Source organism: Sminthopsis crassicaudata, chromosome 6, assembly GCF_048593235.1.
Source record: "Sminthopsis crassicaudata isolate SCR6 chromosome 6, ASM4859323v1, whole genome shotgun sequence".
NCBI lineage: Eukaryota > Metazoa > Chordata > Mammalia > Dasyuromorphia > Dasyuridae > Sminthopsis > Sminthopsis crassicaudata.
In genome coordinates, this window is record NC_133622.1 from 37,027,803 (window position 1) to 37,149,698 (window position 121,896).

Below are 121,896 nucleotides of genomic sequence, written 5' to 3' on the forward strand. Positions count from 1 at the left end.
AAAGCCTTTTAAAGGGAAAGAATATTTAAAGAGAAATACATAATATCTAACCCAACAAAATTCCTAGTTTTGCCATGGAATGGAGCCAGGACACAAAAGAACCATTATCAAACCTCTTAACTCATATTTTTTGAATAGATTATCTTTTCTTAGGGACCTAAATTCTGTTTGGGGGGAAAAAAAAAGAACACTCTATTCTGATGTGATAGAATGTTTTAATTATTATTCTCAACTGCAGGTTAGACATAGTACATTTATTTTATGCCTTTACAGAAGGACATGGTATGTGTAATTTAAAGGAAAGGTGGAAATAAGAAAAAAATGCAATTTTACATCACCCTAAAAATGGAATTACCTAAGGTTTTATAAATAGCAATTATTTTGCATCAATAAATATTAGTTTTGTCTTCTACATAATAGATGTCTTTAAGGAAATAACAATGATGTTTTCATAGCTTCAAAGTTTCAATATGTACATCAAGGATGTAAAATATAAAACATATACTTTTTTGTTAGTTATAAGCACATAGAATCTGTGTGGCCAGTCAAATTTTCTATAATTATTATCCAATCTAAGTACTTTAGCATGATACCCAGCAGCAGTCAGTTATACAAATCTGATAACAGCAAACAATTAATCTATCTTCACTGAAGCTAATCATGTATCTTTATTACCATTTAATAAAAATTTCTCGCGCTGCTCAAACCTAGATAAGTCAAAAATCATAATCATCAAATTATTTAGATGAAGTTATCTTTGGTAATAATTACCAATATAAGTATTTAATAAAAATGAAAAACAAAACATTTTCTTTTCCCATAATGAATTTGCTATATTGAATTTTACCTCTGTGGCAGATGGAGGGACACTTATGGTTTCTACACCCTAAAGCTCGTGCACATGGTAGATCACAAGGTGGACAGTTTCCAGGGCAACACTATGGAGAAAAAAGGATACAAAGTCTAAGTAACTTTGAATTATTCTTCCCAGTAAGAATCCCATTACAATTTCTACCAACAATCTATAAGAAGTAGAGGCATAAAAACTGAAGACTAAATATTTTTAAAAAAATTTTTTTCCTTTTATCTTCAGGAGTTATCCCAGTACCAGGCACATGGTGGATGCTTAATAAATTTATCATCTGAATGACTTTATCTGCTTAAGTGAAACTTTAGAAAATCTATCCTTTTAAGCTTACCTAAAAAATAGACCTGTCTACAACTGCATTTCCCCCTTCAGTTAATTCTCTTATGCCTTTAAAACTTTGTTATTCAGTCATTTCAATTATGTCTGACTCTTTGTAATCCCATTAGGGGTTTTCTTGGCAAAGACACTGGAGTACTTCGTTCAAAAGCAGTAGTAAGCATTTTGAGTCCAAGCCAATATCCCAACATTGTCCTAGTTACTTGGAGTTCCGTTAATAAGGGCTACCTCTCTTCTATCAATTCTACAGAATCAGAAATCAATCAATATCTCTCTCCCACCTTCTCTCTCCCTCCCCCTCCTTTTCTCTTCTTCCCTCCCTCTTTTCTCTCTCTCTCCCCCTCTCCTTTTTCTCTCTTTCTCCCCCTTCTCCCCCCATATGCAGAGTCAAGCAATGGATAGGAAATCATTTTTTGACTCTTAAAAGTGATGGCCTGAATAAGTTAGCATTTTTACTATGGAGAAAGTGTTAGATAAGGTAAAAAATGTTAAATGCTTCTTAAAACAATGTTACTTTAATGCTTCTTCAAAAGCAATCAATGTTAACTATAACTCTATTCAATTAATTTATCCATTCTGATCACTCTGCAAGGAACGATGGAAAAATATAGTAACAGTGGGGGTAAGGGAGGGATGGGGGAGTGTGTCATGTTAGGCAATGATGAGAATTGAGGAGAACAGGAAAAAGAGCAGTAACAAAGGGGAAAAGGAAGAAAGCAAGTTTCATTCTAGGTCCATGTGGCCCAGGAAATGTGAAGTCAGTTAAGCCTAAAGTAGCTCTCCAAGCACATGGAGGGTCCTAGAAATAGAAAAAAATCCACCAATCACTATCTCAAAAAAAATCCTTTGTGGAAAATACATACAAATATTATTGCCAAATTTCAAAACCCCCAGGTCGAAGAAAAAATTTTGTAAGAAACAAACAAACAAAAAAAATCAATATGTTGGAGCTACATTAGAATTGTACAGGACTTAATAGCCATAATAAAAAACCACAGGTCCTGAAATCATATCTGCCAGCAATCATGAAATCATTATCTAGACCTGCAGTCAAAAATATCACATCTAGCAAATATTCATAATATTGAATGAAAAAAATAGACTTTCAACAAACATGGAGATTTTCAGGCTTTTCTTTCAACCAAACCCAAATTCAATAGAATATTTAACATATAAGAGTCAATAGCAAAGATCAATTTCAAGAAGCTTAACATGGACAAATCATTTGTTTTTGTTTTTTGTTTTTGTTTTGTTTCTTTTAAACATGGAAATAAATGCTTAACATATATTTAAGAATGACATCTGCAATAGGGTAGCTCAAAAGAAAGAATGAGACAGAGTTGAGTATAATCTGACTTTAAAAAGAAGAACTGCCTAGGAAAAGGTAAAAAAATAATAATTATGTTATGCAAATGAGGTGCAGATTGTTGGTAGAATTGTGAACTAATACGACCATTCCGGAGAACAATCTGGAACTATGCTCAAAGGGCTATAGAACTGTGCATACTCATTAACCCAGCAAAGCCATTACTGGATTCGTATCCCAAGAAAATCATAGAGGAGGGAAAAGGACCCACATGAGCAAAAATGTTTGTAGCAGTTCTTTTTGGTAGCAAAAAATTGGAAAATGAGTAGATGTCCATCAATTGGGGCACGGCTGAACAAGTTGTGGTACATGAAAGTAATAGAATATTATTGTTTTATAAAAATTGATGAACAAGATGATTTTAGAAAGGCCTGGAAAGATGTGCATCAACTGATGCTGAGCAAAACAAACAGAAACCAGGAATACATTGTTCACAGTAACAGCAAGAATGTATGATGACCAACTATGAAAGACTTGGTTTTTCTCAGTGGTTCAGTGATCCAAGGCAATCCCTATAGACTTTGGACAGAAAATTCCATCTGCATCCAGAAAAAAGAACCAAGGAGACTGAATGTAAATCAACACATGCTATGCTCCCTTCTTTTTTCTGTTTTTTCATCTCTCTCATGGTTCCTCCCTTTTGCTCCGATTTTTCTTTCCCAACATGATTCATAAAATAATGTGTATTAAAAATAAATAAATTTACTAGAAAAAAATATGATGTAGAAGAATAGATACAGAGGCATTAGAGGGGAGAGGAGGGCTCATAGTTCTGAAAACTGACTCATATTGGGAATGGATTTAATAGCCAACACTATATATATTCTATGAAGGACATAGCCCCCTCCAAAATCTATAAATAAATAAGGGGGGGAAGGATGGGCAGATGAGAAAACAAAGAGTGAGGGAAGACAAGGGAGGGATCCCTGAGGGAAGAGGTTAAGTAACAGCAAAGCAAGTTAGGAGCACAATTAAAGCAGAAGAATTAGCAGGGATTTTAAAAAGCAGAATTAGCAGGGATAAAAAGAAGAGATATACATAAACACTACAACAAGGATCAAGAGTAAAATTTACTAGGAAAAAAATGTATAGCTAGTAATCATTGATCTTGGACAAAGTCAGACTTAAAAATTATATATAGCCACACAATATTATTTTAGATGCATGTTTACATATGGGTAAATACATGTATGTAGATAGATATATGTGTGGTATACGTATATGTAGAGACATATGGAAGTTACTTTATGTCTGTGTGTATATAGATATACATATATGTGGGGGGGCAACTATGGGGGGATTATATATGTATGTATATATAAATATATCTTTGTTTAACTATAGCCTACTTGTAGGACATGGGAGGAATGAAAGGGGAAAATAAAATGCAAAGCAGAAAACAAAACAATCACTTACAAGGAAGCAAGGAAAAGATGGACACCTATGAATATAATTTCTTCTACTATATATGTTTTTTTGAAGAGATAATCTGTATTGTTACATATTTTGAATGCTCTCTGATGTTCGCTGAGCAACACATGACAATGTTCTGTTCTGTCTTATTTTTCTTTTTTCTTTTTCTTTTTTTTTTTTTAAATAAAAGGGGAGGAAGAGGAAGAATATAAGTACAAAGTTTGATCGTGAGGCTTTTTTATCTATTCCTTCCCCTTGCTTTAGGGCTGTCCCCATCTGACTTAAAACTGAACTTTCTTTCAAGTGTCACCTTGTTCAGCTGTTTCAAGCATGTTTGTCAATATGATCTCATTTGGGGTTTTCTTGCCCAAGATACCAGAGGAATTCACCATTTCCTTCTTCTGGCCAATTTACAGATAAGGAAACTGAAGCCAATGAGGTGAATGACTTGCTCAGATTTGAATTCAGACCTTCTTGGCACTCTATCCACTGTACCTCCTATCTGGCAATTTTGCTTATCAGCAGGTAAAGCAAGCAGGGTATGACCAGCCTTTTCTATTTATATCACTAACTCTTAGCATAGTAAGCCCTTAACTAAATGTTTTTCCCCTGGCTTTCAAATGCCCACAAGATTTTTTAAATAAACTGCTTTGTGAATTATTCATCTACTCATCAAAACAGTTCCTTTAAGTACATAGTAGACAAGATAACAACACAGTTCAAATAACCTCATGTAATTTGAAGTAATAAAACAGAACTTATTTCAATAGTCTAATTTAGAGTTCACCAGCTCAGACTAACATTCAAAAATTTAAATTAATTTAATTTTATTTGTAATGTCCAAATCAAGCATTTAACAAAAAGTTTTTCAAAGTTAATTTTTTTTTTGCATTCTGAAGATTTACCTATAACACTAAGCAATGTGTTTCAATGAAATTAAAATCTTTTTTAAAAAATCTACTCATTTGAAAATCAGATTGTAAAATTCAACAGAAGGAATAACAATGTATGATTAACTATGGATTTTATTTTATTATTTTCCTATCTACCTAAATATATTTAGGAAACAGTAGAAAAAGAATTTTAGGAACCTTTAAACAGAATATATAGTAAATATGAAAGCATGTTAACTTCACTTTTAAGAAAATATATGAAAGATATTATAAAAGATAACTTGGGAAATAATAACCTATAATAATGTTTATTCTGTTAGGAAATTCTGCCTTGCATCTTTTTATAAAAACCTTAGAACATTTATGACAATTTATACATTCAATTTACAAAGCAACATTCAATGAATCTATGTCCCAAAATATTTGGCTCAGGGTTTAGCTATACTGATATATTAGTAATCACAAATCCAAAAGCCAAGGAAGATCAAGAAATATAACTTCTAACAAGAACTAAGTTCTGAGTAGAAGCACCTATCTTACAGTGTAAGGTCAAATATGTTAACTCAGTTTATACATGCTTTTTTGGTGAAGATCTCAATGAATAAAAATCAATCAGTCAACTATCCTAGGCATGCTTGTATTTTTTATAATATGTGATAGGATAATTTCCATAGACATAAAAATTCAGTGAGAGAAGTCAATAATATTTTTAAATTTCATTTCTGAATGAAGAACAAAGATTTTTAGAACAAAACTATAGCTAATATATCAGAAGGCTGAGAGTGAGCATTTGAAAGCTTTAAAAAAAAAATCTCTACATTTCCAACACTATTTTAAAATGTTACCTTTCTCTTACACTGATGCCTCTGGCAGTCACGCATCTTAACACACTTAGTTTCACACAGATAAGGTTTGTGGCAAGGCATTCGTTTGGTATGTTTTCCACAACGACAGTGCTTTTCAACTTCCTGGAAAACAATAAAATGTGTAATTAAATAATTTTACTAGTCTACTAACTTTTTACATTAAAATGTATGCAATAATTAGGAATCAAAAACTCAAAATGGTTAACACTCCCAAATGGTTTTCCCCAATGCCATGAGTTAAAAATTTCATATATGATGTTTTTTGATGCAGAAATCAAAACTATACATAATCATATGAAAAAAGTGCTCTAAATGATTATTGATTAGAAAAATTCAAATTAAAATAACTTTGCAAAATCATCTCACATCATCATGGCTAAAATATTAGTAGCAGACAACAATAAACATTGGAAGGATTGTAAAAAAATTGGGACAACCAATATACTACTGTTAGAATTGTGAAATGATCCAACCATTTTGGAGGCAATTTGGAAGTGTGACCAAAAAGTTATAAAACTGTGTATAATCTCTGACCTAGCAATATTACTATTCGATCTGTTTCCCAAGGTAACAAGGAGAACAGGAAAAGAATTTATATGTTCTCTTTGTGGTGGCAAAGAACTAGAAATTGAGGACATTCTCATCAGGGAATAGCTAAACAAGTTTCAGTATATGTTTGTGATGGAACACTGTTGTGCTATAAGAAATGATGAGCTAGTTGATTTTAGAAAAACATGGAAAGACTTACATGAATTGATACAAAGTGATACAAGAATACTGTATATAGTAACAGCAATATTATTCAGATAACTATGAATAACTAATATTTTGAGTGTTCTAAATACACAAATCAAATACAAAGGACTTAAGAAGAAAGATGCTATCCATTTTCAGATAAAGATCTAATTATGTATAATATGGTTTTACATGTTTACATAAGCACATATGTGTGTTTAATGGTGGCTTTCACTAGTGTGGCAGGAGAAAGAAAAATAAAAATTAAAAAAAGTACAGAGCAGAAAACAAAAGAAAACTTAGAAGGAAGCACAGAAAAGCTGGGGAGTTTTGAAAATGATGTGTAGAAATTATTTTTTAAAATTTTCAAAAAATGTAAAAAGCATGAAATGGAGATTCGTGGTTTCAAATCAAAGTCTCTTGATGTATTCTGCTGTGTGCATGGAATTTTTTTTTTTTGTCTTTCTGTAAATTCAAAATAAATTTAAAAATTTTGAAAGAATTTTAACAGATATCAATTTTTATTTACAAAGAATCTAAAAAGATAACGCTATATGAAATGTGAGTATTAGAGATTTTAAAAAATGATTTATTAAATTTAACCTGGTGATTCCAAAACTGTCCTATGTGGATGCAAGTTCCTTGTCCCCATTAGAAATATTAAGGAAACACTTTACCATTATTCTAATCTGAAGCTTTTGGACTAATATAATTCAAAACAATGTCCTATTCCCCTCTTTCTGGATCAGCTCAGCCAACAATTCCTTCTAAAATTAGAGAGTTGAGTGAATAAAGGCAAGGGGCCCTAGCTTGCTCTACCTCAGAGGGTATAACTGCTTTCTCTCTGAATGGAATTGGAATAATCTGACCAAGAGTTGTAAAAAGTGTCTTTTTCTTTTCTTCAAGTTTCCTTATATTGCCTTTAAATCTGGGTTCTGTGCACATTTGGAACTTACTGGAATATGACATGACATTGGTCATAAACTAATTTCTACTGAACTGATTTCCAGTTCCTCAGTTTTTGTCATTCGGTGAGCCTTTGAATGTATACTTAGGTTTCGCTGGTTTGTAGAACATTATTCTATTTCTGAATCTTCAGTATGTAATCTAACATTCTCATCAATGTTTCTACTTCAGGAGTCCCAAATAATTTAAGAATTCATTCATTTCATTGTCAATTTTGTTCGGCCAAAGTTTTTACAGCATATAAAAATCTTTATAGCAGCTCTTTTTGTAGTGGAAATTGAAGAAATGCTTATCCCTTGAGGAACAGCTGAACAAGGTATGATATATTGAATGTAATGGAAAATTATTGTGCTATAAGAAATGATAAGCAGGTGCATTTCAGAAAAATCTGAAAGATTCATGTGAATTAATGCTGAGTGAAGTGAGCAGAATCAGTAGCACTGCAAATAACTTAGCCAAGATAATTCCAAAAGGCTTATGATGGAAAATGCTCTCCACATCCAGAAAAAGAACTATGTAATCTGAATTCACATTGAAACATACTATTTTCACTTTTTTTTGTTTGTTTTGGGAGTTTGTGGCTTTTCCCTTTTGTTCTATTTTTTCACAACATGACTAATTGAAAAAATGGTTACATGTATAACCTATATCAGATTGCTTGCCATTCTGAAAAGGGGGAGAATAGAAAGGAGGGAGAAAAAAATCTAGAATTCAAAATCTTATAAAAAATGAATGTTGAAAATTACAAATTGTAATTACAATTGTAAAGACAAGTAATTGAAAAAAAAAAAAAAAAATATATATATATATATATAATTTACCAAAAAAAGGTTCTAAAAATTTCTTACACATCCATTCCATTTCTCGAGTTCCCATTTTTTATTTTTTATATTGGCAATGTAGTTTTCCTCTTTAAGAAAAGATTTTAGTTATCAGATTGTGCATTTTATTACCTCTTTTTTAAAAAATGAAAAAAATCATTTTAAATTCAATGGACTGTTTTTTTTTTTTTGTTTCAACTTTATCACTTCAATTCCTAGATTTTCTTTTTGTCTACTTGTTTGTTGGGGTTTCATTTGTTTCATGGGCTTTCTGTTGGCTGCATACCCAATTTATTAATCTCTCTCTTGCTGATCAAAATCCCTAGCAATATAATTTCCTCTACAAACTGCTTTGGCTGTATCTCTCAAAAGTTTGTAAAGTTACCTTATGGTCATTTAAAAAAAACAGGATTATCTAATCGTTTCTTTGATCCACCAAATTTTTAAATTATTTGTGATCCCCTAAGTTTGCTTTCTTCAAATGCCTTTTATTGATTGCAATTTTTGTTACATTTGTGGTCAATAAAATAAAGTTAATATTTCTGAGTTTCTGTATGTGTAAATGAGGACTACCTCTTCTAAAATTCTATGGAGGTCCATAACTTCTTTTCCTTTTTTCTTTTTGGGGAGATGTATTGAGTCTTGAAAACTTATAAAGATCTCCCAACTATTATAATTCAATCAAATTTTCTTTTATATATTTTGATGCATATATATATATGTGTATACACATTAAATACTGATTTTATTTAATTACCCAGAATTTCTTTATGAATAATAATTTATCCTGTCTTATTTAACTATATTGATTTTTTACTGTTTCCTTTTCCAAGATGACTTCAACCTTGCTTTTTAAAATTCATCCAAGTAAAATAACTTCTGCTCTAAACCTTCATTTTAAGTTTTTGAATCTTTATATTTTAAGTCTGTTTCTCATAAACAATGTTGTGTCAGATACTGCTTTCTAATCACCTTTTTTATGGGGGAATTTATCCCATTTACATTCATGATAATCTATTTCTCTAATATATCCTTTAATACATTCTTTTTTTTTTCTCTCCCCGCTCCTACTTTACATAGAAAGTGGGGGTGGGAGGTGGGGAGGAAGAATTAATCTGGCTAATCATTACTAAAGTAGTCTGTTCTTATACCTGTTTCTCTTTACCAAGCCTACTCTCCTTATCTCTCAGGTGTTCATCCCTCTTTTTGAGTGATTTAGAAAAAATAAGGATAAGATAGCCACTTTTCCTACCATGTCACTCCATGTTCCTCTCCTATACCTATATAAGCAAGAGTAAGTTTCTTCTTCACTTCTTCCTCATTTCTTCACAAACCTACACTTTTTTCTTTTAAAGCCAACAAAATTAAATCCAGTCTCTGTATTTGTATTTTTCTTATGTTTCCTTGTGATTGTAAAAGGAGATTCTGAAATTGTTGTAAATAATCACAATGAGTTTCTTCTGATCCTAAGGATCCAGAAGTAGTGTGCTGGCATCAGAGGCCCAGGGCTTGAATTCGAGCTCTGGCACTGAATGAATACTGTGTCCCCTTAGGCAAGTTACTGACTTTTCTGGGTCTCAGTTTTCTCATCCATACAAGGAAGGAATTGGACTCAATGTTATAGTTACTCCCTTCCAGCTCTAAAACTGATGCTAGGATTCAACAGAAACAACTGGTCCATTAGATTAAAGCAGGAAATATTCTAATCTTCATTCTTTTTCCTTTTTTCAAATCATGAATTTACCAGTCACCAATAAAAACAAACATTGCAATTTTCAGAGAACAAGAATGCGAACTATTTTGTACAATGAATTTTTAAAGTATACATTAAACAAAAGTGTTTAAAAAACAAAAAGATTCTGAAAAATTTCTTGTTCCTCTATTGTAATGTAAGCTCTTCATCATCATTTAGTTCCTTCCATGAGCTCAAATATAAATCTTTTTAGATGTCTCTTGAATCCTATTGTTTGCATTCTGAAGTTCCTATTTAGCTCTAATTTTATTTCTTTGCCTTTAGGGATATTTCAAAGTCCTCTATTTCATTAAAGGTTCATTTTTTTCCCCTTGTCTGATTATAATCAGTTTTTTAGGGTAATTCTCATTTGTAAGCCTTTTTCTTTTTTCTTATAAATATCATATTCCAAAATCTTATCTCCCCAGCTTGTAAGGAATAGATATAACTATGTAACTATAGTATAGTTTTTTAGAGATCCTGATTCCTTGATACTTGAAGTCTTATTTCCTGGTTATTTGCAATAAATCTGGAAAACAATGAAATTCTTCTATGAGATTCCTGGGTACATTGTATTTGTGATTTCTTTAAGGAAATTCTAATGGATTCTTTCAATTTCCACTTAGCCCACTGGTTCATAGTTTTTAGGGAATTCAATGATTCTTGATAAACTCTCCTTGAGCACTTTGCAGTTATTTTTGAGAGTAAATATTTTGCATTTTCTTCTATTTTTTCAGTCTTCTGATTTTGCTATTTTGTTATTTCTCATTGTATCATAGAATCATTACGTTCTAATTTTCCACCCTCTTCTTCAGAAAGTTGATTACTTGGGTAAGGATAAAGCTTTCCACCTTCTGTTCTAAATTATTTTATTTTTTTTTTTAAATTCCAAATTCTTAAACATCCCTTAGATCTAGTTACTTTAACATGTGAATTTTTATCAGAACATAGACAAGAGTAAGGACAGAAGAATCATTTCATTATGAGTATGAAACCTAGGTTCTCTTGGCAGGCTATTCACTAACTTTGCACTTTGTTCCATGTCACAATGTGCATGTGTAACAGAGGCCTAAAAATCAAGATTAACCCAGATGAAAGTAACTCATCTCAAAGTTTCTTGAACTATAACTCTGCACTATCCCTTAAAAGAAATAAAAGAGAGGAAGCTAGGTGATACAGTGGATAGAGCATCAGCCTGAAGTCAGAAGGACCTAAGTTCAAATCTGGCCTCAGACACAACACTTCCTAGCTGTGTGACCCTGGGCAAGTCACTTAATAAATTCCATAAATATAAGAGAAGTCTAACCTCAAGGGGAAAAGAATAAAATCAAAATTATTCTCTGATGACATAATCTTTTGAATTCTCATTCTTTAAAAAAAATTGCTTCTTACACTAACTCAAAATTACCATACAAAGTATCTTTTTTTCTTTTTCTCTGATTCTTAAAGTAAGAAAATAGAAATCAGTTTGGAAAAGGGAATATCCAATCCTAAACTTTTGTTAGGTAATATTTCAAAATTATTGGAAAAGAAAATGACCAACCTGTCTACATATTTCACAAGGACCTCGATGACAGCGCTGTGAACACCTATGAATTCCACATTCAAGCACTTTGTCACAACTATCTCCACACGTTGGTACATCTTCCGTACAAGGCAAAGAAAACTCTAAATGTAGGCAAAAATTCAGTGTTAATGACATATCAATTCCCACCAGTAATTACCAAAGTATATATTAATTAGATCACTTTAAATTACCTCAGAATATATTGGTAAATATTTATTTGGAAAATTAAACTGTATATATTCTTTTTTTTAAAAAGTTACATAAACATTAAAGTTATCACAAAAATTGTTAAGAGAAATCTACTATTAATAATCCTTCATATTTCATGATTTTGACACTTTTATGTTTTATATTGTTTCAAAAAATCTATTAGTACTCTAATAAACACAGATAGCCAAATATATAACTCAAAAATAAAGTAAAATGTTATGTGTTAACATAAATTTTCAATTGCTAATGAAAAATTAGGGATTATTTTAGTTGATAACCCTAATCACAGGAGCTCTGCATTAAATCTAGACAATCAGGTTAAAAAAATCATGAAGAGTAATTATGAGACTAATATTATTTATTACATTATATATTATATGTTATATTATGTTATATATTATATAATATATATATATATATTATATTAACTATTCAGAAGAATAGCCAAGTTTCAAAAGTATTAACATGGAAGTATAACTCATTAAATGGATATGAAAGTAGATAGACTCACAAAGTGACAAACCAATTATTTTTAAAATGCCCAAAGCCCCTAAGAGTAGTTAAGTAAATACTCTTTCTGGGTCAACTTTCAAGTTGAATTTCTATTGTAACCATACTAAGAATCTAGATATCAAGTGAAATTTGTTAAAAGTGTTTGCTCTTTCCTAAATACAATTAGAATAGCAGTTATGGATTCACCTCCATATTCACCATCGTAGTTATGGAATCTAAGCAAAAAAAAAAACAAAAAAAAAACAAGATAATATATTGAAAAAACTACCTAAATTAATTTACTTATTCACTACTAATCAAATTCCCCAAAAAATATTTTTTAGTGCTAAAAAAAAAAATTGTAAGGAGAAACAAAAGACTTAAGAATCTTAAGGGTAATAATGGGGGGAAAGAGGAATAGGAAGTGGGGGAGATGGAGGAAGAAAAATCTATTGTGTCATATTTCCAAACTGTACTATAATAAAGCAGTAATCATTAAAATGACTTGGTACTGGCTAAAAAAAAAAAAAAGGTTCATCAGTGAAACACATTAAGTATACCACATACAGAAACAAACACAATACGATAATGTTTTGATAAACCCAAAGACCCTAGTCAATGGGAAAAGGAGTAGTTAATAAAACTACTAGGCAAACTAGACTACAGTCTGGCAGAAATTAGGTTTAGAACAATGTCCCAACATTCAGCAATGTAAGTTTTAAATAGATACATAAACTATAAATAAAGTCACACCCTAAATAAATTTGAAGACAAGGAAGAAATTACCTTTCAAATATATGGATAAGGAAAAAAAATTAGTTTTAAAATGAAAATATCTAAGCTATCAATAATTATATGAAAAAATGCTCTAAATTGCTATTAAGAGAAAAGAAAATTAAAGCAGCTATGACATTCTATGTCACATTTATCAGACTGGTGAAAAGGAAAATGACAAGTCTGAAAAACTATGGGGCAAAAGGACACTATAATGTCCCTACTGGTTAGGCAGCAGATTTATACAATGATCATAGCATTATAGAGAAAGAACAACTTCAAAAGGTTTCTTAACTGTTTAACACAAATGATAAACCATATGTTCCTAAAAGAATGACAATATATACCACTCACTTCCTGACAGAAAGGTAAATTAAAAATTGAAAAAAGAGATATACATTTTGAGGCATAGGTAATGTGGGAATTTAATCTGGTAAACTATATAGATGATGTACTAAGGATTTCATTTTAAGATAAGTGTTATTTTTCTTTTTTTTTTTTTAAACCCCAAAACAAAAACTGTTGTAGCAACAGATTAATTAAAAACTTCTTGTTAAAAATAAATAAATAAATAGAATGGTAACCATAAGAGCAGTCTGTTTTGGGCCCGTTTCTTCTACAGCTAAGTAGCAAACCCTTACTTGATTTCTGACATGGACAGAATCTTTTCCCAGATCGAGGACATTCTCCACAAGCAAGAGGGTGACAAACTTGCTCACACTTATGATAACCACATGGCAATGTTTTTCCACATACCTAGAAGAAATGTTATCAGTATCAATGAAGCATTTAATAGTTTAATCTCGATGACATAAAAATTAATCCTTGTGATACTCACAAAATTAAAACAATTTTATAACTCATTATCTTTTGAAATAACAGAACTTCTCCTTTATATATCTCTGATATTGTGCCATACTACCTATAAATGATACTTTGCAAGCAAAGTACCATACAATCAAGAAAGAAAGCACTAATTTGGAGCTTTCTATCCCTCCTCATCAAAATAATCAACATACTAATTTAGAGAGGTTTTACCATCACAAATCATCATAATTTTTTAGTTTCCCATGAAGTTTCTACTCCAAGGACTCATCACTAGAATACCCCCAGAGGTTTCAAAGGCTGTGCCAAAAGATACAAAACCCTAGTTGGTCCTATTAAGATAGAAAGACACCCCATGTAGCACTGGTAATGAACTATACATCAAACCTAATGCTTCAAAGAGGTTTCTCACAAATTTTTCATAAATGATGAAATAGGCCACATCAATTCACAAAGACCACCTAAAGTACTGATACATTTGCCATCCATAAGGTCACCTATGTGACCTTAAACAAATCATGACTCTCAATAGGTTTCATTCAATCCGAAAATATTATAAGGAAATTTCAAGATTACATGACGACACTCTTCAAGAAAAAGCGAAGTTAAAAATATATATATATATATATGACAACTATTGTTTCTAACTAACTAATGGGCGATATGTTAATGGCCCAGCTTTAATATTTAGAAGTAAAGTTCTCAGCTTATTTAAAAGGGAAGTGCAGCCCTCATCTCGTATACATCACTAAGTGCAGTGGAGTAGAAAACAAACTATTAAAAAGATATATGAAAAGGAAATGACACACTTATCTCAATTGACTTCTAATCAGTTTCCTCAACTCAAAAAATGAAAATTACCCCAGATAACCATAGTCACTTCCACTTCTAAATCTAAGATTCTAAATGACCAATAATGAGGGAATAGTTGAATAAATTGTAGGTTACTAGTGTGATGGAATACTATGATGCAGTTAGGATCATTAGGTATAAAGAATATGAAAAAACTATTACATGACTATGTAAAGCAAAAAAAAGCAAAGGAAGAACCAAAGTACAAAGTACACATTGCTAATGGCAATTTAGAGCAATTAAAAAATTGTGACAATTTATACATTTTTATGTGCATTTATTTATGCATTTAAATGTGAATAATGGGCAAATCTCTGATTAAATTTATTATTAAATTTATAATGAATCATTTAAGAAAAAGACTAAAGCAGGTGCAGGCCTCCACTAGGGCTCACTCTGCTTCTTCAGGAGCTAAGTAAGTGGAAGCTCAAGAAGTGATTGTGCACAATCATGTCTTATAGGACACCTAGGGTGGTACTGATTAACTGAGTAATAGAAATAAACAGAAAGAAGCTGCTTCCCATTAGCTCCCCAGGAGCCAAAAGCTCACAGTTTTAAAGACCCTAACTTACCTGATCGCAGTGCCAGACAGGACTTGCACAAAGTCTTTCAGCTACCCGTTTGCCACAGACACACTTCTGCTTGCTAACTCGTGGACAGGGCTGACAATTTCCTAAAATCATAATGATTACTCAAAGTAGGAATATTACAAATTACTCTGAAAATTCATTCCTCTTAGCCAGAAGTCTCATATTTTGATAGCTGCCTTTACTAACTGCCTCATTCAAAATATCCACATTATTTAAACATTCCCCTCACCTGCATGACAAGGGCTTTCACACTTATGCTGGCCACACAACAACTTCCGACCACATGGCTGCTGACAGGACCACTCCTTGGTACTGCAACGGCGAGACATTGGTTTTGCCTTCTTACAGTAACAAGTGATAGTGACCATCTTTGGACATGGTGGGCACGGACCTAGTGAAATCCAGTGAAAGGAAAAAAGTGAATTTTGAAGTCTGTGATCACATGCTGAACTTTCAACTCATGTTTAAGTTTTTCTTATCAATACTTTAGGGATGACTTCCCATACTTTTAACCAACATTTAGGTTAAATTTTATAATTATTTCTGCATTTCAAAAAAGTAGTTAAGCAATCAAAACAATTAAAATAAAACTAAATTTACCTGGGTGACAGAGTAGTAAACACTTATGTCCACAAGGAGGCTTAAATTCTCTCTCACACACTTGTCCACATGAGTGAGGTACAAGCCATGGATCCAATGGTGGATCTTCCACTTTTCCACAATAGCAATAATACCGAGTAGGTGTTTCAGATCTCTTATATTCAAATCTACATTTTGGACTAAAGGAAGGAAAAAGAACTATTAAGGGGAAAATAATAATTAAGAATCATTATCATAAAAATTATAAAATAATTATTAAGCTGAAATTTAATATACTTTTTCAAGAACATAAGAAGGAAAAAAATGAACATAAAATAATTGCTTTCAACTTATAACATCTGCCCGGTCATATGCATCATTACCATGTAATACCCTAAAACTTTTCAGGATGCCTTTGCATTCTGCAAACAGGACATAAAAAGTTTTTACAGATAAAAAACACGACAGCAGGACTTAGTACACAGAACTAAAATCCATACCCTGTGCCCCAGAGATGACACTGCTGGCATATAGCCAACCATATCATTAACAAAAAGAAAAACCCTACCTATACCAAAATATTTATGGCACTATTTTGTGTTTAGCAATAAATAAAAACAAAACAGTTCTTCCTCAACTAGGGAAAAACTAAATGAACTGTTGCACAATATAACGAAACATCACTCTGCAATAAGCCAATAGGACAAATACAAAAAAGCAAAAAAGAATTTTGAAATGAAATAATGAAATGAAAACAATGTAAATGGAAAAACTAATCATCATAAAGCAAGTGAAAATTGTTACAAAATCAAAGAATAAGCATGGCCTCAAAGAAAAGATGTGAAGATATCTCCACCTGCTCCTTTGTAAGAGCTTGCCTGCATCTACAATTAGATTTTTATTTCAATGTGTTAAGAGAACATACATAATGATCACACTAACGGAGCAGAAAAGAAAACAAAAATAAAAAGCATTAAATTTCAATTATGTAAAAAACAATCTTGATTCCATAAGAATGATAAAAGCAGAAGAGAGAAGACTAAGGTTGTCCATCCATTGCTGTATAGTTTGTCAGATAAAACTGATGTATCTGCTTATTTTCTTAACTATTTCTCTTAATGTATTAAAATAATAAAAAAATTTTCTTAAGACATAAGCTTCATTTACCTACAAAATTCATTTATATGAAATATTTCAACCCTTGCAAAAGCTAGAAAATTAAGTATGAATTTCTTATATCTTTTTTTCTATCATCTCAAGAACTTAATATATTATATTTAGATAATCCTTTGGAATCAGGAGATATGGATCCAAATTTAACTTTCAATATGTACTATTTATGTGAAATTGGATAAGCCTTGTCTATTTACTCAATTCCCTCAAAAAAAATAAAAATAAAAATAAGAGAACTGGATAAAAGTCTCTAAATTTTTTTCAAGTTCAGTTATCACAAAATTGCCCCTCCTGAAAAATAAGTTCCATTTATATTAAATTTTTTCAAATAATTCTCCCTGGCTAGTTAAAAACAAAAAAACCCAAAACTATTGTCATTCCCTCAAGTAATTCAGATAAGAGTGCTCTTAAGACTAGTAGTATTTAGGAGCTAAGCAGCACCTCACCAAACAATCAAATGAATAAAAATGCACCTGACATTATCTATAGAATAACAAGGTTTGAAAAACATATCCTATTTATTGGTTAAAAGTAAACTAACATGGGAAATATGTGTGATGTAAAAACAAACATCAATAAAAATCCATTAAAAAAAAAAAAAAGGTAAGCCTTGAGAACAAAAAACATACAATTTTTCCTCTTTTTTAAATCTAAGTGAAACCCATCTTGTCTCAGAAATAAAAAGTGGCTTAACTCATCATCAGTCAATAAGCATTTCGTTAATCATTTACTATGTTCATGGCACTGTGCTAAGCACTAGGAATACAAAGAGAAGCAAAAACAGTCCTATTCTTAAAAAACTCACATTCTAATGAGGTACACAAAATTATATATGCTATGAAAGTGAACTAAGAAGGGACTACATGCCAGGTGGGATCAAAAAGGCCTCCTGCAGAACATGGGACTGCAAAATGAGTATTGAAGGGAACCAGGAGAAAAGCATTCTAAGTAAGATGGACAGCCACTAGTATAAATGCAGAGACTTGGAAGATAAAAGAGTGGGATGTGGAAAAAAAGACACTTTTACCAATTGTGACCTAAATGGCTTCTCTGCAAGGGCTACTGATCATTAATTAAAAGACTATCAAAATGTAAGATCTGAGATCAAAAAATTCATCGTAAAAATTAATTTGAAATGGACTTAATAATTTTTTATTACTTTCAACTAAGCATTTCCAATAGGACAAATTCCTACCAAGGCCAGGGATAGTCTCTTTTTCCAAAGTCATCATCTGTCAAAGGTGAAGACACAAGGAACAGGCTGTCTTTAGCCCACTTCTGAATACAGGGCATGTGAAATATACAGAAACATCCTGAACAACTCCAAACCTAAGACAAAAATTCACAGAAATTAAAATTAGGCAAAAAAGGTAGATTTTTCCTGGTAAGAGAAACAAAACAATAAAGAATGTTCTACCCATCTCCTAGGGTAACTGGATGAATGTGAAGGGAGAAAGGAACTTAAGAAGCATGAAACAACTGACAAATAACGTATTATTTCACCAAAAGCCAATCAAGAAAACTCAAGTCTTCCTTACTTCTACATTTTTCTTTTATGTTTCAATTCCTATGATTACATAAAGCAAACAGCAAAGTGTCACTGATAATATGGTTGAAATTATAAGCAAAATACATGAAGCATTCTGACAAAAGCACATGTTCACATGAAGATGTCCTTTCACTGGCAGTAAAATGGCAGCAAGCCATTAAGAGGAAAAGCCAGCAGTAAGCCATGCCAGGTGGGCCAGCCACAGAGCTGAGACTAAGATGCTGAGCTAATTGGATTTCTACTTTTATTGGACACAAGAACCTCAGGGCAGGAAGAATTTTATTTTCTCTCCGTCAAACAGCAACTCAAGCCCAAAGGCAAGTCTGAGGGTATGGGGCTCTGTGGCAGCAAAAGGAACAGAGAGAACATAAATCTTAGGGGAGGAATTTTTCTCTTTCTTTACCACCATAAAGAACAAGCCAATCTAGGGCCAGATACCACCAAAGGATACCCTACACTTCCTATTATTAAATCCTGATCCTCTTTACTCCCCAGCCCATTTATAAACTGCCTCACAGACGACAATCTGGGACTAATTACCCTGAAAGATCCTGGTCTCAATCTTAGCAAGTAGAAAGTGTGACAAAGGGGTAAAATGCTTGCTGTTTAGAATAGAGAAATATATACTGGCATCCTAAATTAGAACTCATTCTTCCCATTAGAAACATTGTTAATGGATTTCTATTTTTTTTTAAATCCTGAATTTAACTAACCCTAAATAATAACAATATCATAATACTAATAGTAATTGACATTTTTATAATGCTTATTATGTGCCTTGCAAGCTAATAATCCCTCTTCAATTACTATCTCATTAGATCCTCACAACAATCTGGGCAAACTGGGCTAAATGATTTGCCCAGGGATATACAATATCCCAGATCCTATTTGAGCAGCTCTTCCTGACTCCAAAAACGTATGATTGACCCTCTTTTATTCATTTTGAAATGCTATTACAATTCCAATTTCTTGAACCCTAAATCCCCTCTCAAAATTAAAACAAAATCCTATCACAAATGAAGTCAAATAAGACAAAGCTCCATAGTAGCTATGTCCAAAAATGAATGTTTCATTCTATACCTTGAATAAATGATTCCCACCAATTCCCAATAATCAAATAATTATTGTATTTATTACAGCTCTTAAGTCTTTCAGAACTGTTGGTCAATTCTGAGGTATTATTACACATCTTGCAGATTAACTAAAATGAAAGGAAAGAGGAAAGATAATGATAAATGCTGGAGGAGATGTAGAAAAACTGGAACACTAATGCAATGTTGGTGAAGTTGTGACAACCATTCTGGAGAGCAATTTGGAACTACAGCCAAAGGGCTATCAAACTGTATATTCATTTCCTTTAATCCAGCAGTGTCCCTACTGGGCTTGTATCCCAAAGAGATCATTAAAAAGGGAAAAGGATCCACATGTGCAGAAATGTTTGTGGGTGGCCCTTTTTGTAGTGGCAAGGAAACTGAGTGGATGGATGCTCAGCAGTTGGGGAATAGCTGAATAAGTTATGGTATATATACATCACCTATTCCCCATCTGCTGAGCAGAACCAGGGAATCACTGTACATGGCAACAACAAGATTATGTGATGATCAACTCTGATGGACATGGCTCTTTGTGACGGAGAGAGCCATCTGCACCCAGAGGACTATGAGGACTGAGTGTGGATCCAAGCATAGCAGTTTTACTTTTATTGTTGTTTATTTGCTTGGTTTTTTTTTTTTTCCTTTTTGATCTGATTTTTCTTGTGCAGCACAGTAAATATAGAAATGTGTATAGAATAACTAAGCATGTTTAATCAACATCAGTTTACTTACTGTCTAAGGGAGGGAGGAGGTAAGGAGGGAGAAAAATTTGGAACACAAGCTTCTGTGAAGGTGAATGTTGAAAACTATCTTTACGTGTATTTTGAAAAAAAAAAAAAGCTATTAAAAAAACCAAAAACGGTTTTGTCTACAATGCCACAGCTGCTCTATAAATTGTTCTCCTGGCTCTGCTCACTTTGCTCACTTTTTTTGCTGAGGCAATTGGGGTTAAGAGACATCCCCAGGGTCACACAGCTAGGAATCATTAAATGTCTGAGGCCAGATTTGAACTCAGGTCCTTCTGACTTCAGGGCCAGCACTCTATCTACTGCACCATCCAGCTGCCCCTGCTCACTTCATTCCACATAAATTCAAAGTCTTCCCAGGTTTCTTTAAAATTGTCCCTTTTGTCATTTCTTTAATAATACTCCCTAATTCAGACAACCATAATTTGTCAGCATCCTAACTGATAGGGACCCTCTTAGTTTCCAGTTTTTTTGTCATTACAAGATAGCTGTTATATTTTTTTCATAGTTATTGATAGGCTGGATTTCTTCTGTGAGGAACTGCATTGATCATTTCTCTATTCAAGTATGACTCTTATTCTTTGTTTGAATCATTTTCTTAAATAACTTGGATATCAAGCCCTGTCTCCCTCCCTCCAGTTAACTGTTTCCCTGCTAATTTTATTAGGTTTTTTGGTGCAAAAAAATTATTTAATGCAATCAAAATTGTCCATTTATCTTTTTGATCCTTTCTATACCTTATTAGGTTATGAACTCTTCCTCTAACCAAAGATCAGCTATTGGTATTTTTTTCTTCCTTACATTCAATTGTTTAAGATGTGACATTTTCTTTCTGGGTCACCATATCCATTTAGAACTTATTCTAGGTTACAGTAAGATGTTGACAATCTAATTTTAACCATACTGTTTTCCAGTTTTCCTAGCAATTCATGGTTTTTGCCTCTGAAGAGAGGGTCTCTAGGTTTATGTTATGCAACTGTGTTTATATGCGTCTAAGGTTATGAAGATTGATTTCTCTATTTCTTGACTAATAGAGAATAAATCTGGATGGTAGTTAAGACTATAATAATTAAACTTCTGGTCCATCATTATTATTATTATTAATAATAATGATAATAATCTAGTATTTATATAGTGTTTAAGGCTTGCAAAGCACAATACACGACTTTCCCATCAACTGGGAGAAGTAGGTACTATGGTCATCTCCATTTTATAGTTAAGAAAACTAAAGATGGGAGAGGTTAAATGATTTGCCTGGGTTCACATAGCTCCTAAGTGTCTGAGGCTGGATTTGAACTCAGGTCTTCCTGACACCAAGTACAACACTCTATATACTATACTATCTGGTTCTTCAATATTAAAAGTTAGAAAGCTGACTTGGGGGGAAAAAACTTTTGATTTTCTAAAACAAATGACTTACCTATGGATTTAAGGATCAACTTCCATCCCCCCCAAACATTGAAGACTGTCCATACATTACTAGAAGATTTTGCCTTTTAAGACTCAAGAATATATTCTCTAGAATGGAAAGAGCTCCCTTTGTTATACTCATATAAAGAAAATTCTTTGTTTCTACATTGTAAACTACTTAAGAGAAGGAACCATCTGGCTTCATCTTTGTATTCCCAATGCTTTCCCAAAAGTAGGTACCTAAATGTTTATCATTAAAATTAATGTTAATTGAAAAGAAATTCAAAGCTAAATCCACAAATTCAGATAGGCAATTCAAGGATAATTTTGAATGTTTGTTTCGTTTACCTTTTAAAATATGTTCAACGGAAAACAATTGATCCTATTTTTAAATTTTCCAAGTTCACTGTTATTTTTAACTTTATAAGAAAATAAAAAATAGATATATAAAAAAAAAACTTACTGCTTGGTTTCTCTTTACTGAAGCAATACATATTAAGCATGTCATAGCTCCCGACTGAAAAGCTTCATTTATATACTGTCTAGTTCGTTCCAATTCACGCATATCTCCATCTTAAAATGAAAGAAAATGGAAATTTTTAACTACCCAGAATTTTCTGAAATATAGTACAACTGCCTATTCAATTATTCAGAAACTTATCTAATACATAAAATACTAAGCAAAAAAGACCTGAGATATCTCATAGCATAAGGATTTGACTTGCTAGAGAGGCCCTCAGACCTGGCAGAATCTCTTTATTCTTATCCCAGATATAATTTTAAACAAGCTTTGTTATATAGTTTTTAAACCAGCAAACTTCACATAAAAAGCAAATTTTAAATTATAAAAGAAGCCAATGTTAGGCACTCTACTGGTAGCAAAAAGAGACTGACAGCAAGAAAAGAGAGAGAAAACACAAGAGCTCAAAAAACAGAGCAAACCGGAACCACTGAGAAGCCATCAGGGCCAAACATTTCTTTCATACCAAAGAGCATCATTGTAGGAAGCACAGGACAGTAAATGAAGTTCATTAACAAAAATCCTGATTCAATAGGAAGTCACATGACATTATTCTCTATTTAATAAAGTATGTGATGAAATATTGTATCTTTCTAAAAGATAAATGTCATGTAAATTTTAAAAGTTTGTCCTTATAAAAAAAGCTAAACTCTCAGCGATCTATAATTTATTCCTCAAAAGAAAATTTGCTATATAACCACTGTCAACATTCTATCATGTTTCCACAAATCACAAAAAGATTTTATCAATACATAGTGCAGAATACTAACTTAAAAGTCAAATTTTCCCCCAAAGAGGAGCGATTAAGAGTCTTAAGCGCTAAATATATTCATAAAATCACATAAATGAAAATTTACTCTAAGAACCATAAGGCATCCTTTGTCACAAATACTTTGTTAAAATAAGTATTTAAAAAAAATTTTTTTAACTGTCAGCTAAAGATTTTCTGAAAGTCTCATTAGGATTAAGTTTTTCTCTGATACAACTGTAATCCACCAAAAAGGATTATAATACTTCATAAGAGCAACTTTCTAAGAAGACTAAAAGATACCCAGTTATCTTTTATATGATTTACAAACAACTGCAGATCCCAAGAATTCTAAGTTCCTGCATTCTCACTTTACCACAAATTTTCTATAATCCTGAAGTCACTGAGGCACTTAAGCTAAAGCTTACATTTATTTCAATCACAAAGGAAATAGATTATCATTATGAGTACAGTCATGTATAAAAATATTCTAAATCTTAGTCAAATAAAGCAATATACACTTAAGATAACTATCTGCCACCAAACTAGAGCAATATCAGTGAATATAGAATTTTAGCTTTAGCGCCAAAATAGGTCCTTCACATCCAATCCCTCCTTATTTGGTGCCTATCCTATTAAATGCATGTCACTAAAAGATATTCCTATCACAGAAAATCAAATTGCTTCGCTAGAATATTCATTTCTTTAGAAAAATAACAATTATGATTCTTTTCTGCCTTTCACCTATATCAAGGTGAGCATTCAGAGATTTCTGCCAGTCCTTAAACAGATGTGAAGTGGAAAAAATTTGATTACAATGATATGCAACAGTGATCCTGAAAACAACCTAAGAAAAAATAAGTAAACATCTCAAGACTTTGAAGAATCAACTGGCACTGCCAACTACTTCCCTTTTTGAACTTCTCTTTTAGTTTGGCTTCTCTGATGCACTTTTGTCCTCATTCTCTCTACCTGAGCCTTTTGTCTTCTGTGCTAGTTCTTGTCTTCTGTGGCTCCCTAACTGCAGGCTTGAGATTTGTCTTTGACCCTATTTGCTTCTCACTGTATTCTTTCCCTTAGTTACTACATCTATTTCTAGAGTTTCAATTAACACAAGAATGCACAGATCCAGTCCTGACCTCTGTACTGAATTCCATAGTGCATTTTTAATAACTACTAAATTCAAATTTCAGGTAAGAACTCTCAAGAGCCTATCAAAACTGCAACAATCCTTTTAAGCCAAATACTTGCATACGGAACACATCAATTTATATATAGTATATATCTGAAATGGGACCTCTCCAGCCTTTCCCACAGTGAATAAAAAAGATATTCATGTTATGAGGATGCAAGAGCATCACCCTCAAACCTTAAAATATACTGAGAAGCAAAAAATTTGTAGAAGTTATAAATTAAGGGACAAATAACAATGAGAAATGAATACTAATTTCAACATGCATTGAGCATAAGACATAGAAGGAAATGGCATCAGAACAAAAAAAATCAAAAGGGGCATTCAAAGTCCACAAAAGTCAAGTCAAATGACAAGGAAGAATACCAAAAAAATTCAGAAATCAAAGCAGTGATTGGAGAGAATTAAACTTTGCCTAGTTCACCCTAATATTCTGCTGCAATCTAGTCAAAAGCAAGAGAAAGAATTAATATAAAATATGAGGGAAGTCATAGCTATAATTCTTCTATTTGCTTCATAGCCAGTCCGGGTTCAAATTAAAAAAGAAATGGGGCCAGTTAGAGTACTAACCCTAAAGTCAGGAGGATCTGAGTTCAATCTGGCCTCAAAAACTTAACACTTCCTAGCTGTGTGACCCTGGGCAAGTCACTTAACCCCAATGGAAAAGGAAATGGAAAAGGAAAAGGAAAAGAAGGAAGGAAGGAAGGAAAAGAAAGAAAGAAACAAAAATGATCTGGCCTACCACATTAATGGGAACTAACAGGCTAACTCTTCTGATGTAAACCTCACATATATGTCATGAGTCACCACAAATCAAAAGTTTAGCTTTCAACCACATACAGACATAGAATTTTATTGTTTTTACCTATCTGCTTAGTATAAGTTATGAATGTTTTGTCAACAATTTTGCCCTGCTTTCCTTCAGTATCTTCATCTCCTTCTTCTTCAGAGGAACTAAAGTGATCTTCAACCAGTTTTTTTGCTGCCGCTTGATTAGCCTTCTTGATTTCCTCAAATTTCTTCTGTGAAATTAGCTCTGTTTAAAAGAATAAGGTGATTTTTAATTTCTGTAAAACACTCTCAAGCAGTAAAGCGCAAATTATAAAACAGAAGTTGTCTTCTATCCTTCATAAATTCTCCTTCACCAAAATCCCAGAAGTAACTTCTGCTAGTCTGTCTTTTTATAGCATTTGATTACAAGTGTATTGCTTTTCAACAGAAATTATTTACTTTAGTCAAGCACAAATGTTTCTGTAACAACGTCCTTCAAAAAGAATTACTAGATGTCCTTTTCTCACACACCACACCTCCACCACCAAAACTGGCAAAAGAAAGTTACCTAGAATAATGTTGTAAAAAAAATAAACTGAAACTAGACCAAAAACTATCTTCCCGTTTGTAAAAATGTAGGATAACACTTCTAGTGACTGCTCTCCCTGAAGGAAAACTAAATTTTAAAAATAAAGAAGTTTAACATTACTTCTAAAATTCAAACACAAATTTGTGTATTGTAACAAAACAGGCATGCAACTTCATTTGTGATATGCATGTGTGTATGTATACACACATACACATATATGTAAAATACTAAAAAAAAATGTTTGTTTTGGATCATCAACTTAAGGCTTATTGTTTATATTATTTATTTGGGTACTTAATCATAGTTTCATATAGTTTCATATATGTCTTATCATGCTGACACAGGATTCCTCAAAGGCAAGAACAATATTCTATATTTCTAGCACAAAGATTAAACTTATTTTTTGGTGGATTAGGGCAAATAATTGAGCATTTACTAGTTTAGCATTTAATGTGTGCCGATCATTGCACAAGAGCACCTTTATTTCTCAAAGGCAACGGAAAGGAGTCTTAGAATAAAGCACCAGGGTTTAAGTCCCGCCGCTGATATATACTTGTAGTGATAGGAGCCGCCTGCCGGGGCTGCTGGAGGTCTAACTCCGACCAGGAGAATGGATCTCTTCCTGGGAGAGGATGATGGTGATGAGACAAGGAGACCGAGAGGCAGCTGCTGTTCTCGGACCTCTCCACTGAGAAGCACGTGTGTGGTGTGACCACAGCTCTCGGAGAACTGACCTGCCCCTTCACCTGGGCATGGTCCTTAACACATACTAGAGATGTGGCTAATCTTAATCTTCCCGAATGACCAAGACACCCTAAACACAGTAAGTTTCAAATGAGTGGCTCATCCCTGTCTAAGCGGACAAGGAGTTCCTTATAAAGAGTTATTATGATGGGGGGCAGCTAGGTGGCGCAGTGGATAGAGCACCAGCCCTGAATTCAGGAGGACCCGAGCTCAGACACTTAACACTTCCTAGCTGTGTGACGCTGGGCAAGTCACTTAACCCCAGCCTGAGAAAATAAATAAATAAATGAGGAAGGAAGGAGGGAAAGGAGGGAGAGGAGGAGGGAATGGTGCTCAGGGGATAAAAAATCATTTTAATGACAGATCAGTACGGATCGAGGCATTCTTTCGACATCCTAGCCCGGGATGACAATCCTACATCTTATGATGGGGTCTTCAGGGGTTGCAGTGGCCTAAAAAACTCCCACCATTTTAACGTCATCCTGGGGCTCAGGAGAAGGGCCTTTCCAAGTTGGCAGAGTTTGCTGTGTGCATTACAAAGTCTGGAGAACCAGGTTACCTCGATGCCATGGTTAAGTTATTGGAAAAGATGTTTATTTTGGTAGAGATTTATTATAGACAGATCATAGGAAAAAATGCATTCTAAACCTTGACCCTTGGGTCACAGCACTGGGGCTGAAGCTGCAGGGGCGGCCTGCGGGACATGCAGACCCCAGCCCACCGCCACGGCAGTTCTCCCCGTTCTAGAAGGGGTTCCGTCCCATCCCGCTCCCTCCGTGACCCGCTTGGGGTCTCATTGGTAAGGACACAGCTCGGCCCTTTCCTCTCCTTCCGTCTCACACACGCGGGGAAAGACCCAGGGGGAGGAGTCTTCGGGGCTCCCGCGGCCACCTGGCCGGCCGACTTAAGGAGTAAAGCCCGACGCCCGTTCGCTCCCGGAAGTCTAAAATACTGGGGGGGTCTCCCGGCTGAGCGCTGCGGGTTCTCGGGGGTCGGACGCGCCCCACGCTGCCGCCGCCGCGGCTCAGCCCGAGTCCTTCCACATTCCGACAACGACGTCCCCAGGGCGGGTTAGTTACCCCTGCCTTTTGTTTCAGGCGTGGCCAGAAATAAAGGCTCCGGCGGAATGCCCCCCGGGTCTCCCGGCACAAAAAAGGTGAAGCCTCCTCACCACCACCCCCTTCCCCGGCCTGGCCTGGCGAGGCTGGACCCGGACAAGTGGGTAACGCCAAAAATGCCCACAGACTGGGGGCGTGGAACTGGGGGAGGGGAGGGGGGCAGAGGAGAAGGGGAGGGAGGAACGAGAAAAGGGGAAAGCAAGGGAGAAGGCAGACCTGCCCCGCCCCCCTCACCTTCTCCCCCTCCCCCTCTCCACCTAGGGACCGCGCGAGGAGCTCACCCGGGGCCGCCGGGGCCTGAAGCGCCGCTGTAGCCACCGCTCCCGGGAGGCCGCCGGGCGAGCTCCGGGCCGGGGAAGGAGTCGCGGTGCCGCCGGCCCCTCGGCCGGTCCCAGGCCGGCTGCCGGTCCCTGGGGCTCCGCTACCCCGGCCGCCTCCGCGCGGCTGGACTCCGTTCCCCGGCACCGGGGCTGCGGACGCCCGGCCTCTGGCGCGGCCTCTGCCGGCCGCCACCTGGCGCCAAGCCGCTTCCATGGCGGGCGAGGAATAGAGGCGAGGAGCGAGGGCGGGGGAGGCCGGCGGAGACCCCCACGCCCCGGGGGCGGAGGGCCGAGAAACGGGGTGGCCACGTCGCCCTCCGGAGCCGGGTTGGGGGGCACTGGGCTCTGCAGAGCGACAGGATGCCGCCGCGTAGGTGACGGATAGAAGAAAGGCCGCTTCGGGGCTCTGACAGGACCCGCGCACTGGAAGGCCACGAAGCCGCCGCCCAGGCCAGGCCAACCGAGGGACCGGCTCCGAGCGGCCGCTCAGCCAGCCTGCTTCGTTCGATGGGCTACCGAAGCACACCCCCTACGGAGAGCTACGTCTCCTTACTGGCAGCGCCCGCCCCTGACCCCGCCCCCGCTGCCGACTACAACTCCCAGAGGACACTGGGCCTGGGCACGTGGCAAAAAAGGTCCCCTTCCTTTCCACCATGGCCTTTCAAAAAGCGCTTAAACGAATGGAAACGCCGAGGACTGCGCCGCCCCCGAACTGTACGTCCCAGAGTGCCTTGGGGGCTCACGGCGTCGCTTAGCCAGGACTGGAGTCCAAACGCTAGGAAGGCGGGGCGGGGCGGGGCGGGAAAGGAAAGAGAAATCCCAACGTCCGCGAGGTTCCCCGAAGCCTCTGCGTCAGACGGAGCTGGCGGTGCTTTTGAAAGGTGTTTCTCTGCCTAGCGCGCAGGCTTCCGGCCTGGGGCTGGGAGAGCGATTTCCAAATGAGTGAAGCCCAAGCTACGGAAGCGCTCGCTTCTACCATCCGAGGGGACCGAAGAAAGCTCGCGAGGCTTGAGGAGGGCGTCCCCGAGAGGGCAAAGTGGGTGGATGAGTGCAAAGCGTGGCCCCTGCTGAGCGTCCCCCACCTCCTTTAACCATTTCTGCGCACCTGCAGACTGTAAGACAGGCTCCATAAAACCCCAGGCCCTGTTCTCCAGGAGGTCGCCGTGTGGGGGATTGCCGTTTGTCCTTCATTCTCGAAGGGGACTGGCCGCCACTGCACCCCTAAGAGGTGGCCACCCCCCCCCCCATCGGTGAAAAGGAGATTGTCGGGGTTGGGCTCTAGTGCGGCCGCCTGCGAGCAGCTGCAAAGAAGCTTTTTGGTGTTTGGAAAGCCAAGGTGTCCCCAGGAGCCGCCCTGCATCCCTCTCGGATCCCCGAGCCTATCACTAATCTTTCCAAAGCGTGGGTCCGACCGCCCTACTCCGGTAAACCCCGGGGACTCCCGGTCTTCTCCAGGACCGCGTGTGAGCCCTCCCTTCCTAACTCGGCCCTTAACTTCTTAGTCCTTGTTCATGGGGTCTCCAAAACGAACGGGCAGGTCACGGGGTGATGCGTGGTCTGCCAGTGTTTGCTCCGTATGCCTACTTTATACCCCTAGACGCCCGAGCCCTGAAAACTTGTGGGCGGGAAAAGTGTAGGGAGCGGCGTCTTTCCCCTCAGCCCTTGCCTCTTCCCTGCGCTAATCTTGGACTCTCTGTTCGTCCCACCCGACACGGCGGTCCCGCTTGCTAGTCTCCTGCTCTGCTCTGCCTTCCGGCCAACTTCTGGTCCCTCCCTAAGTGAGCCTGGGGGAGAAGCTTTTATACACATGTGTGTACATGTATGTGTAGTTGTATGTACATGTTACACTCATACGGTAAGAGTGCTTACTTTTTTCTACAAGAGCCCGCCAAAAGAGAGAAATTTCAGCGGAGCAGTCAGTGCAGAATCCATCAGAGAAACTAAAGTGGATAGGAACCGCAAGGGATCCGTGAAGCAGCAGTGTGATCCAGCCGCTGAGAAAGAAAATACTAAAGTCTGACTTTTCCCTACTCAAGAAACTCCAGAAACTATGACCTCTCGATGAAATATTCCTTTGTTGGTGCTTAAAACCCTCATGGCCTAGTCCCTTTCTAGCTTTCTTGCACTTTGTTTCCATGCACATAGTGTGCATCTTGCTATTATTCATCACGGGACACACCTGTGCAATTGCATTTGCACTTGCTGTCTCGCCTGGCCTGCAGTGCTCTTCCTCTTAGCTTCTCTAGCCTCCTCCTAGTTCAAACCCCTTCTTTACAAAATATCTTCCCAGGGACCACCTACCTTAGTGAGCCTGCTCCTGGAACTTCCTACAACTTTGGAATTGTTTCAACTTTGCTTATTGCATAGAAATGGCCTTTTAAATGGCTGTTGAAATTAATACATGCAAAAAGGCACTTCCCAGCCAAATCAGTCTTTCTCTTCCGTGGTGGCAATCAGACAAAAACGGAGCAAAAGCTCCACAAGGGCCATGTGTTCACAAGCCACATGGCTGTCACCTGAGGAAGACCTGACCCCATCTTTCCTAGGAGGGCCATAGTTGTTCAGTCAATAAGTATTTATTTAGCTCTTCTAGGAGGTAGGCACTTCATTGAGCACTGTGGAATACAAGTACAAAGAATGAAGCAGTCATTAATCAGATGGAAGCCACAATCTAATGGGAAGGCAGCAAAATAACAGGCAGCACAGGTATAAAGAACAAATATAAATATTTACAAAATCGTTTGGGAGGGAGGATACTAGCAGTTGGGGGCATTTGAAAAGGCTTCAAGCAGAAAATAGTACTTGATCTTCATCCTACAGAAAGGGATTCTCTGAGGTAAAATTAAGTAGGGAATATACCCCAGAGTTAGGAAAAATGGGATTGTATGTGTTTTGTTCTTTGTTCTCAAAAACGACCATGACATGAAAGTAAATTGAAATGAGAGAGGGCTGTGCTTAGTCACCAGTCACACTTTCTCCTCCAAAACCATCTGACTTCTGGATCTAGTGGCCAGATGTACATCAGGATAAATGGAGATGTCCAAAATACATGTGAACAACAGAGAGCCTTTTCCATTGAATACAAAACATAGGAAAGAGAATGATGTCCAATGGGGCTGGAAAATATAAATTGGGATGAAATTATGTAGCAATGTAAAAGCTCACCAGAGGAGTATATGTTTTATTCTAAAGGCAATAGAAAGTTGGTTGAGTAGGAAAGGAATATGGTAAGAACTGAGCCTAGGACAGAATCTTGGTGAATCTCTACTGTTAGAGGGCATATAAGGATGATGAGTCAGCAAAGGATACTGAAAAAGAGCAGTCTGGCAGGCAAGAAAGAATACCATCAGGGAAACCTAGGAGGGAAAAAGTATCTAGGAGGAAAGAGTTGTCAATAGTGTCAAATCCAGTACATATGTTAAGGTTTAGAATTGAGAAAAAAATTTAAAAGATCATTACTAACTTTGGACAAAATAACTTCAGTGGAATTCTGAGGGTAAAAAGATATTGCAAAGCATTGAAGTGTAGAAAAGAGAAAACATGAAGGAAGCAACAAATTTTTCAAGAAGGAGCAGATAAAAATGGAGGAGAGATATAAGATCGTAGTTTGATAGGATAGTATCATCTTCTATGATAGGCTCTAAGAATTTTTAAGGATAGGAGAGTCAGTAGCAAAAAAGAAAATAAAGAAGATATCCCTTGATAGGAGTAGTTTGAAATTTTAAAGAGAAGGGAGAAGGGGGAATGATTGCAGATGCAGTCTGCTGAAGAAGGAAAGGAATGGAATCAAATACACACGTAGAGAGCATTGGCTTTGGCCATCTCTGTCAGAAACTGGAGAAGAGAATAGAGTGGGAGATGATGTCAAAGGATTGTGAAATGAAAACAGGAGAAAGGAGGCTCATGTTGAATGGACATAATTTTCTCAGTAAAGTAAAATGGAAGGTCCTCAGCTGAAAGAGACAAGAGATGGAGGTACTGGAAGATGAGAAAGGAAGAAAATGTTTGGAATACCTTCTGAGGGAGAGTGTTAAGAGGATTCAATATAGTAGAGTAAAAAAATTGTTTTGCCCTAATGTGGATCCATTTGAGGTTGACCAATATAAATCTGCAGTGCACCCAGATAGCAGAATTGTGAAATTTCCTGTAACTTCAATGGCTAGTGAATAGGAAGGAGCAAAGGAGGTATTTAGTGGGAGTTCACCTAGGTTAAGGTTTTACAAGAGAATAGTAGCAATAGAAAAAGGGTTAGGGGATTTAAAAGCAAGAAACATAATTGAAATGGCTAACCATTGGGTTGAAGTTGGAGAAAGGAAAGTGAAGTATTATACTGCTGGAGAAAGTACTGAGGACTGGAGAGGGGGGGGAGAAGGGTTAAAGGTCTCAGTAAAGGCAAAGAATAAGAATGAAACATGAACAAGTGTAATGATGAGAGAATATGGTCAGGGAGGGTCAATATCCAAATTTCTCAATAAGGAAATGGTCAGGTAAAATAAAATGATATAATAGTTAAATAAAATAAGGAGTGTATAAGTAAAGAGAAAGTCTAGAAGTAGCCATAGGGAGCAAGAATATTCTGCTTTCCCTTTCAAAACCAATCGCCCTCTGAGATCCAGAGTAAGGGAAATGGATGAAAACACTTTATTTGAAAATATAACTAAAAAAAGTAATTTTCAGGTGTGAATATTAGGAACATTTATTTCTATAATTGTTTGAGTTAATCTAACATGAATCTTCTATGAAGCAATATTCTACTAAGCCAATCATTTTTAATAATAATTTTTTTTGTGAGACATTTATGTGTATTGCCCAGGGTCATACAGATAGGAGTGTTGAGTATCTTAGGTCAGATTTGAACTCAGGTCCTCCTGATTCCAGTACCAATAGTCTTAAACCAATAATTTACATCTGGGCTCCTAAAGTTTCTTGTTTGTCCCAGGTCTCCATTTATAATCAAAGACTAAAAAATCTAACAGTTAATGACAAAAATAATAGCGTTTAATGGTATTAGTGAGAAATGGCAAATATCAGCTAGAGGTATTGTTAATACAGATTATAGGGAGGTATGTATTTTATCAAGGACCCTGTATTCCATGATAGAAATGATTAAAACTTTCTAATGGTGGTGGTTGCTAGATGGTATTGGGATGAATTATTCAATGAAGTGATGAAATCTTTTTCCCTGGGAATCTTTTAGATGGGTTAGAAAGCAATTTGTCTAGTATGTCATAGGTTCACCTTGGCCTAAGGATAATTAAGATGACTTCTTAATGTCATCCCTTCCAACCACTTTGTATTTGGAGGACTTTCCCCCCCCCCCCAGTGTTTGTATTATAAGCACAATAATCAGGAAATGATAGTTCCTAATATAAACTGGCAGTGCCTTAGGCAGGCACAGCTAAAGCTATTAGTTAGATACATTTCACAGAATATATGTCCTCCTATTGAATGACAACTGATCTGAGAATCCAATTCTAAATTAATGCATCCTGAAAAAAAAAAAAAAGCCTTATTCCTCCTCTACAGAAATAAAGAAAAACTTTATTGTTTCTCTGAATGTAACCCAAAAAAAATGCCTGTAAGTAAACCAGAAAATGAGAATGCTCTTGATAAAGATTAACAGTGAGATATTATCTAAAAAAGGAAACATAGAAGACCCAGCTGGGATCAGGAAAATTAAATAGGATCTATTAGCTTATGAACTAAAAAGAAGAGCAATAGTTATGTATTTCATTTCTTGGCAGGAACTCCATTTGTATCTATGTCTTAATTATCTTCCCCTTTGAGAGTCAAAGGGAATATCATATCTTGAGTATTCTAGGTTCTCATAGATCTAAAGGTGTTTCTCTTCCAAGGACAAGTGGATTTTGAATTACGGAGGTCCTACTCTATTACTAACAGAATGTGATAGTTATAAAATGTCATGTTGAGTTTTCCTTAGTAATTAACCTTGACAGTATTATTAAACTGACACAGAGTTATGGAGGCTATAATTACTCCTCTCCTATTTAGTGGATATGCCAAAACTTCTCTCAAGCTCCCAACTCCATTCCATATTCCTTTATTATCAGAAAGTGACCACCTCTCTTTACTGAGAAAATTGAGGCAATCCAATGTGAAATCCTTAAGTGAGATAGCGACTCAGAAGCAGACCTGTGTCTGAATGTTTCCTCAGAGTTTTATTGCAGGCTTCAATTGCTTTCCCTGTAAAATGAGAGTGATTGTCTCTAAGACTCCACCCAGCTTTAAATCTCTAATTTTATGAACTCCTTCCCCTTCTCTGACTCTTCTTAAACTCTCATTATCTTCCCATCCTCCCTCTCTTCAAGTCTCAATGAGAAAGGTGACCTTCTTTACTTCCAGAGTTCTTCCTTTTGTCCCCTTTTATCTAATTTTCTCTCATCATCTCTGTAATACGAATTATTCTTCCTCTCATATCTTCAATGTTTTTCTCTCTACCAGTTCCTTTGATCTTCCCAATCTTAAAAATTAAAATAAATACAATTTTTCCTTGTCTCAGCCACCCCCCTTCCCAAGCTAACATCTTTTTTTTTTTATAATATTATCCCTTGTATTCATTTTTCCAAATTATCCTCCCCCTCCCTCCACTCCCTCTCCCCGATGACAGGCAATCCCATACATTTTACATGTGTTACAATATAACCTAGATACAATATATGTGTGTAAATACCATTTTCTTGTTGCACATTAAGTATTAGATTCGGAAGGTATAAGTAACCTGGGTAGATAAACAGTAGTGCTAACAATTTACATTCGCTTCCCAGTGTTCCTTCTCTGGGTGTAGTTATTTCTGTCCATTGATCAACTGGAAGTGAGTTGGATCTTCTTTATGTTGAAGATTTCCACCAAGCTAACATCTTTTCTCCTACCTTTGCTTGCCAGTTCCACTTACTTACCACTCAGTCTTCCAATCAGATCTGCCTTCATTATCCTACTGAATAGGTTCTATAGGATCTGGAATATCTATTAATCATTAAATTCAATGGCTGTCTTTTATTTTTATAGTTACATTCATAATCCTCATATTTTTCTATATGAAATTTCATACTATACATCTTTGTTTTTATGCCATCTCCTCCTTTGTTTCCATGACATTAGATTCCCATTATTACTTTTCCAGTTAAACTTTTTTTGGTGGGGCAGATTACTACTATAGCACCATTAGAGAGAAAAGAGATATTAGAGGCCATCTAGTTTAATCTCCCTCATTTTATAGATGATGAAACTGGCATATTTAGCAAATGGGAGGGTATTTGAACCCATGACTGCAAATCCAGCATCACTTCCTATCTTTCTGAACCCCCTTTGATTCTTTTGGACCCTATCCTTTTTGCACCCATTAAGCATCAGTAGTAGTCAAGGCTCTCTGCCTTTGGCTTTCTTCTCTCTCTTTCTCTACAATCTTTTCCTTGTGTAGCTTCAATTCTCACTTCTGATGACTTCCAAATCTATACCATCATCTCCAACTACCTTGCATCATTCTAGTGCTACAGTTCCAGCTATCTGAGATAAATAGATATAGATATAGATATAGATATTATTCTTTTCTTCCCCGAATTATTTTGGATTTTTTGTAGACATACAGTCTCTGGTCTTACCCTCTAACTCACATCCCATCAAGCAAGACAGATATTCCTTAGAGTTTAGGAATAACCCTGAAGATTAAGGGGTATCTTCTAATACTATGTTTATAAGTCCTCATCTACTATCATTATTCTCATATCTTTGCTTTTAATATCTTCCCAATATCATCTAACCAGTGATTATTGCTTCAATATCAATTAACCAATTCATACTAATTCATTCTTTAAAAGATATATTTATTGAAAAGTATAGCAAGGAAAAAAGTGCAGATATTTCTTGAGCCAGAAACTATACTTTCCTCTACATAACCACATAATCACTCAATCCCTGGGAGGATGGCCTCAAACTTAAAATGTTTGCTAAAGGGAAGGAGGAAAATTGTGTGTGTGTATGTGTGTGTGTGTTTCAAACCGAATAACACGAGTAATCACTGTCAATTCTTAGTTTCCCAGGATAATAATATCTGTAGAAATATTCTTTGTTCCAGCCCATCTCTGTCAATATCAGGCTGTCTGACCTTGCAAACATTTGTTTCTTCTTTACACAATGAATTGGAAAGCTATACAACAGATCCTTACAGATTCTTTGAATATCTTCTTCAAGTATTATTCTAATTTATTGTGGAAAAGAAGAGCACTGAGAGAACTTGTTGTATATTCTGCCAGATTTTGTTTTAGGAATTGCAAAAGGACTTTACATAATTTCTTTAAATGCATTTTAATCCTGGGAACAATTTATCTTCAGAAGTGTTCATTTAGGTCTTCTGTCTTCATACTAACCAAGACTTGTGGTTATCTGGGTTAAGAGACTTAGCCTTTTATGGAAAGAACAATAGGTTCTTTAGAAAAATCCAGCCAGTTGACTTCTCAGGTTCCTTATTCTCTCTTCCTTCTTTCTTCTATTCTTCCTTCTCTTCTCTTCCTTCCCTCCCTCTCTTCCTTGTTTCCTTCCTTTCTCTTTCATTTTCCCTTCTTCTCCTCTTTCCTTTCTCCCTTCCCCTCTTCCTCCATCTCTTTCTTTCTTTCTTTCTCTCTCCCTCCCTCCCTCCTTTCCTCCTTATCTTCCTTCTTCCCTTCCTTCTTCCCTCCTTTTCTTCCCTCCCTTACTCCTTCCCTTCTTTCCTTCCTCCCTTCCTTCCCTAACTGCCCTGAATTTATTTATACACATTTGTATATGAATATAAAATTATATACATACCCCATGTCATGTCCCCATTCAGATATATTGAATACCCACAAGAGAAACACTTTTGTATATTTTGGGAATGTCTTTCACAAGCATTCTAGTGAGATACTTAATAGCATAATCTAAATACGGTATCTCTGCATATAACTGATTGAAACGGGTGAACTTATAGAAGATATTTCTATATCCTTCCCAGCTAATATGAATTCACTTAAATTTCAGGTTTTAAATCATAGTAGAGCTAAGCCATTTTGAGAAGCAACTTTGTCCCATAACTTTACACTTCTTTGCATTCTCCAGTGCTACAGAATAAATGAAGTTCAGAAACTGTGTAAAAAGAAGCTACTGAACACCTGAGATGAAGAACATCTGAGAAAGCAAAAAGCTGAGCCATTTGGTCGAGATTGGGAGTTTGGCATCGAGTTCCCAGGAACTTCTGGGGAAGAAAGGAAGCATTTATTTTAGCCTGCATCAATACAATTTAATTTGGAAGCTTTTCCTTTACAGCATTTCAATAAAGACAACTAGATTTTCTACTAAGAAAGGAATAGTGCACCTTGTTTTTAGTTCACATATTTCAAAAGTTCAGTTATTTTAGTGGTTAAAAAATAAATGGAAAGCAATTTTCACATTACTTAAATGCAGAAACATTTGTCCTGGTAATTTAAGGTTTTCATTTGCTTTGGGAGTTCTCACACTTGTGAAGAGCATTGAAAACATCTGGAATTTAGACCTTTGTAAACCAAGAAATTAGGAGCTTGTCTTACTTTACTTAAATTTTAAAACCCTGATGATTTAAAAAAATTAATTCTATTTTTAAAAATTCTCTTGATAGTAGAGATACTACAGTATCCTTAACTGCAAAGTTCTAGTTGTCATCTCTTCTATACAAAATGCACAATGACATTATCAGGCAAGATCACAAGACACTGTAAACTTCTTTGCCACAAACATGTAGGTGATAGCCAGCTTCAGGTATTCTATGTGACAAATGCAGGAAACAACTTCCCTTCATCCTTAAAAACTACTCCAAGTAAAATCTTGGATGGAGTCCAACCAGTAAAAGCTCAGCTCAGATAAAATGATGCTAACTGAAAGGAGGAAAATTGGAGACCTAACAAGAAATCCAATATTGCTCTTGATTTAGGGCCAAACATTGTCAGACTGGTAATTTTGTAGTACACTGTTATTCTCAGAATTCTGGGGAAGAATTGGTATTTAAAGAAAAAAAAAAAAAAAGCTTTCTTCCTCTATTAGTCAGGAAACCAAGAGTCAAACTCCAAAGGTAACTCTATAGAGTATCATCTAGAATTTATTCAACATGCTTTCATGAATATATAAAAAAATTTTAAAAATGAGAAATCCCTGAATTATTACTTTCAGCTTAGCACTCAGCCTGTCCAGAAAGCACCATGGCACAATAAAACTTATTGTTTCCAATAGTGTTTCAGATCCTCTTATTAACTAGAACTACTTAAAGATACAGATTCCACATTCATAATGGAAGAATAGTTCCTTTTCAATTAATTGACCGTGTCCCAGCATTTCCTATTTCTCAAACTACTGGAATATCATGCCCCAGGTGAGGGAAGAGCTGGGTGATTCCAAAAAAAAGCAGCTGAGGAGTGGTAAAGTACAAGCCCTTAAGCAAAATGATTAGAAAAATGACAAGACCTCTATGCCACATACATAGGAAAATAAAGATTTTAACCTCTTCACTTTTTTCCCCACTTATTTTCCCACAATACATTTCTTATACTTTGGTTTCTTAAGAAAAAAAAAAAGTTCACATTTAAATAGTACCTTAAAGTTAGTTTTTCAAGTTAAGCTTCAAGCTTTTAGACTTTCCTTTTTTACACTTACCAAAAGGCTTCTTAATTCTTTTTTTTTTTTTTTTTTTTTTGTAGGGGGTGAGAGATAAATCTTTTTTTTTTTTTAAACTTTAAGCTTAAATACAAAAAAGAGAAAAGAAAAAAAATTGCCATGTACACAGGAGATTATGAGAGAGGATTCAGTATAAAACAATAAATTTCCATTTCAGGAAAACCTACATCATAAATACTACACATTGTTTTGAAAGGTGTTCACTTTTTCTTTGTTTCCTTGTTAGTTTTCCTTTGTTCTCTACTGTGGACTTTATTTTAATTTTTTCCATTTCCTCCCCCACCCACCCTGAATGTAAAATTAAGCATGATAATGTAGATTTAGGTATATGCACATATGCTATACATAAATATCTATAAATATACACATCTATACATGTATACACTCATACACATAACTGTAAAACTGTATTATGCTTATTTCCATCTTTCATCTGTTTCTCTGAAAGTCAATAGCATCTTCCTTCACATGTGCAAGTCTTTCTATGTTTTTTCTAAATAAGACAACTTATTTCTTACACCACACCAATATTTCTTTCTGGATTCAAATACATTTTCCTTTATAGGGTCTTTGAGGTCAGTTTGAATATTTATAATAGGATGACTTGGTTGCTCAAAATTGTTTTTAAAACAATACTGCTGTTACTGTATACAATGTTTTCTTGGTTCTGCTCATTTTGCTCTTATTATTGTATGGAACTTTCTCCATATTTTTCTAAAATCATTGAGTTCATCATTTCTTATAGCAGAGTAATATGCTATGAACCTATACCACAATGTGTTTAGTCTTTCCTAATTGACAGGTATCCCTACAACATCCAGTTTTTTGCCACCACAAAGAGAACAGCTAAATATATTTTAGAACATGTAGGTTCTTTTCCATTTTCCTTAATCATCTTGGGAAACACACCTAATAGTGGTACTGCTGGGTCAAAAGATATGTGTAGGCAGTTTAATAACTCTTTGGACATGATTCCAAATCTCTTTCCAAAATGGTTGAGATTATACCTTAAAATTTACAAAGTTCTTAAAGTAACTATGTATCAGGCATTATACTAGACACTATGTACACAGATACAAAAACAAAATAGTGTCCCCATCATTAGAATGTAAGTTCTAAATAGCAAGCCTTTAATGAATGTTTATTAATGACTGATATATTCTGTATGAAGAGGAAGAGTAGAAAGAACTTGTACACAAATAAATTAATATGAAATATAAAATCAAAATGACTGATGAAAATGAACAAATCATTAATACTTAAGGACATGAGGAAGGTGGTTCATGAACTGAGTCTTGAAGAGACCTGGGGATTTCCAGGGAGGCCAGTTTGTGTTCTAGGCATGAGAGGCAGATTTTGTAAAAACACTGAAGTGAGAAATAGTCTTATATATACAGATATATATACAGCAAGTAAACTAGCTTGACTGGAATATAGGGTGCATGATTGGAAGCAGTATGAACTTGTTATAGAATATAATTTCATTTTAAACTTTCTTTCCTGAAAACAATTGAAATTACAAGTTTCTAGATAATTCCTAATGGTTTTTATTTGTTTGTTTGTTTTGTTTTTTTGAAAAATTATATTTTTCTATTTAAAAAAAAAAAAGTAATTTTGAAGCTTTGAATTTAATTTTTGGTTTTTTCTTTTTTTGCCAAGGTTCTTACTTGGTGGATGGATATTGCCATCAAGTGGTATAATACTGAATTACATATTTGGTCAATAATTTCTATAGCAGCAATTATGTTTGAGAAAAAAATCAATCACAAAGAATCTCTCAAGCACTGATTATGTGCTAAGCATAGGGGATGCAAATACAATGAATGAAATACTCTGCTCTTTAAGAGCTTGTTTTAATAGTGGAGACAAATATATGTAAATATATATAGTATATTGTACATATACACATACATATATATCCACATATACAGCATACAATTAATATATGTAAATATATACAAAGTAGTTAAATATTAGATAATTTGATAGGAAGGCACTAGCAAATGGGGGCAGGTTGAGACAAAGAAAGTCTTCATAGGGAAAATGAAGCTTGATTTGCATCTTAAGGTAAGAGAATGATTCTATATGTGTGTCTGACTCTGTCTCTGTCTCTGTCTCTCCTCTCTCCTCAGTTTCTCTCTCTCTCATTTATATATATATATATTTACACATATTTTATATACATACATATATGTACACACACATCTATGTATATGCTCTATCTGATGATCCCAAACCATTAATATATTAATAGTTTCATAAGACTGACATGCTTTAGGCTCATTTTCAATTTGGATAATCTAACCATAACCTAGGTCCTACTTTCCAGACTCCCTGCAATCCCTGTATTACTATAATCCCTAAAGCCTTCCTGGGTCAGATACTAGCATACTTTTTTGACCTTTCAGAATTTTACTAAGAATGACTCTAAAGCTTAATTGACAAATTTTTATAATACCTTTTCAGAGAGGAGTTTAGGATGAATTGAACACAAAAAATAAATTAATTTACTCTAGACATTTTAGACAGTTTTTTTATAAATCTGAAAGATAAAAACATACAAAAAAGCTGATTTATTCAAATCAATACATGTTTATTAAGTAGCTATTACGTGCATAGCACACAGATACAAAATTTAGACTGCCCTTGTGGAGCTTATAGTCTAGTAAGGGAATAAGACACAAACAAAGATAACTATTACATGCAATATTATACATTAAATATGTTAGAGAGTTGTAAAACAAAGTACTATTCATCAGATAGTCCCTCAATCAGAAATCTCTACTACTCAATACTTCTATAATTCTCCAATACAGGGTTAATTGATATTTATTACAATGGCCCCGAGGTTCTGTAGGATCTTAAAGTGCCTTTTGAATCATGAAAAAAGATTAAATCATGTTCAGTGTTTTCATTAAGTGTATTCATTATATTCTAAGTCCTTTGTAAAACAGGTAATCCATGATGGTGACTTTCTATTGCCAGAATATTTAATTAGTCCTTAATAGCCCTTTACCCAATAATGCCAGATAACATAAAACTTACTATAATCCATGCAGAGGGTGGTATATAGAAATAATCAGAAGATATGTGTGCTGATAAATTAATCAGCTTATATCTTTACACAGTATCCAGCAAGAAAACCTCATGACACAGTGACTACATTCAGAATACTCCATAATTGTATTTCCATTTCAGTGATGAATATTTTAGCATTCATCAAAGCATATTTTCTTTCCTGAATCCATGTCATTTTCTCATTGTTTCACAGAAATATACTTTTCTAATATGAAAAGATAATTTTGTAGAACTGCTGAATAGATATTTCGCATTTGCCTTGGATCTGTACTGTCCAAGCAATTCACAAAGTCAAGTTAATGGTTCTTCTCATCTCATCTCATTTCATTCCTGTGTAGACTCTGTTTCTAGTGCTTCGATATCTGAGAACTCTGTTTCAATTAATGGTTTCAAGAATTTCTCAACTTTAGTTAGCCTTTGCTTCAACTTCCCCTGCATTGATTCATATTCAGCCAGAATCCTGGCAAATCTTGTATGCAAACGGTCTACTGATCCCTCTATTTGTGTGACCTTCTCTTCCAGGTCCTTAGGATCACTTCCTGCATTTGCAATATTTATGTCCAACAGTCCATCCTTCATTAAGATTTGTCTGCCTTTCTCTTCTAGAATACATTTAGCATCTGGGTATTCAGTTAGAGCTTCCATGAGATCATCTTTTGATAGACAGAAGAGATCTGAGTAGCCAATACTTTTAATATTGGCTGTTCTTCGGTTCCCAGCTTTGCTGCCTTTAATGTTGAGAATGCTAATCTCTCCAAAGTAACTACCATCACTCAAGACCACAAACTGTGTGATCCCATCATCTGCTACCACAGCCAGTTTTCCTTCTTTAATAATGTACATCTCCCGTCCAATGTCTCCTTTTTTGCAAATGTAATCACCAGGACTATAGACTTGAGGCTGTAACTTCAAGACCAGTTCCACCAATAGTCCAGCTTCACAATCAGCAAAAATGCGTACTTTCTTTAATGTATCTAGGTGAACATTGATGGCAATCTCTGCCTTTAGTTTATCTGGTAGGTATCTTAAGACTTCCCTTTCATCTACTGTTTTTTCATTTGTCCATAAGTAGTCAAACCACTTGATAACCCTCTTTTCCATATCTTTGCTCACATTTCGAAAATGCATATATTGTTTCACAGCATCAATTTTTCCTTGAAATTCTGCTCTGGCTGCATTCATATTAGAAATCATGGAGCCGATATTACCAACGATGGTAGCAAAAATTAACACTCCAATCAAGAAGTCAACCACCACGAAGACATACTCGGAGTCCAAAACAGGAGGTGGAGTTTCGCCAATGGTGGTTAAGGTCAGCGTTGACCAGTAGAGACTATAAACATACTTTCTAGCCAGACGACCAAATTCAGGGTCATTAATGTCAGGATAGACCCATGTATCATTCCCAAATCCAATGGCTTTAGAGATAGAGTAGTATACACATGCATTCCAGTGGATGATAATCACAATATACATGCAAAGATTAGAAATCCTAAAGATATTTGGATAGTTGGTCCTGGTTTCTGTCCGTTGGAAGAATTCAAACATACGTGATATCCTGAGTAGTCTGTTTAATCTTATCTCTGGATAGCTCCATCCCAATTTAAAAAACAGCAGATCAGTTGGTATCACTGAGAGAACATCAAGTTTAAATTGCAAATGTGACTTATATTTATTCATGAGCTTAGTCTTTTCTTTCACAATTAATCCTTGTTCCAGGTAACCTAAAATACAATACCAAATCAATTCATTGTTTCTCCTTCTATAATGGAATGCTACTATGGTATGGTCAAAGGCAAAATTGAATTTATAATAAATACACACTTATTAGTGTAAAATATTTCAGAGATTAATGGACAGGTAATAATGTAATTATCTTATTACTGGAATTTTTTAAAATTTAATTTTTGCTTAATGATACTTTTTATTTGTTTTTAATAAAATTTCTTTTTTATTTTTCCAAATATATGCAAAGATAGCTTTCAACCTTCACTTCTGTAAAACCTTGTGTTCCAAATTTTTCTCCCTCCCTTTCTCTCACCCCCTCCTCAAGATATGTTTGCTATCCAAGATAGATTAAACATGCACAATTCTTCTAAATATATTTCCATATTGGTCATGCTGTATAAGAAAAATGAATGATATTTTTAAAAGAAAAAAATAAATATAAAAGATACATAAAGAAGGAAAAGTAAGAAGAAATTACTAAGAAGTGGGACAATCAAAACAGAAGTACTGGAAAGAAAGGTAACAGAAAACAAGATCGAATAGGCCAAATATGATAAGCCTTGGTCATATTGATGTGCTTTTTAAAAATAAGCAATTGCTGGTTTTTTCCCATATTATATACAGTGAATTCATTTCTATACATTCCACCAAGATGAAATTAGATGCCTTCAAAAAAAAAAGCAGAACTATTCTCACTTAAAAAAAAAAAAAAGAATAGGAAATTTTGCCCTCAGGTCTAACACAGAGGATTGTAGGGGAAATACAGAAGAAAATCATTTCTGCATTCTACACAGCAGCAAATTGCCTGAGTCTAAACAAAAGAAATAAGCCCATGGCTCTATATAGTATGATTATGCCTTTGGTTGTGCTTTCCTTCCCTTAACTATTGGTTTATAAACCAATTTTATGTTATTTGTCTTATGTGACTTTATATTCCATGTCTTATGTTATTTCGCATTATAGTATCATGTGAACCCAACATATTTACCTGTCCTTGTTCGTACAATCATGTCAAGAATATAGATTAAATCTGAGAAGTAGTCCAAAATAATCCAATATCCTAAGTAATCAGACTGAAGTTCCTCAAAACATGCTCTGTAACAGAATAGTTTTTGTAAGTAAAATAATATAGATGCTAAGATGAGAACAGAGAAAAAACTTTATTAACTTGTACCAATATTAGTACAATTGTTAATTGTACTAATTACAATGTAATTGTAATTTACATTGTAAATATAAATTTACAATTTGCTAGTCTAAGTAGATGAAGTCTGAATCAAAACCTATTGAAATTGAGGCATACTTTAATGAGATGATGAGGTGGTATGGTAGAGAAAGGAGGCAGGAAGATCTGATTCAAAAGTGGCCTCAGACATTTACAAGCTGGATATAACCTCAGGCAGTTTCTCTGCCTGCCTCAGTTTCCTGATTTGTAAAATAGGGATAATAATAGTAATAATATTTACCTCTCAGAGTTGCTATGATGACTTTGTAAATCTTAAAGCTTTATAAAATTTCTAGGTATTATTACTATTGTTATTGTTATTATAAGCAGAAGCAGAATGTTAGAATAGGAAGGAATCTTAGAAATCATCAATTCTCTTCCTTTATCAATGACATCTTATTAGAAGACCTAGAACTTAAAGAGACCTTAGATATCATCCAGTCCAACACCTTCACTTTACAGATAAAGAAACTGAGGCTCAGAGAGAATAAATGGCTTAAAAATCACACAGGTAGAAACTATCAGGGCGAGAAGTGAACTTTTTCTCATTGTTTCATATGCACCCAATGAATCTCTTGCAGTAAATTTGTGGTTCAATAGCTGTTGGGAAGCACATTATGCCGCTTCAGATGGGAAACACTAAATATGAAGAAATCTTAAATTAAAGTGTAAGAGATTTTTAGTTAAATATGAGAGAGAACATCTTCATCATCAGATTGATATAATCCTGAAATAGACTGTCAGTGGAATGTGAGGGTCTCTCTCCCTGAAAAGCTTCACACACACACAAAAAAAAAAAATAATAATAATAGACAGTCCTCTGCTTAGAGGCTTTAAATATTGTCAACTATCTTCCAATTTTTTTTCCTCTGAGGCAAATGGGGTTAAGTGACTTGCCCAGGGTCACACAGCTAGGAAATAGTAAGTGTCTGAGGCTGGTTTTGAACTCCCATCCTTCTGACTTCAGGGATGGCACTCTATCCACTATACCATCTAGCTGCCTCAGATTTTCTTATTCTTTAAGTCTATGACAAATTATCCTAGATACTTTAATTTATATTTTGTCATTCTTCCCAGCATTATTGGGATACTTTTCCAGTATCCAAAAAAGTGCAACATTTTAAAAATTTGGCACCAATAATTAATGTTAATTATATGCATGAATGATTATATTTTTATAAAAGAAACTCTGTGTCAGTGTTAAAGTAGGTCTAAATGCTGAAGTGCATACCTTTGACATTAAAAAAAAGTATGGGATAGAAAATTTTCAGTCTTTCTTTTGAGCTGGGAAAAAAAAAAGAAAGGATCTTCTGAAAAACTCTAGATATTGGGACTTAGTATATTATGAGAGAAGGTAGAAGAGATTGAGATCTATCATAGTAACTAGGCACCTTGCAATGATCATGGTCCAGTTGTACATCACAGGTAAAGCTATACAAAACAGCCAGTTGTAATACATGTTCCCCGCTGGATCAATAACCGTAACTTCTTTCGTCTCACTAAATGGTAATGAGAAATAGAGGGAATATTAGTGAGAATAAATATATTTTACAAAGTAAACACAATTATTCATAACTATTTAAAATGGATAGTTGAGATTTAGGCAGTTCAGCTAAGAAATTTTGCAACAAGTTAAATTAACTGTGTAATGAATGGCAGGATCATGGTCTGGTGCTCTTAAAGTAGACAGTCAAAATAAAACAAACATGTTCACCCCCATTTGGGGGACATCAACACCTACTGACTCTCTGAATTGGGCTGCTCATTTTTGGCCTTACCTTGGCAGGTCTGGGTTCCCATCACCACAAAGTAAAGTCTCCCCAAGATCTCAGAGGTAACTATTGAGGGAATATGCAATCTCCCTTTGCCCATGCGCCTCTAACTATGTGCTTCCTTTTATACAAATCAGATTCACTATAGCACTCATGTGATTAATTACTCAACCAAACACAATAATTAAAATTAAATTTAATTAATTGATTTAATTTAATTTTAAAATTAAAACACAATTTTAAGCTTTAAATAATTTACTTAGCAGTAAAATAAAAGAAATATAATATAATAGATACATATTAAAGTAAATATATCAATAACACTACAGAACACAATCCTTATGGAAACTGGGTCATAATCTCACAAATATCACTTGGTATCTGTGGGAACGAATGAGCACTCACTTCCAAAAACATGCGGGAAGAAAACCCATATGTTTTTGCCAGGTAACTCATAATTCTTTTTTTTTTTTTTTAATTATTATAGCTTCTTATTTATAAAAGATGCGTGGGTAATTTTTCAACATTGACTCTTGCAAAATCTTCTGTTCCAACTTTTCTCTTCCTTATCCCCCCCCAGATGGCAGGTAGTCCCATTCATGTTAAATAACTCATAATTCTTTGATGTCATTGGTCCATTCAGATACATCTGTCCCAGGGGAAATTAACTTTCTGTTTACTGGTCATCTGTTGATTCTAACACATTTTAGCTAAGCAAATTCTCTTTTTCCATACTCAAACATAAGCTTTTAAAAACTTTGTAATCACCCTTAAGAAGACATTTAGAAAATGTTACTTCTTTCAAAAAAAAAAAAACCTATTCATTTTAATTTTTGAAAGTTACTTCTTAATAGGAACAGAATTTCCCTTTAAGTCAGATAACTTCAAAGGTCAGACTAGCCATCTCTGATCCATACCAACCACTCAGCCAGTCATTCACTGCCCCAGTTGCCCCGGTGTCCAATAAGAACAGAGCTCACAAAAACATAGTGCCAGCTGATTTTTTTTAAATTAAGCAAATAAAACTAGCTACTATAAGATACAAGTAACTAGATTGTTTCCTGCTGCTTTTTCTTCTCAAACTGCAGATGGCAGCAGAGAGCAAAGGGCACTTAATAAATTGCTTCACTACTGCTGGAGGCAGTTCCCTCCCATCAATCGGAATTCACTTAGCTCAAGACACTAAATCTGACAGAGCAGCTCTTTAGTTCCTTGTAGTATCTAGATGTTTTCCCCTTAGATTTTTACATTAGGTTCCTCCTTAGTTTTTTCTCCCTTCAGTGACTTAAATAAGAATCTTTTAATTCAGTCATTTACCTTTCACTTACAGCACCCCAAATTTCCCCAGGTGATTGTCATTTTAAAAACATACTTGTTTCCAAATATGTATATATGATCTCTCTCTCTCTCTCTCTCTCTCTCTCTCTCTCTCTCTCTCTCTCTCTCTCTCTCTCTCTCTCTCTCTCTCTCTCTATCTCTTTCTCTCTCTCTCTCTTCTCTCTCTCTCTCTCTCTCTCTCTCTCTCTCTTTCTCTCTCTTCTCTCTCTCTCTCTTTCTCTCTCTTCTCTCTCTCTCTTTCTCTCTCTTCTCTCTCTCTTTCTCTCTCTCTTTCTCTCTCTTCTCTCTCTCTCTTCTCTCTCTCTCTCCTTCTCTCTCTCTCCCTTCTCTCTCTCTCTTCTCTCTCTCTCTCTGTCTCTCTCTCTCTCTCTCTCTCTGTCTCTCTCTCTGTCTCTCCTCTCTGTCTCTGTCTCTGTCTCTCATTTTCCCTCTTTAGTCACAAAACAGTTATGTGCAAATAAGTTGAGTAGCATAGGCTCCTGCAGGTATAAGTTCTCAATATAATCCAACATCTCGTTTTGTAACTTCTTAAATAAATTATCTATAAATAAGCAATGCATCATTCTACATCATCATTTGAGTCTTTATATTTATACTATGCTAAATATTTGTGCCCTAAACTGCTCAAACTCCTTCTGAAAGCTATGGAGTTTTGTATGTGTGTGTGTGTGTTTAATGTTTATTAAACAAATTTTCCCCTACTTCTCTTAGGCATCAAAATGATCCTCAGTAATACTAGCAATATCTTAATCCTTTGATAGTTAATACCCTTTTCTTACTCACAAAGTACTTTTTTCTGCATTTTTCATCAGTCATCTGTTCTATGTGAATGGAGAAGTCCCCTATAGGGATGATGTGCCTTACCCATAGGCAGCTAGGTCACTCAAGCACAGAATGCTGGGTTTATAGTTAAGAAGACCTGAGTTGAAATCCAACCTCAGACACTTACTAGCTAGGTGACCCTTGACAACTCACTTAATATCTGTCTTAATCCACTGAAGAAGAAAATAGCAAACTATTCCAATATCTCTGCCAAGAAAACCCCATGGAGAATATTGTCATGTTATGGTCCACGGGGTCATGAACATCAATAATAACATTGTACACTTGCCTAAAGGAAAAGAGAATAAACAGATTAATGAGGAATGAGAAACTAAAATTACAATCTATTAAAGCCACAAAAATAAACTGAATTACTCCAATACTTTGTGATCCAATGAAATGACATATTCAAGGTACTATCAATTCTACAATTAATAAAGAAAATCTTTATCATCCAGGGAAATGAAGCAGAAGAGCTCTCAGATTTAATTCATTTCAACATTCATTTAATACTTTAAAAGCATAGCACAGGGCAGCTAGGTGTCTCAGTGAATAGAGCACCAACCCTGAAATCAGGAGTACCCGAGTTCAAATTTTACCTCAGACACTTAACACTTCTTAGCTGTGTGATCCTGGGCAAGTCACTTAACCCCAATTGCCTCAACAAAAAAAAAAAACCAAAACAAAACAACAACAAAAAAAACAAAAACATTACACTTAAGTGCTGGAAAATGTAAAATGGTAGATAGTCCATAGTTTCCCTTCATTAATGTAATCAGTAGGAAAAATGGGACTTGACAAAATAAGAAAGTGAACAGAGGACAGAGCTCCACATGGGTGCATCTTGGTGGAGGGGACTGCTTATGTTTAGTGGATTGAGAGTAGATGTAAGATGAATTAAAGAGTAATTCCCCCTCCCCCCCAAAAAAACCTGATGTAACCAGAATAAAAAATTAGTTTATTTCAACTGTTTTATGATAAACAATTTAGATCTTAAGTACTTTTACATGGCCTTTTTTCTCATATAAAATGCTATAAAGTTGATCATTTTAGTTGTTCATTCAAGTAACTATGTCCACCATATTTGTATTTGTAATTCTAATTCTTTTGATGTCCACAGAACATACATTATCATTAGGAAAGAAAGGAGGAAGGAAGGGAGGGAGAGAGGAGGGAGAGAAAGGGAGAGAGAGAGAAGAAATGAAAGAAAGGAAAGAGAAAAGTAGAGAGAGAAAAAGAAAGACAAGGAAGGAAGAAAAAAGAAAATAGACATTAGGCATTTTTGGAAATGAAATCTTCATATTCTGTGATTTTGTTTGAATTATAGCTTTCAAATGCACAGTTACAAGGAGAGGGAAATAAGCATTTATATAGTACCTATTATATAATAGGTATTTTAAATAAATACTATCTCATTTAATCCTCATAACAACCCTGTAAAGTAGATATTATTTTTTCCTGTTTTGTAGCTGAGAACCCAAAGCAAACAGAGATAAACTCTAGGCCCATGCTAGACTAGCCAGTGTATCATACAAGCTGGCTCTTTAGAAAAGGGCACTTCTGGGAGTTCTTAATATCATGTCATATGTCCCACTGTCCAAAATTAGGGAAAGTACATGGAACTAGCTGTGTTTTATTTCAAATATTTTCTAGAAAGTACCTTGTGGATTCTCAAGAAATATTAATGAAATGAATAAATAATTATGTCACATCAAAAGAAGCTACAGTAGGATGCTGTTTGATTCTCCTCAGGACCAAGATTTCTTCCAGTTAAGAAGATCGGTTATGATATTATCTCCACTCAGGAACTGTTAATGCTTAAAGGAAATAAATCTCTATAACAGTTAAGACTGCTTGTTTCAAAGGTAGAAAAACAAGAGTAAAGATATTTAAAATATTGTAGCTGAGTTTAACTTCAATTCACATTTGATTTAATGTTTTTTACAATAGTAGGATTCTTTAACCCATAGCGTTGGCCTATGTCATATCTGGTTAGGCCCCACAGATACAAAGACAATGATAAAATGGTCTTTGTTCAATATTATTATCCTTATAGTACAGATCAGGAAATTAAGTGAATGACTAGATCAAGGTCAATAAGTAAGTAAATTCAAATCTTCTAACTTCAAGTCCAGTGTTCTTCGAATTATAGACACTGCCACTTCTAATAGGCATCCATCACAATTTCCAAGAATATTCTGGAGAGCAATCTGGAATTATGCCCAAAAAGTTATCAAAATGTGCATACCCTTTGACCCAGCCATACTACTACTGGGCTTATACCCCAAGGAACTACTAAAGAAGGGAAAGGGACCTGTATGTGCCAAAATGTTTGTGGCAGCCCTTTTCATAGTGGCTAGAAACTGGAAGATGAATGGATGTCCATCAATTGGAGAATGGTTGGGTAAACTATGGTATATGAATGTTTTGGAATATTATTGTTCTATAAGAAATGACCAACAGGAGAAATACAGAGAGGCTTGGAGAGACTTACATCAACTGATGCTGAGTGAAACGAGCAGAACCAGAAGATCATTATACACTTCAACAATGATACTGTAAGAGGATGTATGCTGATGGAAATGGATTTCTTCAACATAGAGAAGAACTAATCCAATTCCAATTGATTAATGATGGACAGAACCAGCTACATCCAGAAAAGGAACACTGGGAAATGAGTGTAAACTGTTATTTTTACCTTCTGAATCCAATTCTTCCTGTGCAACAAAAAATTCGGTTCTACACACATATATTGTATCTAGAATATACTGTAATATATTTAACATATATAAGACTGCTTGCCATCTGGGGGAGGGGGTTGGGAGAGGAAGGGAAAAAATCTGAATAGAAGTAAGTGCAAGGGATAATGTTGTTAAAAAAAATTACCTATGCATATGTACTGTCAAAAAATGTTATAATTATAAAATAAAATAAAAATTAAAAAAAAAAACAACAATTTCCAAGAATAGAGTATCACTGGTATCCATATTAATAAAGCATACTTACTTTTCTTTCTTATCTTTCTTCTGTTCCTCGTTCTTTTTCTTCTCTTTCTCTTTCTTTTTTTCCTTATTCTTTTTCTTTTCTGAATCCTTTTTCTTCTCCTTTTTATCACCAGATTTGCTGGAAAACAGATCACATTATGTCATAGCATTAAAATGCAAGAAATTCTGTGTGCTAGAAAACTTCATATCATATATTTTGGTCAAGGTCAAGACTTACTCTTTCTTTTCTTTTTTCTTTTTCTTTTCCTCTCCCTCTTTCACCTCTCTAAAAAAGAAATAATATATCTATCATATGTTCAAATCACAGTCAGTCCTAAATCATTTTAACTTTTTTCCTCATCAGCCTATTCCCATTCCCAAAGACTTTGGAAAGGTGTTCTCTCAAACAGTTCAACCAAGAATCAACACACATTTCGGGAGAAAAATAAAACCTATAAGTCATAGATATGTGTGATTGGGAGGAAATGAATAAGGAAGGCATAAAAATGTGGCAAAAAGTCAACAGTTCTAAAGCCAGTTAATATTATAAACCTAAATAAAGGACATACTGATTTAAAATATAAACTCAATATAAATTAAACCAATCCTTGAAGAAAAAATAATTTTAAGCAAGGTTATTTTTATTATTCAAAGATAAGGAGTCTCTACAAATGTCTTCCTCCAATGCTTCATCATGGAGGTGACCCTGAGTCACATGAGTAAAGATGTAGCAAGTTGAGGAAAGGCCTATTGCAAGTGTAATGGGGTTTACATTCAGCTTTTGATCCCAAAGACAGGATGACGATATCTCAAATGACGAGGCAGAGAAATTGTGTGTGCAAACCTACATATTTGCCTTAATCTTGTAGTCCATCTTCACAGCCCTTTGGTTTTTTTGTTTTGTTTTGTTTTGTTTTTTACAGTCCTTTGTTTGAAAAAGGACATCAAGGCAGTCATTACACTTCATTCCTTCCATAGTACTAGGAGTAGAAAAGCTAGATATCCTGGTCTATACAGTGAAATGAAGAGAAACTGGGAGTCCTGGTGGAACAAGGTGATTCTATGGCTGCCCCTTAGCACTGACACTACAGCAGGAGTAAAAAGGCTATAACTGATCCCAGAGAACTGTGAAGGCTGCATCAGGGATTCAAAGGTGGGAACCGACAAGAACAGGGAATGGAGCTATGACTGGACCACAGGAAATGTTCGGAACCTCCTAACAGTCATTAATTCTGCAGTAGGCAATAAACATTGCATCTTCCCTACTAAAAACCAAGTACTTGCTAAGCCAATCTCAGTATTTCAGACCTGAAAATGTTCTTCTATTTCTTTCCACCACGACTCAGGACAAGAATATGGAATTCAGGAGAGTCTACTGCTCATTTCCAATAGCTACCTTCCTCACTGTGTATCAACAAATTATAGTACTCCTATAAAATAAATCACCTAAATCCTATCAACGAGTTTAGGTACAAGAGACTTCCCTAAGGTTAGGTGGGAAGCCTGGGCAAAGATGAGAGATTTTTCTATTTTTGTAATTTTTAAACATATTCCAAGTTGTACCTCTAGATTTATATAGAAATTGGGGTAAAAAGAGCATACAAGGATGGAGAGCTCCAGAAGGTCAGAAGGAAGAATATTCTCCTCTTGTGATTTGAAGTTCCTTTCTCAGTAAGCCTTGGAAAATACAGCCATTGGAAAATCCCATGCAAATACACCGAATAGTCTCTGTCATAAACTTTGGATCCTTGACTAAAGTGGGCTGTCTAGGTAATCCCAATATGATTTCAGGGATACCGGAAAGCTCTACTTCAGAACAAATTGCTATACACTAGCTTGTTGATGAGGCCTGAAATTATTTCTTTAGGGTTAAAAAAATTTTAAATACAAATATTGCCTGGGAGAGGCAAAGTATTCAGTTGGTTACTAATTATTTAGTTCTATTCTGTCTGAATGCACAGAGTATTTAGCATTGATAAGATGGAATTCCAGATAAAATGAGGTTTTCTTTATTCTCTAGCTGAGAGATGACCCACCCATCAAACTTTTGATGCTATAACCAAGAAAAGCTTTTCTTTCTTTCTTTCTCTCTCTTTTTTTTTTTTTTTTTTTTTTTTTTTTGCTGAGGCAATTGGGGTTAAGTGACTTGCCAAGGGTCACACAACTAGGGAGTATTTAAGGTCTCTTGACTTAGGGCTGGTGCTCTATCCACTATACCACCTAGCTACCCCCAAGAAAAGACTTGAAGGACTAGAGTAGAAAGACGGCTATGGGGAAATCCTATTCCCTACAAATAATAATATAGGGAAGAACAGGACAGTAGCCAGATCAGAATAATTAGTGGACCAGATAGGAGTTGAATTCAAGTTGCTGATTATTGCTATCGAGGATATGGAGACTTGCCAAGATACTCCAGAAGTCTGAATCCTAGATCTGGACTTGGTTCTTAAGGGAGATTGTAAAAACAGTATTGTTGGTTAGCTCAGGTCATTGGAGAAATCTGCTAGCTCCTGATGAAGGCTGACAACAAGAATTTCTCTACTATTGCTAAGAGCATTATCAGCTTCCAAACTCCTGATACATAACAAGTGATTAATAAATGCTTGTTTATTAATTGATTAATTATCTCAATTATGTTCAGGAACTCAGGTTTGAAGTATGTCCAAAGACTAGTTAAGCTTTACAACCCATGCAGTGATTGTTTTAACCTATTTTGTTTTATTTCTATATGAGTAATAACTTAGGTTACTCACTCCCTTATGGTGTGTCAAAATGATTAGGGCACACTGAAATGAGGCAAGAAGAGAAGTCACGTTATCTGGCTGGTAGTAACAGAGCCAAGATTTTGATTGGATAAATCCACATTGACTACACCCTTAGATCAAGGAGATTAGCACTGACACTTCACCCAGATGAATTACATAACAGAGAGATGAGAGGTAGAGTTTTCTTTGAAAAAGAACTTAGACTTTGCCCCCCAGTGCAGTGCCCTTCCATGCGGAACAGATATAATGTATGACCACTAGACTATCATAGATTTGCCAGCACCCGAGTCATCCTTCAAGTGGACAGTGTAGAGGGTACTAGACTTGAAGTCAGGAAGACCTGAATTCATAAGACACTGTGTGGTCCAAAGCAAGTCACTTAACCTCTTACCCTCAGTGTTATTAGCTATAAATCTAGGATTTTATGATGCCCAAGAAGGTCTCCTCCACCTTCCTAAATGGTTAAAGGCACAATAGTTGAAGGGGAAAGTTTCTGAACTTGGGACGTTTCCCAGGCTGAAAGGACCTTCCCAGACTTGGGACAACATGGTGCCAGAGATGGGAATGGAAAGAGTCAAAAGGGAGAATCAGACTTGAACAGAGTGAAAATAATTTTAGCATATTCTAGTTTTTCCTAGTTCTATTCTTCATGTTAAGCAAAGGACCCAAGCAAAACCATCAGGAGATCAAACACAAGCCACAGAATTCTCAAAGTTCTTAATTCAGCAGACAGTTTCATAAGGGGCTCCCATTTGTATAGAATTCTCTTTTCCTAGGAGAGATTTTAGGAGACTTTGTTGAATATGTCAAAATAAATAAATACAATTTTTTAAAGAGCTACAGGGTCATAAACAACCACAGGGGAAATCCTGTTACTTGGGCTGTACTTTCAAAGACAAAACAGCCCCAGCTTGTTCCCCAGTCACCCCAGGTCTTGCTAATCTAAGATAGATCAGTCACACCCACATATGTTGATTTGAATCATCTTTAGGAATGTTATCCTCCCAAACAAAGTACAATTTTATAGAAAATGTAAAAATTGGGGCAGCCCAGTGGCGCAGTGGATAGAGCACCAGCCCTGAAGTCAGGAGGACCCGAGTTCAAATGTGGTCTCAGACACGTAACACTTCCTAGCTGTGTGACCCTGGGCAAGTCACTTAACCCCAATTACCTAAAAAAAAGAAAATGTAAAAATCACGTGGGTTTTTCCATGGTAGATCTAAACTGATGACTATTCATTAGACCCTCACTGTGTATGATGGGAAATCAAAAATAAATATGTTCCTGTTCTTATTCAAAATTTATATTCATGTTTTCCTGAAGGTCCCCCATACCTGACTGGTTCCGATGTAAATTTAATGAAGGCATCTCTTCAAAGGATAGCTGTTATTTTTCTGTGGTGAAAGCAAAATACTTACTGCTCTTTATTGCTGCTGTTGTTAACATTGAAGAGTGCGATGGGACCAGGAAGGTACTGACTCCTAGAAACATGAAAGTATGATGAATATACAAGAGTGACCAGTAATTTCAGAGAAGACGGTGACTTTTATAAATCCTAATTACAAGAATTATAATTGTGCAAATTATACTTAGAGTAAATTCTGTAGAGTAGGGTTGGTGGGAGTAGGGCTGGCCCACAAGGGCTAGAGGGTCCTTCATCTTTCCCCCTCAAAGGTTTGGGGGGAAAAGATGGCTGTCTTAGAATATGGCTCAAGGAATGCAAGGGCAGTCACTGCTAAAAGGAAGTGCAACTCCTCCTACTTCTGATGTCCCTCCTGGGCAAAGCCCCTTCTTAGTTAAGACTCTGGTTATTACTGTTATTTTTCCACAAAATTACACACTGGTGGAATTATGAATTAGTCCATATATTCTGGAAACAGCAACTTAGAATTACCCTCCCAAAGTCAGTCAACTGCATTCCTTTTGACTTAAGTTGCCACTAAAAGAGAAAATATATATATCCTAACGAGACAAAAGACCAATATGTATAAAAAATATTAATAGAAACAAAGATTAGGAAACAAAGTGAATATCCATCAACTGGAAAGTAAGGGGCTAAATTATGGGATATGATATGAATAGAATAACATTTGCTAGTTGTCAACCTTCTAAAAATCTTAAAGCTCAGATGATGCGTGAGCTGAGAAGAAAAAGAGAACCTTTTGTAGAAGTAATTTAATATTCCTTGACTAATTAACACAATGAGGCTCAACATCTCTATGGGTGGGTTTTCTGCAGTTCTATCTAGGTGGACACCAATGCCACCAACAAGGAGAAGCAATTTATGAATGTCATTGTGTCCTACTGTCAGATTAAAGTCATGAATAGGCAGGAGAGAGAAAAAGAAAAAAAAAAAAAAGAGGAAATAAAGGAAATGAGAACAAATGAAGAGAAAAGAGATGGAGAGAGAAAAATAACCATAACTTATAAAGGCATTTATATATTTTATTTAATTTTATCCCTAAAACAGGAACTGATGCTCATAAAAATCTTTTTTGGGTCTTGGTTCAAATCTCAACTATGTCACTATCTCTATGACTACAGAAAAACCACAACCTCTTTTTGTCTCAGTTTCCTCCCTTATAAAATAGGAAGTTTCTATTTGATAATTGATCTAGTCCATAGCTGTACAACTAATAGTCAGAGGACATGTTTATCAATCAATCAATCAATCAACATTTTATTAAGCACCTATTACTTGCCAGACACTGTGCTAAGTATGGAGGATACCTTTAAGGTGCGTACAATCTAAGGGGTGAGACAACATAAAAATAAATATATAGAGAGCAAACTATATACAAGGTAAGTAGGCATTAATTAACAGAGGAAAGCCTTCCTGTAGACAGCAGGATTTTAATTGTGACTTAAAGGAAGCCTGAGAGGTTAAAAGTTAGAGTAGAGGAGGGAGAATATTCTAGACATAGGAGACAGCTAGAGAGAGCACCCAGACTGAATGGAGTATCTCTATTTCTGAAATAATTAGTGTTATTGAATCAAAGAATAAATCTGAGGAAATAATGGATAAGAAAACTAGAAAGATAGGAGGGAAGTAGATTTTGAAAGCTTTGAACCCGAGTCTCTCTAGGTCTTTATTAGCTATATCATGCTATTCTAGACTTCCTAATCACATTGTATTCTCACAATGTAAGAAATCCTGGATATTCACTGAAGAGTGCCTTAGCCACAACTCTATCACCCATGGGTAATACTATCTACCTCTCTATATAATCTTCTTGCCTTCAATCCTGGATATTTTTCATTAACTCACATAGAGCCTCCATTGTAACTCCCTTGGACAGGTAAGTGGCACAGTAGATAGGGCACTGGAGTCACAAAAACTTGAGGTCAAATGACCTCAGACACTTAGTAGCTATGTGATTCTGGGCTAGTCACTTAATTTCTATTTGCCTCAGTGTCCTGGGCTGTAAAATGGTGAGAATAAAAGTACCTAAGTCACAGGATGGTTGAGGATCAAATGAGCTAATATTTGTAAAGCACTTAGCACAGTGCCTAGCACATAATAAGTAGGTACTTATTTCCTTTCTTCCTTGAAGTATTTCTGATCATGCTCTATTGCAACATAAACAACTATGGCTTCCAACTATCATTCATTAACAGGTTCTATTTCCTAGACAGTAAGGTGTGTTTGGGAAACAGCTAGGATTTAAGGGAAAATAACATTTCTTCTCTAATGCCACGATTCCTTTAGGACTCTGAAAGTCAAAAACAAGAAGTCTTCAAGTTCTTGGATAAAATGGCTACTCAATAAAGTTCCTATAACATCAGGGAATTAGACCTTAACAATTTTCCAGGACCCTCACAGAGGGAACAGCAGGAAAACATTCTACCATGGTGATTCTGCATAATGGCCCATGCCACTGGTTTGGTGAGAACTAGTTTGGTGCAGGCTATGCTGTGTAAAGTGATTCATCCTTTAAGAGATACACGTAAAGTGCATTGCTTACCTCTGTGAAGTTCTTTCTATTTCATCGGAGTTATTTCTGAAAACATCCCCTTCTTGGTGGTTTCCATGCTCCATCCCAGAGACACTATCATCATCATCATCATCATCATCAGAGAGTGAACTACATTCCAACAGCATACAGAGATAAATTAGCCTAATGCATTAACGCATTATATATATGGGGTAACAACTCTTTGTGGATTTCCTCTCTTCCTTATTCTTTGATTCCTATCCTACCATTCCCACACTCTAACATAAGCCAACAATTTCCATTAATGTTTAGTGCTATTTATATACACGTATAAATGCACATAGATAATGGTATATGAATAAAAATACATATACACATGTTATATATAGGTGAAGAGTTTTTGCCCTATAACATGCCAGCAAAAACCATAAAAAAGGGAATTATAAGACTAGATTTTTTAGTAGATCATTGTTTTGGATAAAATACTAATGTTTATCCATCAAAAAATATGATAACTGGGCTGTCGTGTCTTGACTCATGCTGCTGAGTAGCACAACGTATCTAGATATAAAATGGAGTATATCTTCAATCCACTTACTGCTAAAAGGGACTCCATAGCATGTTTAAAAAAAAAAAAAAAAAAGGTGCACTATTAGTTCACATGATGCTTCTTATCAATGCAGCCCTAAACTTCAATAATACAGATTATAATCCATCAACCCAGACATCTATGTCCTCCCCTAAATCTTCCATGGGGATCACTCCAATATACTGTAGCCCTTCTACATCATTTGACATTGCATGCATGACAATAGATAATGGCTATCCATTGAATGTCCTTTTTATTTTCAAGTCATATTTCTCTTGGATGACATCCTTCTTTAACTATTTACTATATCTGCTTCAATGTCCAGGACTGTGTCCTCTCAGAAATATATCTATGTCATTGCAGTATGTGTAAATCATAAATAATTTTCTAGAGGAGAAAAAACTTGCCTATTGACTGGAAAGGGGCTGAAACAGATAGGCTTATAAAGTGCAAAAAAAAAAAAAAATCATCCATTTGGAACAATGAAAAAGTACCAAGATTAAACTGAACAAATTTAAGGTAAAGAGCATTGTTAAACATGATTAGCTTTTAGTTACCTGTAACCACCATTTTCTATCCTTCTTAGTTCCTTTGAGGCGTCTTGTACAATCACTTCGGGGATGTTCACATATGAATGCTGAGTGCTGACTCTATTTCTCTTCATGATTAACATTTTAGTACCTGATGAAAGAAGAGTCACCAGTGACCAAATTGTTTTTATATCTCTTCAGATAGATATAGGATAGCCAGCAACTCATACAATTTTTTGGTCCGTGTAGGAAATTATTTTGCTTTGCTATGCATATATGTTACAAATTTTCTGTTTCTTTTATTTTTAATTAGGGAGAGGAGGAGATAGAGAAAATAAATGCTTGTTAATTAAAAAATATATTGTGATGTTGGAGGGGATGTGGGAAAACTGGGACACTGATGCATTGTTGGTGGAGTTGTGAAAGAATCCAGCCATTCTGGAGAGCAATTTGGAACTATGCCCAAAAAGTTATCAAACTGTGCATACCCTTTAACCCAGCATTGCTACTACTGGGCTTATATCCCAAAGAAATACTAAAGAGGGGAAAGGGACCTGTATGTGCCAAACTGTTTGTGCCAGCTCTTTTTATTGTAGCTAGAAACTGGAAGATGAATGGATGTCCATCAGTTGGAGAATGGTTGGGTAAATTATGGTATATGAAGGTTATGGAATATTATTGCTCTGTAAGAAATGACCAGCAGGAGGAATACAGAGAGGCTTGGAGAGACTTAAATCAACTGATGCTGAGTGAAATGAGCAGAACCAGAAGATCACTGTACACTTCAACAACAATACTGTATGAGGATGTATTCTGATGGAAGTGGAAATCTTCAACATAAAGAAGATCCAACTCACTTCCAGTTGATCAATGATGGACAGAGGTAGCTACACCCAGAGAAGAAACACTGGGAAGTGAATGTAAATTGTTAGCACTAATATCTGTCTGCCCAGGTTACATGTACCTTCGGAATCTAAAGCTTATTGTGCAACAAGAAAATGGTATTTACACACATATATTGTATCTAGGTTATACTGTAACACATGTAAAATGTATGGGATTGCCTGTCATGGGGGGAGGGAGTAGAGGGAGGGGGGGATAATTTGGAAAAATGAATACAAGGGATAATATTATAAAAATATATATAATAATAAAATATATATATATATATATATATATTTTGCAAAGCATCAGTAACTAAAGAGAATTGGAGAATTTCCATTTTTCATGGACATTATTTATAATCTACCCATTACTATATCATATCTGAATATTTAATACTTTTAACTTCTAAAATGTAAATGACGATTTCTCTGGAACAAATATTTCAAAGATATGAATAAATTAAATTCAGTTATAGACTACTTTCATCATAAAAACTTTTATTCTACTATTGTTCTAAATAAAAGTAGTCACAAAGAAGCTTTTCTTTTCTTTTTTTCCCCTGAGGCAATTGAGGTTTAGTGATTTGCCCACAGTCACACAGCTAGGAAGTGTTAAGTGTCTGAGGCAGATTTGAACTCAGGTCCTCTTGACTTCAGGGTTGGTGATCTATCCACTGCACCACCTAACTGCCTCCACAATGGAGTTTTTCAAATAAATCAAACCAAAGTCCCAAGAACCTTCTTTTATAAATACCATTATAGTTGGCTATTCCCAAATAGTTTTCCTAGGCAGATACTAAAGATAGCCTAGGATTGCCCAATAACAAGATGGAGTAGTTCTTCAGGAAGCCATGTTGTCACATTTCTGAGATTCAATTTGGCTTTTCATCTCCATCCAAAAAATTTCATAATTATAAGGCACTTTGTAAGTTACAAATAATTTCTATGTATTTAATCTTGTTTGATCCTCCCAACAACCTCTGACATAGGCAGTGCAAAAATCAATGTTGATATTTAATGGATGAAGAAAAAGAAATTCAGAAAAGTTTAATGAATTGAAGGACATATAGATTTTCTAAATCCAAATTTATTGGATTTTTAAAAAATTTTTATATTGCCTTTCTATGTGATGATGTATAAAATAAGCTAATTAGGAAAAGATTCTACTTTCAAAATCCTTTTTAATGAAAATGAACAATATCCATACAGCTAAATAATAATCTTTCCTGAAATATTCTAGGCAGATGGTCAACCAATTTCTCCTTGAATATTACTAGTAATGGAGAACTTACTATCTCAAGATATGACGTCTATTGTTGGGCAGCTTTAGTTGATAGAAAATGTTCTCTTATATTGACTTAAAACTTGCTTTTTTGAATTTTCTACCTGTTGCATCTAGTTTGAGAGAGCCTCATTGAACAAATCTATTTCCATAGGTCCTGTTTCCTCCATGTACAATTCTATGTAACTCATGTCCCTCGAGCCTCAACTTCCCTCCAAAATAATTTCAACTTTCTCTTCTCTGATAGTTACTTAGTCAATAAGCATTTACTAACCACTTACTATGTCTCAAACACTGTCATAAATGCTGGGAACATGAAAAACAAAAACATTCTCTGCCTTGGGGAGTTTACATTCTGATGGAAAAGTAAAACAACTAAGTATATACAGAGTATGTACATTCAGAATTTGTGAAAGATAATCTGAGAGAGAAGGTCACTAGCAAATGGGGGGACAAGGAAAGGCCTCTGAGAGAAGGCAGGATTTGAGCAGAATCGTTTTTTTTTTTTTACAAAACTCCAAAAGTATTCATTAAGAATTTAAAAATACTGTAAAGAAGCCATTTAGTTTATTTCACAGATAAATAAACAAACATCTGAAGTTACTCCAAATGGGGGGAAAACAAAATGTCTTTAAGTGACAATATAGATCATTAGGAACTGGGCAGCTCAGGAATGGGGAAAGAGCAAACAATGATATGAAATACAGTGCATACTTCCCCCCACCCACCCACCCCTGCACTTACAGAGAGGAATCTACTATTAGCAGATGTCCATGAATATTATTTTAAAAAACTTTTTTAAAAGTAGGTTATGGACATTGGGGCTGTATACCTGAAGGGATAACCTATTCCACTGTACTTTGAGGAGAATCTGTTGATTTAAAAATATATATATATATATTTTTTCCAGTTACATGTAGAAACAATGGGGGGGGGGTTTAATACATGTATATTCAATTTTTTTTTACATATTTCCTTATGAATCATGTTGGGAGAAAAAAATCAGAACAAAATAAGAAAACCACTAGAGAAAAAAAAAACAGAAGAAAAAGGAAATGAACATAGTATATATTAATTCACATTCAGTCTCCATAGTTCTCTCTCTGTATTTGGATGCCATTTTCCATCCAAAGTTTATTGGGATTGTCTTGGATCACTTAACCACTGAGAAAGCAAGTCCTTCATAATTGATCATCACATAATCTTGCTATTGCTGTATACAGTGTTTTCCTGATTCTACTTGTTTCACTCTGTAATGGTACATGTGAATCTTTCCAGGCCTTTCTAAAATCAGTCTCATATTATTATATATCACATAGTATTATATATTATTATAGAACAATAATATTTCTTAACTTTCAAGTACCATAACTTATTCAACCATTCCCCAATTGATGGGTATCTACTCACTTTCCAAGCTTTTGCCATCACAAAAAGATCTGCTTTTGAGCAGAACCTTGATGGAAACTAAGGAAGCTAAAAAGCAGAAGTGAAGGAGCATAGCATTCCAGGCAAAGGCATACAAATAGGAGATGGAATATCACATTTAAGAAGCACAAGTAGACAAATAGAACTTTTTGAAAATTTTTAATAGTTTTTATTACCAGATCCTCTCCTTCCCCCCCCCCCAGATGGCAGGCTGACCAATACATGTTAAATATGTTAAAGTATAAGTTAAATACAATATATGTATACATGTCCAAACAGTTGTTTTGCTGTACAAAAAAGAATAGGACTTTGAAATAGTGTAAAATTAGCCTGTGAAGGAAATAAAAATGCAGGCGGACAAAATTAGAGGGATTGGGAATTCTATGTAGTAGTTCTTCGTCATCTCCCAGAGTCCTTTCGCTGGGTGTAGCTGGTTCAGTTCATTACTGCTCTATTGGAACTGATTTGGTTCATCTCATTGTTGAAGAGGGTCACGTCCATCAGAATTGATCATCATACAGTATTGTTGCTGAAGTATATAATGATCTCTTGGTACTGCTCATTTCATTCAGCATCAGATCCTGTAAGTCTCTCCAGGCCTTTCTGAAATCAGCTTGTTGGTCATTTCTTACAGAACAATAATATTCCATAATATCCATATACCACAATTTACTCAGCCTTTCTCCAATTAATGGGCATCCACTTCATTTCCAGTTTCTGGCTACCACAAAGAGGGCTGCCACAAACATTCTTGCACATACAGGTCCCTTTCCCTTCTTTAAGATCTCTTTGGGACATAAGTCCAGTAATAGCAATGTTGGGTCAAAGGGTATGCACAGTTTGACAACTTTTTGAGCATAGTTCCAAATTGCTCTCCAGAATGGCTGGATGTATTCACAATTCCACCACCACCACCACCACCAACAATGTATCAGTGTACCTGTTTTCCTACATTCCCTCCAATATTGCACATTATCTTTCCCTGTCATTCTAGCCAATCTTACAGGTATTTAGTGATATCTCAGAGGTGTTTTAATTTGCATTTCTCTGATTAATAATGACTTGGAGCATCTTTTCAGATGGCTAGAAATAGTTTCAATTTCTTCATCTGAGAATTTTCTGTTCATATCCTTTGACCATTTATCTATTAGAGAATGGTTTGATTTCTTATAAATTAGAGTCAATTCTCTACATATTTTGGAAATGAGGCCTTTATCAGAACCTTTGACTGTAAAAATGTTTTCCCAGTTTATTGTTTCCCTTCTAATCTTATCTGCATTAGTTTTGTTTGTACAAAAACTTTTCAATTTGATATAATCAAAGTTTTCTATTTTGTGATCAATAATGATCTTTAATTCTTCTTTGGACATAAATTCATTCCTCTTCCACAATCTGAGAGGTAAACTATCCTATGTTCCTCTAATTTATGTATAATCTCATTCTTTATGCCTAGGTCATGAACCCATTTTGACCTGATTTTGGTGTACGGTGTTAAGTGTGGGTCAATGCCTAGTTTCTGCCATATTAATTTCCAATTTTCCCAGCAATTTTTGTCAAACATTGAGTTCTTATTTCAAAAGCTGGGGTCCTTGGGTTTGTCAAACACTAGATTATTAAAGTTATTGATTATTTTGACAAATAGAACTTTAGAGTGTGGATTTAAAATCCAGTGTGAGTTTTAAACCATATAAAGAAGACTTGAAAGTAGCAAAGGATCAGATTATGAAGAGCTTAAAATGCCAAATATAGGTGAGAGGGAGTTATCAGAGATAGATGAGCAGGGAAATGACATGGTCAGACTGAAATCTGAGAAAAATAACTTTGGAAACTAAACAGATGCTGAATTGTATGGTTGGATGATGGGGAGAGATCTAAGACAGGAATACTGATATGGTTTTATTTCAACCCATGTCAAATAACTATTAGGTAGTCACAAAATACAAATTCGTTATTCTCCTAGAAAAAAATGGGAGGGGATGAGGAAGATGGGAAATCTACCCTTCCTCAAAGAGAAAGGTTTTTTTTGTTTGTTTGTTTGTTTTTTTAAGAATGGAAGTTTTTGAGTGGATGCCCATCAATTGGAGAATGGCTGAATAAATTGTGGGATATGAATATTATGGAATATTATTGTTCTGTAAGAAATGACCAGCAGGAGGAATACAGAGAGGCCTGGAGAGACTTACATGAACCGATGCTGAGTGAAATGAGCAGGACCGAGATCATTATATACTTCAGCAACAATACTACATGATGATCAATTCTGATGGACGTGACCCTCTTCAACAAAGAGATAAACCAAATCAGTGGTGACTATGAACCACTACATAGAATTCCCAATCGCTCTATTTTTGTCTGCCTGTATTTTGGATTTCCTTCACAGGCTAATGGTACACTATTTCAAAGTCCGATTCTTTTTTGTACAGCAAAATAACTGTTTGGACATGTATACATATATTGTATTTAATTTATACTTTAACATATTTAACATGTCAACCTGCCATCGGGGGGGAAGGGAAAAATTAGAACAAAAGGTTTGGCAATTGTCAATGCTGTAAAGTTATCCATGCATATATTTGGTAAATAAAAATTATAATTAAAAAAAAAAGAATGGAAGTTTTTTCAAGGAAAAAACAAAGAAGAAAAAAAATTGAAATAGAGAAGTGTTAAGAATGTTGTGCCACAGTTCCCTTTTATTGTCCTGACTCAATTTCCCTAATTATCCTGACTCAGTTTCCCTAAATTTTCCTGCCTCAATATCCCTGAATTGTTCTGCCTGGTTGCAACATCCCCCCTCCTAATCATCATGATCCAGATAAAGAAAAAGACCTTCAATCTTAGACATCATGACCCCAGACCTTCCCTACTTATCAGAATGTCCAGTGCCTCCCCCCAGAACCAAATTGATAGTCCATTCCCATTCTCAGGGCTCTGATTCCACCTCTGCCTTGGTCTACCCCCAGGTAGCTTGGAGCCACGTGTATATATATTTTATGAGAAGCACACATTACCTGCCGGATGCTTTGGACATCAGCCAGATATTCAATGTCCAGATGCAATTATTAAAAACTCTCTAATCTTGCCTCAGTTTCTCTGGCATTACAAGAAAATGTAGGGTCAAAGAATGGGAAACGAATGAGGAAGAGTAAAAAGTACTATTCCAACCTGAAGGCAAAGGCTGTTTCTAGAAGTTAAGGATTTTAGAGATTCAAAGGAATAAAGAATCTAGATAAAATGTACCACCAAAATGGTAACTCTGCTTTACTTTTTTTTTTAATGTCAGGGTATGGGGAAGGAATAGAATACAAAGCACATTCCTTCAATTCCTCCATGTTTCTTCATTCACTCATTATTTACTAAAAGCCTGCTATTCATAATCCACAAGACAACAAATCTATGGAGGAGTTGATGAGTTAACAGTCATCTTTCAGAGAACCTGAAGAGATATTTTGAAAGGATTATGTTTAATCTTATTTTGTGGAGAAGACATTTTGAAGAGAATTCCTAAGGAAAACTGAGTCTTTATACCCCTAAAGAAATGAATTGTTAGCTATGGTTCCAGTATTTTGGAAAAGTCAGAAGTCATTTTTGCATACTAGCTATGACTTTTCTCTTAGATGATACATTTTGTTTATATGTTGATATCTTTATATTATTTGTTATATGTACGATCAGTAGAATGGATGTTTGATTTAAATCAGTTATTTTTATTATTATTAAACCTATTATTATTCTGAGTCTGAAAAAGGAGAGAAATTTTAACAAAAAATAATCCCTCACCCATATGTGCAAAAATATTTGTGGCAGCCCTTTTTGTAGTGACTAGGAACTGGAAATTGAAAAGATGCCCCCACCAATTGAAGAATGGCTGAATAAATTGTGATATATGAATATTATGGAATATTCTTTTTCTGTAAGAAATGACCAGCAGGAATATTTCAGAAAGGCCTGGAGAGACTTACATGAACTGATGCTGAGGGAAATGAGCAGGACCAGGAGATCATTATATACTTCAACAGCAATACTATATGATGATCAATTCTGATGGACATGGCTCTCTTCAATAATGGGAGGATCCAAATCAGTTCCAATAGAACAGTAAACAACTACACCCAGAGAAAGAACATTGGGAAATGAGTATGGATACAACATAACATTTCCACTTTTTCTGTTACTGTTTGCTTGCATTTCTGTTTTTTCTTCTCAGGTTATTTTTACCTTCTTTCTAAATCTGATCTTTCTTGTGCAACAAGATAACTGTATAAATATGTGTGTATACATATATATATAAATATATATAAACATATATATTTATATATATATGTGTATATATATATGTGTATATATATATATATATATATATATAAAATGTTTAACATATGTAACATGTATGGGACTGTCTGCCATCTAGGGGAGGGGGTGAGGGAAGGAGGGGAAAACTTGAAACAGAAGTTTTTGCAACGGTCAATGTTGAAAAATTACCAAAGCATATGTTTTATACATACAAAGCTATAATAAAAAATAAAATTAAAAATAAAAAAGTAGTCCCTCTCATTTCCTTTTTTAAAACATCATTTCTTATAAAGGGGGGAAACTTGGAGCTAATTAAATAGTTGCTGAGAAAGATTTTGCATTTTAAATACTTTCTGTATTCCCTTTCATACTTCAAACTTCCTTTTCACCCAGTGAGACAATTAAAACAATGAGTCAACTGGCAGGCTGAGGGGGTAGGGCTTTGGTCTGTTTGTCACTGCCACCACCCAGAGATATACTGTCCACACCCTACATCATGTACTCACTCTCTCATCTATGTCATTGCAGTATATGAGTTAGCATAAAGTTATATAACATATCAGAGTTTCCATCTGAAATTTTTAAATTTTATTTTATTCTTGTTCCTTTTTAAAATTATTCCCATATGCTCCCTCTCTCATTTTCCATTTTCTCATTTCTTTTGCTAGAGAGGATGATACATACAAAACACATAACAGCACTGCTACAGATGGATGTATTACAGAGTAGAGTGCAAAGATGATGATCTTGGTCATGGATGTTATCTTCATGTGACTCTGTGCATGATATTACTTTGAAAATCAGTCTTATCTTACAAGAACTAAAAGAGCTAAGTGAAGTGAATAGAACCAAGAGAACACTATACACAACAACAAGAAGATTATTTGATTATCAAGTCTGATGGTTCTTTTAAACAATGAGGTGATTCAGGCCAGTTCAAATGGTCTTGTGATGGAGAGAGCCGTCTGCATCCAGAGAGAGAACTGTGGGAACTGAGTGTGGATACAACATAGCATTTTCACCCTTTTTGTTGTTATTTGCTTGCTTGTTTTTTCTTTCTCATTTTTTTTCCTTTTTGATCTGATTTTTCTTGTGCAGGATGATAATTGTGGAAATTTGTATAGAAGAATTGTACATTTTTAACAAAAGTTAATTTACTTCTCATCTAGGGAAGGAGGCTAGAGGAAGGGAGGGAGAAAAAATGGAAAACACAAGGTTTTGCAGGAGTAAATGCTGAAAACTATCTTTGCATGTGTTTTGAAAAAAAAAAAGCTATTTTTAAAAAAGACAATCAGTCTTATGTTTTGATATATATTAATTGCATTCAAGCATGGTATCCTTGTTTATTCAGGTATAAACTGCATGTTTACTTGTAGATTAGTACACTGGTATGCTGAAAGCAATTTTCACATTGAGAAGCAGAGTGATGTGGCAGACAGAAGATCAGTCTTAAAGGCAAGGTTCAGCCTCTCATCCATCCTGCCTGGAGCAATCTAGGCAAGGTCCTCAACCTCTTAGCAGCCTAGGAAACTCCCCAGGACCATAAGATGCAAAATAATGGAGGAAGTTCCACAAGAGCATAGTCTTGGAACTAGAAAGAACTTTAGAGGTCCTCTCCTTCTCTCTCCTTACAGATGAGGAAAACTGAGACTCAGAGAGATTTAGTGATCTGTCTATGATTACATAACTAACAAGTATCAGAGGTTGGATTTAAACCTTTGTCTAAAAGACTCCAAGTCTAGCATGTTGTGTGTGTGTGTGTGTGTGTGTGTGTGTGTTTAAAATATGTAAAGAAGACATGAATGCAGGAATGGGCCAGGTTATATGCCAACTACAGGACTCATCTACATCAAGGAAATCACAGCTCCAATCTCCATTTCTATTCTTAAGAAGCAGGTAGGTAGAGCAATGAAGAGAGTGCTGAACTCAGAATTAAAAAGACTTGAGTTCAGTTCTGTTATCAGACACTTCCTAGTTGTGTGACCTTGATAATCTTTGTTTGCCTCATTTTCCTCAACTGTAAAATTAGGATAACAATAGTACCTACCTCCCAGGATTGTTGTGAAGATCAAATGAAATTAAATTTGTAAAATGCTTAGCACAGTGCCTGGCACATGATAGGGCCATAAATGCTTATTCTCTCCTCACAATCTAATTTTCATGTTATGATTTAGCGAGTCATTGTTTTCATCATGTCCAACTCTTCATGATCCCATTTGGGGTTTTCTTAGCAATGATACAGGAATGGTTTGCCATTTTCTTCTCTAGCCCATTTTACAGATCAGGAAACTGAGGCAAATAGGGTTAAATGACTTATCCAGAGTCACATGCCAGTAAGCCTCTGAAGTCAGATTTGAACTCAAGAAGATGAATCTTCCTGACTCCAGGCTTGGTGCTCTATCTACTGCAGCACCCAGCTGCCCTCATGTTATGATTACTGGATAGCTAATATTGATATTAGACTTCAATTATAGATAAAGGACTTGGATCACAAAGAGAAAATACAAGCTATTTTTACCTCTGCCATCTTTGTCAACATAAAATATATTTCTAAATCTCCCACTCCCATCTTCCTAGAGATTCATTAAAATTGCAGGACTAAATCAAATAACCTGTCATCATCATGAAATATCAATTCATCTGTCAACAAGCAGTTATCAAGAAAGTAATTGTAAGAATAACTCTGGTTTCTAATATCTTAAAGTTTACCGAGTCTCCTTCCCTACTCCTGCAGCAGCAGCCATTCCTCTCTTTTATATCTTGCCTTCTTCCCCTTCCACCTCTCCTCCCACTAATGCTATTATTCATGGCCCTTTCTGACCTCTTACCTCTCCTGACTCTATTCCAGCTCTCACTTGCAGTTTTAAATAGGATGCATTACTCTAATCCTATCTAATCCTGCCCTCCTGCCACCCTAATTTCTGTGAGTTCCAGAGGAAAAACAAACCGGGAAGGCAATTTCAGAGTTCAGAGAAAGTTGGAGCAGAGCTGAGATGCAATCCCATGATCCTCAGTACTCTTTCCCCTACCTACATGTCTCTCTGATATGATACTGTTTCTCATAAATAAATAAGTACTTTACACATAATACACTGTCCCAACCTTATATAGATGCATATGAATATATGTCCATATATAATTATAGAGACCTATGTATATGTATATATGTATGTATATACAAACATACATACATATATAAATCTGTACTTAACTGTAGCCTCTTTGAGGGAAGTGGGATGGAGAAAAGGAAAAAAAAGAATAAAGTAAAAACAGAGAAGTAACATAAATAATATAAACAAATAATAAAACAAAAAATAAAGTAGCAGCAGACAAGGGAAAAAACCTACAGGAAAGCAAAGACAAGATGGACAGCTCTGAACATAATGGATAGTAAATATTATATAGTTTTCTTGAAATGGAAATTTATTATTTCATATTATGAATCCTCTCATGTTCTGCTATGCGTATGACAATTTTTTTCTCTTTTCCTGTTTTTTTTTTTTCTATTTTGTATATGTCTGAAATAAATACATTAAAAAAAAAGACACTGTTCTTATGCAACATATACTTAGGTGATAAGACAAAGCAGTTTCTTCAATATAACTTTATGAAATTGATGGTAAGTTTTTGTTTATTTTGCTGTGATTTCATTGGTATGGGAAGATCCTAGTAAAAGGTTGGTAACTTCTCAGCAAGTTATGATCTTACAGAGTAGCCTAGATCATTGAAAGTCCAAGTGACTTGGCCAGGATCACAAAGACAATTTGTGTCACGACTTGAAGTCAGGTCTTCCTGATTCAGAAGCTGGCTCTCAAATCCAATGTACCCAGCTACTTCTCCTGGGGAGAATCTTAGAAACTTGGGGCAATTAAATGATTTTCTTAGAGTGATACTTTCAATAAATTTAAGACCTGGTATTCAAACCCAGATCTATTGATCCCCAAATCATCACTTTTCCTAATATAGCATGCTGCTTCTCATAAACCACATCGTTGTAAATGCGTAATTTAAGTGGGTCAGATGAGATCTATACATGTGAAAAAAAAATCAATACAAGGTAGTCAAAGGCCAGTAACAAGCCACTGGTATGCTGAAAGCAATTGTCACAATGAAAAGCAGAGTGATGATGGCAAGAAAATGTTGCAGGAATTCAAAAAAGAGGGAAAGAGAGATAGAGTCACACAAAGAGAAACAGAGAATTCCATCTATGATAGTCAGAAAAGGTTCACAATGAAATGAGATAGAATTTACATCCTAAAAGATAAACAGATAACAACAGATGAAGAGGAGAAATAAAGGTTTTTTGAGAAGAATGGCTGAACAAACACAGAGGTAAGAAAGTTCCCAAAGGAAGTAAAATGGTGGACCAGAAAGGGGGATTCACGTAGGGTTGATTGCAACTGGATGTAATATAGGTCTGGAAAGTTTCACTGGGGCTAGATTGTAGAGAGCTTTCAGAGCCAGGCAGGAGCTGAACTTTGTCCCACAAGGAATAGAGAACAAATGGTGGGTTTTATAAAGAGTGACAATGAATCTATCTATTATTTTAGGGAAGTTCACTTTCAAAGTCAAATGCTGAAAGTTTAAATTAAATACCATAAATTGTTGTTTTTAAATTAACAAATTATAAACGAACAAATTTTTTAAAATTATGTTTTTACCTAGAGAAAGACTAACATTTGGTCCTCTTTAAAATATTAGGAAAATATATTTTTTCTTTTTGATCTGATTTTAATTGTGCAAGTATGATAATTGTGGAAATATGTATAGAAGAATCACACATGTTTAACATATATTGGATCATTTGCTATTTGAGAGAGGGAGTTGGGGGAAAAAATTAGAGCATAAGGTTCTGTAAGGCTGAATGTTAAAAATCATCCATGTATATATTTTGAAAAGAAAAAGCTTTAATTAAAAAAAAAAAAAAAAAACTAAAAAAAAAATTAGGAGACATCCTGTTTTCCAGAGCTAAGACTCAACAAGCGAACTTGGCATAACAATAATCCTTTGCTCTCCCATTCTGGAACTAATGGTTTCTGGACTTGGGCAAGCACCAACAGGCCCAGACACAAAACCCTGCTATGAACAGACCTTTTGTCACCAGACAACCTTGCCACACTGTTGCTGCTTGCCTCGCTATTATTGCTACACTATACTCTGTCTAGCTACAAGTATATAAATAAAGGTTTAGCCCTACTGCCTCAAGTTCCCCCACTAGGGATGCAGTGCCAGGGCTCATTTTGAAATTAAAATTCTAGGGGCAGCTAGGTGGCGCAGTGGATAGAGCACCAGCCTTGAATTCAGGAGGACCCGAGTTCAAATCTGGTCTCAGACACTTAACACTTCCTAGCAGTGTGACCCTGGGCAAGTCACTTAACCCCAGCCTCAGGGGGAAAAAAAAGAAATTAAAATTCTATTTGATTCTTGACTCTCCTACCTCTAGCCTGCTCTATTCCACTTCAAGTTAGAGGATGATTCAGTCTGATTAACTGAAGGTTAACATAAGGTCTCAGAAAGTTACTGGATCATTGAGAGGTCCTCTTGTAGAGTCCTATAATTAGTAGAATCTGAATCCAGATCTTCCTGAAATAGCCATGCTAAATTCAAATTAATCAATAACTAATTCATTACTCATTCATTCATATTAATTCTCTGCATCTACAACATTCATTCTTTTTGACAGGAAGTAATGAGAGTCTGTGTGACACTGCCATGTTGCACAAAACACAAGCAGGAACTTGTCCATGTCTAATACTGTTGGTTCCCACACTGAGCACTATGCACTGAGGACATACTTTTCATTCTCTTCTGCATTTTTGCAGCAATCTCTTCCACATAGTAATTTTCTTTCAAAATTTAGCTCACTGTATGTGAAGGACAACAAGCTAGAAAAAGAATTGATATCTATTTGTCCTGAATTTATATTTACTGAATATAACGTCTGTCTACGTTAGGAAGCATCTCTTATCAAGATCACATCTTGCTGGCACTGTTCACTGGAATGGAACCCCTTCAAGTTTATGGTATTTGGGGTCAGTCTTTCAATGGGACCTGATCTTACTCTACTCTGGGTCTGGGAATATTTCTTTAACAAAACACAAACACGCGTTGGCTCTGTTTTCCTTTCCATGTTCTCTGATTTATTTCTTGCTGGGGTTGGCAGGCCTGTCAACCAGAGTTTATCACAATACACAAATGTTCGGGATTTGCAGGTGCAGATTTTAAGTAATCCAAGTGGCTCTCAAAGATACCACATCAACAGGGATCCTGCACCTGTCTTCTAGGTTTCCTTCCTGTTCCAGAGATTGTCTCTCCTATTTGCTGAATAGCAATTTCAGTTTCAAGCCCTGGTTCAACATTCCAACTTTTGCTCAGCTCATGGGTGGTCTGTGCTATGTTACCTCTCCTGAGTTTGACAGAAATATCCTGAAATTTTTGACTCATATACATATCTGTTTTTCTTCCAGGGTCCAGAGAGGTTATACTATTAATAGAGGTGATACTGGGAGCAGGAGACTAGAAGGACCCATGACTGTACTTTTTCTTACACCAAGAGGAGAAGAGCAATATGGCTATGATCATAAATCTAAAGAAATTCTCTCGGAAATGGAGTAGACTTGGGAAATCTGCCAGGAAAGTTTCTTGAGTATTGGAACTAAGCTCTGGTACTGACAATTCTTGTTGGTGTGAGGGCATATGGAGTTTATGTGTCAAAGGCAATAAGAATAGGAGAGGAAGACTAATTAAAGTGCTTTAATTTCATCTGCTTCCTATCCTACTTTTGACATGTTCAAACTTTTGGGCTCAAGACTTTAAGATCAGGCATTCAAAATATTTTGGTTCCATTCGACTCATACAACCTTATTTCCCACTGTCCCCCTCAATGAGAAACTCATCTCTTCAATCAAGACTATTTCCTCACTGATCTTTCAATACTCCATGATTACTGAAGACTTCATGATCTTTTACTACATTACTCCCACATCCCAGAATGCCTTTCTTCTTTTTTTTCCCATTCAGAAATTTATTATCTCCAATGGTCTTGTGATAGAGAGAGCAATCTGCATCTGAGAGAGAACTGTGGGGACTGAGTGTGGATCATAACATAGCATTTTCACTTTTCTGGTTGTTTTCTTTCTCATTTTTTTCCCTTTTGATATAATTTGTCTTGTGCAGTGTGGTAATTGTGGAAATACATATAGAAGAATTGCACATATTTTACATATATTGGATTGCTTGCTATCTGGGGGAGGGAGTAGGGGAAAGAGAGGGAGAAAAATTTGGAACACAAAGTTTTACAAGGGTGAATGCTGAAAATTATCTATGCATTTGTTTTGAAAATAAAAAGGTTTACACCCAGAGAAGGAATACTGGGAAGTGAATGTAAATTGTTAGCACTATTGTCTATCTACCCAGGTTACTTATACCTTCGGAATCTAATACTTAATGTGCAACAAGAAAATGGTATTTACACACATATATTGTATCTAGGTAATACTGTAACACATGTAAAATGTATGGGATTGCCTGTCATCAAGGGGAAGGAGTAGAGGGAGGGAGGGGATAATTTGGAAAAATGAATACAAGGGATAATGTTATAAAAAAATTACTCATGCATATATACTGTCAAAAAAATTATAAATAAAAAAAAAAGAAAATAAAAAGTTTTAATTAAAATAAGGGGGGAAAAACAAAAATTAACTGTCCTTTAAGCTTAATTTTCACCCCTTCATGAGACTTTTATGGTACTTATTTCAGTTCTTGTAAATGTTACTATGTCTAAACTCTTAAAGCATTAAGCTTTATTCATTTTAGCATTCATCACTGAATACTTTTCTGTTGTGATTATGGGAGCCACCTGCCAGTGGCTGCTGCAGGTCTAACTCAGACCTGTAGAATGGATCTCTTCATGTGAGAGGATGATGACGATGATACAAGAAGACTGAGAGGCAGTTGCTTCATCTGACTTCTCTCCTCTTCCCTCTTACCTTCAATTTATTTCATTCACAATCCACAAACACCATCTGTATTAGTAAAGGCTGCTTTGTAATTCCTTCAAGTGTTATGATTCACAGCAGTGGAGGCTCTCAGAGAATTGACCTGCCCCTTCACTTAGGCATGGTCCTTAACAATTTCCCATTTTTTGTTTTATGAGACTGTGATTATTTTGCCCCCACAACATGGTCAGTAAGTTTGTGCATTTGCTGTAAGTCCACATGCTAAGATATCTGAGTCCACAGGCTAGAGAGTGCAAACAGCACTATAGCACTTTTCCATGTATTTGACACAACCAGATGATACCTGCCAGACATGGATTATCCACTTTGTGTGGACTTCACAAGAGATCATTTTCAATATTCTGAAGCTTTTCAATTACTGATTGCCTTGATCTATTATATTCTCAGAATTGTTTATATAATATAGAGGTCATTTTATTTGATCTCCCTGATTTGCATGGTTAAACCTTGATATTTTCCTACATTTATAATCCTTCATCCCTATTATATTATTCCTCACAATTAGAATTAATTGATCCACTGGTGTTCATTGTACAAAAGGTTCACATCTGCATTCCCATTCTGGGTTATTCCATTTAAGACTGTGGGACCCTGTGACTTTCCTAACTGCAAATGCTCTGGTGTTAATAGCTGTGCTACCACATATCTCAGAAAAAGTCAAGACTTTTAAGACCCAGAGATGACTATCTGGAATGAAAATAGTATGTTTGTTTTTGTGTATATAGTTTTCCTGAAAAGGAATTATTAAGGTAATAAAGCAGTACTTCCTTGTTGATATGTTATCCTTGATTGAGTTTTAACTAGGGAAGATCAAGCTCAGCTTTTTCCTGTAATATAAACTCTTCTCTTTTTCTCAAAAAATAGCAACTAAAAGGATGAGGTCTTTGCCATGGTTGGGATATAACCATTCTTTGAAATCATCAACTCCATGATGAGAAGGTGAATGAGTAGCTTAGGTCATGGGTACCTTCTGGCTTATGGATTGATACCACATTGAGAGTGATTGATTAAATCATAGCTAATGTAGATATGAGTCACACCCTTAGACTTAGCCTGTAAAGAGATATCTAGCAAGGAGACAAAAACCCAGAAACAACAATACTGAGAATACAGAGAACAGAACTAGGTGCAAAAAGAGATTTGGATCCTTTCAAAAAAGGAGACCTCAAGGAGAATGTCTCAGCTCTAAAGATGGTAGCTGGGAAAAGGCATTGGAGAGGATTGCCCTCAGAGTTCCATTTTAACTATAGAGCTATATATTTTTAGCTCCTGTATTACAGCAGAAAAGAGTTCAATGATGAATGCTAAAATGAGTAAAGCTTAATGCTTTAGGGGTTCAGACATAGCAACATTCACAAGAATTGAAATTAAGTACCATAAAAGTCTCATGAAGGAGACTTCCTAATGAAAATTAAGCTCAAAGGAGTTAATTTTTTTGTTTTTTTTCCTTATTTTAATTAAAGCTTTTTTATTTTCAAAACATATACATAATTTTCATAATAAAAGGAATTTCATAATAAAGAAATTTCTAGAGAGCCTTCTGCAACGAAGAGAAATTCCAAATAAATTTCTGAGTCAAGCCTTTTGGATAGAATAGAATCTCGCACATGGGCCAAGAGTTAGAAGAACAACAATCCAGCAATATCGAGCACATTTCCCTTCCAAAAGAATTAAATCATAAATGACACTATAAGTTTGGAGTAGAGTAGAGATCTCTGGGAAAGCAGAATTTACTAGAGAGGGAAGAAAAATTGGCTTGGAGGTTTATAGACTAAGAGATTGTTTTTACTTTCTGTGAATTAAAAAAAAAAACTGTTTAAATAGATTGTGTTTTGTATACATTGTAAGCTCAAATGATTGCTTAGGGACAGGACATAGAGAGTACTTTTATTGTCTCTATATAGGTCTAAACAGGAACCAAACTCTGAGGTTTCTAATAAAAACCCTGAGGAAGATTACATGCCAAAGTAATTTGAAAAAAGTCACCAGCTTTGAACCTGATCTGGGTAAGCCCAGAGTTTGGTTTCTGGATTGTGGATTATAATTCTAAAATTGTAATGACATATGTACAACACTTGAAGATTTACAGACTATCTTAACCTCATAACACATCTACTTTATATAGATGAGATTTATATTATCTCCATTTTAAAATTTTTTAATTATCAAATTATTTTATTTTATTAATTTAAATTATTTAATTTAAATTATTTAATAATTAAATATTTAAATTATTTTATTTATTATTTAAATTATTACATAATTAAAATTAAGAAAATGATTGAAAACAATATTGGATAATTCTATCTAGCAGCAAAAGATGCTTTGATCTATGAATTTAATTATTGTGATTTCCTCTTGATAATCTGATATTTTAACATATTGTTATACTATTACTATTATACTATTATTTCTATGTGATTTAAGGACTTGAATGACAAAAAATTCCATGGTCTTTTATTTTCCTATTCTCTTGAAAGAATAAAAATATTATTAGTAGTAGTGTTTATCATAGTCTCTAATCATCCTCATTTGTGATAAACACATAGTGTAAGCCAATATGTTGTCAGAAATTTGAATAGGGTAAAGGAATTCTTTTTTTTCTCAATAGTATTCTATTTTTTTTCAAATATATGTAAAGATAGTTTTCAACATTCATTTCTGTAAGATTCCAAACTTTTTTTCTCTGAGCTTGTATTGATCTGATCAGCCACAGTCATACACACTAACTTGACTCTAACTAAAGATGTCATTTTGGTCCTCTTTGAAATGAAGAGCATCAATCAATATTCTATTATATTCATGTACAATAACTTATCAAACCATTCCCCAATTGATGGGCATCCACTCAATTTCCAATTTCTTGCCACTACAAAAAGAGCTGCTACAAACAATTTTTATACATGTGGGTCCCAGGTAAATGAGTTCTTAAATTGGGTTTTGTAGATGAGGTTGTAGATAAAATTTCAAGGGATCTATAAACTTGTTCGGGAAAAATACACATTTTCACTGACATTCATTTTCTTTGGCAATCCTACATATTTTATGCTTTTAAACATATTATCCTGGGGAAAAATACAATAGGCTTCACCAGAATACCAAAGGGTTTGGGGGGAAAAAAAACAAAAACAAAAACAAAAAATAGGTTAAGAGCCCTTGAAGTAGAGAGGTAGTAATTTCAATTGAGGAGGTTAAGGAGGGATTTTTGAGGAGTATCATAAGATTGGGCCTGGTGTTTTTGAGAGCACCATGACAGTATAGAATCTTTGCAAAGAAATCATTGTTATAAAATTAAATCTTATGGTCTCCCCACAAAGGAGACTATAAACTTATAGAACACATTCTTGGAAATACTAATAATATTTTTGAAAGTTAGTGTAGACAATACTTTTGTCTACTACCAGCTTGTTTTCCCCCAATAACAAACCCCCAAAATAATATTCCCCCGACCCCTGATATGATGGGAGTGAGCTCCACAGGGGTCACCCAAAATCAAAGTATAACAACCTCACTCTCAGAAGGATACTTTCAGGGCATACCCTCCCTTCCAGCAGGAGTTGGATTTCTGACTGTCTTTCCCAATATGGCACAGCCTTTATGTGACTTATGTTTACATATTGATATGAATGCTTGAGTTGATTTTCTCTCCTTATCTCTCTTTCTCCCTCTTCTTCCCCTTTGCTTGCATCAAACTGATTCCCATTGTTTTACAAGTTATTTTAAGCATTTGAAGTTTTTGAAGGTTTGTTTTTCTTGACCTCTTGGGTTGGCCACAGGCTTTCCTTAAACATCAATTAGATACCTGGATACGGATTTTATTTTTTGGGGGAGGATAAAGGGTTCCCCTATTGACCCTTGCTTTCTTATAATATCTTACTCCCCCAGCGTGGGTATCTGTTACACAGGATAAATTAATAAAGAATCTAATTGGAGGCTAGAAAACTAATTTGAAAGCTATTATAATACTCCTAATGGGAAGTGAGAAAAACCTAACTGAAGATGGTTATAATGAGTAGGAAAAGAAGTTAAGAGAATGGAATAGAGAGATATTGTAGAGATAGCATTGATAGAACTTGGAAACTGATTTTGAAAATCGATTGCATATGACTGGGGGGAGTGAGGGAGAAGAAATAATCAAATATGACTCCAAGTTGATGAATGTGGATGAATGGGAAGTTCGTGCTATCATCAATAGGAAAAAAGAAGATGGGGCAAAAGCAGGTTTAAGAGGAAGATGAAATTTAATTTTCTGTTTATGGTATTTAAGATCCTGGTATAATATCCTTGGAAATATATGACTAGAGCTCTGAGGAGACTGAAGTAAGAGGGAAGGATTTGGGAGTCATTTGCAATCATGGTTAAATGGAAAGAGATTCTAATTTGAAATCAGAGAACCTGGGTTCAAGTACTATCCTTAACACTCAATATCTGTTTCTTTGGGTAAGACACTTAATCTTTCCAGGCCTCAGTTTCCTAATCTGAAAAATGAGATGGCTGGATTAGATGATTTCTAACCCCCTTTCTAGGGCTATACTATGAACTATGGCAACTGAAGCCAAGAGAGTATATTAAATCACCAAAAGAAAGTATTTCTACAGAAGGGAATATGAACTGGGGTAGAATTTTAACTTCCACTCACATTTAAAGGTTGGTAAAATGAGAAACTATCAAAAGTGTCAGAAAAGGAGTAGTCAGAACAAGGAAAATTGAAATTAAAGGAAGAAAAGTTATTAAGAGAAAATGTTGAGGAGATATACAGAATCAAATGCTAAAGAGAAATCAATGAAGATGAAGAGAGGAAAAAGCCATTGATTGAATTTAGCAATAAGATCTTGGAAAAAGCCCATTTCAATAAAGTGATGGACAAGAAAACTATATTGCAAGGGATTAAGAATGAGTGATGACCTTAGACATGGAAGTAATGACCACTCTTTCTAGACGTCTGACAAAGATAATAGATGTATCAAAACAGCTTGAGAGTTGGTCTGTTCTGTATGTATCAGATATATCAAAACAGCTTGAGAGTTGGTCTGTTCTTTATGTATCAGATATATCAAAACAGCTTGAGAGTTGGTCTGTTCTTTATGTATCAATATTTTTATTAATAATGCAGTTCCCTTTCTTGTTCTTTGCATTTGAAATATTTCTGTGTGCTGATTAATATTAAATTCAAAATAATAAAGAATACTTTTTAAAAGAGAAAAAAATCACAACCTAAATTTATAATTATTATCAACAAATAATATTTACTATTTGTATAATGGAACAATGAGATTGCATGAGAACATGAATGAAGCATCCACATAAATAATCTGCGTCAATATATGGGGAAAGTTTTAAAAAATAGTGATCAACATTAATCTATGACTATTCATCTATACACTAAAGATAGTTTCCACTCCTATTAGTCAAGCCACATAACCTTTCTGAGACTCAATTTCCTCATCTGTAAAAGGGGATAATAAAAATCTATAATACCATTCCTCCACTGTGGAGTATATCCAAACTGGAGTTCAGGTTCAGAAGGGATTTCTTTTATGTCAGAGTTTTGAGAGAACACAGATGAGAGTCAAATAAAATAAACAGGTTTGGGTGGATTATGATATGTATCATTAGAAGGAACTCCCAACTCAAAAAGGTCACAAGTGCCTTGAGGCTTAAAAGTACTTACTCCACATAAGGTTGATGTGTGAATGAAATAAGATAATATATATAAAGAACTTTATAAACCTTAAAGTTTACAACACTTTCATTAGAATACTTGGCACTATGAAAGCATTATTATATAAATCAAACAAGACAAATATGAATATTTTGAATATAAAACTATGGTGGTTATATTATTTAAAAGAGTGTTCTATTTTTTAATGAATTTTAACCACCCTCCTCATGAAATGGATTTGAGAAATAAAGCAAATTTAAAGTTTGAAGTATGAACAATTTCTATGTAGTTTTAATAAGTGGCTAAGGCTGACAAGTCTGGGAAATTACAATGATGTTTAAAAGACACTACAATGTCTTGATTGCTTTGTTTATATATTCTTTCTGATTGATTACTTTAAAAAACAAAAAAGAAACTCTGGAATGATTCAATTATAAAATATACATTTTAAAGGCTTTGTCTGTTTCAAGTACTTTTTGGCTTAACAATTTCAGAAAAATCCATATGGTATCATAGAATATGACAAAATCTTAGAATTGAAAGTAGATTTAGAGGACATTTGCTTCAATTTTCTCCTACTCAACAGAGGAATCCCTTCTACCATCCAATTCAACAAACATTTATTAGATACCTAAAATTTACAGGACATTGATGTCATTAATGTAATATCACTTAGCTTTCTGACCACTTCCAATAATAATGACACGTGTGGCTCATCAACTTCACAATGCAGCCCATCATATTTTAGGTACCAATGACTGTTAAAAAGCTTTAAGATATATTGCTTGCAGAATCTGCTTCCCTCTTAAGTTCTATCCATTGGTCCCAATTCTACTAACAGATAATGAAACAATTTGCTCTTCTAGATGACATACTCTAAGTTTAAAATAAGAATATTTAGGGAAATGTGTAAAAGATACTCTTTTTCATACTACAACACCCAAACATCAGAGCCAAGAATAATATACACAGGAAAGAGTACAATTTTATAGAGGAAAAAAATGGATTTTTAATGAAATAAAGGATTTCTAAGCATTCCTGATTAAAAGATGAAAATTGTGTAGAAACTTTGAAATACTAACAAAGGAGCTAAGAAAAACATTAAAAAGTTACCATGAGTGAACAATAAGGGACTAAATAAAGATAAACTTTTTACATTTTAATATATAGAGATGATATATGTCCTCTCAGAGCATTGTCATCAGGGATAATAGAGTGGCATTAGAGAGCATGGGAATGGTTCTATTTTGTCTTGATCTCAAAAGAAGAATGGAAAGAGAAAAGACTACTCAACAAGGGAGGAGTGAAAAAGAGAGGAAGGATGGAGGAAATTGTTTCACACAGTGTGCACCAGTAGAAACTTATACAACAAGGAGGAAGTGAGGGGGAGTATATGACACTTTAACTTCACTTTCATTTCAACTGGTCAAAGAATAGAAGAACATATATACACAGTTGAGTGGTGAAATACATATCACTCAATAAGGTAAAAGGAGTAAAAGGGAAGAAGGGAGAAGGAGGAATCAGTAGGACAGGTTGAAGGAGGAAGTAATCCCAAGCAAAACCAACTTAAAAGAAAGATGCACAGACATATTCTTAGCAGCTCTTTTTGCAGTGACAAAAACAAACAAACAAAAACAAAAACAAAAAAAACAAAAAAAATGGAGACCAAAGGGGTATCTATCAATCAGAGAAAGCCTGAAGAAACTATGATATACAAATGTTATAAAATTCTGTTGTGCTGTAAGAAATGATGAAGGGGATAGTTTCAGAGGAATCTGGAAAGACTTGTCTGTCTATACTGGTAAAGACTAAAGTGAGGAGAACCAAGAGAACAACTTATTCAATGACAACATGGTAAAGGCAAACAACTTTGAAAGACTTGTGTACTCTGAGGAGTTAGTATTAACTAACCATCATGCCCGTGGACTCTTGATGAAACGTGGTGCCCAACTCCTGATAGAGGGGTGAAGGACTCGAAGACTTTTTTTTTCTTTTTTTTTCTCTTTTTTTTTTAAATTAATTTTATAATTATAACTTTTTTTTGACAGTGTATGTGCATGGGTAATTTTTTACAACATTAACCCTTTCACTCCTGTTCCAAATTTTCCCCTCCTTCCCTCCACACCCCTCCCCTAGATGGCGGGTAGTCTTATACATGCTAATTATGTTATAGTATATCCTAGACACAATATATGTGTGCAGAATCAAATTTCTTGTTGCACAGGAAGAATTGGATTCAGAAGGTAAAAATAACCTGGGAAGAAAAACAAAAATGCAAACAGTTTACACTCATCTCCCAGTGTTTCTTCTCTGGGTGTAGCTGATTCTGTCCATCATTGATCAGTTGGAATTGGATTACCTATTCTCTATGTTGAAGTTACCCACTTCCATCAGAATACATCCTGGTACAGTATCATTGTTGAAGTGTATAATGATCTCCTGGTTCTGCTCATTTTACTCAGCATCAGTTCATGTAAGACTTTTTTTTTTTTTTTTTTTTTTTTGATATGGCCAATGTAGGAATTGGTTTTGTTTAACTACATTTGTTATAAAAAAGTTTTTCTTTTCTTTCTTTTAAATAGGGAGAGGGGAAAGTGGAGAGAGACAGAACAGATTTTTGCAGGGGGAAAAATATTAATTTAAATAAATGAATTCAGATGGAAAAAATGGATTTTTATTTCAGTAGTAAACTTGGAATGTTATATAATTTCCCAAATGCAATCTATCCTGTTCTTTTCCTTCTGTTCACTTTTAGGTGGAGTTCATTGTCTAACTGTTTTATCAATATAAAAATATGTGTTTTGTCATGGTCTATACATTAGGCATTTTATTTATTTACTTATTGTAATAAATGTAATGAAAATGTTTTCTTATATCAAATAATGAAATACATAAAAGATGCAAATAACAATTTTAGTCATTTATTCATTTTCCAAACTCTCTGATACTTTAAAGTAGTGACTACTAAATTATGTATAATCTTAACTGAGACTTGAATTCTTTCTAACTGCTCACAGTATTTTTTTTTCCTTTGACCTGGGAACTCTATATTTTAACTGTTTTATTCCTCAGAGTTTTCATCTTGGAGTTCCTTTGAGAAAGTAACCAATGGATTCTTTCAAGTTCTACTTTGCCCTCTGGTTTTAGGAAATCGGGGTAATTTTCTTTTAATATATCTTGAAATATTATGTTCAAGGTCTCTTTTTTTAGACAGACTATCCATTTGGACTTTCAGATAATCCAGTCATTCTTAAATTATCTCCTTTCCTGATGTTTTCCAAGCCAACTCTTTTTGTTATGTGATACCTTATATTTTCCCCTCTATTTTTTTCATCTTTTTCATTCTTTTAATTTTAATTATGTTAATTTATAAGAAACCGAACCATTCTCCAATTGATAAATGGTCAAAGGATATGAACAGACAATTCTCAGAGGAAGAAATTGAAACTATATCCACTCACATGAAAGAGTGTTCCAAATCACTACTGATCAGAGAAATGCAAATTAAGACCACTCTGAGATACCACTACACACCTGTCAGATTGGCTAAGATGACAGGAACAAATAATGACAAATGTTGGAGGGGATGTGGGGAAATTGGGACACTAATACATTGCTGGTGGAGTTGTGAAAGAATCCAGCCATTCTGGAGAGCAATCTGGAATTATGCCCAAAAAGTTATCAAACTGTGCATACCCTTTGACCCAGCAGCGCTACTACTGGGATTATATCCCAAAGAAATACTAAAGAGCGGAAAGAGACATATATGTGCCAAAATGTTTGTGGCAGCTCTTTTTGTTGTAGCTAGAAACTGGAAGATGAATGGATGTCCATCAGTTGGAGAATGGTTGGGTAAATTGTGGTATATGAAAGTTATGGAATATTATTGCTCGGTAAGAAATGACCAGCAGGAGGAATACAGAGAGGCTTGGAGAGACTTAAATCAACTGATGCTGAGTGAAATGAGCAGAACCAGAAGATCACTGTACACTTCAACAACAATACTGTATGAGGATGTATTCTGATGGAAGTGGAAATCTTCAACATAAAGAAGATCCAACTCACTTCCAGTTGATCAATGATGGACAGAGGTAGATACACCCAGAGAAGAAACACTGGGAGGGGAATGTAAATTGTTAGCACTACAATCTGTCTACCCAGGTTGCATGTACCTTCGGATTCTAATGTTTATTGTGCAACAAGAAAATGATATTCACACACATGTATTGTACTTAGACTATATTGTAACACATGTAAAATGTATGGTATTGCCTGTCGTCGGGGGGAGGGAATAGAGGGAGGGGGGGTAATTTGGAAAAATGAATACAAGGAATAATATTATAAAATATATATATATATATATATATATAATTAAAAAAAAATAAAAAAAAAATAAAAAAAAATTTTAATTATGTTATCCAGTTATTAGCTTCCATTTGGGCCAATTCTAATTTTTCAAAAGTTTGTTGCTTGAACAAAGTTTTGTACCTCTTGTGATAAGCTGTTAATTCCCTTTCCAATTCCTTCTTGCATCACTCTCATTAATTTTTCCCATTTCCTCCCTGATAACTGTCACTTGATTTATGAAAAAAAAATTATCTCTTTTAAAACATTTGCATCATCATCATCATTCATTCTACTAATTTTAGTTGAACAGGTGCCCAAATTGTTTTTCTTTGAGGCTTTGCTAGTGGTCATTCTGGAGTCTTTATCTTTTAGGCTTGTATTTTTGACCACCCTGTCACTGTAATAGCTTTTTTGTTTGTTCATTTTTCTTTTTCCCTTTATTTTCCCCAATCAGGATACAATTTGGTATGTTTTCTAGATCCCTTTGATGGAACATACTGCTTTCTATAACTCAGCCACCCTCAAAATCCACTTTTTAAAAATACCCACATTCTTTCAGTTGTTTTTTTTTTATGTCTCTTACAATCTAAAACCCTGAAATTATGAGTTGCTCAAAAGTCAACAGAGAGACATATGCCGGATATAGATAAGCTGCAACATGTTATAAAACTCACAGTCTAGGAGAGGGATGTACACTTTCATAAGTGCAAAATAATGCTTAAGAGAAGTCTAAGCAAAGGTCCATAAGGAAAAGACAATCAACAATCAAGAAGTTTAATGGAGAAGTTGGCATGTGAGTTGAGTTTTAAAAGAATACATATTATATACTCCATTAGCTAGGGTAGGTGTTCTTAATCAAGAATTCCTCTACTTCCCCCCCCCAAGGAGTCTATGGATAGTTTCAGAGGGTTCATGAAGTTGGATGCAAAATATATTAAATCTTTATTTAAATATAACTGCTTTACTTTGTAATCCTATGTATATTATTTTATTCATTGAAACACATTATATTGAGAGAGAGTTCATAGATGTCACTAGACTGCCAAAGGGGTTTGTGACACAAAAATGGTTAAGAATCACTGAGGGGAGGGGGAAGGTAGGTAGTGAAGTGGATAGAGCCCCAGCCTTGAATCCAGGAGGACCTGAGTTCAAATCTGGTCTCAAACACTTAACACTTCTTAGCTGTGTGACCCTGGGCAAGTCACTCAACCCCAGCCTCAGGAAAAAAAAAAAATTATCACTGAGGGGGCAGATAGGTGATGTAGTGGATAGACACCCTGAAATCAGGAGGACCTGAGTTCAAATTTGGACTCAGACACTTAATACTTCCTAGCTGTGTGACCTGGGCAAGTCACTTAACTCCAAATGGATGACTTGCCACCTTATGAGAAAGGGCTTAGACCTTTCTCAAATATGTTATGTCAAAGGACAGGAAGGGAATTTTTAACTACACATAAACAACATAAAACAAAAAATATAAATATTCTGAAGCATGTTAAAATATAAATGTTCTGAAGCATGCATTTCATTTTAAGACTCCATCTATTTCTTTAGAAAGAGTTACTTAATGAAAGAGAGAAAATATAAGAGTCAGGATTTAGAAGTACAAGAAAAATTTTAAGATCCCTTAATTTTTTCCATTCTACACAATGGAGGCACAGAGAAGTTTTTGTTTGTGTTTTTTTTTAATGTCCAAGGTATTGTTGCTTGTCTTTCATTCTTGAAGACAACCATAACATGAGGGAGGTGATGATGTGACATGCAAGTAAATTGGTTTTGAGTGAGAGAGAGCCATGCAAAGTCACCAGCTTCACTTTCTCTTCCAGAGACATCTGAGATCAGTGGCCAGATATAGATCAGGATGACTGGAGATGGCCCTGTTTGCAGTGGGAGCTTCACCTTCACCTTTTTAAGCTAAGGTCTTTAACAAGTCTCATTTTGACTGTGACAATGCCCTATCAGTGATAAAAACTAGGTAAGAAATAAAGGAGGCAGAGAATGGCCTTTTTTACATGATTAAAATATATAGTCTACATAAGGTAACCTCAAGAAGAACTAAGGAGGGAGCCATACCTTTTCCCAACCTTCTTTGCCAAATGTTCTAATTAAATTCTTTCAAAAACTATTTCAGGTTTGGGGGTTTCTTATCTACTGGCATTTACTAATATGTTTCCCTAATATGGTACTTAAAATTTGAGCCCATTCTCCCCAAGGTCTAGTGTGTACAGAGGGGAGAGTCTGGCCCCTGTTTAAAGGGGATGTTTTATTTTAAAAATTGTCCCAAGGTGACACAGATAGTAAAGAGAAAACTAAGATTCAAACCTTAGACTTCTGACTTTCATATCCAATACATTTTTCTTTTTTTTTTTTCTTTCTTTTTTTTTTTGTTGTTGAGGCAATTGGGGTTAAGTGACTTGCCCAGGGTCACACAGCTAGAAAGTGTTAAGTGTCTGAGACCAGATTTGAACTCGGGTCCTCCTGAATTCAGGGCTGGTGCTCTATGCACTGCACCACCTAGCTGCCCCCTATATATTTTTCATTCAATCATAAGGTTACTTAAGTTTTTTCTCCCCTTTTATGCTCCCCATTCCAAAACTATAACCATTCAACAGGCTAGTATTTTCAGCAAAATGGGATTGGGCAATATTTCTCCAGATATGTCCACAGGAAAATTGCAACTCTAATGACAGATGAGAAAAGGGACATTGCAACACTATGAAAATGTGTCAAATGGAACACCAGGAACCTGACTTGTTGGATGACTTGTCACCTTATGAGAAAGGGCTTAGACCTTTCTCAAATATGTTATGTCAAAGGACAGGAAGGGAATTTTTAACTACACATAAACAATATAAAACAAAAATATAAATATAATATAAACAGTATAATGTTTAAAATATTTTATGATTTATAATATTTCTAATGTTAATAATAATTTACAATAATAAATATAAAAATATAAAAGAGCTAACTTCAACCAGAGAAAATTGAAAAGTTTTGTGTACACAAAATCAATACAACTAAGACAAGAAAAGAAGCTATAAATTTAGGGAAAATCTGGGTATCAAATACTTTTAAGAAGGACCTGATGTACCAGAACATAGTAAAAGTAACATAAGCATGTAAGACCATAAGCCAATCCCCAATGGATGGGTGATCAAAAGATATGAACAAAGAGTTAAAAAAAGAAGAGCTATTAATAAACTATCATATGAAAGGACTGCTCAGACCACTAAAAATTAGAGAGAAATACAAATTTCTGAGATTTCACCTCATACCCAGCAAATTGACAAAGATGACAAAAGATAGGAATTGTCAATGTTGGGAGGTATAATCAATAACATTGGTTGAGCTGTGAATTAGTCTAACTATTCTAGAAAGTAATTAACAGAGTGTACAGAGGGGAGAGTCTGGCCCCTGTTTAAAGGAGATGTTTTATTTTAAAAATTGTCTAAGGTGACACAGATAGTAAGAGAAATACTAAGATTCAAACCTTAGACTTCTGACTTTCATATCCAATACATTTTTTCTTTTCTTTTCTTTCTTTCTTTTTTTTCTTTTTTTTCTTTTTTTTTTTTTTTTGTGTGTTGTTGGTTGTTGAGGCAAAACAAAGGCTAAAACAAGACAAAACAAACTGACTAATTGTCTATATTCTTTGAAGCAAAGATCCTACTTATGGATATAAAACCCAATGACGTCAAAGATGGAAGAGTACCATATACAACAAAAAATTTACAACAGCATTTTGACAGCAGCAAAGAACTGGAAATCATGAAGATGCATATCAATTGAGGAATCAATAAACAAATTGTAGCACATGAATATAAAGGAATATTACTACCTATTATAATAAATCATGACTATGAGCAATACACTAATGCATGAGAAGACATGATACAAAATAAAATCAGCAGAACAGAAAAACAATAAATACAATGACTATAAAAATGTAACTGCAAAGAACAAAAAAACCCTGAACATTATACAATTATAATTATCATTCTTGGCCCGGAAGAAGAAAAAAATGCATTCCCCTCCCTTCTTTGTCAAATTGCTTAGGTGTACACTATTTCCCTGTGCTAAAATAAACAACATTACCATTTCTAGGTTACATTCTTTGCTGGGTCTACAGTCAGCCAGTCATTTAGCATTAATCAACTGCCTACTATCTGCTAGGCACTGTGATAAGTATTAAGGAAACAGAAAGGCAAAAGACTATCGCTGTTCTCAAGAAATTTACACTCTAACAAGGAGCTTGTTATAGTTATGGATATGGAAAATTATATATACTGTCAGATTCACTTGATAAGTTTTTTAGGTTTATATTTCTATTTATTCTTTGTTTTGAGGGATAGTTCTCTAAGGCAGGGAAATGAAATATTTAAAAATAACTGAAATAGAGAAGAAGAAAGAGAAAAAGGAGGAGGAAAAGAAGAAGAGAAAGAAAACCCTCCATAGGAAAGTCACACTTATGAGGCCTCTAGGTTCAAATCTTAGCTATGTCACTTGCTACTCGTGTGACCTAGCTCATCACTTAACTAGTCTGGCGGCCTCAGTTTCCCATTTTCAAATGAAGGGGGTTGGAATACGTCAAAGCTTCATGACCCCAATATAGGACTGTTGTAACCAAATGTCATAAGGTTATGGTTTATTATCAGTAGATATTTGATTTGTATACCTATTTTATGTACTTTTATATCTGGAGCCATGTAAAAATTTCTTGGGCAAAAAAGAGTTGGCGAGTAGGAAAAGTTTAAGAAGCCCTGGACTAGATGATCTTTTCAGTTACTTTTAGCTCTAAAATGATGATCCTATGAATCTCTGTCACTTAGAACTTAATCATGCTTCAAAATATGAACTTCCTAGAGCACTTAGCCAAACTAGAATGAGATTCTTCTAACCCTGAATAGGGATTTTTTTCCACAACAATGGTCAATACTCCAAAACTGTTTCTGGCAGAATATTCCCTCTCTATCTGTGCTAAATCTAATGACTACACTCACCAAATGGAATACATATTTGGTGAAGTCAGTAAAGATAGAGCACTGATAGCCGGTTACTTACGGAAAATATACTGGGGAGATGGGGGTGGAAAGTAAAATTTAAATGAGCAAAAGAATGTCTCAACACATCTGTGTGTAGCAGAAGAACCCAGTGCACGCATATTCATTTCTGTGTTCTACCACTATGTATCCTACCTTTGGTTGTTGCTTCTATAATTGTGTTCCTCCCCGATAATTCTCAGAATCTTTTAAGTCAGCAGCATATCCACGTCAAACAAGCAGACATATTCTGGAAATCCAGACATAGTCAAAAGTTTCAGGCACCTAGTTCTTTAAGAATAAATTCACATTTCCCACTTGCCCTCCCCCTCCACCAAGCATCTACCCCCCCCCAAAAAAAAAAGTCCTTGTAGAATTCCAAAGATAAGGACTGGTTCCGTGTATTTGCCGGGGAAGGATTTTCATGAGCCAGCATTTGAGGATTTAGAAATGGATGAAAATAACTGGCAACCAAATCACCCTTATCCTTCCTTCACCTGAGCTGGTACTTAGGAACACACAATGCATATGTATGAGAGTTACCCAGAGAACAGGACCTTTATTTAGAAAAATACATCTTTTAAAATATTAGAATCAAGAATACCCAGAGCAATCTTTCTCATTCATTTCCTTAAACTGATGCTTCAAGACCATATGCAATGCACATGATTCTGAATGTCATCTCTAAGCTTTCGCTAGTGATAACCATTTCTATTCAATTCTGAAGTGCATTATATTGACATAACTTTATGAAATAAGTTTGGATTTCTAGCAATAGTACTTAGTACGTAGTAGTTGCTCATTAAATTAAATTTAAGCGTAATCTCCAAAGCAATCTCTTTAGGGTTTAGGAACCACAGTAGTAAGATATATTCAGGATTAGTGATTCTTGGGGGTCCTTCTGAAAAGCATTACCTAGAACTTAAACCCAAGCCATCTCTTGAAAATAATGCTTTTTGTGATCTTACCCTTAAAAAAAAGCAATTTTCAGTTGGTAAAATGCATTACTACTTTTGAATCATCAAGGAAGGACTAAGGAATTACAATTAGCAGCAAATAGCAAATATATGCATATTTAACTAATATCATATCATGGCCTCCAATTGAAGACCTAGAAAGGACCTTAGAAATCACATACTTCAATCTCTATATTTTACATTGAGGAAACTAAAATCCAGAGGTGAAAACGGATCCAGTCAGACAATTATTATTAGTGCAGGGGATAGAGTGCTGGGTCTGGAATCAGGAAGATGTGACTTCAAATCGAGCCTTAGATACTTACTGTGTGACTGGATAACTCACTTAATTTTGCTTCAGTTTCCTTATCTATAAGATGAGAATCATAATAGCATCTACTTCACAGGGTTATTGTGAGAATCAAATGGAAAAATAACTAAGCACTTAGCACAGGATCTGGTACATACCAAGCCCTGTATCATTAATATTACTTTAAGCATTTTCATTTGATTAACATTCAGTTTTAATGCTCTTTTAAATGTTATGAGCTTACATTCGATGAAAAAGCAGTTCCCAAAAAACTGTCCCCTCACTAGTATCTTTATTTTTATTTATTTATTTATTTGTTTGTTTGTTTGTTTATTTATTGTGGAAAACACACAAGAATTTTATTGCCAAATTTTGAAACCTCCATATGATATCATATCTAGAAAAATCATCCATAATTTTCTTTTTTTTTTTTCTTGGTAGCTTAGCCTAAACTTTTTTTTAAAAAAAATTTTATTAATCACTAGTATTTTTAAATTATGAGAATCCTTCTTCAAGGAGCCTTGAATCATGAAATAAATTATAAGGTACATAATGTCATCTTTTCACTCACATGCCATGGGATTTGCTATTTGAGAAACAATGGACAGATTTCCTTTTCATCTAAGAATGGATTGAACTGTCAAGAGATCTCATGAATGTTTCTTCTTCTTTTTGTTATGAGATGTGAACTTTGTTCCATTGTCTCAGTAATATAAATACGAAGAGTCACATGTACTGCCTATAAAGATAACATAGGTGGAAATGGTCAGATAAGATAAAAAATCTGGCAATACCTCCAGAAACATTAACAGTGCATTAAAATCCCTAAGAACTCTATTGACTCATTTTCTAGAGTTTTTAAGGAATTTCCAATAGCAAAAAGAATCATATAATTGAGATTGTTAGGGATTTATTTTTAGCATGAGGCTATGTTTGTAGAAAGACGGATAGGTCTATTAGTGGATAGAGCACTGGGCCCAGAGTCAGGAATTCAAATCCAGCTTTGGATATTTATTTAGCTGTGTGACACTAGGCAAGTCAGTTTACCCATGTCTGCCTTAACGCTTTACAGAAGGAAATAGCAAACCACTCCAGTATCTTTGCCAAGAAAACTCCATATGGAATTATGAAGAGCCAGATGGGACTCAGCAACTGAAAAATGGGTGTCAACGGGTATAGAAACAAATTGAGTTTGAGAAACAGAGCTATAAGGCCTATTTTCACAGTACAGCAAGCAGGCAGGAGCACAGAAGTCACCAGCAATCTTTGTGGGGTTCCTGGTGCATAATAGGTGCTTAATAAGTGTTTATCGGTTAAATTACTAAGAAATATCTTATATATCTGAGAGGCAATCTATTGACAATTCAATCCATTCTTCCATTGTTTTCTATATCTTTCTCAAATAGCAAATCCCATGGCATGTATCTGAAAAGATGACATGATATACCTTATAATTTATTTCTTGATTTAAAGCTCATTGAAGAAGGATTCTCGTAATTTAAAAGCACTAGTTAAGGAACAATTTTTTTGGAACTTCTTTTCATTGAATGTAAGCTCATAACACTTAAAAGAGGAATCATTGAACCATTTTTTTTTCTCTAAAAATGGTGGCAAGTCAGGAGGACCTGAGTTCAAATCTGGTCTCAGACACTTAACACTTCCTGGCTGTGTGACCCTGGGCAAGTCACTTAACCCCATTTGCCTCAGCAAAAAATAATAATAATAATAAATAAAATAATGATGGCTAGAGTGTCACCCTTACAAGTAAGGAAGATTTGGTTCCAGTTATTACCTCTGACATGGACTTGTGCCCAATCCAGGTAACTTAGGAAAGTCTACAATTATAAGACATGGAAAAATTACCCTTCTATACTGATGAAGGAAGTTTCTACATGAATTCAATTGAATAAGCATTTTAGCATTTACTTACTATGTGTTAGGATTGCTTCTAGATCCCGGGACTACAAAAAACATAATTAAATTATAGATGCAAACACTTTTTCCTCTCAAAAAAAAAATGTTCCTATAAAGCTCTTTCCTGAGACAAAGGCATATAATAAGGAAAAGGATTTGAATACCATTTTTAGAGAAAAAAATATGGCTTAATGATTCACTTTTTAAGTGTTATGAGCTTGCATCTGATTAAAAAGCAGTTCCAAAAGTAGTTCCCTACATGGTATTTTTAAATTATGAGAATCCTTCTTCAATGAGCCTTAAATAAAGAAATAAATTATAAGGTGAATAATTTCCAGACACATGCCATGGGATTTGCTATGTGAGAAGCAATTGACATGATGTCTTTCCATGGAAGAATGGACTGAATCGTCAACAAATCTCATAAATGCTTACTCTTTCAAATGGGAAAAACCATAAAGGCCAGGTCTGTCAACACAATGACTTGCTACGTATTCTTTTCTTTTTTTATTCTTTTTGGTTTTGGGGGTTCATATGTATCTGCTCTCCAAGTCACTAGATGCTAATGACAGTGGTATATTGCTCCATTTAAGGCAGTTTTTAATTATTCATGAGACAGAGGCTGCAGGTCTTTAAGTTTTGCTTTAAGGAATTATTGTATCATTTGACACAATATACAATAGCAGAATTTGAAGTCAGATCTTTGACTTCCTCGGTCACTTAATTGACTACACAATCTTCAACAAATGAATCAATCTTTCTAAACTTGTTAGCCCACCTATAGAACAGGGATAATAAATACCTGCCCTCCTATATATATGTTTGGGGGCATCAAATGGGATAAGTGGGAAATATCTTATAAACTAAAATGCTATGTAAATGTGAAGTCATACTCTTAAGCATTTAGCTGTATTCTAAAGCTTTCAAGAAAATGTGTCTAGCTGTCTGAATTTTTAATATTCTTTGAAAAGAAGTACCACTGATTCTTGTCAAGTATACCAAATGCTTTCACTATGTACCTTTGCACATAGTAAATGTTTAATAAAGGTAATTAATAAAGTGCTTAAGGCTTATATTGTGCTATGTGTGTATTGTCTAATATGATTCTCACAACAAACTTGATAATAACTTTGTAATATAGAGATATTGTCTGGTCTAGAATATATTTGGCAAAAGCTTAACTGTTCCTCCCAGCTAGGACTGTGCAACTGTGCAACCACATTACCATCCAAGTCATCTATTTTTATCTTTATCATTTAACATCCATGGTATTCTCCATAGCAATTGTCCCAAAGAGCTTTACACACGTGCTCACACATGCATGCACACATATTTACAGAAGATAAATTAGCCTCCCATTTTGCTGAGATTGAAGACATTTGACATTAATACTTTTTAGCTCCCTCTATTTACATAATTTCTTAGCATCATCACTAACTTTGTTCATTTTCTTTCTAGTTACATAAAGAAAAATATAGCTAGATCCAGATTGATTCAAATTCGGGAAAAAAAAAAAGTGAAAATAATGAGTTCCCTAAAATGATTGCATTATTCAAATTCACATTACATATTTCCATTAGGTGGAACCAATGACCATAGTTTACATAATTATAACTTTGAGCAGTGAGAATTCAAACACGCTCATGTGACCACTTCAGGGAATTCTTTGTCTGCATTAATCAGGACCTACTTGTATCCCTACTCTTCACCAAAACTGATTTCTCTACTTTACCCTTGATGCTATGCCCTCCTGCTTTTTCTAAGCAATGGTTCCTATTGTCATCCTTCCTTTATAATATATCATTCATAGAGATCATAAATAGATTAGAGGAACAGAGGATAGTCTCCTCTCAGACCTGTGGAGGAGGAAGGAATTTATGACCAAAGGAGAACTAGAGACATTATTGATTTTGATTACATCAAATTTAAAAGTTTCTGTACAAACAATACTAATGCAAACAAGATTAGAAGGGAAGTAACAAATTGGGAAAATATTTTTACAGTTAAAGGTTCTGATAAAGGCCTCATTTCCAAAATATATAGAGAACTGACCCTAATTAATAAGAAATAAAACCATTCTCCAATTGATAAATGGTCAAAGGATATGAACAGACAATTTTCAGATGATGAAATTGAAACTATATCCACTCATATGAAAGAGTGTTCCAAATCACTACTGATCAGAGAAATGCAAATTAAGACAACTCTGAGATACCACTACACACCTGTCAGATTGGCTAAGATGACAGGAACAAATAATGATGAATGTTGGAGGGGATGTGGGAAAACTGGGACACTGATGCATTGCTGGTGGAGTTGTGAAAGAATCCAGCCATTCTGGAGAGCAATTTGGAACTATGCCCAAAAAGTTATCAAACTTTGATCCAGCAGTTCTACTACTGGGCTTATATCCCAAAGAAATACAAAAAATGAGAAAGGGACTTGTATGTGCCAAAGTGTTTGTGGCAGCCCTTTTTTGTAGTGGCTAGAAACTGGAAAATGAATGGATGTCCATCAATTGGAGAATGGTTGGGTAAATTATGGTATATGAATGTTATGGAATATTATTGCTTTGTAAGAAATGACCAGCAGGAGGAATACAGAGAGGCTTGGAGAGACTTACATCAACTGATGCTGTGAAATGAGCAGAACCAGAAGATCGCTGTACACTTCAACAACAATACTGTATGAGGATGTATTCTGATGGAAGTGGATATCTTCAACATAAAGAAGATCCAGCTCACTTCCAATTGATCAATGATGGACAGAAACAACTACACCCAGAGAAGGAACACTGGGAAGTGAATGTAAACTGTTACACTACTGTCTTTCTACCCAGGTTACTTATACCTTCGGAATCTAATACTTAACGTGCAACAAGAAAATGGTATTTACACACATATATTGTATCTAGGTTATACTGTAACTCATTTAATATGTATGGGATTGCCTGTCATCTAGGAGAGGGAATAGAGGGAGGGAGGGGAAAATTTGGGAAAATGAATACAAGGGATAATGTTATAAAAAAAATTACTCATGCATATCTATTGTCAAAGAATTTTTATAATTATAAAATTTATTTAAATATATATGTATATATATATATATATATACATATATATATTTAATATCATTTATTTCTCCCCCACTGGAGCTTTCACATTTTTTTCTACAAACATGTTTAGATTCACCTAATCCTTTTTTTAAAAAGCAGCTCACAAAATAAACAGATGTTAGCCTTTTCAATGATCAATTCCAACTCTAGATGCTGTTCATCTCATAGTTGGCAAATTGAATCAACCTGTGGATTATACAACCATTCTGTTATAATGAGTCATGCATATGCCAAATTCTCTCTGTGATGATGTTGATAGCAGAACCACACCTGCCCATCCTTATGGGAGTATCATCCATGTCCTTCTGAAAGTTTATCATTGGAAGGCCTGCCAAACATGCTGAAGATTCTCATGGTTTGTTGTTTGTTTGTTTGGTTTTTTCCGACAGTTTTAGGCTACCAGCTGAGTATGTTGGTCATCCACTTAACATTTCTTTCTTCACTCTTACCACATGAGCAGTCCATCTTCTTTTTGTCATATAAGTCCTTGATGACATCCTTTATTCCTACATGTCTTCAGATATTGTCTTTGGTACGTACCTGCTTATTCCCATCAGACATTTCTCTATTGCTCTCTGTATAATGGCATTCCAGAACTCACCATCAAATAGCAATAATGGGAAAATGTTCATATATTAAAAATTGATTTTGCTATTTGTGGGAAGCTTGTGGACAATATAAATATTTTGCAGTTTCCCAAAAGTAACCCAGCCAGTATTTGTCTCCTTTAAACCCTGGGTACACTTCACTGCCCATCTCTACTGTCTATCTCAGAACTTCATACAGTTAAGACTATAAGGTATCCACTCAGGTGCATATTGAGATCCGAGCAATAGGCTTTCTTCATCCATTTGGTTTTTCCTATGTGAATGGACAGGCCAAATTCCTTTAAGTAATTACAGATTTCTTTCAGAAGAGTTGGCAATGCCTTTAAATTTGATATCTCTTACAAACAGGAGTTGCTGAAGAGCCTTGCCTTCCTTCTGAGCTCTATGCTGTATCTCCTTCATCACAGAGGTGAATATTTTTGATAAATATACATCTTCTTGTTTTATGCCTCACTGGATGTTTATTCTTAGAGGGTGGAGAGGATTATTTCTGCTGTTAAATCTTCCTAGGAATTCTGAATGATTTTGATACATGATCAGAGAGATATTTTGTTGTCAGCAACAGCAAAAAGCCTGAAAGAGATATTTTGTTTTCCTGAGTACTTTTTAATAATCAACAAACAATAAGCACAATGGAATCCTCAAAGTTTTCCACACTTAAAAAAAAAAATCTTCCCCTCCTTTGGATATCTTGTTTATCTGTCCCTCCATGCCTTGATAATTGTACTTTTATATACACTTAATCCAATTGTGTTTTTCCCATCATTATTCTCCTTAGAGCTATTTCTACTTCTTCTGTAAGCACCTCAGGGTTGTGATGTTAGGTTCCATAAGGGATGGTTCCAGTATCCTTAATGAAAAAAAGTTCATTGAAATGTTTTTTGCAAATCTTTTTCCATTTTTTCTTCTATTTGTAATGCTCTTTTATTTTCATCCCCAAAAGCTGTAGGTATAACTTTGCTTGGTTAAATATCTTTTCAAGCTTTATTTAAACTTATTTTACCCTTAACTATTCCATTTTATGAAATGATATGATCATAACTGTACCATCTTTCTTAAGATTTTACTTGTAACTTTATATTGTAATCTAGTGAAGCCTTTGGCAGCCATCTTTCTCCTTTTGGACAAGTTAAATGCTTGCTAATGAAAGTACTTTATGGGATCTTTTATTCTCTTGTCAAGGAAATTAGTTTGCATTTAAATTCTGTTTGAATTTAAAATTGGCGTCAGTAATTTTTTTTTTTTTGTCCATTCCCCATTTTAAATTTTACACCACTTTTTTTTTTTTCTCTTTACTATCATTTCTTATAACTTGTAAACTTGCCTCTGAAAAGCCAATGATCTGACTACACCAAGGGGTAATTGCCACATTAATAAAAATCTTTTGACTAGCTGTAGCCAATTTCATTCTTTGCTACATTTTTTAATGCTCACTTTCTCTAGTAGCCACAAATTCTTTTTCAAAGGAAACATTCATGATATAAAAGAGTAACCTTTCTGTATCTAAAGTCTTTGTCTTATTCATTTCTTTCTCAGCACCATATCCCCTTCCCATAGGTCTCCCTATCCTTACCTTTATTTTTCATTGAAGTTATCAGTTATCAGAGTGTATTTTGATTTGGTTTGAATGATCTTATCAAGTTGTTCATAAAACTTTTTTTACGATTTCATCCTTATGTTGTGCCCCAGTTCCCTTTTATTGTCCTGACCCGGTACCCCATTGTCCTATTCCATTATTCTGCCCCATTATTCTTATACCTTGGGTAAATATGATAAAAACTCACCTTCCCAGTTCATTTTATTGGTTCTCTAAGGCAGGTATGTGAGTTGTCTATTAAATGTTCTTCTTCCTTTTGTATTCCTTTACAGGATTGAAAAATCCAACTCCTCTAGCAATTACAGATACTTGGTGGGCAGTGTTTGAGGATGTCCTTTTTTGAGTACTTACTATTAGAATGGTACATCAAATTAAAGTTTATCGATGGTCTAAAAACTGTATGATTCTTAGCAATCTTTGACCCTCATGGATCCCTTCAGAAGTAGAAAGATGCTGAAAACCAATTTTGAAAGACTTTCTTTGTTGAATCTTCATTGTCTGCATTTGATTGTTATATATACACATATACATAGTCAATACACTTATATTGTCAGGATAGTTGAAAGCACATGGCCAAGTAAAATAATTCTTTCATGTTCTCAGAATGTAAATCTGAAAAAAGCTACATGTCTGCATAATACTTGGTAACTGTTAAATGATAAGTAGTCACTAGGTTATAGAATGCTAATTCAAAATATTGGTTGATAAATTATTATACTATATTCTTTTGAGAAAACTTCAGTTTATGCTTTCATAGAAAATGTATACAATAGCATATTTTCCTTTGAAGGAACATTAATTAGATTCTTAAATTTTCATTTGACCCAATAATATGTGGTTTTCTTTTCCCAGTGTTATATGCTGATAATATCTGGGTTTTTTTGCCCAGTATTATATGGGGATAAGTAACCTTGACTGACAGAAAAAAAATATAGCAATACTGGATTATCTGTTTAGTAGGCCAGTTTTAATCTGTGTCTATGTCTTGCTTTGTCAGCACCCTGTAATCTTCCACAATCCTATTAAAACTACTTATAAATTCTTATTAGCATGACATTGACTATATTGTACCTGCAACTTAATGACTATATTTAGTTGAGGGAGTAAGGTTCCTTTGAGTACCAAATCATTAAATATTTGAAATTTCTTTTTCTAAATCTCTGAGATCTTTGGCTAAACCAGTCATCTTCCTTTTCTTTTTCTTTAATGTGTTGTTTTTGTTTTTTTTAATTTCAGGATTCAGCCCACAGGAAGCAGAGGCTACAAGGCTGTTAAGATGCTTGTAAAAATGAAAAGTATACTCAGACAGCAGGTAATGGGATGCTCCTTCCAAGAGTCTCTTAATGTAAATCCATGATAGATGCAACAAAAAGCAATTTTTTTTTTACTTAATTACTTTTTGCTTAATTAGGAAATTAAATGGATGTGGGGGAGGGAGTACAGAATCTGAATACATCATATTGTCCTTATTTAATATCATTTGTTTATATTTTGAAAGTACGATTTCATCTTTAGTTTGTGACTTTTTTCTCAAGATAAGAAGTTTTAAAAGCTATAGTACACTTATTTCTATTGGTAAACTAGCATCAAACCATAGAAATTCTTTTTTTTAATAATATTTTATTTCTTCCCATTTATATATAAAGACAATTTTAAACATTCATTTTAAATTGGGGCGGGGTGTTCCGAATTTTCTCTCTCCTTCCCTCATTTCCCTCCTCCCTGGGACGGTAAGCAATTTGACATGTGTTATACACATTCAATCACACAAAACATATTACCATATCAAATTCTAGAAATTCTAAGCATGATTGGAAAAAATGAGACAGATTCTCTCTAGTTCCCAAATCAGATCGCAATCATAAGACAATGAATTCACTTTTAGATCTCCAGATTGAAATAAAGCCTTATCTTGCATTCAGGATTCTTATCTCTAAGTCTTTGCATGGAGGAAAGATCCTGGGACTCTGAGGTTGACTGTGAAGTATGTGTATGCACATGTGTTTGCACGAGCACATATATACAAATATATCACACACATACATGTGTGTTACACATAATCTTGTGTATACAGACTATATATGTATGTGTGTGCACATACATATATGTACAATATATGTGCACAATATGTGCATGTGTATCTATACACAAGGCAACATAAAAATATGTGTGTATATATGTATGCATATACACATGCATATGTGTATTATATAGTGTCCATATATGTGCAGTGTTTTATATGTGTGTGTACGTGTGTACATTCATGTATTGTATTGGGTCTACCTATGTGTAGTTTTATATACATGCACAGGTGCACATATGCATTTAAATATTGATTTTTAAAAAAAAAATCATAGTCATTTCCCAACATATCCCTTACAATGCACACTGGAAAAGTAAGCAAAATCTCTAGGCAAAGCAACCATATATAATAATGTAAATGAGAAATGCCAAACACAATGTCTTCAGACCTCAAGTGGTCAACAACATGGTGCCAAATGCTGCAGAAATCAGATTTAAATGTACTTAGGAAATATTTAACAAAAGAAAGAAAATTGCAATAAAGCAAAGATAATATGAACATGTAGTAAATATTCAATCTAAGTCAATATGGGAGCCCGAAAGGATCTTTTGTAAAGTTTAGTGGGCCCTTCCTTTCCGTCTGAGTTTGACATCACTCATTTAAACAGCATTCAGCAGCTTCATTTCTCAATTCTAAGCAAGGAGGAGGAATATTTCATCCTTTGTTCTTTTCAACCCTGATTTTTCATTGAAATTAACATGAGCCAAGCTGCATTTTAATGTTTTCATTTATATTATTATAGCCATGGTGCATTTTTTTCTCTTGGTTTTGCTTCTTTCTGCATAATTCATATGCTGTCCCATGTTTCCCAAAATTCTTCATACTTGTCATTTCTTCTGTTACATTCATGTATTGCAATTTATTCAGTCACCCAACATAGAGGGGCACACAGTTTGTTTTCATTTTTTCTACCACAAATAGTGATCTGTAACAATTTTGGCACAAATAGAACTTTTCTTTCTGTCACTGACTTTCTTGGAGAATTTTGTCAGAAGTGGGTCAAAGAGTGCCTCAATAATTCATTTACTCATTTTCTTACAAAGGAGGAAGTGTTTTTTGGGTTAAGAGTTAGTGCTAAAATCATACTTTTATATTCCCAAATATTTACTATTTATTTTCAAAAAGTCCAAAATAAGAACAAATACTAAAAAAGAAGTAGCTCAATCTTAAAAACTGATTTTAACTACTGGCACAAAACATTTTTCAAACTATTTTCCAGTTTACTTTCTACATTTTTTTCTGCCTTGCTTATCTCTTCTACTTGTGAAAAATTGACTATAAACCTGAATGCAGGACAAATATGTGTTTTAGAGATTTAATTTGACATTGCTTTTAACTCTTCTCCCATTAGCCTGAGAACAAGAAAAGCAAGATTTATGAAGCTATTACCTAATGAATTTAATAGCACTCCCTATGCAAAGTAAAAAGAGTTGCAAGATAAGTTCATTTAATTTAATTCTTAAGTGCCAAACCTAGATCCTTCACAACCATGCTAGTTCTCTTATTTAAAAAAAAAAAAATACAATTAATGAAAATACCCTACCTGGTAAAGTCGTTATTTTATCAACTATCCATTTCACATGTACTGTGGTTATGAATTTAGGATGTTTTCAACTTTAGATGAAGAATTGTTTATTTTGAAGAATTTTAAGTCATAAAAAGTAGGGAGATCGTGGGAAAAGCGCTAAACTTGGAATCAGTGGGATGTGGGTTCAAATATCAGACTGCTCCCTTACTCATGTGTTGGCCGTGTCATATTTCATTTGTTAAATAATGATAGGAAAGAAGGAAGGGAGGGAGGGAGGAAAGAAGGAAGGGAGGGAGGGAGAAAAGGGAGTGAAAGAGGGAGAGAGGAAAAGAAGGAAAAAAAGGAAGGAAGGAAGGGAGAGAGGGAGGAAGAAAGGGAACTGGGAGAAAGGAAGGGGGAGGGAGAAATGGAGGGAGGGAGGGAGGGAAAAGGGGAGGTAGGAAGGAAGGAAGGAAGGAAAGAAGGAAGGAAGGAAGGAAGGAAGGAAGGAAGGAAGGAAGGAAGGAAGGAAGGAAGGAAGGAAGGAAGGAAGGAAGGAAGGAAGGAAGGAAGGAAGGAAGGAAGGAAGGAAGGAAGGAAGGAAGGAAGGAAGGAAGGAAGGAAGGAAGGAAGGGAACTGGGAGAAAGGAAGGGGGAGGGAGAAATGGAGGGAGGGAGGGAGGGAAAAGGGGAGGTAAGAAGGAAGGAAGGAAGGAAAGAAGGAAGGAAGGAAGGAAAGAAAGAAGGGAGGGAGGGAGGAAGGAAGCAAGCAAGCAAGGAAGGAAGGGAGGGAGGGAGGAAGAGAGAAAAAAGGGGGGAAGGGAGAGGAACGGAAAAAGGGGGGAGGTAGAGAGGGAGAAAAAGAGAGAGAAAAAGGGGGGAAGTAAGTCAGGTATTAGGGAATTTTAGTATGAAAACTGGTATTTTCCCCTCTTAAAATTGTCTAATCAACATATGCAGAGGAAAAACAAAGATGATTGCAAACTAAGCTCATTTAACTCCGTGCTTTGTACGGTCACTTCCTAGTGTAGATGCTAAGAGATTACAACTGACTCGATAATTAAATCGTTCGCCAACCCTTTGGGCTGCGGGTAAACCCAAAACAAAACGAACGGGTATTCGGTCTAAAACCAGCAGCAGCCCCTAATCTTCAGAGTAAAGGAGTGTGGGGGCTCCAAATAGCAAAGCCAATAAATAATGGCCGATGTGAAACGTTTCAAAACTAAAAAACAGAAACAAGCTACCTTCCCACAGCCAAGCCCTCTGGGCTCCGGGCGGAGCAAAAGGCGTGCGAACGCTCCGCAGCTTCCCGGGGCTTCCCCCACGATAGCCTCTCCCGTTTGGAAAAGTGGTCCAGGCAGGAGGCCGCAGCCCTCTCCCCGAAGCCTTAAGCCACTGACCTAGGATCCTCGCCCCCGCCCCCCCACTCCCCGGCGGTCCCCGGCTCTTAAGAGCTCGGACCCTAGCTCTCTAGTCCGGCTCCTGGCGTAGGAAGGGGTGTGGCCAGCCTGAGACCTCGCCCAGTGCTTCCCCATTGGCTGAAGGGACCCGCAGGTGTGGGCCCGTGGAGTGGCAAGTCCCGGACTGGGTGTGGGGGGCGCGGGCTTAGTTGCCATGGGGCGGGGGAGAGGGGCGGCTCGCTGAGGGAGCTGGGTCAGCCGCCGAGCCCGGTCTCGGGACCATGGGGGAGCGGGTGCTGGTGCCGCCGCCTCCCGGAGAGCCTTGCCTGCCAGGTGAGTGGGACGGGGAAGGGGATGCGGCGGGGGCTGGGGGAGAGAGGGATCTCACGTCCGGCGGGTACAGCCGGGCCATTGGTCCAAGGCGTGGGAGACGCGACCTCTCCCTCCTCGGAGGTGGCCCATGGTCCGCCTCTGCGTGGGGAGAGAAGGGAACCCTGGATTTCCACCCCAGAACCGAGCCGCGACCAGTTTAGAGCTCATCAGACCTTTGGACCAAGTTAAGTGTGTTCCTTTGCGTTTGAAAATTGCGCCTGGGGGCAGCTGGATAGCGCCGGGGATAGAGTGCCTGCCCTGAAGTCCGGGGGACTGAGTTCAAATGTGGTCTCACTTAACTCTGTAACATTTTTGACAGGACATATGCATAGCTAATTTTTTACATCATCCCTCGTACTCCCTTCTGTTCTGAATTTTCCCCTCCTTCCCTCCACCCCCTCCCCTAGATGGCTGGCATTCCCATACATATTAAATATGTTATAGTATATCCTAGATACAATATATGTGCAGAACCGAATTTTGTTATTGTTGTTGCAAAGGAAGAATTGGATTCGGAAGGTAAAAATAACCTGGGAAGAAAAACAAAAAAATGCCAACAGTTTATACTCATTTCCCAGTGTAAAACGAAGATCAATAAAAACATTTTTAAAGATTGAGTTTATAAAAAATCATGACTATCATCAGTGCTCCATTTTCCACCCCAAAGTGACAGGAGGAGTAAAATATTCCTGTTTCTGGTTGTCTTTGACTATGCTGTCATTAATTAAATTTCTACTGGGAGAATTCAAGACTTGTTGAAATGATATATTTGCCCCTTTCTGGATTTGTATCTCACATTTCATCTTGACACTGTATCCTTAAGATCTTGGACTTTGTTTAGCCCCTAGGGAATGGCACTCTGAGTGGAAAATCACCTTTTCTAATTTATTTTTGGTTTTGGCTACTTTCTATGACTTGGCTTTCTAAGACTTGGTTTGGGACTCAGCCAACTAAAAAGTCTGAAATGCAATCTAAAAATGCTTTTAAGAAATAAAAGGAGAAAACAGGAATAATCATTGAAGTAATGGGTTTTTGTTAGATTTTTGGGATGGGAATATCCATAGTAGTAGTAGTTGTTATGGGCCAGAACTCTGAACTTGAAACAAAGCATCCTTACAAGGTACTAAGTCAGTGGAATTGTTAGAGACAATGGTTATCTAATTTAGCAAGGTTCAGTATGATTGATTTAATCTTACAAGGAGATGCTATTAAACAAGGTACTAAATGGAATTGGGGAGACAATGGTTAAATCTAGTTTAGCATTGAATTAATCTTACAACAAATAATGGTTTCCTAGTTTACTTGGTGTGTGCTCAGTGTGGGGCATATAAGCAAGAAGCTCTCAGGGCCAGACACACAAGGGCACTAGAAGCTCTGGGAGCCTCAGCCAGGATTCAGTCAGGGAGATTCGGAAGCCAGAGAAGGCAGGCTGGAGCTCTCCAGAAAGCTGCCCAGCCTCAGGAAGGAGATAATAAAGGATCTGGACTATAAGAAAGCTAACCAGGCTGCAGGAAAGGAGACAAGACTTTGAAGGAGGCAATAAAGGATTTGGACTTTAACCCCTGGCTGCACTTGTGGTGATTACTGAACTGAAACGAAGGCTGCCTCCCAGAAACCCCAAGACCCCCAAAAGAGAATATTACAAGTAGTAATAGTAGTTCTCGTAGTAGCAGTAGTTGTAGTTGTAGTTATTGTTGGAGTTGGGAGTTGGAGTTGGAGTTGTAGTAATAGTTGCTGTAGTTGTATTAGTAGCAGTAGCAGTAACAGCAGTTGTAGTAGTAGTAGTAGTAGTAAAAACTGGCATTTATATATGATTTTAGGTTGCAGAGTACCTTTTTTTAAAGGACTCAATGAAGGGGGTCCAACTGGAAGGAGGGAAGGAAAGCAAATACCTGAATAGACAATGAACTAGATAAGAGTTGGATAAATTGTCCTCCAGAACTCAAGCTAGAATTATTTCCTGATACTGCGTGTAATTTCAGACTTTTTCAGTGGATTAGTTGATTTTTCTGAACTGATTTTTTTATATTTTCAAAAATTCTTTATTAAAGACTTGACTGTAGAGGTCCTAGAGATGGTGAGACCTAATGGGAAATGTAAATGTTACATTAAAAGATATCAATTTTTAAAATGGAATTATTTGTAAGGTAATTCAGAAACTTGAGTGTATTTCTTTTCTTTCCTTAATAATAAACCAAAAGGCAAAGGTTATTCCCATTCAAGTTAGTTTGCTTAATGATCTTCACGGACTGGGTTTGTGGATTATAAATCTCATTGTTTAAAGTATTTACAATGCTGAATTCATGAGTGTCCTTTAATTAGACATGAACATAGTTTCTCAGGTCTTTGTGCTAGAGGAACAGCTAGCAAAAAGGAAAGGGGACTGAGAGGATTTGGATTGATATCTTTGAAGACTGAGAACCTGGATTCAAATTCTTTTAATCTTATTCCTTATATATGCAACAGTCGTCAAGTCTCTTAATCCATAGTTTTTTAAAGTCCCTGTCAGTTTCAAATATATGATCCTTCTATTGACCTAGCAATTCTTCTACCACAGTTTGAGATCATCAGAGGAAATGTAGAATGTAAAAAATGTTAAGACCTAGACAGTCTGCTGCTTATTATTTAGAATAGGTACCATCCTACATGAATGCAGATAATACTTCTTTTTCAAAGCACTTTTACAGCTACTGAATTACCTTATTTCTTCATAATATTCTTCAAGACTACCACTGTGAGAGAGCTGATCTTTGGATCAGGAGATGTAGGTTCAAGTGCAAATTCTAGCACTGGGCAAGTTTCTTAATCTCAGGCTCATTTTTCTAAACTATAAAATTGTGATCATAATGATTCCACTCCTGACCTAAAAGGATTGTTATCAGGAAAGCACTTTATAAACCTTAATGGCTTACCTGTATCAGTGTGAGTTGTGATTTCTATTTACAAATGAGGAAACTGAGTCAGAGAAGTTATATGACTAAGGTCGCACAGATAATTAGCAGCATTGCCCAAATTCTGTGAGAATGGGGACTTCTACTTTTCTTCCTGACAACCATTCTTGAGCTTATTCACGTTTCATATTGTTATTGTTTTCTTTTTTTTTTATTTGTTGTTGTTACTTATTTCTTCATTCTAAAAGACTATGGCATCATCCCATATAGCCCTGTGATAAAGCACAAAAGTCAATATTTTCCACAAATTTGAGAAAATTAGAGAAAGATAGCTTGTGTACTGTTTTGAAAAAAACTTTTTGCCAAATTAATCTATTTAATAACTTCTAGGCATGAGCTCCTTTTTCCTGATTATTGTTTGAATAAGTGTAGTGACCAGATTTAGTGCTTAATAAATGTGTTTCCGTTGTTAGATTAATTGGTGTGGGAGGCTTCTGGAAACTAGGCAATTTACATAATTAAAACAATTGCCTAAAGGGCCACAGACTCTTACTTGCAGTTACCTTAGGCAAGTCACTTAACTGGCAAGTCTCTGGAAAAAAAAGAAAAGTTGCCTAGAATACTGACATTTTAAATGAATGAATCTCTTTGATGGTTTCTCAAAGAGGCAAGATCTGAACTCAGCTTTTTATGGCCTCTAGTCCAGGTCTCTACATCAAAATAATCTCTTTACTGTTGTCCCTGTTTTGCTTTCTACAGCCACTGTTAGTTATCTCCTCTTAAGCGTCTGCTAATTAAATTATAACACAATATGAAATTGTTCAATTCCTGAGTCCATGGTGAGATGGGAGCTGCCTTTTACTATTGTCCTAGTACAGAGTTCACACGTCCTACCCTGTCTCTTTCCCCAAATGGTGAAAGAAGTGCTTAAATGATCAAAGATAATAAAAATGTCTGTTTCCTAGCATTGTGCATAGAATGGGCTATTTCTCTGTGAGCATACGATTTAACATAAATTGTAAATGACCAAGAAAATGACAAAAAGTGACATGTGAAAGCAGTCCTTACAGTTCAGCAAGTTGTAAGGTCTTTTATGGTAGGGACCATTTTCATTTTTGTCTTGGTATCTGTTCCTAGGACAGCATCTGGTGTGTGATAGTTGCTTATAAACTCTTGTGATTGATTCTATTTCCTGCCCTTTCATCCTAAGGACTTTTTATCTTTGGTGATCTAGGGACATTATTAGTAAGAGAAAGACTGTAAAATATGGAAACTACACTAAATGCGGTACAGAATATGATAACAGAGGGTGGGAATACTTTGGATTCCTGACTGCATTCTCAACTATAAATTTTTTTCTGAATGATAGCACTAGGTATTTAACTGTTTAACATGAGCAAAACTGATACTTCAGCTTTAATTTTGTTTGTATGGGCTGTATGTTTGTTTATATAGATTGTATTTAAAGGCTTTGCCTCTGATCTGATCTGACCAATCAATTAACTTCTCTAGACCCCACCTATAAAGTGTCCCACACTGCTACTTATATAGATTAAAATGCTGTGTTTAGATATCAATTATCAGCACTTATTTCCCAAATTTATTTTATAATTTTTTCTATTCTTATTTCCTATCATTGAAAATTTTTTCTTTGATATTATTTGTTTTTATATCACTTTCCTTTAAAAATATACTCTTCCATTTTCTCTGTGGAGATATATAAGAAAGAATATATATATATATATATATATATATTTTTTTTTTTTTTTAACATTATTCCTTGTATTCACTTTTCCAAATTTTCCCCTCCCTCCCTCTACTCCTTCCCCTAGATGACAGGCAATCCCATACATATTTAATGTGTTACAGTATAACCTAGATACAATATATGTGTGTAAAACCAAAAAAGAATAAAAATTAAAACAGCATTTTCTGCATACCGTTGTATTCATAGGATCATAGATTCGGAGTCAGATATGACCTTGAAGATCATCTAATTAAAACCCTTCATTTTATTAATGAGGATTTTCAAACAGAAAGGTCATATCAAAACAGATTTAGACTTAAGTCTTCCATTTCTGAATCAATACTGCCCACATCCAGGAAGTGGAAGAGAGGCCCTGGCAATGCCAACAAGAATAAATTATGATTTATTAAAGGAAGCAATTTGGCTTCATGATAACTCCAGAATTGTAATTCTCTAAGAAGAATTAGCACTATCATAAAGGTAATTCATGTACTTATGGTTAAATTTCTTTTTTTTTTTTTTTTCATTCTTAAAATAGATTATTTTGTAGAAAGGTTTTTTAAAAATAAGCTGTTGCTTTAAAAAAAAAAGTTCCTATTAAATTCAACTGGGCAAGCATTTATTAAAGGCCTGTTTGTGTGCCAGATATTATTCTAGATACTGAACATACAAAGATAAAAATTAACGCTTCTGACTTCTAAGGAACATAAAAGACAGGGTACAATATCTACATATTAAATATCTAATATGTGAATATAATATGAAAAATAACAGTAGGGGGTAGAATAAGAAGTATAAGTGCCAATGGATGGGGGGGGATGATTAAACAAATTGCAGTATATGAGTAGAATGGGAATATTAATATTCCATACCAAATAACAGATATGAAGAATTCAGAGAGCTACAGGAAGACTTATTTGAACTGATATAAATCAAATTAAGCAAAATAAAGAATACTTTTTACACAAAGATTACAATAGTGGAGTGGGTAGCCACAAATAATATAATACCTCACAAAGAGCATATAGACAACTTACTCTCTGGTAGGACTTAATCACTCCTTAGTCTGGGTTCCCAGAGGACTACCACCAGTGCTCAGTCTACAACTTGAACTGTAAGTTTCATCATCTTTTTTTCTATCTCAGGAATTATTCATAAAAGTTCCTTGATGATTGTAGCTTCTGTGAGGAACAGATGTTTCCACTGCTAAGCAAAGTCGTTCAAGCTTTATTTGACTTACATCTCAGGCAAATTGGTGGCTCCTCTGATTCTCACCTTCCAAGCTGTTCCACTTATTTAGGTTTATTATTCCTCTTCAGCAACTACAGCATATATTACTTTCAACTTTAAATTCAATAGAAAGAGTTCTGAATTTTTTCTATTCCTCTCTCTCTCTCTCTCTCTCTCTCTCTCTCTCTCTCTCTCTCTCTCTCTCTCTCTCATCAATTTATTTTACAATAGTACCAATAATGATAATAATTATAATTGGTGTTTACCTATTGTTTTGAATCCTTCAAAGCATTTAACTTACAACTCTTAAATAAATCCTGCAAATATTATAATCTCAGTGAGATTCAATGATTTGCACTTAACACACAACCAGTCATGTAGCTAAAAAGCATGAAAAATGATATTTGAACTCTATCTTTTCTGAATCCAAGTTAAGTGGGTTATCCACTATGCTCTCTCTCATTTAGTGAGACCAATGAGAATTGAATGCCTGTTTCTCAGTTATATATCATTACACACTCATTACTTCCTAAGGTGATGATGATTAATTTACCATTCACTGCATTTCCCACTAAAATAATTTCTCCATTTCTCTGTCCTTTTTTAATTTATTCATGCTCTTTATACATCAATCAAAAGTTAGCACAAAATGAAAAAATTCAGTTCCTGGAATTAGGAATCGGTTTGGAACATCTGGGATGCTTTTTACTCCACTCCTGCCAGGGATACTACCACATACTCTCATTTGTTCTAACTTCCACTATATACAATGGATATTTGCACATTACAAAGATCATTTTATTTCCTACCCCATCCTTCAACTTCACTTCTCCCTATAAATGTAGGAGACATTCTGCCATGACTACTTAGAAAGAACATTGTTTCCCTGGTATGGAATCCTCCTACACTGATTCCAGGGATGGAGTTTTTGAAATAGTTATGTTAACCACATATTAAGTGACATGAATGCTACTGGGGGTGGAATTTACTTGGCCAGTCTAGCCAAACGTCTTGAGTTGTTTCTGTTTTTTTCAGCTAGGAATGTAACTGCTACTGATTTGCTATGCAGAAACCCCCCCTTACAATCACTTTAGGATTTGGGGGGCAGAGAGGTGGGACTAGAAAGCAAATCCAATGCCTGATGTCGGCCTACACTAAAGCCTTTAGTATTCCTTGCTAGGAAAAGACTGGTGAAAATCATAGAACACTGAAAAGTGTCTGAGCTGAAGAAATCTAATCAGAATTGTTATAGCAATACACTAAATCATCATTTTACTCTTTCACTCTGCAATGTGGTTGAACCACCAAAATCTGGAAAATATTTTAAGGTTCCTGAAATGTTTAGAAGACACACACTTCTCGGTTCTCATCATTTTAGATACCTGTTTAAGCAATAAAAATGAGAACATTATCTGTCTTATTATCCTGGGAAGATAAATGGGCTTAGAGAAGTGAAACCACTAAGCTTTTTATCTCACCATTATTTTAGACTTGAATATTTCTTCCTTTTCTAAATTCTTGAGGTAGCAATACTCAGTCATATAACAACCTGGCAAAGTTAGAACTATTTTGGTTTCTGAAAAAGGAAAGGAAGACCTGGGGAAAGAGGAAGAGAGAACACTAGGGCTTAGTAGGAACTCACCTTGCGGGTACCGGAAAGCTTCAGGATCTCAAGTTGACCACATCCACTGGCTTTTGCTTTCTTTGCTCCTGAGATGAGTTTTTCAAACTGGGGAGATTCTAGCCCATTCCCAAGGAGTTCACCTTCTGCCGCTCTGTATGGCTTTTGAACTACCTCCCCTTCCCTAATCCCTGGCAGAATGAAGGAAGGGGATGGAGGCAGAGGGAGGAAGGTCAACAGGAGTCATCTTCCTTGGTTCTGGAAGTAGACAAGAAATTAGCCAGAGTAGGGAGGTCATTGGTGGCTAAAAACTCCACAATTGAAAATCTCATTTAACATTTAATATTTATTTATTATAATAATACCAAATATTTATTGTTTCATGGAATGAATTCAATTGAGTCATTTGTTCGTTTAGCTTTTTGTACATTAAAAAAAATCACAAGTACACAACTCAATTTGGCATTAGGCTTAATTTCATTTAGAAGGAAAGTTAGAAAACCTGAGGATTTGTTCTCTTCAGTTAACACTGGTATGGAAAAGTAACTACAGTTGACTGATTTGGGAGAATGCTTTCTTAAATCACCAAGTAGATGATTTAGGTTCCTTGTGGAATAGTTATTGTTTGTTAAATGAGGCGAATGTGCCAAGTGTTCTACAGAATCCTAGAGGAAACTGTGGGTTGGAGCAAAGAGCTTTGGGGTCAAGGCTTGCTTTAGAGTCCCAGCTCCAAGATTTAGCTGTATGACGAGAGGCGTGTCCCTTAAACTTTATCAGCTGCAGTTACCTTAAATATAAAATGGAGATAATACTATTTACACTTTGAAAGTGATCCAAAAGGTTATGGAAAGATACTGGGTGGGCCAGGCATGAGTACACATTCCTGTTACCTCTGCTGGGATTGTGGGAGGCTTATGAATCACTTGTGCTGGGGAGTTCTGAGTAAAGTAGTAGTATGTAAGCCATTTGGGTGTCCACACTGAATCCAGAACCTTTGTGGTAAGCAGGAGACTAATGGGCTGCTTAAGGACAGAAAGAAACAGGACAGTTTAAATCTTCAGGCTGATCAGCAATGAGATTGGACCCATACCACTATACTTCCAGCCTCACTGAGACAGGGAAACTTGAGTGCTTTCACTCCTTCCCTTCCAAATAAAAATAAAGTAGTATGTATAAGTCAGCTGCATGATATCACCAGCAAGACTTCCAACTCTTAAGAAGATTGGCAGGATGAACAGTTTATTTTCAGTCATTTTTCGGTTGCATCCAATTCTTCTTAACCCACCCCATTTAGGTTTGTTTTTTGGCAAAGACACTGGAGTAGTTAACTATTTCCTTCTGCAGCTCATTTTACAGATGTGGAAATTGAAACAGGGTGACATGACTTCTTGAGGGTCACACATTTAGTAAGTATCTGAAGTCAGATTTGAACTGAGGAAGATGTCGTCCTGACTAAAAGCTCAACCCTTTATAGAGTATTGGAAAATGAATATTGGATTAAGGTGCTACATAAATATCAAAAGAAAAAGAGGAAAGTCTCTTGGATCCTCTATGGCAGAGAGAAAGGAATGGGCATGAATTGCACTAGATGGAAAGATACTGAGGGATATCTTTCCTATAAAGGGAAACACACTGAGGAGATCATATATTCCCTGAAATATAAGACTTAAACTATCTAGTTCAGAGGACTATTGTGCAACCTTTAGGTAAAATGTTAAGAAGATGGTATGAATGGGTACAATTATTATTCCCCTGAATGGTGAAAGTGGGCACGGGAGACTCAATAAAGTACTTTTTCATTTCTGTAATGTCTCTCCTATTTGTCGTCTTCTAGGCTCTGTGCTCTCTCTGGTATGTTCCAATTCCTACCAGGCATGGTGCCAGATTACCAATGTGTCACAGTTAAAGACTTCTTATGTCACCCAAGAAAACCAGAATTCCAATGGAACAAACCTGAGTATTTCTACATCTGCCGAGAACCGATACAGACTTTTCCTTGGCTTAGTCCTGGCCATAAGTTCCAGTGTGTTCATAGGCTCCAGCTTCATACTGAAAAAGAAGGGACTCTTAGAACTGGCTAAAAAGGGAATAACCAGAGCTGGTAAGAAACTAATGTCCCAAACAATTTATAACTTACTTTTTTTGCTCTTCCTCCCTTTTCTTCCTTCTTCCTTCTTTTCTTCTTTCCTTCTTCCTTCCTTCCTTCCTTCCTTCTTTGCTGCCTTCCTTCCTTCCTTTTCTTCCTTGCTTCTCTTTCCCTTCTTTTCTTCCTTTCTACTTTCATTCTTCCTTTTTTCCTCCTTCCATCCCTCCCTCCCTTCATTTCTTTCTCATCCTTCCTATTTTTCTTGTTTGCTTGCTTGCTTTCCTTTTTTCTTCCTTTCTTTACTTATTTTTTCCATTTTTCTCTTTCTTCTTGTTTTGCTAATGCAGTTGTTTCCTTTAAGAAAATTTTTAATTTAAAAAAAGAATATAACATTTTGAATGGAAGGGGAGGATGTAGATTTTAAAAGAGCCACTATATGAGACTTCAGAATAAATAAGTCTAATGGCTCAAGCTTTACTGTTCAAACTATTTAGGTGTGGAATACTCAAAAGACCTTCCTTTTTTAAATTAAAACAATTTCAATAAAATAACTCAGATTTTAATTAAATCTTAGGGAGTTATTTTCTTTAAAAATATTGCAGTATCATCTTTAAAAATAAAAGACTACATAATATTCATTTAAGTTGCCATCTGCCATAACATTTTAATATTTAATGTTAAGGGATTCTCAATCTTTTGTCTCCCTCTGGCAAAACCTATGGACCCTTCTCAGAATGTTTTTCTAGGTACATAAAATAAAATACATATAATTACAAACCAATTTCATTGAAGTAAAGATGAATTTTCCATCTAAATGCACAGACTCCCCAAAACTCATCCACAGATTTTTTTGAAGTCCATTGCTTACTGTTTAAAAAAAAACCTTGATCAAGTAGAATTCCCCTCCCTCACTTTACAGATGAGGAAACTGATACCCAAAGAGAAAAAATGCCTATTCAAAGCTGTAGCTCAAGTTAGCAGCACAGCTAATACTTAAACTGTGGTCTTTTGAGTTCTCATTCATTACTCTTTCTATTCTATCATATCTGCCTTTAAAAAAAAAAAACAACTAATCTTATATATTAATTCATACTGAGTCTTGACTTAGATCATTCAGAAAGCCTTTCCCACTGGGACTGATATGTGGTTCAGCATCTCTGGATTTCTTCTCTAATTGGGAGACTACTGTCTATGCTATCAGCAATTTCTTCTCCTTATAGGTAGAGCTAATCACAGGAAAGACTAAATGTGCCCTCCTCATTTCTTCTTTCTCTTTCTATATCCAGAAGCAGAAAAGAGAAAATTTAAGATATTTTGGGGAAATTACTGGTAAAACATTTGCTAAAGAGGCTTTGTCCCCTGCCCTATTTTTTCCTCCATTTTAGGTAATTGATCCCAATAAGGGTCCTCTGAGAAGGGGTTTCATCACTTTCCATGTTAAAATTTGGTTATTTTTCTAGGCCAAGGTGGACATTCTTACCTGAAGGAATGGCTGTGGTGGGCAGGATTACTTTCAAGTAAGTGTCTGATACCTACGGTATAGCTGTGTGAAATTACAAATATCAAGAGTATGATACTTTTCAGAATTTGATAAGAGTAGATAATCTCCATGGTAGAGATTATGTCCATTTACCAAGCTTCTATACAGAAGTAGCCAATGTCTATAAGAACAGGGACTGAACCTGATTTCACTGGTTTCCCAGATGAGGAAACCCTCTCTACCAACAAAAGTGTACCTGCAAAATTTATAATCAAAGAAAGTTGCCTGAAACATTGGAGTAAAGTGATTTGCTCAGGATAACACAACTAACTGTCATAAATAAAAAACAATATGTAAGTCTTTGTATATTATTATGAGTGGACATATTATTTCATCATATGGCTCAAATGATTTTTATTTCCTTTGTACTATCTCTATAGACCAGGAGTAATGGAGGGAAGGGATATGCTAAATGTGATATTCAGACATGTATTTCCCCTTTGAATTCTTGCCTCTCATACATTTTGAAAAGAAAATCAAGACCAGGGTGTTCTTCACATATTTTACCTATATCTTTTTCCTGCTCTGAAACTCTAAAAAAAAAAAAAGGCATATGGCGTTGGAGAGTTAGGGGATGGAATTTATCAGTTGGACATCTTAAAGTGTGAACAAATTTCTAAAGGGTAATGGGACAACACTTTGGCCCCAAATCATTTCTATTTACAGCAAACTTCTAACTTTTATCCTTGCATTTGAAGTCAATTATATTTTAGGTTTAAGGAGGATTAATTTGGGAAATGATCTTGTGAATTTTTAAATAATCACATTTGAGATATCAGCCACCTAAAGATGAGACTCTTCTATGATTGGTTACTTAGAACCTCAATCCTTAACTCTCCTCACTGTGGATTCCAGTGAAACTGGCTTCTTTGCCATTATTCACACAAGACCCTCCTGTCTCTTAGCTGTGTTCATTTATACAGATTGGCCCCCAGATCTGAAATGTTCTCCCTTTTCATTTCTCCTTTTGGCTTCCCTCAAGTCCCAGCTAAAATTCTACCTTCTGTAAGAAATCTTTTCTGATCTTAATTCTGATTTCCTCAACTTTAATTCTAGTATCTTTCTCATGTTATTTCCAATTTATCCTTTTTCTATTTTATTTGCATGTAGTTGTTTTTATGTTGTCTTCTGTAGTAGACTGTGAGATCTTTGAGAGCAAAGATTGAGTTTTGCCTCTCTTTATCCCTCATTTAGCAGAATAAGCACTAATTAAATGCTTCTTAATAGGCTGTTACCTACATCACACTATGGGTCACATCCACAAATCTCTCTTATTTTGCTAAATCCATTCTTTGTTTTATGAAACAATGAAGCTTCTTGAGGAGGAAGAGAAATGACACTTGGTATTCCTCATGTCTTCCTTTAATAGCTTCTTCATTTGGCTACCCAGGAGCTATGTTTTAGCGGTCCTTTAAATTCATATTAACCTATCTTTTTTTTTTTTTTTCCCCCCTGAGGCTGGGGTTAAGTGACTTGCCCAGGGTCACACAGCTAGGAAGTGTTAAGTGTCTGAGACCAGATTTGAACTCCGGTCCTCCTGAATTCAGGGCTGGTGCTCTATCCACTGCGCCACCTAGCTGCCCCCAACCTATCTTATTTTTTATTGTGACTATTGGTCGTTTTTTATTAAGTCATTTTTACTCCTATTTATTGTAGGACAATGTACTCTGAAGCACTAGTAGGTTTCTGGATTCATTTTAAGCCTCAAAATTTTCATATACGATTTGTTCATTTTTGCTTAGACCAATCCTTGGTATGAATTCACAGCTTTGTATGTGTTATTTATTTTTATCTTTTAATAATTAAAATTAACATTCATGTCAACAATCCTGTTTGCTTTATAGTGGGAATAGGAGAGGCTGCAAATTTTGCTGCATATGCTTTTGCACCTGCAACATTGGTTACCCCTTTGGGGGCACTGAGTGTTCTTATAAGGTATGTGAGATAAAGGAAGAACTACTTGTAAGGGTGTTTCATGCCATAATAATCTTAATCCATAAGACTATACATGCAAACATATATTTCTATACATATATGTATGCATGTATTTATATGTATCTATATATACAGATCATATATCTATATATCAGATACAAATAGAAATATTTTTTCTTGGGATATTACATACAGACATCATTATCTACTTGGTTTAAGCTGAGTATATCTTTTAACATTTCTTTCTTTCTTTCTTTTCCTGAGGCAATTGGGGTAAATTAAATGATTTGTTCAGGCTCACAGGGCTGAGGCCAGATTTGAACTCAGGTCCTCCTGACTTCAAGGCTGGTGCTGAATCCACTAAGCCCAAATAGCTGCCCCTTTGACATTTCATTTTACCAAAAATGCAGACAAGTTCAAGTTTACTTAAGCTGTTACTCATGATAGTTATCATGAATAAATCTTTTTTAAAAATACAGCGTTCACTTGGAGTCACTTTTTGAACTTTTACTAAATTTTTTTACTTGTCTTTCAGCTTTTGTTTAGAATCTTCTGATTTCATGTTATTTGCCAATTTAAATCAAACTCAAGTGAAGTACGATAGGATCCTACAATTTGAGCTTGAAGGAACCTTTCTAATTCAAACCTCACCTCATTTTACAGATAAGGAAACTGGTATCTACACAGATCAAGGGAATTGCTCAAGCTCACACAGTTAGTAAAGTAGTAGATGCAGAATTTGAACCCATGTCCTTTGACCACAAATCCAGAGCTCTTTCTTCAGTATTGGATGCTTGAATTGAGTATTAAGCTCATGGATGAACATGGCTCCAGTTTTTCTGAGTTTGTCTTTATTTCATCCCCAAATACAAGTATTTTGGCAGATCCATGACCCCTTCCAACTCCTGACCAATGCTGTTTTTTCACTCCTTTTCTTTTCCCTTCTTAGTCCACAATCATAGGTTAACTCCCATTACAAACCCTATGTTTTGCTGGGTTTGGTATACAGAGTATGCAAGTCATCTTCTCTGGGCCTTTCTTATATTTATACTTTCTTATTTCTTATACTTTTATATCCTGAATATTCTGTCAGGGATAAAATATTAAAATAGAATTGAATAGAATGAGGTTTTGACTTTCTGCCACTTTTGCAATGAAAAATAGGAATGTTTAAAAAAAATTGTTCAAGATTTTTCAATAGTTCACAAAATGATTAAAGCAACCATTTTCAACTTTAAAACCTTCTTTAAAAGGACTGAGGTTAAACATAGGTTAAATCAGAGATGTTAAATGAACAGCCCAAAGGGCCACAAACAGCTCATAGCACTCCCTGGTATAACCCAAACCATTTAAAAATATAATTGGGAAATATTTAACAAAATAAAAATACAATAAGATAATTTAATACATAGTTTAAAAGTAAATCTGAAGCTTATAAGGATTCTTATTTAGAGTTTAGTGGTTCCTGTTTCATTTAAATTGGAGAAGCTTTCAAAACATTTCAGTATTGATCAAAATCAGTTGGTTAGAGTACAGAATAGCATGTGCTATATTGTGACTGTTTAAACATTATGTAATCAAAAATAAGTTGAATCAAAATGATTGCTTCTTGTTTTTTCCCTTTTCGTCCCTAATAGTGCAGTATTGTCAGCCCATTTTTTAAATGAGAGACTGAACATTCATGGGAAAATAGGCTGCATGTTAAGTATCTTGGGGTCAACTGTGATGGTTATCCATGCCCCGAAAGAAGAGGAAGTCACATCTCTACACGATATGGAAATAAAACTAAGAGATCCAGGTCTGTAATTAAAACTCTATTAATACATATTTCAAATTCTATTTCATTTTCTTCCCCTGGTTAGTTTTGTAATTTGTTCCCCTTTTTCTACAAGGAGGGAAGGTCTGGACTTGGGAGTTTAATATGGAAAATACTTTTTGCCTATACAGTTGGCATCTTATATAGTTCCAGAGATTGGCACTAAGAGGTTAGGGAACTTTCCTGTCATCAAATAGAATTAAATATCAGAATTCAGCTCCAGGTCTTCCTGACTCTTGGATTGACTGTCCATTCACCAATGCTTAGATCTTTCATTATAACAATTCTGTTCTTTACCAGCCTCATTAAGGGGGTTATGAGTATTTTTCTATATTATTATCTATATTTTCTATATAGGAGATTATTATGAGTTATATTGCCTAGAAAAAAAAATGATACTTATTGTCAATATTGCAAGTGCATATGAGATGCTTTAATATTTTGCTTCTGGTTCCAAACTAGTGGAAACAATGGCTTTCTAACTTAATATAAGCAAAATAATTTTGCAAAGCATTGCCTAATTTTGCTTTTTTTTTTTTTTTTCTCCCTCTCTCTTTCTTTCCAAACAGCATTTATTTCCTTTGCTGTGATCGTAATTGTGACCTCTTTGGTGCTGATTGTTGTTGTTGCTCCCAAAAGAGGTCAGACCAATATATTAATCTACATTTCAATTTGTTCAATAATTGGAGTATTTTCAGTTTCTTCTGTCAAGGGCTTAGGACTTGCCATCAAGGAGCTGTTGGAACAGAAGCCAGTTTACAAAGATCCCTTTGTCTTTGTTTTGTTGGGAACAATAATAACCTCGGTCAGTACTCAGATTAACTATCTCAACAAAGCATTGGACACTTTCAATGCATCTCTAGTGACTCCTGTTTATTATGTATTCTTCACATCTATGGTAGTGATGTGTTCTGCCATCTTATTCAAGGAGTGGTACAGTATGACTGTCGGTGATGTCATTGGGACCCTGAGTGGATTCTTCACCATTGTTAATGGCATCTTTCTTCTGCATGCTTTTAAAAACACCGATATTACCTGGAGTCAATTGACAGATACTTCCAAAAAAGCCCAGTTATCTCCATATGTCAATGAAGATAGACACGCTTTATTGGAGAACGTAGACTGTGACGATGATCTCACTTTATTTAATCGGATGGACAATCAGGGTCGTTGATGCCCTGGATGAACAGTTTTGAAGAAGGGAAAAAGGAATGTATGCCTTTTAAAAGAACTGTTGAAATATTCAGCTGTATATTTTTCATGTTCATACATATGAAACCTATGTATTTGTTTTGGAAGAAGAATAGTCATCTTCAATCTTCCTACCGAAGGTAATCAATGGATAATTGGAATTTCAGTCCAACATTTTAAACAAATAATTAAGGGGGTTTGGAATTTTTACAGATCATTCTCTGATCAAGTTTGTTTTACCATATTTAGTATGAAGAATTACAGTTTGCTTTCCTATTATAGAACCAACACATGTAAAGGGGAGTGTAGCAAAACAAGCATCTCATAACACTGTAAAAATATTATAGTGGCAACTGTGGAATATGACAATATGGTCTTTTGTTCAAATATCAAAAGGGTTCAGAGTATATTTGGTTTTGAATTTTATTTTTCAAATTGAAAAAAATCTAAAGAAAATCTGTAATCTTCCTATGGGATATATGTATTTTCCCTCTAAACCTCAAGAAAAATACTATTGTGTTTTATTTGTGTAATATTGTGTTTTGTTTTCAAAACTTCTCCACAGAAGATCTCTGGCTTTTCCACAGATATTAATGCCCAATAGTTCCTCTTTACAATTTACATTCCTTAGTTCCTTATTATTTTTTCTTCCTTGGGAACTTTGTGAATTTTGTGGAATCATTGTCATTTCTTTAGAACAAAATGACCCTAAGGTATGTTTGTCACATGTGAATATGGCACGGTCTCCATAGGAGAACTCCATTAATACTTGGTTTTTATATGTTTTGGCTTACTTTGTACTTTTGGTTTTTATATAGAAGAGTATAAAGTTGCTAAAGATAAATATTAGTCCCTTGTAATCACAAAATAAAACTTTTACATGAAAGAAATGTTAAGCAAGTGAAAGAGAACTATTCTAATAAAGAATTCTATAAATCTGGCAGCATTTTTGGATCCCTGGTCTGACTAGGATAGAAGTATAGACTACATGATGATCTCTTTTTTTAAATATGTTACCAAGTTAGGTTGGTTATAGCATCTTCTGTTCCTCAGCCTGCCCTCTAAAAATAGACTAAATTTGATACTTTTTATTGGGGGGGAGGAATTTAAAAATATCTGTCTTTTAAAATGATTAAGAATTCTTATAGAAACATTTTAAAAATGCTGACGGTTTGGCTAATATTTTTTAAAAATAATTTTTCTATGTTAAATTACCAAATTTCAAATTATTTTTAATTCCCTACTCTAAACTAAATGGAAAAGAGAAAATGGAAGGAAGATCAGTGTACTTTGCATTTAAGATAAGTTAACTTTTGTTCAATATGTACAGATGTTCTCATGATTCAGATATAAGAAAAACATAAATGGGAAAAATGGCTTCTTTCAAGAATACTTAAATGTACTCATATAAAGAATCTCATTTGTTATTCTATAAGGGTTTTCTTAATGTATAGTAAGTAAATTATTTACACCAAATCCTTTCTTCTCTAAGGGATTTTTAATAAGCTATTTTAAAACACCAACTTTATGGTGTTTATTTATTTTTCATGTATGAAAATTACCATGAAATCCAGCATTTATCATTTTAAGTAATATATTAGCTGCTATTTTTTGTGAGTTCTGAATTGTGATAAGTGACAGGTTTTTAAAAATATATAAATCCAATAACAATTGTTTTTTTAGCAAAAGGAGTTTTGTTTTCAGAGGAGTTTTGTTGTTTAG

General features: G+C 35.1%; 3 protein-coding genes across 5 annotated transcripts in view; 1 reads left to right on the forward strand and 2 right to left on the reverse strand.

Moving 5' to 3' along the window:
• The window catches only part of NFXL1 (nuclear transcription factor, X-box binding like 1), a 67,518-nt gene extending 39,445 nt beyond the window's left edge, over nt 1-28,073 (reverse strand). Inside the window, exons 1-11 of the mRNA XM_074275147.1 lie at nt 27,821-28,073; nt 25,183-25,353; nt 22,321-22,430; nt 18,254-18,387; nt 15,907-16,085; nt 15,536-15,697; nt 15,289-15,389; nt 13,681-13,795; nt 11,540-11,664; nt 5,722-5,844; nt 848-938 (exon numbers count right to left, since the gene is read on the reverse strand). Coding sequence (XP_074131248.1) covers nt 848-938; nt 5,722-5,844; nt 11,540-11,664; nt 13,681-13,795; nt 15,289-15,389; nt 15,536-15,697; nt 15,907-16,085; nt 18,254-18,387; nt 22,321-22,430; nt 25,183-25,353; nt 27,821-28,073 — 1,564 coding nt within the window. The remainder of the gene's footprint in view (nt 1-847; nt 939-5,721; nt 5,845-11,539; nt 11,665-13,680; nt 13,796-15,288; nt 15,390-15,535; nt 15,698-15,906; nt 16,086-18,253; nt 18,388-22,320; nt 22,431-25,182; nt 25,354-27,820) is intronic.
• Nucleotides 28,074-41,117: 13,044 nt separating this feature from the next.
• On the reverse strand, nt 41,118-103,764 carry CNGA1 (cyclic nucleotide gated channel subunit alpha 1). Of its 2 annotated transcripts, none has more exons than XM_074273662.1 (10): nt 103,590-103,764; nt 90,412-90,505; nt 59,327-59,450; nt 58,211-58,330; nt 55,664-55,726; nt 51,719-51,766; nt 51,503-51,619; nt 45,956-46,063; nt 44,328-44,434; nt 41,118-43,335 (listed from the first exon to the last, which is right to left on the reverse strand). In XM_074273662.1, exons 3-10 carry the CDS (start codon nt 59,440-59,442, stop codon nt 41,936-41,938), a joined length of 2,079 nt encoding a protein of 692 aa, XP_074129763.1. In that variant the 5' UTR covers nt 59,443-59,450; nt 90,412-90,505; nt 103,590-103,764; the 3' UTR covers nt 41,118-41,935. The 2 variants fall into 2 exon arrangements, with proteins under 2 accessions (XP_074129763.1, XP_074129764.1); XM_074273663.1 differs by lacking the exon at nt 103,590-103,764 and adding an exon at nt 102,382-102,588.
• Nucleotides 103,765-103,827: 63 nt separating this feature from the next.
• NIPAL1 (NIPA like domain containing 1) lies at nt 103,828-121,115 on the forward strand. Of its 2 annotated transcripts, none has more exons than XM_074273665.1 (6): nt 103,828-104,078; nt 113,441-113,707; nt 115,153-115,209; nt 117,077-117,167; nt 118,805-118,965; nt 119,553-121,115. In XM_074273665.1, the coding sequence occupies exons 1-6, from the start codon at nt 104,027-104,029 to the stop codon at nt 120,155-120,157; spliced, it is 1,233 nt and encodes a 410-aa protein (XP_074129766.1). In that variant the 5' UTR covers nt 103,828-104,026; the 3' UTR covers nt 120,158-121,115. The 2 variants fall into 2 exon arrangements, with proteins under 2 accessions (XP_074129766.1, XP_074129765.1); XM_074273664.1 differs by lacking the exon at nt 103,828-104,078 and adding an exon at nt 112,461-112,563.
• Nucleotides 121,116-121,896: the final 781 nt, after the last annotated feature.

Bases quoted from the DNA above. Each gene is read 5' to 3' on its own strand.
- CNGA1 (XM_074273662.1), bottom strand. From the start codon at position 59,442: ATGTTAATCATGAAGAGAAATAGAGTCAGCACTCAGCATTCATATGTG. The intron at 58,331-59,326 runs GTAACTAAAAGC...GTTGGAATGTAG, and splicing joins ATAGAAAATGGTGGTTACAG to TTCACTCTCTGATGATGATG. The intron at 51,620-51,718 runs GTAAGTCTTGAC...TCTGTTTTCCAG, and splicing joins AAGAAAAAAGAAAAGAAAGA to CAAATCTGGTGATAAAAAGG.
- NIPAL1 (XM_074273664.1), top strand. From the start codon at position 112,476: ATGAGTACACATTCCTGTTACCTCTGCTGGGATTGTGGGAGGCTTATG. The intron at 113,708-115,152 runs GTAAGAAACTAA...TTATTTTTCTAG, and splicing joins AAAGGGAATAACCAGAGCTG to GCCAAGGTGGACATTCTTAC. The intron at 115,210-117,076 runs GTAAGTGTCTGA...TTTGCTTTATAG, and splicing joins GTGGGCAGGATTACTTTCAA to TGGGAATAGGAGAGGCTGCA.